A 121,387-nucleotide genomic window follows, 5' to 3' on the forward strand; every position below is an offset into this window, starting at 1 on the left:
TTAAATAACTGATGTAAACACCTTCAAAAGTCGTCTCATCAACAAGGTGGCATACCTAAAACAGCCAGCAGGAACAGCAGACTGATGGGGGCAAGCCTCACATCAGGGCATCCGCGCACCTGGAGATGTGAAAGGGACACTGGGGGTCCCATAGACTAGACCGTAATGTCCTACATAGATTACATCTGCAAAGGACAGAAATTGGATTAAAAATAAAAATAAAAAAAGGAGACATCATCGAGGCTCTACAATGCATAAAGTGTTCTCTTCATAATGAACTTATATTCCGGGAGCCTGGTCCCCCATCCCTTACAGAAGAAGATTCTGAACATGAGCCAGCAGATGATGAGGGGTGGTATACATTTATTTTGGAGGAGGAAGAGTCTGATGTTGATTCAGTGGATGACGATGAAGTACTGTAGGACTCGAGTGTTACTTACATTGAATTTTGAGTCATTTGTTTTTGAAAGCCATTGCTGAGCCCAAGCCGAGCCACAGCTTTGGCCTGGCTTTGGCCCATGGCTCAGCCTGAGGTTTTGCAAAGCCCAAGCCCCTCAAAGCCAAGCCCAAGCCAGGGCTTTCAGGCCGAGCCCAGCCCACACATCACTACTTAAGCTGATGGACTGCATTGACAGCCCAAAACTCAATCACTCAATCACCAGCACAATCCTTGCATGTTTGCAATGCAAGAATTTTGGTTTGATGCAACTCCATGCACCAATGTACCCCATCGCACGATGCCACCTATTTGAACTACTTGTAGCACTCTAGAATGTTCACTTGTTCACACTTGACAATGAGACGAGCAAAGAATCGGGAAATTTCAAAGGAAAGGAAAAAGTGATACGATTCTTAATAAATTGTGACAGTCAATAATGCAACAATACCATCTTGAGCAATGCCTGACAGTGGCCCTGAATGTCAGACGAACAACTATTGAACTTATCAAACTCACCATGGTTAACACCATCAGCGCCAGCTTTGAGGAGACCAGTAGTGTTTTGGGCGACAGTGTGGTATTTGACCCCATTATACCATGTTTTACCAACCGCTACCGACACCAGCTGATTGCTAAAACTAGATTAGTGACCCGTTCATTACAATCACAGAGTTACTTACCGGCCAATATTGTACCCATCTGGCACGACATCGTGGTCCTCTGTTATGGGCTAAGGGTGGCGTTCAGATGTGTAATAGAACCCTGCCGAATTACGCACCTCCTCTCGAGACACGCTGGCACATCAAGTAAGCTACTAGTAAGGCAATTTGAGGATGCTTACGCTAGGAAGAGAGCGCCACTGTCCGCCGTTGTACCATTCTGTACAAATATACTGAACGGATATCATCAGCACGCTAGACCACTCAGGCTAATCGATAAATTTACCGAAAATGATTTCCTCCGACAAGGCTCTCAAGACACGTTCCGATTCCTGCGTTTCCATAGTCCTGGCGAAGTTCAATGGTTTGATTGACCCATCCGTTTCCATCTCCCAAGTTGGCGGACATATAACCGCCCAAGTGAAGGCCGAAACATTCTTCAGAACTATTACGAGCAAATTAGTAGGATGCGGTTTGCAATTCTTTCCGTGCTTACAATCCGATAGCACGGGCAAAATTGATAGCTCCGTCAAGTGTGAGGACGTGAGGAGAGCTAAGACCAGAAATTATGACCTAAATTTCCGGGGTCAGCCAGGGTAGACGAGGGTGTCACGGTGATAAAAGAAAAGTACATTGATAGGTTCACCGTATCCATTGCCAGCGTTGATGAGCATCGATCCGCCTCTGTCAGTCGGGCTATAATAAGCAACACCATCCTGCTGGTCCATCGTAGGTGACGACAGTAGATTGATCAATGCTAGATATGGCATCACAAAACCACGTAAAGCATTCATAAGATACATCTTGTTGATGAATGATTAAGAGCGTCAATTCTTATGTGTGGATCAAGAGGAAGGGGATATAACCTAGCATGATACACCTCATCGATTTTATACGCACTAGCTCGGAGGTGGGAATGACATGCGTGCAGCAGATGCAACCTGTTCCGAATCTGCAAAACGCAGTCATGGTGCTGTCGGAACCCTACAAGATTATACGCACTGGCTCGAAAATGGGAATGACACGCGCGACAAATGCAGCCGGTTCTGAAACTGCAATCATATGCTATTGTAACGCCCGCAATACAACGTTTCATTCGTACACGAACGGTTTCAAGTTGTGCACACACGTGCATTTATTTGAATAGATCCAAAATAAGTAAGTATTTGTCTCAATGCCTATCACATGATCGTGACCTCACCAGGATAACCTCGGTCCGACAGACAGCTGGGCTGCGGATTTGATGCAGCAGGATACAGCCAAGAAGCTTGTAGTGATCCAGTGTTGTCTCTGCACAGAGACGCCATATTCGCAATCGGTTCGTAAACGACCGAAAAGGTCCCTCGATAGGTGGGTGTAGGGTCTCGGTATGCTAAACGCCCGAGACCTGGGGTCCGAACCTTCCTACCCTCTCACTAGCCCTCCCCCAATCGTAAACTACCATTCCGGTGTGTCTCATTGTATGCAGCTGGCCGGTCATCGGATGCGAATACGGTCGTGCGACAGAACCTTTACTCTCACTGTTTATGGGTTCAGTAGTATAATTTTAAACAGAATGGTCAGCGCGGTTTGGGTACGGGTGACCTCCTGACAAGAACTTTTGCAGGTTCAGAACCGCTGCCATCAGCATTCTTCGAAACCATTATCCTAGGAGACAGGTAGTCGCTAGGAGATGGAGACTGTGGGCTAAAGTTCACTCACTTGTGCTGAAGAACGGCATTTAGACTTTAAATCTGGATTTGATAGGATGTAGAATCCATGAATACAGATCTCTCTAATAACTTGCAATCGTTGAGATGTGGATGATGGCGCAAGAAAAACTTGAGTATTCAACATGTTGCCAAGTCAACATCTGTTGAGGCAATCATGCGGTTAATTTGAAGATCCTTCATTAACTAGAGCATCAACACCAAGCCAGATAATTAAGAGACTGGGTGAACACGTACAAAGCGCTCTGTGACAATAAGAACATTCCAGGAAGTAGTGCGCTTCAAGGAATGAACGTTTGAACTTTGTTTGTCCCACTTCAACTACAGATTCCATATATGGAAATCTGTTATCGCTGTTCTCAGAATAACTTGAGCCCTTCCAAGCTGAGCTAAAACATCTACGAGACAAGATTGTCGAAGAAGAAAGTAGCCAGTGCACCGCTGTATGACCCACTGGCGCTCAACTGGCGCTGGACAACAACAAAGTCCGCGTTGCCTCCGCCGTTCAGCTACTGATCTGCAAGGGACCTCGAACTCCATACTCATGGTTACCGCCACCGTAGTAACTTCAGATTGATACACTTTTATGTCATAAAATTCCATGTAAACCGATTGCAGAGACAAAAGACTGACCCCAACCATGTCCAGAACTTCATCAGTAATTTTTGCTGGCCCGTTTGATTTTCAAACCACCTTGACCTAAAAAGTAGCGTGACAGTAGTGTCACATCCGTAAGTAAGTTCAGATTTCGGTCAAGGCTGGATCGCTCTTTGCACAAAACTCGAACAAAACTACCTGCAAACAGCTTACCACTCAGTCAGATCGCACAAAGTGTTGAATGATTTAAAATCATCGCTATTTTTCAGTTTTACCACCCACTCACACGGAACATTGTGAATATTGTAGGCTCCTGCAACACTTGCACCTCTTGGGTCTATTGTACGTACATTCTTTCCTTCTTCTGTCCCCGCCTCATCTGGTCGTTTTTTAGTCACAACTTCACCAACCTTCGGCTTCTCTTGCTTCCTAAGATACAATTTTTTTCGTCCAGAATTTTCCCCCATATTTTTTGGGGCTCGTAGCTAGTAAGGCATCATCACACAGCATGTCTGAATCACCCGATGCAACAGACTCTGTCGAAGATTTGCACGATGATGGACAACTGACAATCCGGATTCCCAATCCTAAAATGTTCATGGCCCGTCAGTCGCAGTGGAAAGGACGCAGAGGGAAGCCACGGTGTGATCGCTGCCGGGTAAATAACTTAAAGGTGTGCCCCAGCTTGCTATTGACCTCTCCAAAATTACTAACTGTCGGGTAGTGTGATAGGGTTCTTCCAACTTGCAATCATTGTTCATATGCGAACGGAAAGGATTGCGAATATACTCCTTTACCAACACCTGCTCACCGAGGAATCCCGCGGTGTGATCGTTGTCGTCTCAGAAATATGAAGGTATGTTTATGCTTTGATTAATTAAATATGTGAATCTTATTTATCCTTTGGAACAAGTGTGACCGTAACTTGCCGGTTTGCAACCATTGTGCGGAAGAGGAGAGTGCTACCGAGTGCAACTATACTCCTAAGAAGAGGCATAAAGTTCCATCCGATCATGGTGTGACGCGGGATAGGCAGATGGCTCCATACGGTGCTAAGACAGCATCTTTCCTCGTCTCTGACGTGCCATCACCAGAGGAGCACACCGCCTTCGCGCACAATGATCCCAATGAGTCTAGAGACAGCCATAGCTTTTATGGACAAAATGTGGCATCATCATCATCACGGAGCTGTGGAGCATCAGATTCATCCACATCACATGCTAGGGGTGGCTCTCAAGAGGGTGAACCTTCGCTCCATTCGCATTTTGGTCGATTCACTCCTGACTACCACAGTCAAGGACGGCCCTCCGCCTCTAGTTCAGGGCCTCAAAACAATATTCCACGCACTCAACCTGATAACTCAATCTCGTTCATTTCACATTCCTTTCCTTCTGACCAAGGGACGGTAGTCACGAAGTCCCTCGTCGAATCCTGGGTGCATCCATCGTTTGCGCCTTTGCCTGATGCGGTTTCCCACAGGATCGGTAGCGTCAATTCTGCCGAGATGCCGAGTCGAGAGTCCTTTGAGGATATTCTTGCACGGTTCCTCCACGATTTGCCGCAGGACCTTCGTGAAACTGCTGCTTTTGCACCAAATATCTACGCTGCCACGTCGCATGCGTTGTCAAAAGGCAGCTTGGAAGGTCTTTCGGATCGGCTGCGCATGTGGCTAACAATTCATCATGTACGGCTAGGATCTGAGAAATATCACCTTCTATTGATACCACGGGACTCTTTTTTCCACCTCGAGGCGGCAGAAGAAGAAGAATTGAGGAAAGATTATATTGGTCACATAGACAACCACGGAACAACTTCTTCAAAAGTCGATGCTGTTGATCACGATTTCGGTGGTTTTGAGTGGACGAGAGCTTTTGAACGCATTCCCGTACAAAGCCAGATCTACGACATCCTTGTCTACGCTCATCGAGCTCATGGCTCATCTTCTTCGATGCTCTTTGAGACAAGGCGTATGGGAATGGTATGTGGTTCTTTTGTTTTAACTATTGATTTATCCAATACTCCACAGGCTACTATAACCTGGCCGATGGTCGAAATATTCATTCGTCTGTGTCCCTTGTGCAACTTGCGGAGCAAGTCGGCTCACAGTGTAAAACTCGAGCCTGCTTATCCCCCATAGGACACGGATCGGATCAGCCAATGATTGTCATCCGTATGGATACATGATGTCTAAGATCGACATTCATGCGTGTATCACGATATCTAGGAAGTATATCTTTAAGAAACTGCACAATACTTGTCTAGCAAGCATGGCATAGTGGATCGCATTTTTGGAAATTTAAACCGTGGACAATGCATGATTAAATCTCTACTGTAGGTCTAGAATAAATACGTACGTACCGTAACATACTGCCAGGGTACGCTATCCCAAACCTATCTCTACCGGAATCGCTGCACTAGAATTGTGATGTCATCCATCCATTTATCTTCCATTTCCAAGGTGAGATTTCGGGAGACAAGCTCTGTGTTATCTCCGCCAACAGCATCCCGCAGGAGCCTGAGTGCTAAATTGCTTTGCAAATCCATGTCTGTGGCAGAGTGTATGTGGCGTCCTACTAAACCCACCCAGCGGTCTGCCATTTCTTGGTCTGATAATTGTATATCGTTATTGTCATACAAATCCTGCAGGCCATCAGATGACAGAATGAGGAGTAGTTCGTGTTGAGAGACGTCGAGGGAGTGGTGATAGACCTCAGGGAGGTCGGATATATATGGAGGAGTGAGAATACGACTGGCATACTGTGCTACCTGATGTGGCGGTAACCAGTCTTGCAAGTGCGGCGCAAAAGCGCGGCGAGTGTAAACCGAAGGAACCTTGAGCCATGTGTCCCCCAACGCTAGTACAAGATCCCAGGATTAGGACATGTCATGTAAAATATGTCAATTAAAGGAATACCTCGGGTCGGAGCCAGATATCCGAGCACTCTGTTGTCATACACACAGGCTTGCTCTGACTCTGGATGCTCTCGCCGTATGCGCTGACTTTCTGAGCGATTGTGACAATTATGTACAGAATTGATGATCGTTGCTGTCCATTTCCCAGAGAAGGATCTACTGCCAAGAACTGTGATAATGTTAGGAAGGAGATATAAAATGATAAGGGCTGAACTTTACCCGCTATAGAATCTCCCAGATTGAGAATCCATACATTTTTCTTTAGTGGGTCAGATAAAGCCAAAAGTACGGTCGAGCCTTGGGTGCAACGTGTCGATATAGTATTCCATTCAGAATAACGATGTAAGATGTGTTGGTTGAGTTGGGCGTCGCTCATTTGTGTAAGGCGATCGTGAGGCAAGAAGTCCAAAAGGTCAGAACGAATAGACTGGTCCAGATGCCTGACTGCGGTGCACAAAACCTCCGAGACAAATTCCGGCTTCAGGGATGTGGTAGGTACGCTCTGAAGAAGAACTTGCAGTGACGTCCTAACTATCGAAGGAAGCCGCTTGTGGACATAATTTACAGTGTCATGGCCGCAATGACCTACAAAAATCCAGCCGTTAGTTCTGCAAGGGGATACGTATGACGTTCGTAAAGAAGTTAGAGCACCATCATAGATTGCCGTGAATTGCCAAACTCCGCCAGGGAGCTCCCACTCCTCAATGCTGTACCGGTCCTGATTGAGATCAGCGTAAGCCGCGCATGGCTGAAAAGTGACGCTGTCTACAAATGTCGATGAGGTCGCATTGGACATGCGATGCAGCTCGGTATCAAGTGCAGCCTCTGGCAGCATGTGATATGTCCATCGTTCCTTGCCCCCCCGTCCGAGATCTGTCGTACAGAAATCCTTGACTTCCTCAAGAGCCCGGAGATTTTCTGTGGACGTGGCAGCTTGAAGGTTGACTATATTGTAAACCATCGCTGATGTGGAGTTCTGCCGCTTAAGCAAGAGCGGGAATTTGGGGCATTGAAGCTAATTTTTTTTTGGATGAATTTATACGCAGATTGATGCTTCTGATACTCCTGAGGTCGGGGCATCAGGCATGTGGCGATGGATTCAACCCCGAAGACAGTTGGTCACGAGAATATCTCGACGTCCTCCTCGGTAGACAATATTAGGAACTCAACGGCAGGTAATCCAGAACCGGGAAACCTAAGAGGCAATAAGCCTCGGCCCGCCGACTTCAGCTCACGATGGCTGCTAGCGCGGTATTAATACCATCCATGAATAGCCAGATTAGTCCAAAATCCATAGACGCCATTGGCCCAGGGCCACGCCGGTCACCCTCTCTAGCATAATGCGTCATTTCCATACTGGACACTGATTGCGTACCCCCAGTGAAACATATGAGATGGTTCTCGTACACTCGGATGGAAATGAAAATTCTCATGCCACGAACGGCCTCCCAAACTGCACTCGGGTTCTGGCGATTAAAATGTAAGCAACCAAGAACTTTGTTCTGACACTTACATACTGGTAGTGTGCAGCGAAACGCTCAGCGCCCAGCGACCGTGGTGTTTTGTTCCCTAAATCTATCCTGGATCTCCCATGACCATGAACAATATCCCATGATGGTGCTTCGGTTTATGGACGTTGCCGATAACCAAATGCGCATTAGGAGTCAGATCTATCAGATACCAGGAACCTTCAATTTTCAAAGCTTATGCCCTGAACACGCCCTGACCTTGTGAATCGAAGATTTGCCCAGAATTGTGCACCTGACAGTTCATAACAATCCAGCTGATGGTGGTCAACACCATCATGTGTACAAGATGGACGAACGGTAATCCGAAATCTGGGTCGTACAACAGAAACGAAGAAGGTAGCAAAATGTAGATTGACAGGAAAGTACGAGCGCATCTAGATAACTTCAGCGTACAACCTAACACCACCGAAGCGATATCTTCATCGAAACTCGAAACTCGCGAACGCAAGATTGTAACCACCAAATTGATAATTGATCTTGTCGGTTCTCTTGTACAACATGCGATCTTTTTGTTCACTCCCATCACCCGTTACCGAACCACCAGAAGAACATGATACAGAGCGCTGAGCTGTCAGAGCAGACTTGAAAGTCCGCTGAGCGGCTTCAACAGCAGTCTCATCCTCATCCTCCTCGGCATTGTTGTTGTTGGCGTTGGATATGAAAAGGGTGAGGCTGAGTCTACCCGGCTGAAAGATGTCGACGACGCGTCTGATCAGCGTATGTAAATCGGGGATATCTTTGGCCGAAGAAGACGGAGAAGTGGATAGTGGCACGTTGCACTCGAAGCTTGCATATGACCAGCCTTCCTCAGGGGTCACATGGATTGTGTAGTAACCCTCCCCACCGCAGCCATCCTCAATCCCGTCGCTCCATTTCAGGAGAGCGTTCGAGGAGTAACCACAAGGGTCGAACGCATAAGCATCCAGTGTAGTGAGGTGAGGCGGGAAAAGATCTGAAATCCCAATGGTAGAGGACAAAGTCCTTCCGATGATCGACGGAGACTCCGACGGTGTATCTTGTACTGGAGGAGCCAAGAAGAAGGACTCGCGAGCCTTGTGAGACAGGTTACTCATGAGGATCTCGATTGTGTAATCCTGAGTGAACGGTGTGTCGATTTCAATATTTTGATGAGTCTGGTTTGTCTCATTCTCTTCCCCATTCTCAGACTGAAGAGGGGACGACGAAAAGGAAATGGGAGAACTTGGAGCGGTCTCGCCATTCACGCCAGAATGTCCAGGCGTGGTTAAATAAAGCAGCCAATGGTCTCCATTGACTTTGCCTACAGTGTAAGCAGCTCCATTTGGAAATATGGCGTCAAGGAATGACACTTCGTCCTTCCACTCTCGATGCGGACCGAGTTGGCGTTCAGGGAACATAAAGGATTTACGCGAGTAGAAGCATCGATAAACCGATGGAAGTGAGGCAAATTTATGCGCGATCTCGAGGATGCGCGGAAGGCCGAGGAGGTTTAGTGTTGTGCCGCATGTCTTCAGAATAATGCGATGTGGGAACACAAACAGAGATGATTCGCTAAATTGGAGAAAAATGAGCGATAACGATCTTTAACTGTGAAAAAGTATTAAATTAAGGGCGCTTCGAGCCATACGGAAAACAAAAAAACGAGTGATGACCAATTCACATACCTCAAAAGATAAGCATCAGTTTCTTTGCCCTCAATAACACTGAGGACCTTGCATTTGACGATGTCAAGCATGTCCTCCCAGACTTGCTTTGGAACATTCCTCAGGCCTATACGGCCATTTTTTGGTGCGTGTGCATCTGGCACATGAGCAGGGGAAGGGGCGAACCAGATTTCCAGTAATTTCTCTGGGCCTTCAAAAGGCGTCGATGTGTATGGGAGGTAGTAGTCACCAACGGCCATCGATGTCAGGAAGGGAGAAGAAACGGTTGCAGGATCTTGGGTGCTTTAAGCTATCGAGTTGCATCAGGAGTGGATTGGGAACAAGTAAGCTAAAGAAAATCTTTTAAAGCTTTGAAGTCAAGCTCAGTATTCGGTATTCGGCATTTTCCATTAAATCAATCGAGTCAGTTATGATCTTACGTTACGTTTTTCTTATCTGATGCCAGCTATGTGGTGCACGTCACTTATAGTCACCGCTACTAGTACTTTTATGCCCAGATTTTCACCCAATTTCTTATCGAATTTTGCCAATATATGAGTAGTTGAGGTCAATTTGAATTTAAACATGATACGCTAGCGTGTTCGAATTGAATTTCCCCGCGTGTACCCCAAAGTGCTGTCGCTCTCCACTTTCTGCCATCATGCACTAACTTCTTCATGAGCACCTTAGTTCAAAAGAGGGTTGCATGCAATGTCTCCAATCGAACCTCTAGTGTGAAATTAGGATCATGGCAATGAAGGTAATTGCCATGCAAGTAATATGTGACTATGATATGAGTAGTGTGAATAAAACGACGACGTTGCAATTTGCCTCTCACCCAGATCCGCCGATCAACTGATTTTAATCCTTTCTTTGAATCCTATCCCTCATGTCGCGTGCTGCTTTCCTGGCGCCCTCACCACCTGCCCACCCTCTTGTGCGCAGCCAGCCCACCAATCGAGGAGTAAAAACGGCTGTCAAACCAACTCTGACGGGCAAAAATAGCGTTTTATGGATGGTATAAGCCAATACCAAGGTGGCATACAAGCCCTCGCGGCTCGCATCTCCCACAGAAATGCCGTCCATTTCATCACGCCCAGGCTCTGGTGGCTTGCTATGGATGAAGCCGATAGCAGTCTCTTTGATGTAGGCGGCGGCAGACGCGACCTGCTCGGCGCCCAACAGGTTAATTCCAGCAAACGCGATGGTGAAGTCCAATGTGGAGAGGACGATGTACACTCCAAGGGCATACCATCCATAGGATTTAATGAGGTGCCTCAGCCTTTGAGAAAGGGTAGCGCCTGGAGGTAACTGTGATGCTGGATCGTTTTGAGGTGGTATGGTTGACGTAAGGCGGGCAGGGACGTGATGAAACAGCCTCGGGCTCGACAAACGTGGAGAGCCAGTCAAGGACATCGCAGGTACTGCGCGAGCACTCAACCGCGACGATATTGGAAGTATGGGTGCAGAGACCCGGAAAAGCGGCAAGCGTGGTAGTACACGTCTTAGCATGGTTTGGGTCCTACAACAAATTCAGTTAATTTTCTGTTGGCAAATAATTGCATACTCTGGTAAAATATATAGGGCTGTCCAAGGTTACGTTGGTCGAATAGCAGCTGAAAATACTTGCAGAAGCATGGAACACGCAACATGCGGCACTGTGAAGTGTGAACGACCTGATCCGGACTTCCAAGTCCGCAAGTAAATTGCCGAGGCGGCACGAGCAACTCTATCTATAACCACAATGTCGTTGGCAAGAGCGAGCCTGCTCTTGCGCCAAAAGCACACAGTCGGGAGCGTTTCACTCATTCAGCGGAGATTCGCATCGCACGACAGTCATGCTCATGATGAGCACCATGATGACACCCATTATTCACGCGAAGGTATGCCATTCCGGTCACATCCATAAACAAGGTCATGACTCATTTGTGCATTCTAATCAGCTGGGTTCTCTACACCTTTCTGGCGCAACACAGTCCTGCTTTCTCTGCTTGCAGTCGGATTTTACAAATGGGCACCGTCGCCAAACCAAGACGTATATCTGACTCGGTGGCTTGCTCAGTACACGACGCCGAGTGAAATATGGGCAGCTATCAACGAGAAGCACTTATTGCTATCACAACAGGCTTCTGACAATGCCATCTTGCAGGCCGATGCAAAGAGGCCAAACGTGCACCGCTATAGATATCCTCAGTGAGCGACTTCGATTGGACATGCCTCATAGGATATGACTGACGTTGTACCGGATTACGATCAAACAGAATTCTAGATACGGGCTCTCCTCACCTACAACCAGTCGGGCGCGTTGCCGACATGAGTTCAGCTGCTGTTAGATCCGGATGAGGAGTAATAGAATAGAAGTGGGCACTGCAGTGCTCGGGTTTAATTGATCCCCTCGATTGCTATGTAAAAATCTCCTGATACATTCTTCCGGTTCGGAGATGGGTGCACAGACTCGGAAATAAGCTGCGAGTTTATAATTTGACGGTCTGTGTGAGGACTTCGTGAGGCAGTCAAGACAATTATACAGCCCAGTCAAAAGTGCGGTGCACCGCCTAATAGGTCCATGACCTGGTCCACGTGGACGTGTTGGTTTATTAGAACGCGTTTTGATGGGAAGGTTCAAAGCTTAAATAAAACCGTGACCGTCTTTCCTTTCAACGTCGTTCGGCTGACGCTTAAACTCTGGCTTTCTTGTAGAGGACGCTAGGTTCCATCAGGGTCTCTATACCCTGGAACGTTACCGTGGAGACTACATAAAAATGCATTCACAGTCATCAAGTTCGATACGATGGTCCTCGACATTCTTCCTCACAGCTCTTCTCGCCAATCCCGCGTTCGCATCACTCCCAATGGTCGATTTCAGTCGTATGGGTCAAGTAGGCCTTGCAGGTGCATTTGCGGGTCTCAGTTTATTCAATAATTCTACTGCTGTAACATTTGACCCTTCTGCGTCTTCTTTACTTGCTCGCACTGGCGAAGGCGCCTTAACTACGCTTGGCACTACGAATGCTGGCGGCTCAATTCAATCAGGTTGCGCTATCAATAATATCTTCTACTTGGCCGGATCCTTCTCATCTATTGGCAATACATCCGTGTCCGCCAGCAACATCGCATCATACACGCCTTCTTCTGGCGTATTTGCTGCGCTCGGTTCAAACGGTCCTAACGGTCCAATATACTCGCTATATTGTGACGTATCCACCAGCCAGTTATGGGTGGGTGGCAGCTTCACGTCGCCCGGTTCATCTGTAGCTATATGGGACACCAAGTCCAATTCTTGGTCCGCACCCCCATTCAAAGGCTTCACAGGTGGCGGCGGAAAAGTTCTTTCCATCACCTCTAACGCTTCAGAAAATAGCCTTCTCTTTGCCGGCTCATTCCTCACTGCCTTCGCCGCGAATGCCATTGCACTAAATAACACCAATAATCCCAATGTTCCATATTCTCCTGGCGCTACGCCGTTTTCTTCGTCACTCGTTCCTGTTCCTCTTCAAGGCGCGGAAATATTGGGACAACCATCGTCATCTGACCCTGACTTCAGCGACATCTCGAATATACTGTGTCCTGCTGGTCCGGATGGACCTGGCAACACGTGGTTGGCTGCGAACGGAAATGACGCTGTAATTACTATCCGTGATTTCTCCTCTATCAATGCCTATGGTGTTCGCCTTGGCAACACGTTCCAGAGTGGATTTGGCACGACGACTTTTAGGTATGTGTCCTTCAATGATGGATGATCTGTGATGTCTCATTTTGTATCCGTCAGTGTGACATCCATTCCAGACAATACCGTACAGACTTTGTCATATGTCAACCCATCAACTGGACAAAACATAACATGCACAGCTACCTGTCCTTTGTCGACTGACTCATCAATCTTATACCAGGACTTCATTTTCACCGCTCCGGTGACATTGACCGGTATACAAATAACTCTGTCGGGTTGGACAGGTGAAGCTCCCGGTTTGCATATGTTGCAGCTGCTGTCCTCTGGCGCGTTCGCATCTAGCAACGGAAACCTGCAATCCTGCTTTTCACCTAATCCATCCAACACCACTAGTACAGGCCAGTGGACCACGAAAGATGCTGTCACCAATATCCCCGCAACACTGCAGACTGTCCTAGTCTCCACAGTGGCTGTCGGCACGTCCCCTTCTCAGGCTCCCAGCTTTACTTGGCAGCCTTACGTCTCTGCATCTGGCCAGTATGACGTATATCTTGTCATTCCGGGTTGTGCGGACTTCCAGGATTGTCCCCTCCGTACATCTGTCCAAGTCACCGTCTTCCCAGGTGGCGGAAGCCAACCCTGGGTTTCTATTGTTTCACAGCAGGTCCAGTCCGATACGACCACACTTATCTACAGTGGTCCCATCGTCCCCTCATCCACAGATTTCGTGACCACTGTATCCATGACGCTTGCGAATAATCCTGCAGGGACTGGTCAGGATGGGCAGTACGAACTCGTCGCCGGTAATGTTGCACTAGTGTTGACATCGGCCGATGTGACATCTGCCGCCGGGTCTGGGTCCTCTGGGTCCAACGCGACTAGCAGTTTTCAGCATGGTTTCGGTTTCTTCGAGTGGCCGTTGAGCTCCGAGTGCGAGCATTGATGCTACCGGAACTATTCCCAACACAAGTGAGACTTCTTTGGACATGATATCCATTGATCTCTATAACGCCCTGGGAGCTACCACTTCTACCACTGTGTCCGTCACAGCTGTCGCACAGCACCCCTCTGGCATTGTTTACCTTGGTGGCAATTTTCAGCTGATCTCCGGCTCGACAAGCGGTGTCTCAAACATCGTTGCATCCAAGAGTGGATCATTAATTTCCCTTCCTAATAATGGTCTAAATGGGCCTGTGACCTCCTTCGTGTTGAGCGGCAACGAGCTCTACGTCGGTGGCTCTTTTACAGACACCAACACAGCTTCCATGCAGGGTAAACTCAATGGCGTTGCTATCTACGACATCAGCTCTAATTCATGGAAGGCCATGGGTGCAGGAGTCAATGGCGTGGTCAATAGTCTTGCACTTGCCAATGGGCAAATTGTGGTTGTAGGCAATTTCACCGAGGCCCTTAATTCGTCGGCTAGTGGTGTTCCCGCTGGTGGTTTAGCCACCTGGAATGTTAGCACTGGTTTGTGGGTGAACAGTGGTGGATTTGTAGTGGGCAACATGACGTTCATCGGCAACGGTACTTTACCTGCTTCGGGTCAGAAACAAACCCAGTTCGTCGCGGGTAATGTGGATACTATGGCAGAGTACGGTTCCAGCGGTCTTGTGATATTGTCCAGTGGTGGAAGCACAGGCCCTCTGGTGACACCTATGGGCATCCAGCTTACTAGCAACGTTACGAATGTATCTTCTCCGGCCACCTTAACGAAGCGTCATCCCCACGTCCGTCGTGGACCATCTGCATGGATATCTCACCTCAATATTGGAACCCTATTCACTCGCCAGAGCGCAACTTCAAGCGCCCTGCCGCCTTCCCCGCCCGCTCCTGCTCCCGCTGTCCTTGCTGGGGCATTCTGGACAAATGTTTCCACTTCTCACCAGGTAGCCATAATTGGAGGCAACTTTTCATTCTCTTCCTCTTCTACGACCTCATCCGCCGTTGCTATCTATGATCCCGTTACGTCTTCAATTTCTGCGCTCGCTGGTGCTCAGATCAATGGCGTCGTTCGCACTGTCTATATTGATCAGCAGCAACAGCTTTTCGTTGGCGGTGAATTCAATCTTACTGGAACCTCCGCGACTGGATTGGCTCTTTATGATCTATCTACTCAACAGTGGGATACATCATCCATGCAACCATTGCAATCCTCTGCAGGATCTTCGGTCATCGTTCGCTCGATAACGTCGTCAATATATAAGTCTGACACTGTCATTGTTGCCGGTTCGTTTGCGCAGGCTGGTTCTGTGTCTTGCCAAGCTATCTGTTTATTTGATACCACCTTGAATCAATGGAACCCTCTCGGAAGCGGTATTCAGGGAGACATCTCGTCTGTCTCATATGCAGGAGTAAGTATCTATGTTCTTGGCCTAGTAACATGTTATTAACTGGGTTTCGGTAGAATACTCAAGAAATCCTGATTGCTGCTGGATCTATCACATTAGGGTGGATTGACGACCAATGTCGCACAGTATAATTTTGCGGATTCCACATGGGCCGCCATTGGGAACAGCGCTGAAATTCCAGGACCGGTTACGGCAGTGACGGTTAACAATGGCAACTATTCAAGCATCTTTGCAGCTGGTCGGTGAGTGACGCGATGTTACTGTTCATAGACATATTATCTGACTTATCTTGGTCTTCAGCACTGCTGATGGTTCCTCACCGTTCATGATGTTCTGGGATGGTGTTTCTTGGAATAGTGTTGGATCTTCGCTCCAGGGCACCACCAACATTTCCCAGCTTCTCATGGTTCCCCTACTGGACACGCACTCAGCTAACAGCATCATTGAATCTGACCGGATGTTGATGATCTCTGGCGCGCTGTCCGACTCCTCGTTCGGTTCTGCGTCCTCTGTCCTCTTCGATGGCTCTTCGTTTATTCCTTACATGGCCACTGTCACTGCTCAGGGAGCGTTGGGCTCAATTTCTTCACTGTTCTATTCACTCGCAAACTTCAGCTTTGGCCAACAACGTAAGTAGCTTCTGTGTCTTCTCGAATCATAGCTCATGGTCTCATGCAGAGTTCCTCGCAACTGGCATTGTCATTCTCATCTCCATTGCCATTGCAGCTGGGGTTGTGTTCCTGTTGGCACTCATCGGCATTCTCTGGACCCTACTGTCTCGCCGCGATGATAGAGTAGCGAAGTATAATGCCAGCGATGACGACGACGACGATAATTCAGCTCAACACCGACCATCATCATTACTGGAACACATCAACGCGGCCACACGAACAACGATTCTCGGTGCTGCGAGCCCATTAAATGTGATCGGCGCTGAGAAGGATGAAGCCGCAAGAAAATCCTACCGCTGCAGAACCTGATCCATTTGGACCAGATGGTAGCAACTACTTGCGAGCTGAAACTCCCTCAGACGCGGTCGTGGGTACAATGGCCGCCGAAGAGGAGTTCGCTCGTCCTGCACACGCTCGCTACTCGTTCGATGGGACGGGTGAGGGCGAACTACCTTTGACGGCTGGACTCGAGGTAGAAGTGTTAGATGATCGGGATACTGCGTAAGATATCACATTCAATTTTATGGTCACTGCGCTCATAATCTTCTCAGGTGGTGGTATACGCGAAATCCACAAACAGGCCAGGAGGGCGTGGTACCCGCGGCCTATTTGTATTGATTTGTTTCCTTCTCGTATCTTGTTTCTTGCTATCAGTCGTACATCATTATACCCTACTTAACCGAGATCGACCTTTCGGTCGCTCTTTCAATTCATTGATATCATAGCATTATTTTTTTATGTTTCTAGAGACGCTTTCATGGGACAAGATAACAAGAGGTAGTGGTTTGGGGAATGCCAAAGGAATATCATGCATAGTTTGCCATGCACAGTGAAACTCTGCGTCTTTACTGATGATGAGAGTGAGTGATAATGAAGGTTTGTCAAGTACAAAACACACCTGCAGAAGTGGGTCCCGGAAATGCTTTGGCTGTTGTGTATGAAACCTACTCGTGTCTTAAAATCTTCCCTGCGTTTCTGATCTCTGAACTCTCGTACGTGCCTCCCTGCCTCTCTTGCTTCACCACGATTCCTCGCTTTCACAGTCTCCATTCCTTGCCCATGTGCGCCAAACCCACCCTTGCGGGGTACGAGGGCAGAATTCTTATCTGCGAGCAATCTGCGGACAAGTGCAATCCCAGAGTTGCGGTCTTCATTACTCTGGACGTGCGTGGGCTGCAGGGATTGTGCGTAATAGCGCTTCATAGACCGATGACCGATGCGTGCACCTGATGGGAGAACAAGCTCGTACTCGGTATCACCATAAGTGATTTGGTTCTCGGGTATGCTTTCATTAGAATCTGATTCAGAATCAGGAGGCTCTGAAGCGGCCTCATCGACGACCTCTTCTGCATCTCCGCTGTCGTCCTCGGCATCCTCCCACTCCTCGTCCTCCGCGGGTATCTGTTTAGATTTCTTCTTCCGTGTGTCAACGGGATATGAAGTTGTGAAGTCGTAATAGTCTGACACCTCAAGTCGGTCGTCCTCGGAATCGTAGGCGATCTTGCAATGAGCCTTATCTAGCATGTGTTTCCGCACAGCCTCGAGTGTCCGAAGCTCACGTCCCTTACCGTTGCAATAGATGCAGACATTTCCAACAGCAATTTTCTCACCAAGATATGTGATGAGGCCAGGAAGATCGACGAGATAGTCGGCATCAGGGACGAAAAAGGAATGCGAAGAAGACATATGCGTTAGATTGTCTGAAAGCGTGGAGGAAGTATGCGGACAAAAGAGGCAGTGTGCTGGAGAAAGACGTGAGCGGGCAGCAGCTATCTTAGCGTCTATGCTTTCGTTGATGTCATCCTCGGTAGCGGTCGCGGGTACACCAGAGGTCGAGTCTTTGGATATGTGGGTTTCGGAGATGACGGGGAGCGTGGATGACGGCGGGGGATATACAGGAGCGCTAGGAACTTCGCCTGGCTCTGGTACTACTTGACTTGGCCTGCGAGACAGTCTTGAGCTCATTCTCTTTGTGCTTCTTGGAATTTATGTGGGATCTATACGCAGTTTTCTGTTGTGTACTGTTTTCCTGTTCGTGTGTCAGAGAACTTCGATACAAAAAGTACATCGAGAAGATGATATAAACGCAGAAGAAAGAAAAAGAAAGCGATTGTTATAATCAGAAGGAACGTACCCGCACACCTCACAGGTGCTACCTTTCAGTGAAGACATGATCGCGGTCTCCTGACGGCGCTCGAGCACCTTTTGATTGAATATGGCAACGCTAACTGGTGGGAGGGATGCGACGCGACGTTTCATATTGTACCTATGGTGGTCTGAGCGGTAGTGCGTGCCTGTGTGCCCATGCATTAATTCATCTAGACAGGAGGGAGTGCCAGGACATACGCTGCTCCTCCGCGGAAAGAAAGGCTATCGAGCATGACAGGCAAGTGAATAAGGGTTGTTCGTTTGCTAGATCCATGAATATCTACTTTCAAAGGTGTCGTCCCCGTCGGCGATGTGTGAAGTCAGCATATGATATGCAAAGATTATTATCGGTAGCACAGCCGCAGCCGATTACTAAGTGACGTTTTATGTATGTAGTAAGCCAATAGTAAGCACACCCGACGGTACCGTGACGGTTGTTCGTGAGCACTTCCTGCCTCCCGCTCCCCTTTCATTTGCAGGAATGGCCCATTCGTTATCTCCAGAATGCACGCCATTGAAGCACGAGTATGATGCTTGCTTCAATACCTGGTTTGAGGGCTACCTCGAACCAGCTATTGCGAACGCCAATACCAAGGGACACTCACAAAGTCAAAGGATCGAGTACTCAAAGCAAAAGAAAGAAGAGTACGATCGCAAATGTGGGAGTATCTGGGCGGAATATAAAGATTGCGTGCAAGTAAGTAGCAGCTCTTTTCTCTACATCACAGGGAATGATTTCTCGAGCAACATCCAATTCAATTCACTAGATCGTCTGCTCGTTCGATATATTTGATCATGATTCTGATGCTAATCTCTTCCAATGTAGAAAGCTGTCACAGAGAAAGGTTTGGGTGGGCTGCTTAGCCAAGCACGACAAGAGAACCCGCTTCGCGAACCGCCCCCACCAGACGCATCTGGATCGTCATGACGTGCCTGCCAGCTTTACATGTCGTAGCCCCAAGTTACATAGTAGATATGAAATGGATCTTGGTCATGTCGAGCAATTATAAAACTAACATTCACGTAGTGCCCTAAAGAGCAACACTTCAGTTCACGGAACCGATCACCAAATAACCTTGCACATCGTGACGAATCACATACCATATGGCGTTGTCCGGGGGTACGAACATACTTTCTGGGTGCAATTTTTCATTGAACCCGCTTTTCGGTACGGACAAGGGGCGAAGCAGCTCTGCTGTGAGAAAAGAATGCATGTCCTGAGGCAGAGAGTTCTTCGACGATGAGCTGGATGACGTGGAATCCCGCGATCGTCAAGGTTTGGTGGTGAGGAAGTGTCACTGTCGATGGCTGGTTGCGAGGGTGATAGGGCATTAAGATTTTCCGTGCTAACATTCTTTCATTGTCCCTTGATTAGGTATGATAGAGCTAGTTTCTCTTGGAGTCCTCGTTGCCAGCAGGACATGCAGTTATCCGCGAGAAGCCTTGTGCAGTGCAGAACCATATTGCTACACCTATGGGCCGACTGCCATAGATATCACAGATGCAGTTCATGAGTGTATTAAAGGGTCTGGACAAGTACGGTTGTATCATCCATCCACCGACAGGGTATCTCTACTGTGAGCATCTGCGCGAGACGGTCCGGGTCATCCGCCCCTCCGGCCATTAGCGCGTGTCTTAGTAGCACTAGTGCTGCATTCTCTTTGTCCGCCCCGTCGCTGACCTTGGCACCTCTACTGTCCATACGCTCGCCGAGTATATGGACCCATTGTGTGAGAATCTCCTCCAAAGTAGGTCTCCGTGCATTCGTGTGTTCGTATAGATCTACGAGGCCATCTGAGCACAAGATCAAGAATGATTGAGATGCGTTAGCTGTGGATGGCTGGAGAGCGACATGTTTAATGTCCGCAAGGGCGGACAGGTAGGGCGGCGATTGTTATGCGGGAGGAAATGTTCAAGTTTGGAAGAGACGGAAAAGCCGGGGACGCAGTTCATGAAAACTCGTCTAGTGTAGGACACAGGGAGTTTGAAGATGTGGTCTCCAATGGCTAGATGGTTGGTTGTGTAAATATATATGTTGTGTTTAAATGGGCATGGGGAAAGTATTCACCTCGTGTGACGGCGATGGCGCCGAGAACTCTGTCGAACTTGATGCATTCAGATTCGTTTGGATGTTCTTTGCGGATACGCGCGACCTCGGCCGGGTTCTTGCCACTGTGATTTACACTGAGGATCGTCGTATCCCATGTACCATTGGAGTTTTTAGCTCCGAGCACTGCGGATCACATCAACCTTGTACGTTCAAGCGTCGCGGAAATGGCACATACCAGCCTGACAATCACCTAGGCTGGCTACCCAGAGGTTCTCCTTCTTTGGGTCCACGAGCGAAACGAGGGCAGTTGTACCACGCATGCAGCGCAAGATGGCAAGATTGTTGGGGTTTGTGGGGCCGTTAATTGTGGACTTGATTTGTTCGTCTGTGAGGACAGCGAGCGTTGCTTCATCAGGGAAGAGGTGTTTGACTCTGTCGGTTAGGGCGTCATCAACAGCTCGGATAGAAGACTGCAGAAGGGTGGAGACGGTCGAGGGTGCAGGGGGTGCGGTGCCTGCATCGGCCAGAGCCTTGGCGAGAGCTGCGTGGATTAATGAGGGAAGCTCCTGAACGACATAGTCTACGGCTTCTTCCCCTCCGTGGCCTGTCACAAGTATCAGAGACAGTGATTTTGAATCCGATTAGGTTGCACGAACCGTCAAACACAGCAGAAAACAACCATCCGTCCCAGTCCAGGACGACAAAGCGATCCTGGGAGCGGTCGTCTGGATCTGGGCTTGGCTGGAGGGAGACACAACCCGTCGTGGATGTTTTACTGTTGATGACGTGTGCAGAAGCCAGACGTGCAAGCTCGGATGAGATCCAAGGTTCTGGGATAGCACGATAAGTCCAAGGACCGTAGCCGGGGGGGAAGCCAAGAAACTCAAGCCAGGTAGAACGCTGGGGGTAGGACATGTAGGACATGTAGGACATGGTGAATGGGGTCGATGGGTGTGAAATGCAGGAGCGTGGCGGTCGCGTCGATTGAGATGCTAGCTATAGGGTATGAGCACTGTTAGCCTTGGATTATGCATGTACTACCATCACTGATGCATTGATGATACGAATCAAGTTCCAATGTGTACAGCAGAATCACAATGAGTATTCGAGCTGAGAGGACGGAAATACATCATTAGGCGTCTACATGCTACACTCCAAAAAAAGATATGCGCTTATATACACGAACAACAACAGTGAGAATAAATAAAAGCTGTTCAAGAATGACAAGCCCGACAATACTTACGCCTTGCCCTGAAATAGTTCATGAGTGAATGCAGCGCCGACCATGAATACGGGACTTACGGATAGTGGCAAACCAAAGCGTTCTGCACGTTTCCTCCTGCGCTCCTGCTCCTCAGGATCAACGTTCTCGACAGGTGCTGTGCGCTTTCCCCTAACTTTGGTGGCGGAAGGGACAGCCCCAAAGCGCTCTGCTCGAGCCTTGAGTTTATCGAAATTCTAGAGGGTAAATGGTCATGAAAGAGTAGAAGTCGGTATATGATGGTACTCACCTCACCAGTAGCCTTTTTGGGTTGTTGCTGAATGGGTTCAACGTAAGTCGTACCAAAACGAGCTGCACGAGCTTTGCGCTTATCCTCTTCTGAGAGTACGAGTGTAGGTGGAGCTGGGGCGGCTGGTGCAGGTGATGAAGGGGGCTTGAGTAATGTTAGGAATAACAATCTCGGTTTATTAAAAAATGAGGCCAACCTGTTCAGATTTCTTGGGGGGAGATGCAGGTTCTACTGGAATGGACACTTCAACGGTCCAGTCGACTCTATGAAAAAGGGTCAGAGTTCGGACACGTGGGTATAGTGAGACGTACTCTTCTGGAGGAGCAAGCTGTGTGAAAATTAGCATATGAATGATGAATTAATGCTAAGAAAGCGCACGAGGTCATCATGATCAGGTGGTGGTACTGGTTTTGAGTTCTTTGGTGGATGAAGAGTGTGAAAGACGTCTATAGCAGGAGGGTTTGCCAAAATTTTGTTGATTAGGTCCTGCTTTTTTGCATTTCCTGGAGGTATAGAAGCCTTTGAAAGGATTTCTTTTAGTTCTTGAACTTTTAATGCTCTCCTATAATATATATTAGTGAGTTGATATAATGAAATTGATGATGAATTTCACAGTTTCGTGTCCATTGTTGTTTGAAAGAAGAGTGTTACGTAAAGGAACGTGACAGCATGTGGGGGTGTGACCCAGTTGTGGATTAGTTTGTTTGAGGTCAACGCTTGTGCCAGCAGCCAATCAATGGGCGATCCTGTCGATCAGCTGCTCGATTCCGCTTACCATTACGCAGCTAGTCATCCTCCTCATCCTTCATCTCCCTTTTCTCGTCAATCTTCTGATATTTATAATCATCATTTTTATCATCATTCCCGAAACCCTTCCCCAGGTCCTTCTTCTCCCGCTCTCACAACTCATCGCAACTCTCCTGCAGATGACTTATTCCTACATCATCACATCGAACAAGACCAGTCTTCACACCAAAACACTCCAACAGATGATCACCAAGTAGATGAGGAACCTCTCTATGTAAATGCAAAACAATATTTTCGCATTCTCAAGCGTCGTGTCGCTCGTGCTCGTTTAGACGAAGTACACAGACTATCAAGGCAAAGAAAGGTCCGTTCAATCTAGTCTCATCCAACCAAAAATTTTATCCTATTTTAGCCATATTTACATGAAAGTCGCCACAAACACGCAATGCGTCGTCCCCGCGGTCCCGGTGGCCGCTTCCTCACAGCAGAGGAAATCGCTGCTCAAAAGAATCAGGCCACCAATGCTCGTGACATTGCAGATGACGACGTAGACGACCAACCTCTCGTTGACAAGGAGGAGAATAACTCTCCTCCTACCATCGACGACCCAGCCCTACACGTAAACCCCTATGCCCAGCCCCCCTTTTCTGCTCAGCATCACTTGGCAAACACCACTGTGACAGCAAATCCTCCAAAGCTACCCGCCCCTTCATCTGCATCCGTTACCCTCCGTCCACCATATACCCCCGCTCAAATGCACCATGTTCCGCACCCTCACGCCCACGCCAGGCACCACCACTCTCATCTTAACTACTCAGAAGGTCTATATCCTACTGAAGAGGGTCCCTCTGGGACCGCTATGTTATCTTATGGTACCCGCAATCTCGACGCCCGTTGATTCAGAAGCTTTCACCTTTCTCTCTAGTTCTTTGTTCGTTTGCTTTGTTTGTTACATAGATGAGCAGTTCTTGTTTTTCGTACAGTTCATGTGTCGTTTTAGGATATTAATAAGTATCAAAGCAAACAAATGTGTGGGCGTGTCGTTCTACTCTATCTCCATCGCATCATCATCACGCTCAAAACTCGCAGCACCAGCCGTTGTATTTTCCTCTACGGATTCGGCTTGTTCATCGACCTGTCGAGTAGGGGAAAGTGGCCGCAACGGCCGATACAACACCAAAGCGCCCCCTCCCGTACTGGGCGACGAGATGGGAATGATAGGCTGCGTTGTTGTCTGGTGTTTTCGTATGCGCCGAAGCAAAGGCGCCGATATTGAATAGTGAGGAGCCGCCTTGGTCTTGCCAATGTCTGCACGAACAATCAGGACTCTGATATCTGCCAAAAACTCTAAAATACGCTTACAATCACCCTCGTCCAAAGTCTCCATGTTCACCTCGGGCGCCACAGCTTCGATTTCGTGCGGCGGTTCTTCGATAGAACTGGGGAGGACAACACTAGAAGGTGCAAATGTTGTAGATTGGAAAGATGAAGCAGTGGGATTAATGGGCGTAATCACCAGCCCGTTCGTTGAGTTGGGGTAGACCGGCGCTGGCGCGAGCGTCAGGTGGGCAAACCCATGCTCCAGTGTGTTGAACTTGCATCGTTTGGCGCGGCTTGTGGGGCTCGGCGATGAGCGCTGATAGGGTGATGCACGGCGCTCGTCATCCGCATTAGACAGTTTACGCTTCAGAGGTGATGGATCAAACCAGGGATGATGGATGGCCTGAGCCCAGGTGGTCATTGTCAGATATACCTGCTTGCTGAATCCAAAACCAATGTAGATATACAATTCCAAGGTTACCTAAGCTGGAAATACCAACGCCGCGAAGATTCCAGAATTAATATTACCACACTGGGCAAGAAACCGGAATTCTCGTCCGCCGGGCCCGCCTGTCCGGTAGGGGGGTCCGTCTGTCCCTTGCATTTTGACAATGCCACCAAACAGCACAATCAGTGGGCACCTGGCCTTCCCAATCAATAAACCTTATTAAGCTTGGTGATCATGTGTATCGCCAAGCCTAACTAGGCTTGGTTACAGTCAAACTCCAACACCAGTGCTGACCATAATGTCACCCACAATATGTACATAACTCTACCATGCAAACATCTTACAAATGCAACCAGTATAGTACAAACTATGAACTCAGCAGTCAAGTCATAAAAATATCAGGGGCTTCTTGGACCTGAACCACCATGTCAGGTAAGGGTGGCACCAATACATGGTGTCACCCGACTGCTAGAGTCTACATCCCTAGACTCAGTGTTTTCAATACATGAATACATTTACCAACAACTCCAAGCATGTCAACTATTTGAGAGCCCTACTTCAACATCGTCATCATCATCGTCATTGACACTATGGCCACCCCGCCACCACGAAACCCTGTTAAAAAGAACTTACCATACCCAAACAGCGTATTAGTAGCGCCTCAAGCAACCCCAACCCACTAACAATGACATGTTAAACTACGAGTGAAGTCCCGAGTCAACCGTCGAGGACACCTCCCCCATCCACGAATACCCACCACCTGGGACATGCAAACATGCCACTCCTCCCAAAACCCCCACAAGGAAACAGTGCCAGCACACACCACTCATGCACTATCTCCTTTACCTCATAGACCAGTAAGCCATATCAGCATGCTTTATTCAACTCGCCCTTTGTTGAAAACGCAACACAGAATCAACCCACATATAAAAAGGCCCAAAACATCACCCAAGCCCTCACTCCTCCTTGCAAGACTCTCACAACATATCCTCTACTGCCAATGCCCACTCCAGGCCATCATGACCAATGCCGCCACCCCCAAACAGCATATGATCACGGACTCCCATGAGAATAAATGTGCCAGGCAACAGCCCGACCACTCTGATATGTCTGAATCTGAAGACGAAGAACAAGGCTCGAGCAAGAAACAAGCCATGGAGGCTGACGCAGCTCCCCCTGCCATTACCCAACCCATCGCTCAACCCACTCCCCCTGCCAACCCATGGCACTTCCTCCAAACGGGTGTACCAAACGATAACAACACAGGTTAGCATATCATACGCGCCAACTAAGCCACGCTAACCACAAAACACAGTCAACGGTGTCATCACCTTGCATAACAGCCTCAAGATCACCGCACCCCCCACAGGAGGATTCCCATCCCCTCAACTGGGACAATCCGTCTGGAGAATGTAGGCCTCGCCCTGAGAGAGAGATGGCCCCAGAAGGTAGGCCCCAAGGCCTGGGTGCAGACCTTCAGAGCCAAATATGAGGACAATGTGCAGATGACCAGCATCAAGATGCGTAACCTCATTGCACTAATCATCGGAGAAACAGCTGCCACACCTCTCCTTCTGAGCACACCGTCTGCTGAGGGAGACCTGTACAAACGCCTCCCCCCCTACCACTTCCTAATCTCTGGTATCTCCCAATCAGCCATTGCAAGGTTGACAGGACTCAGTGTATGCTCTTCACCCGAGATCACATGTTTCTTCATACCTTACGATCAACCGCTGTCCAACTACATTTGCACGCTTGAACACGTTCACACTCCCTGACTGCATGGAAAGCAACATGGAAATCACAAACCTGGTCAAGCAGACTATTCACATGTACCCCAACATCTCTCTCTTCATACACAACCACATCCCTACCCCTGATGCTGAAGCAGCCATTAGGGTCATCAACTCCATTCGCATTACAAGCCTTACCGTCACCATATCGCGCTCCACTTCCCACACTGTATGGAACGTGTATGCTGACTCCCTCCCAAACATGTCCCTCAAGGACTATTTCGAGTGGACCTAACCTCATCCGCAACTTGCAATTCACATCCAAAGACTACAGAACCGGCTTAGTCCATTCAGAAGACAAGCAATTCCTCTGCATGGGCTGCAAATCCTATGACCACCCAACAAGGTCTATGCCCCCTTCCTAAAGTCCAAGGATGGTTTGGCCTGGCATCTGCTACCGAAGACACCACCAATGCTTCCCTCAACAACAGAACCTACAATAACCAATCCAGAGGCAACTCCTCCAGAGGAGGACGAGGTACAGCCGGCAGAGGATGAGGCCGAGGGAAACGGGGAAGAGGCCAATACTAGTAATACCTCTAGTAACAATGTATATACCACCTCCAATGTACAACTAAATAGATGATCAATGTATCACACCTTTGACTTGCTCTTAGTGTGAGGAATAAGAGTACTTGATCAGTATATTACATCAAGGTCAAACAATCAAGGTAACTGTCTATGGGAGCCCAAATATACTACGTTCGCGATAGGAAAGCTTCGGACAGAGATACATACCAACGGCGACCTGTTTAGGTCTGGGACATGCCGTGCCGAGAGGCTGAAGTCATGGACGGCAGTGGCTATTGTCCTCAATGAAGTCACGTGCCCCCTATGACATAGTCCCCCCCTCACAGACGCGGATAGTCTGTGCTGCTCAGGATGCTTGGTTGAAGGCCCAAACAGTAAATTCAACCACTAACCCTACTATACAACCCCCATACAATACAGTACATACAAACAGCAATGGCTCCAGACCTCATCCACCTCGAGGGGACTATGCTTCGCCCATCAGCCATGTCCCCGATGAAGGGTGTGTGGGCACCGGTGACGGGCACCAGAATACTGACTCCCCTACAGCAGACAGCCCCCAGCCCACTGAGCATACTGCTCCACCTAACAATGCAGAAAGTGTTGAGGCAACAGCTGAAGCGCACGACACACCTAACCTTGACAAACGAGGCTCAACATATATGAGACCTGGTCAAGTGAGACACACACCACTAGGTCGCCAACCCAGACCAAGACAAAACCAAGCTCAAACAGGCTCCCAACCAAGAATGGAACACCGAGAAGGCAAGAAATCTATTAGAGCAAACATCAAAATAGCCTTGTTAAACATGAGAGGGAGATGGCACAATGGGGTAGATAAGTGGCATCACATCAACCAAATAATACGAGAGAAAAAGATTGGAATCATGGAAATCCAAGAGACCCACCTATCGAAAGAGGAAGAATCAAAGATTAATGAGACCTTTGGTCGCAGAATAACAGTCATCTGGTCCATAGAACCAGAAAACACCAATGCAAAAGGTGTGGCAGTCATATTAAATGTGTACTCAACTAACAGCAAAGAAGCAACATCAGAAGAACTCGTCCCCGGAAGGGCGCTCCTGATCCAAATTTCCTGGATGAAAAACGCAAAACTATCTGTGTTAGCGATCTACACCCCAAACGAACCAACACAAAACCAAGTGTTCTGGGAGGAGATACATTCCAAGCTGATAGGGAAGCCCACACCTGATGTAGTGCTAGGCAACTTTAATATTGTAGAGGGCGCCTGTTAAGACCATGCACAAAGGGTAGGACTGATTCAAAGGGGCTTGGCTTCAGCTCATGCGCTGCGCCCCTTACCCAAGTATGTGCTCTTAATTTCAGAATGACGTCCAGAGAAAGTCCAAGGAAGTCCAAAGGACTTCCGGATGAGTGCAGGAAAGTTCTGGAGGAACTTCTGGAAATTACCATGGGGTTTCGTCCTGATACAGAGATGTGTAATGGCTACTCAGGACAAGTCCTGAGTAGAAGCAAACAGAGGAAAGGCTGCAAGGACAAAGTCCGAAGCAAAATAGGTCCGGAGGACTGCAGGAAAGTTCTGGAGGAACTTCCAGAAACTCGGAGGAATGGAGGATTGGATGAGTGGAGGAGCGGAGGAGCGGAGCTCTGGCCTAGGGAATTCCTCCCTAGGCCTGAGATGGATATTGACTAAGTCAGAGGACTAGGACTTGATACGAGGACTTAGTGTGATAATCAGACTAAGGAAATACAGGAGTATCTACAGGGGCTTATATACTACTGAGGACTTAACGGAGAATCAGTCAGTGCGGTCCAAAGCTATGTGAGGCTGTGGACGGAGCATGTAGAAAATAGTAAATGAAGACGGAGATGAGAACATAGGAAAATAAAGCCGGAAATGAAATGAGGTATGGAAAATGAGTATAGTCTAACTGGAGAAGGAACCTACAAAGGGAAAAGGCATGGAAGATAGATGCGGGTTGGATCCGGATGTTCAGAAGTCCGGAGACAGGTGATTACCATAAGGGGATGAGCGCTGATTTAAGGTTAGGGTTCGGATATGAAGCATAGGTCAGATCCGGAGATGTGGATATCAGATCTGGCGTCCGGATATCAGATGCAGGAGTACAGGGATCTGGACGGATAGAGGATTTGGTCCGGAGACATGGACAGGAGGTCCGGATGAGGCGTGGGAACATCGTTGGATGTAGGTCCGGAATGTGGGATATGACATTAGGGCAATAGGACAAAGAATGAATGATGCAGGCTAGCTGCGGAGATATGGAGGTCTGATGTATGGAGGTAAAGGGATCTGGATCTGGATGTGCAGATGTGGATGTGCAGAGGTGCAGGGATCCGGATGGGTAGAGGACTGGAGACATGAATAGGGTGTCCGAAGGTCCGGATGAGGTGTGGGAATATTGTCGGATGTAGGTCCAGAATATGGGATATGACAACGCCCTAGACAGGCTACCATGCAAACCAGACAACAAAAATGCAGTAGAGTCCTTGATGTGCCTGAAACTCAGCCTAGACTTAAGAGACGGATGGAGAGCGGAAAACCCCGGCTCACTAGCTTTTACCTTTGCTCAATCCTGTCTTCAGGGTGGGAGACAATCGAGAATCGACCGAATCTATATAAGTGAAGACTTCCTGCTGTTTAGCAAGGAGTGGAACATTGAAGCCTCCAGAATTGCCACAGACCACCAGATGGTATCAGCAAAGATATCCGACATCCGGAAACCCTTCGTAGGGAAAGGAAGGTGGACCCTACCACTCTTTATACTCAAGGATAAGCACATCCAAGACGAACTAATTAGTATGGAGCGCACCATGCAGAAGGACATAACAGCGTCCAGCATGAACCAATCAGAATCTCACAACCCCCAAACAATATTTAAAACCTTCAAAGACAGATCAATCCAACTGTGCAGGGATACAGCGAAAAGATCCATCCCAAAAATCCAAAACTGTATCAACACATTAAAATCTCACCTTAAGTCATGCCTGAACGATCAAAGCCTCCTTAAGGATGAGCAGCAACTTGTCGGCCTGGAACTACAAGAGAAATATCTAACCTGGAAAGAAAATACCACGAAAATGTAAGGGATAACCTCGCCGTCAAGATGAAAATTAAACGTGAATCACCCGTGAGCAAGTTATGGTCAAGATCTGGAAAAGATGTCAAACCCAGAGACACAATTGCCGAATTAAAAGCACTAGACTCACCAGCAGAAACCCCAGTATACAAGACTCAGTCAGACAAGATGGCCCAAATTGTGAGAGACTACCATGATGCTCTACAAAATGAAGGTCTGGCACCAGACTCGGAATGAAACACTGCAACTGACACTGTCCTCGATGCGATAAGCACCCAACTACCAGCAGAAGAAAGAAATATCCTCGAAGACAAACTCACCAAAAGGTAATATAGAGGAAGTCCTGAAACTACTGCCAAATGGCAAAGCAGCCGGTATTGACGGTCTCCCTTATGAGTTCTGGAAACCGTTAGAGGACATCTCCAAATCACTCCCAAAAGAAGACAACAAAGGGAACAACAATGTATTTGAACTAACTGAATGCATTACCAAAGTATACAACAACATTGAGACCTTTGGCATCTCCTCTGGAACTCAATTCTCAGAGGGGTGGATATGCCCGTTATATAAAAAGAAAGACTGAAGAGACATTGCAAATTACCACCCAATACATTACTAAATAGCGACTACAAAATCATCACTAAGGCACTAGCAATTAAACTAGCCCGCATAGCACCAGCAGTCATTCACAAGAATCAAGCTGGCTTCATACCAGGAAGGAGCATCACAGACCAAATATGCCTAACACAACTCATAATCAACTTCGCCGAAGCTGAGGAGAAAGAGGGAGCTATAGTAGCATTAGACCAAGAGAAAGCATATGACAAAATCACTCACCAATACCTATGGAAAGTACTGGAGCGCTTCAACTTCCCCAACCAGTTCATTAACACAGTCAAATCCCTGTACAACAAAGCTGAAACGGCCATCATGATAAACAGCGAACTAAGCAGCAAATTCAAAGTCACACATGGTGTCAGACAGGGAGACCCCCTGTCATGCCTCCTTTTCAATCTGGCAATAGAACCATTAGTGGAAATGTTAGGAAAATCAGACCTACAAGGCTACCAAGCATCCGGTATGGCATACAAAATTGTTGTCACCATGTTCGCAGACGACACAACCGTCTACCTGACGGAGGAAGACGACTTCGCGCTGCTCAACAGCATCCTATCACGCTGGTGCGAGGCATCAGGAGTGAAGTTCAACACATCCAAAACTGAAATCATACCCATAGGAAACAATTCCGCCAAAAACTCCAATCAACAAGGACACTCAACACAAACAGTACCCCGATACCTAACAACATCAACATTGTGCAAGACAGGTCTGCAATAAGGATCCTCAGCGCATGGGTCGGAAACAACACCAACCAGAACGCCATATGGGCACCAACTCTGGAGAAAATTGACGCCAGCCTCAAGAGGTGGGAGAAGAACCACCCAACAATTGAAGGAAGAAAAATTATCATCCAACGCACTATCAGAGGAATGACCCAATACCTCACCATGGCACAAGGTATGCCCAAAGATGTTGAAAAAGCTCTCCTAACGAGAGCGAGAGAATTCGCCTGGGACAACGAAGGAAAAGCACAAATCAGCACTAACATTCTATGCGCCCCAATAGAGAAGGGCGGGAAAAACATGCTAAACCTCACTCACCGAAACGACACGATTGAACTAATGTGGCTCAAAGGACTCCTCAAACCACCCAACGAGTGCGCCCCCTGGACCTTCTTTGCAGATGCCCTAATCGCTAAGAATGAAAGACCAGCCCCCTCAGTCTGCACAAACACAAGAATCAACACATTCCTACAAACATGGAAGCCACCCACTAGAAAACTACCACCCCAGACTTATCACCTCATCATATCACAGAAAATCACCAAGCACTTAAGAAAAAAGAAAACATACTCTTCAACCCTGCGCTACCCACAATGTCTTTGATTGCAGATGGCTTCAGAGCATTCAGATACTCCCCACACTGCGAAACACCTGCAAACCAAACAAACACTCAACACCAGACCCTAGATACAAACAAAATATCAGTCACTATTGGAGGCTCCCACCACATCAATGACAATGGCGAAATAAAAGCAGTCGGCACTGTATGGTATGGTCAGAACGATACTAGGAACCTAGCCTTCAACATACCGGGCAACCTAGCATCACCCGCAGCAGGAGAGCTGGCAGCGATATTGGAAGCCACAAGAACGGCTCCCAAACACATTACCCTTAAACTATCCATCAAATCATTAGATATTATCAAATTACTAACCAAACACGCACCAAGATTGGAAAGACTAGGCTGGATCCAAATGCCGGATGCCAAACTGTCCCAAGCAGTCCTAGCAGAACTCAGAGAACGAAGCGCAGCGACAATCCTCTGGGCCTGGGGAGGTGACGCACAAAAATGCAACACTGACGGAACAGAAGACCTAATAAAACTAAGATCCACACAACCAAAGACATACAACTTCCCTACTGAAGTTAGGAAAGAATTTGACGCTGCCGGCTTGCTGATGATGGAAGGCTCACAACACCTATTCTACAGAGGGATCCATGAGCTCAAACAAGAACACAAACAAAGATGACGCACACGAGCGGCTCTAGCAATGACTCACCACACAGTGAGAGAGATTAGTACAAACACCCCCACGGAATCACAAATCTGGAAATCAATAAGAGACAAGGACATACCTAAAAACATTCGCAGATTCCTGTGGAAGAGTCTCCACGGAGCATACTGCCTTGGTGACTTCTGGCACAACATTCTGAACTTCGAACACAGAGGTACTTGCCAACTATGCGGAGGAATCGAATCAATGGAACACATCCTAGTAGACTGCGAGGACTCACATGCAAGGAAAGTGATCTGGACACTTGCAGAGAAACTATAGCGCCTAAGAGAAGCTGACTGGCCGAATATCCAATATGGTACAATTCTCGGATGCAACCTAGCAAACTTCGTAGATACACGATGTAGAGAATCATGCCTCTCATGGTGTGATATGGCACCTTTCACTAAGGAGTACATTGCACGAACTTGTAGCACCACTCTGTGTGCTACCCACAGCTATTCCTATATGAGGCGCAGCTTTCCCTCGCAACGCACGCCATGCGCGCACACTTCCCGCGCTTCGTGATGTATATGCGCGCGCGTGCATTCCCGCGCTTGAGCGCCCTATAGCGCCAGCCATCCAGATGCATCCATCCACTGTCCTCCATGTTCTCTAGTGCATATATTTCCGTTTCTCTCATTTGTATATTGTTCCACCTTATTTTTATCATGGACCCTTACTTATATATATATCTACATACCTACTCGGTAGCGCTTCGGCTCCGCATAACAGCGCTTAGGCGCCTATATAAGCGCCAGCAGTACATACTATTACTTACTTCACTTTTCACCTTAACTTACTTTTCACCTTACTTTACCTCCCATTTACCTATTACTACTTACTTACTACTTAGCAGAACATAGTAGAAACCTATTCTTTTACATCTCGCGCTCTCAAATTCTCTTACCTTGTATCATATTATCACTTAAGTCTAGTCTTTATCATTTTCTGCATACGCGCGCGCACTTTCCCACGCTTCGCGCTAATACGCGCGCGCTTTCTCGCGCTTCACGTTCCCGCGCATACCTCTAGATCTTTGCTGTACTCACTTCCCCTTTAGGGTCGAACGCACTTGTCTCCTCAAGTAACGCAGACTAGGTGACGTGCGACCTTCAACAATTATAAATACAGTTTGGAGCATCATTTGTTCCTCTCAGTATTGTTGTTTCTACAACGAAAGAAAAAATTAAAAGGCAAATCAAGACTTTTCTCAATTCTAACTTACAAGTCAGCACACTTGATATGGAAACTGAGGTGCGAAAGAGTAATAAAATTCAACAACGAGGAGGACAAATTTCACTCCGAAAACGAAATCTGCAACAGATGGATATCAACGATCAACAAAAGACTCAAATATGACAAAATACTCACCAACACAGTGAGGTATGGTAAAAGGGCACTGAAGGAATCCCTAGTACTCCGGACATGGAGTGGAGTCCTATTGGATGAAGACGATCTTCCTGACAACTGGATCAAACATGCAGGGGTTTTAGTGGGTATCTTACCTTGGCGTCCCCCAGGGCGCAACAGATAGCTTCAGCTATCTGTGAGGTGAGGAGTCCCACACTGCCAGCATATACTGGCGTGCATAAATGCATTTCCTCTGGGTAACTATTTTAATACTATCTTCTCTGTCTCACAGGTGAAATCCCCGTATCCTCAATGTACTCTCTGGGACTGACTTGGTCAGCTGCCACTTAGCAATATTGTTCTACCAAAAAAAAAAAAGTCATAAAAATATCTGAGCCACAGGGATGCATGCCGCTGACTCTCCAAATGCTGGTTCAAACATTGGCCTCACTCCCTGTAGAGGTGCATTCACCCTGCTCAGCACTGGCATCACCTTGCTCAACAGCAGGTTGGCCTTTATCAGCACTGCCATTGAGGTTCTCAGTTGCGGCCTCATGCTCAGCTAGCTGTTGGCCCCTCATCATGATAGGTAAACACACCTCAGGCACAGCCTCACAGGTGGCACCATGGGCGGCAGAAGCATGTGCCAACGATGGTCAGCCAATTCTTCTGTAATGAAGTCGAAGTGGGCCTGTTGCTGGACCAATTTGTGATTGGCCTCTGCCAGTTCATTCTCACCTGCAGCAACCCGATCTTGCAATCTGGTGACCATCTTACAAAGTGCTTGAACTTCTTGCCGCAGAACATCATCAGTGGCAGTGCTTGATGTAGGCAGGATCTGTATGGTGCCAGGAATGTTGGGGATGTCAGGAACTGCAGGTGTTGGAACAACGGGGTTTTCTGATACAGGCAAGATATCAAGATATCCGAATACATCAGATCTCAATATGACAAAAACAATAGATACATACCTGAATGTTGAGGAGCAAGCAACAGATGGCGAGCGACAACAGTGAGATTGTGATCTAGCGTGGTGGGCATGGGCCAGCAGTGCCTTCTTTGGTCTACCCACCAGGGCAGACCCTTTGCTGCCGCACTTTTGCTTTGACCTATGGCACCAGGCACAAATGGTCAGCTCTCCACCGGAGTTGTTATAGCCCTGACGACAGACTAGGCTGCACTGCACACAGTTACCACACGGTGCATTCCACACCAGAGATGCAAAGTCTGCATGGTCGTCCTCAACGAGAGTGCCAGCAACCGCAGGCATCTGCGATGGCAATGGGGCAATGTTAGCAGAGTACATAAGATAGTGTCAGCTGGTGTCATATCCCGCATTCCTGACCTGGACCTATCATACAAATCATTTCTGGACATCCAGATCTGGCCAGTTTCTACCTTCCATATCTTTTCCCTTTTGTATGTCCCTTCTCAGTTAGCCCCTGTTTCCGGACATCCAGTTATACCTATAACTGGCTGTACTTAATGTCCATCCCTTCTTCATTTCCGTCTTCATTTAATTGAGTTCCGATAGATTAGTGTTAGGCATTTCACATGCTCCATCATAGCCTCACATAGCCTCGCACTGTGCCAACTGATTCTCCGTTATATCCTCAGTAGTATATAAACCCTGTAGATTCTCTGTACTTCCTTAGTTCAAATATTATCTTAGACTCTGCTCATTCCCTCCTCCATCCGACTTGATTTCTCCTCTCATTGTCCTCTGATAGTCTTAAAATCAACTCCTATAGACTTCTCACCTCCACCTCTACCTCTGGTAGTCCTCCACTATTTCCTTTCCAGTTTGGACATTGTCTGGATTAGACTTATCACTTGTTCCCGAACGTCCGCTGGAATTCCTGTGCATTGGACATCAGACTCCAGATGTCATCTGCTAGCCTTTGGAAGTTAGGGACACGTACTTGGGTAAGGGGTGCAGTGCATGAGCTGAAGCCAAGCCCTTCTGATTTGACCCTTGAGCACATTCCTAACAGCTGGTATGTAAAGTAAATTGGGAGACATACTGGAATCAGAATGTATGGTGTCCTGATACTCTTTGAAGGTGCAACATTTGAGACCTCATCATTTTTATCATCGGTGGATATCACCAACCTTGCGGCCGACTGACTGCAGTGCTTTGACTTTTTGGGTGCAGGGCAACTTTGTAAGGGTGCCCGCCTAACTCCCATGAATGAGGCACCAATTCAATAACAAAAAATATTACTTACCTTGCATACAGTTTTGAACCATGCAGCAACATGGGGTGGCAGCATGTCAGGTTGCATTGATGGTTTGGTTTGACCACATGGAGGATCTACCAATGCTTTTACTGGAGCCAGTGCAGTGTCCAACTCCCAGTAATCATCACTGGTGATGACTGCTGGAAGTGAGGAATCTTGACTATAGGTGAAAACACTAAAAACCAATGGGGACTCTACAGCAAGACCTGGATATGAGAATACAACTTGACTCAAAGGACAGCTACTGAGAGAAGTTCCTCGCTATAAAATGGAGGGAAACTCTGTCAACTAGATGGGCGCTAGCAGGTGCAAGAAGATAACACACGTGAAGGTGTGCATACACAGAGGCACACTTTGGGTGATAAGGGAAAGAGTCTTCAAGGGATAGCAGAAGCGCAGGTGATAGTCGATAGAGAAGTATAATCAAATTTCTAGCACTTAGGTGGACTATACACTTTGTAGTATACTGAGATAAGGGGGAAAGTAAGTACTAGTCCTCAAGAACCCTTCCTCCTTTTAAGAAGGGGAATTGCATCCGAGAATTATGCTATGTGGCGCATCCGAGCGCGGTACTGAACTGAGTAACTATATCAACACTAAATATATTCTAAAGCCTAAGATAGGTGTTCTATATGTAAGTGTGGAAATTGGACCGAGGATATGTCAATTCAATGAAATTAATAAGAATAATGCACCAATAAATCAGCAAGGATGTAGGATGGACGGATGGACAGGAGCACAAAGACCTAGGGTGAGGTGCACGAACACGTGTGAGACTGATCCTATGGATAAGAGCTGGAACATATAGGGTATTATGTGGGTAAAGGGCCACATATTCAGCATTGAGATGCACAAGTCTCTACACTGCCTTTGAAGAAGCACAGTAGTGCTTCATGGCTGGTGGACGACTGGAACTCATTGCCTGAGTTGCGGGACATTTACCACATTCCATCGGTCGGCCTCAATCTTCATCGCTGTCTTCTGGCAAGGCCTTTTGCTTTCCCTTATCCTTCCTGGTGTTGGGTTGTGAAGGACTGGCCACTAGCAGAGACAGGTCTATAGAGGCTTTTCCATACCCAATGGTCAAGGGTAAAGTGGACTCCTCTTGCAGTAGGAATCTCTGGCATGGATATTAGCCTACACTGAGGTATTTACCACTGTGTGGGAGGAGGCATCGATGTGCTCACTCAACTCAGCAGCTGCCGAGAGCACAATTGGGTGAGAATGTCTTCACCTGCAGTGCATACACTAAAAAAAAGTTTGTCTAAAAAAATTCAGATAAGCTCATGAAGATCAAATGATTACTTACTAAAATGCTGGCTATTTCTAGTGCCAACTGGCCATTGGTGGGATCAGCAGGATCCAATTGTAGTGCCTGACCCAAAAGGTGTTTGATGTGATCAGCTGAGTGCCTGAAGGTAGCATTGGCTGTTGCAGCGATGGAAGTGATAGACATGTCAGAGTAGACTTGGTTGTACAATGAGTGGCAAGGAACAAAAGTGAACCTAAATACAAACCTGATGTGGCAGATTATGTCATAAGCATGGCCACTGTGGGGACAGAACAATAGTTGACCCACAGGAGTCCACAAGATTTGTGATGCTTACTGTTGGCATCACAAAATCGTAGTCCACAACATGTTTCAAAGTGGATCAAATGTATCTGAATGGGAAAGTATGGACCTCACTGAATTAAGGGTTTCGAATGAAGCAATACCGATCATAGTGGAGTTCACCAATGATTACTTCAGGGACAATGTCTATCAGTGCTGATGTTGCCGATGTTTTGCAGCAACAATTTGTGGAACTTTTGTGCTTTCAGTCATCCACTCAAATTAACTAGACAATAAAAAAGTTTCATGGCTTGCTCACAGTACACAAGTCATTTTAAGCTCCAACGAGAACCAGAGATATAAACTCCCATGGCTGATGTCATTTAATTTCACAGGAAATTCATTATGTCCAAGTCTACATTCACAGCTTATGGTGCTCTTGCTGACATTAATAATTCTGCAGTCTCGCCAATATGGCAAATATGTTTGAGTTTGCTGCTCCCCAACTGCTCGCTATTTAGACTACTCCTGAGCAAAGCACTCTTGTAAAATCAGCAAAAGCTTGTCACATTGTGACAAGATACCTTATTTGGGAGGGTGATGTGAGTACAAATTTCAATAGATTCCATCTGAAATCTAACCAATCGCCAGCAAAAGTTTTCATTCTGCCTTGGGTAGCCTTGTGCAATGGGATGAACATCAGTCCCTCACTTTCACAAAATCTCTGGTTTGTCATCAGCATGCTTGGCATGAGCTAGGCCGAGCTCCTTAATGACCAGGAACTTTATGCCTCATTCATGAAGCTGCTGGTGGAGCCATCTGGACCCTGGGTGAAAGGTCATATGATGAAAACATATTCATATGCATGGTGGAACACCACTTTTGATGTCTTGCCATATGGGACTTTATCACCAACTTCCCATCTAGAAATCAGCTAACCCAAATGATCGGCAATCACTTTACACAACTGGTAAGTCCTTTCTTTTACACCTCAGACTTGAATATAATCTCACATGTGACCAGCTGGAGGGATACATACTTGTGACACCAGCAACATTAGTTCTGCCAAGGTTGATTCTGGTGGCCCAACAATTGGCTGCCATTCAGGCAGAGATTGACTATGAAGGAAATGCCATTCTCAAGATGATGGAAAATAAGGTTGTGGAGGCAAAGCTTCTTGCAGCGTCCATGTTAAGAATGGAGGCCACCCTTAGTAACGATATACTTCAAGTGGTGCGGGCAATGGAACATTTGGTGAAATATTTAAAAAAGAAGTCTATGGATTGAAAGGGCGATTAACATTTCTTATCTACCTAGCTAGAATATTTTCAATGTACAACTTGTATCTGAATGTCAATACCAATGAGGTTAAGATGAACGGCAGAGGGACATTTTTGTATTATTGAAGGCAAGCTTTGCATCTTTGTGTAAATGGTCAAATATTTTCCACTACAGCTGTCTGGTTACTTAAGGGTCTTATATAAAAGTTGTGTATAATGACAACACAATTATACATGGTGAGAACTTCTTGCCAGTCCTTAAGTCCACGGTCTCTGACTTTCTACTTTGTGGGAGGTAATGTGGTGAGTTCTTGGGAGGATTCAGTTTGTTGTCCTCTTCTTGTGTAGTCTTATACAAAGTGTTGTGGAATGTTCTGTGTTTTGGATAAATTCATTAGGTTTGTGTCAGTTTAGTAGGTTGTGTTTCAACCTATGAAAGTCTGTTTCAACTTTGTCATCCTTAGATATGTGTCTCACTTTCTGTTGAAAGAGAGAGTCTTTTGTATACTATCTTTGGCCCAGAGTTGCAAATCACAATGTAGCACAATGATTCTAGAGGGTAATTAGTACGTAGCTTGCTGTATGTATTTTTTTTAAAACAGGCTGGAAGTACTCGTGGCAGCGAAATACAGAACATGTACTTTCCACACTAATCCATCAGAGGGAAGCCATCACATGCACTGAAAAATTCAGAAATTTTACTAGTGACTTCACATTGCCTTCTAACACTCCTCTAATTGTTTCTGACATGAAAACTGTGTTCTGTTGAGAGCCATAAATGTTGTACTATCGAGATGCAAAGCGTGACAGGAGGAATGAGCTTGTGTTCGGAGTTGCAAAGTGCTGCTTGGCAACTTGGCTAACACCTGTACACGCACTTACTCATCTGTGAAGTTAAGCTTTCAGTCTTGCAGCGCTGGTTGCATGCCCAAGAGAAACTAACCCGCCAAGTTTTCTCAAGAACTTGAGGATAAGTGCACATTCTTACTCAACTGGCGCTAGTCAACACTAGTCACCCTCTCTATAATCTTTCCTGCGGCATATTCATATATTATACCTATCTAGTTAATACCTTACAGTCCATAAGCATACTTGCACAGTATAAATACAAGCCTCGACGCTGTACAAAGCCTTTTGAATCGTTAATAGTGCTTGTCAAATGCTCCGGTTTCATTCGTCGGGGAGTTAAAATGGCAGGGTGACATGGTGTGACACAATGACTTCTATGCGGTGACACACACCAAACCTGGTTTGTGCATGGTCATGGCTACTTTTCATCCTTGAAGTTCCTTATTTTGCTCTATGAAATTATCATGAATTTTCTACACTACCTTAATATTTTATTTGATTAAATTTTCAGACCTAAGGACTTTACATTACAATTTAACAGTTCATATTAATACTTTTCTGGTTCAAAGATTGGGTAAAACATACCACAACAGATTATTCAGCATTTCTCATGATCTCTTACATTTTACCACACATTTCTCACAACTTTCTGTATTAGTCAGATATTTGAGTGGAGAAAGTTTATAGATGAGAATATGTGAGAAGTGAACAAGTCATCGTAGAACATCTTGACAATGGAGTCACTATAAGTCATATTTCCTTATTTAGATAGTTACACAGCCACATTTAGAGTAGTATATAAGGGATTCTGTTTCCCCTCTGAATAATAGATGCCCTCTTCTTGAAAGATTCCCTTTTGAGAAGAAAGGAAGATTTGAATATCTTCTTAAGTTTCTCACCCTATATTTGAGTGAATATCTGAGTGAATTAGTTTATTCCCTCCATTCATTTATCATCATTTCCCACAATATACTGATCTTCTGAGGCCTACCTTGAGCTAATCCTTAAATTACACTAGCTGGTACATGATTATCAGTCATCTAGTTGTAGTTTCGTCATTCTCTTTACAACACAGGATATCTTTTCTGTGGGGAGAATCTACATATTTCTTAACAATTAGGAAGAAAGACAAATAAGACTAGCACTTTACTCAACAATATTAAAAGCTTGGCTGCTTTAAGACTACACCAAGAGGGTGTACTCTGTTCTGACCTGTGTCATACTCATTGTGCAGGACCTGAGCAGCAGATAAGTTAGTTTCAAAGCCACATATTTTGATTGATTCAATTGTGTTAGAGGCTTAGTTTGATCTCCTCTGATTTTGAGAATGGGGAGTGTTTACGAAATAATACTCTGGTTCATTGCATATTGTTGCAATCCATTATTATTATCTTATCCTTGCATATCTTTGCAATCATCTTCTTGTAGCATTGTAGCACTGCATCAAGCCAGTTATCGATTTGGCTACATCATCATCTATAAATCCTTATCATCTGTGTCCTAAGTACTGCATCAAGCCAGTTAACGGATCAACAACCTTCAAGTATTTAAGCACTGCATCAAGCCAGTTAACAGTTACTGTTCCTGAAATTTACCCTGATCTCACCCCTTTTAAAGTCATTAGGAATTTGCTTGTTTTGACAAATCCAACTTTTACACCTCCTCCCATGAACGACCACATTATCAACCGTTGGTGATGATTTTTATTGCCAATCACATCCTAGTAAGACATAATTGGAGCCCACCGCGAGGGGGGGAAAGTTTGTCATTCAAAAGCACACCTCTCTGACTGTTTCATAAATAGCACTTGGCAGGGATTGAACTGCAGAATTTACAACAAGGTGTTTTCCACTCATCAAAACTATTTGGCTATAGACTCTATCCCATATCAGATATCACAATAAACATCAATAAACAACCATGACCACTACTACTGCAACCACTTCAGGGTCTACAATTCCCCCAGGCCCACTGATACTCCCATATCCATGCACAAAACATGCACCACCTAAATTCAAGGGTGAATATACTCAAGTCAAGAAATTTATTAAGCAATATGAGAAGCTTTGTCAGCAATTTTAGGTGACCTCCCAAATGGACCTGTGTGAGAATCTTACCCAATATTGTTCAACTCATGTTCCTGACCTAATTGAGGTTTTAGAAAGCTTCAACAGTCATAACTGGAAACAACTCAAAGCAGATCTATTGAATAACTTTGATGCAGACCATGACACAAAGCAATACAAACCAAGAGATCTGGTAAAATTTGTCCTCTATCAGAATAAAAAACCAATCAGAACACTATCAGAATGGAAGTGTTACATACAAAAGTTCACCATTATTGGTGGATGGCTCAAAACACATAGCAAGATTACTGCAAATTATCATGCTACATATCTATGGAAGGGTATACATAGAGATCTGCGGAACAGAGTGGAAAGCAGACTCATTGCTGGAGACCCATTATGTGACCACACCATCCCTTATTCACAAGCTGACGTTGTAGCAGCTGTTGAAGCTTGTTTACAAAGGGATTGATTTGAGACAAATCTTGCCTATTCAGACTCAGAAATTTTGGAAGGAGAAACTGATACACCCAGTTCTTCAGATTCTTCAGACAGTGAGAGTGATTCTGAATTTGAAGATGATTATAAATCAAGACATAAATCCAAATCCAAGAGGCTTACTAAGACAAGGTCTAAATCAGCCAAGTGTAGGGTGAAATTTGTGGATAGTTCAGATGATGAAGATTTAAGCGAATATTATAGTAAGAAGAAGCAGAAACTTTGGGCAAGGAAATCCAGAATCAAGGATTTGGATACAGACAGCAGCTCAGAAGAAGAAGTAGAGCGACAATGGTCGCATGGAAAGAAAGGAAAAAAGAAATCCAAGTCCAAGGACCCAGATCAGATAGAGGACTTGGTGAAGCGTTTAAGCAATCTTTCAATTGATGATCCAAATTATACACTGCTATACTTTCAAGCACTAAAGTTGGACTCTACCATAGGAGAAGTACTCCCAAAGCCTCAAAAGAAGAGTGAGAGATATGTCAACACTGCTCCTAGAACAAGAGGAGCAGAAGCACCATTCACTCCAAGCTATCCAAACAATATTTAATTAGGACTGTCGAGATATACTTGTTTTGGATGTGGAGGCAGCAATCATAGACTTCCATGGTGTCCAGAAGTAAATGTGTTATTGGACAAAGGATTACTACAAAAAGACACTACAGGAAGACTAACACTACCAGGAGGACAAGAAATATGTAGAGAGGGAGACGAAACCTTCGTTATGGCACAAAAACAGTGTGCGAGTCAACAAACAGCAAATACACACTTTGTACAATTGGTGACAGACAGCGAGTTGGATTTGTCAGACCATAAAGTCTATCTTATACCTGCAGTGATGAGTGGGTCAGAAATGAGCAATAGCAAAATCAAATATGTGGCTTACCCAGCCGAGCGAACACTGAGAGACAAGTCTGGAAAATGTCGAGCCGTATTTGATGGGATATATCCACCGTCAGTGAAAAATCTTAGGGAAATAATGAAAAGAGAGCATCATCAGCGTGTTGAAGAACAAAAAATCAAAGAGAACAAACCTTTGAGTGCCCAGAGGGCAACAGGACCAAACACACTAGTTATCCCTCAGGATCTAGGGACTAGTCGGACAGAGGAACTGAGAGAAGAAGACAGCATACCAGCAGACAAGAAAATTAGCAGCGGACAGACTCACAGTGAGAATCAGCCGAAGTTTGAGGAACCAATAAGAGTACGCCCTGGTCCAGGCACACCCCCACAAAGAGAATTTGATCCTAATGATGTGAAGAAATTGTCAGACATAGTGAATATGAGAAATGGCTTACCAAAGAAGGCAACGGCAGTGCGGCCCTACGTGCCAACATCAGTCAAAGAGACAGAGACAAGGCAGTGAGCACGTGAAGAGGTACGTCCAACACCAGTGAGCACACAAAGTATTAGTTCCCACACCAAGCCGGGAGGAGCCGAAACATGTACCAAGAATATCCGATCTAGCAGCCAAAGTGGACCCAAAGCTATTATTAGATTGAATTTTAAATAGCCAAATTCAGCTGACAGCTTGAGAGATATTAGCCATGTCTAAAGATTTATCCAGAGGTTTGATGGACTTAATTAAACCCAAAGCCGGAAAAGACCGGACAATCACTGAGACTTTTCTTTCTCAGAATCAGAAGTCAAGAACATGTGGAGAATTAATTTACATTGACACAGAAATCAATGGGCGCAAAATAAGAGCTATCTATGATACTGGAAGTGAGATAAATCTTTTAAATACTTCTATATACAAGCAAGGGTTAGGGTTACCCGCAGATATGGAACACCAAACCAGTCATCAAGATGCAAATGGCAGAATCGGAACACTTCAAGGAATAGTTCGGGAAGTCCCAATTGAAATAGGAAGCATTAGAACAATAGGAACCATGCTACTCAATGAGAACACACCATTTGATCTATTAATGGGATGATCTTGGCAATCTGAAAATAGAGTCGGCTTAGTCGAATGAGCTGACGGTACATACCTAACATTTCCCAATCCAGTATCTAAGGACCTGCCCAACCTAGAGCTACTGATTATATCATGCGAAGAAGTCACATGCTGTTCTTCTCAGGAATTGAACCTTCAGGAAACACCGAACCACATTGAAAGCTTCTATATTTCCCTAATGCGGCCACTACCACCGTGCCCATTGAAGCACATTCAATACATTTTGTACTTGATACAAATTTTTATTTTTCTCACTCTATGTACAACCCTGCAGTACATAGACAGAAAAATAAATATGTTAGTTATTGATTTGTTTTGTATTGTTATCATAGTACTTAGTATAAAAGCCAGCAAGAAAACAGAGTCAGAGACCAGCCCAAACCGACCAATTCTTAGTATGGAACATGCCACTACTATAATTTTTCAACTGGATACCAGCATTTTGGAATTTGCGGGCCGAGAGGCTCAACAATGCAAATTCCAATCTACCTATGAGTCTGGCACTTTGCACAAGAACACTCGATTTGACGGAGCTCATTCCTATTTTGGAAATCATGTGGCAGATTATATAGCACTCAATGCCTTCCAGTACCGAACCTTTGGGGAGAAAATTCAAAGCTCCCATTCCTTCCAGCTACACTATGCCCTAAACACATTCTTCTTGTATCACTCAGGAAGTGATACGCCCAGCCATTGTTTTTCCTTTGGAAGTCCAATTCTTCCCAAAGATGCACGTGACATCAAGTCACCTTGTTTGGTTGCCTTTGGACGGTGCAACCACCCTGGACCCTTTGTCCAGGAATACCAGAAGTTCATTGCCCCCTCTGATCTATTAGCATCAACCTCTCCTCCTTTTTTCGAGTGCAAGTTTCCAGACTTAGGCAGGGCCATCGCGCAGCACCATGCAGCTCTCACTGCCGCCAACCATGAGGACAGTAAGTTCTCCCCCAGTTCACCAATCACTGACATTGGACTTCCAATGCCTCTGCCATCTCCTCCACACATTGGAAGGCAGCCTATCTCTCCCCTCTCCCTAGGAGAGGGAACTTTAGTCAACATCAAGACTGAGCCGGTTGGCACAGACTCCCTCCTTCTGCAAGCATCTGCAGCACCGCAGCAGCAGCAACCTCAACCATCTACTCCTGATCTGTTCCCGGTCCCGCAAGTTCCTTCTCAAACTCGCATGATTACCTCTCCAGCGCAGGTCACCCTTATTCCTGCAACTGGGCGAACTGGGCACATGGAGGCTGGAGATGTTTCAAGTTTTAATAGACTTGTTTTTAGTATGCTATTTAGACTCTTCTCTCTCCCCACATCTGACCAGTCCCAAGCATTCTCAGACACTCACCCTAGCATCCCAACGGACTCAGGCCGAGCACCATTTGCACTGGTCCTGCCAACTCGTGCCTCTACACCATTCTCAGAGCAGCAGCCGCCCTTAAATCTCAGAGTCCCTGGGACCTCCCAGCTCTTCATGCACGTTGAGGTGTACGAATGCTTCCCACCATCTTCCCCAACCATGTCCGACTGTTCCTCATCAGAACTCTCATCTCCATTCGTCATGCTGCTGGATCCCAACCTACCCATGTCCATCGCCGATCGCATCATCAACAGTTCGGACGAGGTCTTCAACGAGCTCATCTGAATATTTCTCTCAAGAAGATAAAATTATGGATGACATGTCCTTCAATTATTGTTTGCCTAACTGTGACCCTCAGCTTCCTTTAGGCGACATGCTTATTGCAGCCAACCATATCACGGTAGGATACAAAGCTATGCCCAACATCATCGCCTATCTGTCGTTCGAGCCTCTATCTAATGCAATGGTTGCTGACCCTCCCACATACACTGTAAACGTTCTGGAACCCTTTCGAGGTGTTCATTGTGGCCGGGACTATCAGATCGCCCTTCCATTCAACGGTCTCTTTTGTCCCCCTTCTGTTCATGCTCTGAATCTTACAGCAGCACTCATTTGTTCTGAGCTTGATGCTCATAATTCACGCAAAGTTGGCCCGGAACAGGCCAAGTTCTTAGCTGCTCGCCCACTGACAATTTACCATTACAACAAACCTAACTATCCAGGTGCCGTTGTACGAGGCCAGAGTCGCCTTGAAAGTCGATACTATGAGGGGCGAAACCTTCGTCACCTCCATCTTGAACTTCTCACAGCGGTCCACACAACTCTAACTCCAGAACAGTCCAAAGACTATAATGAGACCGACATGTGTCTCATTCTCATCGAAGATGACAAAGCACTGCCCACTTGGGTCAATCGTGCGGTGTTCCTTCTGCAGACATCACCCTTTTGCAATCCTTTTGTCTTCTTGTCTGTCTGTTTGTATTTGAGTGTATTAGTATTCAATGGTCCAGGGCTCCCAATTCTTGGCAAGTAACCCTATTGCGAGTTAGTTAATAAAAGTCTAACATTCGCATTTGCTTATCAAGATAACGCACATCGTTCATCCTCGTCTTGGCCGTCAGTGCATCAATATGTTTCTTGTTTGGACTTGTTGTTTGCAAATGTATTGTCTATTGTTTACCTTGATCCTGTTTCTTGTTTGTTACTATAGGTTCTTGTCCTATCAGAACTTACATTAGTAGTGTTTCATGTGTTATGCGTCCCATACTTAGTATCAGTTCATTGTTCCCTGTGAATCGTGTTTGTTTGTTGTTATTTGCTGTATGATGTGCTAAGCTCAAGATTTGATTTGTTTCTTGATAAAGTTACCTACAATTGTTTGTACATGTTTGAAGGGGCTATTAGAGCCAAAGACATATAGTGTTTGTGTGGGACTTTATAGTGGGAACTCCTATAAGTCACAAAGCTATTAAGTCTTAATGAATTCTCTCAAATTCAATGAACCTGAATATCTCAAAGGAGGAGATGCCATTTAAGCTATGTCCAAATATCTTAAATGACATAGGTACCAATTCAACCCCTTGAATTCTACTGGTCTTTATATGAAGTGTCAAAGTGACATGGTCAATTCAAAATTTGCCAAGTCAAACTGTCAAAAATGTAATAGTGGCACCTGCAAACTCTATGTCAAGTTGAAATGCAAAATTTTGGACCTGAAAAATACTATTTGAATGACATCCAAAACATTCAAACATTCAGGAATGACACAATGACACTATTAATGACATCATCATTTCATACATAATATGCAAGCACAACACCTGATTACATTGATACCAATTTTCAATTCAATCATCAGCAACTTAATTCCAATAGGACTACCTATAAAACCTTTCATTTTGACAGCGGAATCTCCAATCAATCAATCTTCACAACTCAGCACCGCTAGCAGTATGACACTTCCTCTCATTCATGCTACTTGCACTACCCAGGAATACCCAGGAACCTTGCTCAGTCAGAATCATGGATAGCAACATATGTTCAGCCCCATTCCGGATGGATCTCAGGTATCACTGAACAAGTTAGGACCTTGCCAGACATAGCTTGAAAATATGTAATTGCCTAAACACCACTCTACAAGGGATGTCTTCTCATTACCACCTTAATATATGCTCATTGCGCCATGTCATTCTTAAACACTGTCAGGGAAATTTCCTTACTAGGATTGGGCTCAATATCCACGGCCAATCAATAGACATCAAAACCAATCACATTTACTTTGACTGAGCTAACTCATACTGCTCATTCTTAAACTTACCATGAATAACTCCTACAATAAATTTGATATACATAATACTGCACCCCTAGACGTTCAAGCATGAATCACTGCCACTCCTTACCCTGGTACCCAGCTTTTTCAGCATCATTGGATAGCCAGTCATCTCCACATCTATTCTCAGAAGTAATCCGCCTTCGTGACATTGTCCATCTAGATGATATGTCAGTATGTGTGCAAAGCTACAGTGGACAATTCATTGGGATTAGTCAGCTGAGAGAAGGTTCTCGAAAATGTACTCGGCCGCTGTCTGTAAATGCTCAGGCACAGAAGGATGGGTCTGATACAATGAAGGTGTTATGCACTCAAATAGATCTGTTATGTGGAGCCCTAAGAGGGGCGTCGTCCGCTAACGTTCGTGACATAACCGGAAGGGTCCGGTGTAGCAACTGAGACTTGGCGACGACGAGTCGGCAGATATCAGAGACGCGCGTGTCACGTGACTTCTAAGACAGATGTCTTCAAAGTCACTGACGTTCTCAAAGTAAGGACAGTCTTGTCCGAACGATGAGTAGTCGATCGAGGTAGACTTAGGCGTGATGAGCACCTAAGAAAAGATACTAGAGACTGAAGCTGAGGGGGCTTCAGAGGGAAGTATGTTCGAGGGAAGATTGAGTAGATTCAAGTTAGGGAATCTAGTACAAAGTGACCGACTACTTATACTAAGTGGAAAGGGTTAAGGGCAAGGCTACCGTACTGTAGGTAAGGGCAAAGGGGAAACAGAAAGGGTATAGGTACACTGGTAGCAGAGCCTGATTAGTGATGTAAGGTCGAATGCGGAATGAGACCGAGAAACGTTGGAACGAGCCAACGGTAAATGATACAATGTGCAGCATGCACCAGTCAAAGGAAAGATAAGACAAGATAAGGAAAGCCACATTGGTGGCACGAGTCAGAACGAGTCATAGCCCGAAGGCACGTGCACACGTTGGTGCGATAGGAGGGGGATGAGGGACGGGAACGGTCCCAAGGATCCGGTCAACGGATAGTCGGTAGAGAAGTACGAGCCGGAGGCATACGAGGGCGAGGACGAAGGGGAAAAATGATAGGGGGGCCATGTAGCCGATGTTACTTGTAACAGAAGGAGCTTATTGGCTATATCAAGACATTCCTCACCATGTTTCCTCAAGCTTCTGCTTCATCCTCATCATCTCAGGATGGGGCTCTTGGTCGTGCTATTGTCTTATTATCTGAACATACAAACCTTACACTTGACGACACTCTTGAAATTGCGGACTACTTTGCGAGAGACAAGGCACAGGCAGTGATTTTTTCAAACTTTTCAGAGACAATGCGAGCCACATGGTTGGAGAAAATGCTTCGCAAACTAAATTCCTCCTACCCACATAGATTCATCACACCCCCTTGAATAGTTATAGAACCAACTCTGTTACCATATATCTTACAATACACAAGCACACAATAGTCACTTCACTTTCCAAAGGCTGCAGTCTACAACGGCTGGCAGGAATGGCAGACTGGTGGGGGTATGCCTCACACCAGGGCATTTGCGAACCCTGAAGTACAGAGGGGCACAGGGCCTCTAGACTAGATAGTACTGTCTTACATAGAGTTCCCTACTCTCAATGGACAAAAATGGATACAAAAAAAAATGCTGGTTTGGACTCCTTTGAAGTAAAGTAACAAAGGATGTATCCAAAATAATAAGACCAACCATGTGTTATACAACCACAATAGTATAATGGATGCATACAACTACAAGTTATACAACTTGAAAATATGTATGCAGATAGTCCAACAAAGGCACAGATAGGTATAGTCAAGAAAAGAGTAAAATGATCTTAGAGCAAGTCTAGGTCTGCATTTTTTGGCTAACACAAAGAGTGTCAATGTTAGAGAAAGTGGAACAATGTGAGGGGGATTTCTCTCAGATATTTGAAAGAAAAAGATATTCTTGTATTTTTGGGTGGAGATTGGCTCTTCTTTTATACATGCGATGAGAGAAACTATAGTACTAAGAACCAAAATTGAAAAGAGGAATGACATCATCAGAATTGCATCATAAATGACCTCATTGTGGAGCATGTGTGGAGCATTTGTGGAGCCAAGTGGAGCCAGGAGGAGCAGAACATTCTAGCATCCAATAACATCAAAGAAACCAACAGAATAGGCCAGAATTATCTGTGGAGCCATATCATATCATATCTTGTAGGTACATTTTATGAAGCCTCTGGGATGTCAATGAATCATATAGGTAAAGAAATGAAAGAAAAACAAGGTAGGAATAATTGCACATGCTACCTTTTGCCCCACCTGAAATTCACAGTGATTTTAACTTCCAGGTTCACTGTGACCATTGCCCATGCTATAGATGAGCCCACCTTGAAGGCACTGTGGGTGTTCAATTAGGAAGAGGAAGGCTGAGCATCCAGAAGACTATGGTGGATTCCTGATGCAGATGATGCTTTATCTTCTTTATCTAGCATCATTTTTCTGCCTCCATCACTTTGATGAAGCTCAATACTCACAAGCTATGGAACTGTCCATGCATTTGCAGTGCGGTGGCTTCTTGCAAGCCAAGGCAATGATCATCTTAATAGATATATATTCTGAAAAAAATAGGAAGTGATGGGGTGAGTGCCCCACAAATGTAATAACTCGACCTGAGGACATCCTAGGAAGGTCAGGAAGTCATGTAAATAGTAAGTAAAGTGCCAGGAATAATATGATGAGTATGAAGGCACAATAAGACACATAGAAGACATAGAAATGTGTACTGTAGAGATGAATAATCATATAACTAACAGTTGCAGCCCGAGTTGACTGTTGATGGAATAAAAACACAAAACACAAACTTGCCTCATGTCTACTCTAATGACATGGGACAGAAGGCAGACATCCAGTAGTGTATTGTTCGTCCAATACAAGTGCAGCAAGCAACCACCAAAACTGTAAAGCCAGTGGCATCGAGATTGTATATCTTTTGAGTGCACAGATCTGCACTCCCTGCTTTTACTGAGAGCTGCACGAAGATAAGACCAGCAGCAGACAGCTGCTGGCCAAAAGATTGACAGTCTTGTATGGGAAATTTTGTTAGTTATATGATTATTCACCTCTACAGTATGCATTTCTATGTCTTCTATGTGTCTTATTGTGCCTTCAACTCATGATATTATTGCTGGCACTTTACTTACTATTTACATGACTTCCTGGTCTCCCTAGGATGTCCCTAGGTCAAGCTATTACTTACCTTTTGATTATGGCTTGTCTGTTTACATTTGTTTACCATACATCGCCCATATCCCTGAGTCCAGTGCTCCCTGCCTCTTTGGCAACTTACTCTGGACTCTAGTCTGATCCCTTCTGGTCTCTCAGTAGCCTCTAGAAGCGGCCCACTTCAATCTCATCTTAACATGATGTTATTGTTGTAGCAGTCTGGTTTTGTTGTTGTTCCTTCCTATCAACTTTCTCCCAAGTGCCAAAGTTTCAGTCTCATTCTTACCCAGAAGTTTGGTGTTGTCTCTTTTGTCCACCAAAGACTTAGGATAGTCTTGTGGTGAGATTTTAGGTGTTGACAGTGAATCACTGACCTCATACATCTGTGTGTTATACTGGGCCAAAGTGGTCAGTCATTTGTAAGTCAGGCTTTTGCTATTGAAGAGCGGACTTGGTATTGAAGTCCAAGGTCGCCCGTTTCCAAGTCTGTCTGAACACTCATTGTGAGTTCCTTGGCAGCAGGTTCAATATTAGGCTAAGAGTGCTATGGTAGCTCTGACTAGGTCTGACAGTAGTCGCACCTGTTTTGTTTTTGAGGGGGATTTTCATTGTAACTCCACATAACTTGCTGCACTAGTTTATGTATGAATCATTATTGCTGTGTGAAGTGTTAGGGAGGAGTGTCTGTTTCTTTGTGTCATCTCTATATTGTTAGAGTAACTGTGTCTCTTGATATCATGCTGTTGTGTTGTTGTTGTTGTTGGTCACTGACTAATTGAGTTCTGTTTTTGTTGTCACTGTGTTTCATATCCATTCTGTTGGATTGACTGTTGACTGTTGATTGTTGACTACTGACTTATGTGTAGAGCTATACATTGCTGACTGTATCTTAGGAGCAACGACAAGCCACCCACCCATGAACAACCATGTTATCAGTCATTGGTATTTGTCTGAATCACTGACTGTGGAGATATTTGGGTTTATCTATAGATCATCTATCTAAGCAGACAATGGCCCCATCTATTGTTGGATGCTCACATTGCTCAAACATATCCTTGGGGATGCGTATCATGGGCCTAGGCTGTCAGCTCAACTGCAAGAGACATCCAAAATTCTTGTATGTTGTTCAAACATAGTAGTGTTGATATAAGGAAGTGTTTATGGTGAGATTTTGTAGGTGCCAGGATTGACTCTCAACTTCAGATTCAGACTTGGAGCATCTCCCTCAAGATCTCACATGATCATGCTTGAACCTGTTTGTCCCAGATTTAGATTTTGTATTTTTGGTATTGACAGTGAGGTTTTATAGGTGCCAGAATTTAGACTTTGCATTGCCAGTGTGATAGCATGTGATCTTAAAGTTGAAACTATTTGCAAGCAAAAAGGCATCTAAATTTGTAATTAAAATATTTGGAAAATTTATAGTGTGTAACACAGACTGCCCAGGACATGTGGGTGCGGTGTGTTGATCAGTGTGACACCTGTTATTTGATTTACTATACTATGCATCTCCCTGGCAAACACAACTGTGATGTTCATGCCAACCTACAATTAACATACATGATATATACTCGGCAACCCTGCAGTGATGATACTCTGGATCCTAATGCACTCATCACATCTTCAGGTAAGCAAAATCTGGCTTCAATTTTGTACCTCCAGTCACTCATTATTGGTAGATACTGACCTTGACATTGCTCATTTCATTAGCATGTACAGATGTCCTGCTAACATTCTCAAGTTGGCCATCATTCTTAGTGCTTTGTATAATTAGACGTATATCATGTCAAACATCATCAGCACAGATAATATAAATGTCCCCTCTGTGTGTATGCCTGCTGGCATTTACCTATAGTATGTCAGTGTCAACTCAAGAAGATGCTGAGATCAGCCATTTGAGTCCTATTATCCCACAAATATCTCACTATAGTCATCATGGTGCTTATATCTGTTGCAGCACCAAGGGCCAATCCACAAAAATGATGTTCTGACCAAGTTCTTTGTGCTAGATAATCTTAGGGCCCTACAACCATATAGTCTCAGTTCTTTTAGTAGCTCACCATTACAAATATACTTAGATTGCATTTTAGATTGTTTTGTTCTTGAAAGCCATCATTGAGCCCAAGCTGAGCTACAGCTGTTAGTTATATAATCATTCACCTCTATAGTACGCATTTCTATGTCTTCTATGTGTCTTATTGTGCCTTCATACTCATGGTATTATTGCTGGCACTTTATGTACTATTTACATGACTTCCTGACCTCCCTAGGACATTCCTAGGTCGAGTTATTACTTACCTTTTGATTGTGGCTTGTCTGTTGTTTTGCTTGATGCTATCACATTGGACGAGTTTAGGCATATTGCACAGGCCTTACTCAATGATTTCCCTTTAATCAAGAAATGGTTACAGTGGTGAATGTGAGACCAACATGCCAAGATGCTGTTTCTGCCTTAAATCATTGGCTTCTGGATGGCTTAGTGTTTCTCTTTGCATTTGCACTCAGCTATGAGAAATTAACTGCTGCATGACTTGGTCAGTACACATCTTCTCAGACTATATGTGTAAGTGATTTAGCAATCTTAGCTGGTGTCAAGACACACTATGGGCAAGCTCAACATTGAAAGAAGACAAAATTCAATCTAGGTACTACAAAACCCAGTTGAGTACTTGCTGCACAAATGAAACAGAAGAAGAATGATAGCCGACCTCCAGATACATCACACGAGCTGGTGAAACACCCCAGTGATACTCATGTTAGCTCGACTCTTCATTGGAGCTTATGTTTCTCGCTGTTCTACCCAACTTTCACACAGAATTTGCACCCCGATTCCATGGTATGCATCATGCATCCTCCTCTGGCACTTATACAAGTTGTTTCAAAGAGATGAGTTTCATGAGACCCTTAGGGATGTTGGTGCCATCAAGTCTATTTCCGCTCCAGGTTCAATTGATGTGAGTCAGTGTATCTGTAAAGGCTTACAGCTTGAACTGAACACATTCCTTGGTGTTATACTATAGGGTTGGCTTGGCAGTGTCCTAGTTTGGCAAGATAATGATCAAGAAGGCACAGATACATTTGCAGGGTCATATTTTGAACGGTAAACCATCAAGTTACAATACTGCACTGGTCAGCCAGCCTCCAGTGTTGAGATTATCTCACCACACTGGCAAATTATGGGCAATCCCACTAGATTGTGCTACTATGAGCTCAGCAGTGCTCTTTCAAAGACATTTGAAGGCAACATGGATTGGTGGTTATGAGATTTCATACAGGTCAATGCACCCATGAAGCCTGAAGAGAGGTGTTGGTGCAACAAGGATGACATCAAGGGTTGTAGAGGCTCTGGGGAGTCAAAATCCATCTGTGCGCAACTGCCTGTATTTTTCATGATCACCTTCAACCCTGATGAAGAATTTGAAAACCTGTGGCGGATTTCAAGGTGCCTGATGCCACTCCAACAGGCTGCTGCAGATTCACATGGTGTTGTCTACGATCTTTCTGGAGTCATTTTCAACAATCGAGAGATAGGACACTTCATTGCTGGCTACACTCTGGACCAGAAGAAAGTATTTGCATACAATGATATGGAGGATGGTGGCAGAGCAAAATTGATTAAGGGAGCTACTATCTCATCCCATATGGCTGACACCCTCATGAAGCTACAGGGAGTCTCTGAAGGGTACTCTGTATATATTTTAACCTATCGACTTTAAGGAAGGGCAGCAGCCCAAACCTACTTCCGTGATCACCAGATTGAAAAAGCTGAATGAATTTACCATTTTCAGTTCACCTATTTATTGCTCATGCCAATGTCTTAGAAGCAGCTATAAGAGAATTCATGGGCAACCCAAAGATTTCGTGCGCCCATCCTGGATTTCAAGAACTTCTGCCTGAAGAGCAAAAGTGGCTATACAACCCTTCAAAGACCAAATCAGTAGACTACTATGATGAATGTTGGACAGCTCAATTGGACAATGAGGAATCAGGCTTCTTCTCTGAACCACCAGTATGCACTCTATTTTTCAGTGGTAATCATACATATACTAATAAAAGGTGTCAGCCTCCCAGTCAGCCCGAAACATGGCACAGACAGCAAAAAGAAACACCTTTTATTGACAGTGACCCAGAGCCTGTTGAAGAGACTCCTGCTCCTGCAAACAACTTAGAGCATCCCAGGGAATCGCTACCTGCCATTCATACAGAAGATCAATCCCAGCACACTTTGGACATCCCACCTCTGTCATTGGGTCGGAATCAGAATATTCCATGGCATGTCAATGTAGAATGACTGGGAATGAGTATGATATGCAGCTTGAGGAGGGAATGATTGAGTGTGAAGAATGCAATAACTGGCCACACATTGCATGTCAGCATAATGGCCGAGCTAGTGAACTTCGTTCACAAGAGAGGTTCATGTGCAGCCACAAGCTTGTGCCATGGCAAACTCCAGCATCACAAGTACAGCCACAAAACCACCAGTTAGTTCTGAATGACTTCGTGTATCATATCTTTGACTGACTGAGCCCAGGAGTCGTCGCGAAAAGGCTTCAAAGGTCCCTTTGACTAAATGATTGCTGTAAGCATGTGTTGCAGCCATTGTCGTGCATGCACTATTGACACAACCACAGTGCAGGAAAAGGAGCACTCGCTCGCCATGACAAATTTTGGTATCCTGTCAGACTCATTCAATTTCATGGAGAGACAGATGCATGGAAAGTGTGGTGGTGGCATGAATGTAGGTTTCCTGCAGATAGACCTTTGGATCCACAGGTTGTTGTTCAAACAAGAAATATGGTCAATGAGTTATGGCAAGACAGGGCCAGGAGGCATGCAATTTGGGTACATTGCTTGTGTTACAGCTGCATTTACATACTGACAAACAAGACTAGTTTGGTCAGTGGACACATGTGCATGATATTTCTGTCAGTGAAGATATAATCTATGCCATACCTCATCCCCCCGAAATGGATGGATCCCATACTTGCACCACACAACTCTACGATACACTTCCTTATCAGCCTTCCTTGCCTCAAAGATATCCAACATTTGCCTGTTTGACACCATCTACAGCAGCAGGGAATAAAAGTGTCGCTGACTGGGGGTTACCCTGTCAAGTATTGTGGTGATCTGACCGCAGTTCAGCAAGCACAGGTAGCTCATTGGATATTCGATAACATCAAAGACACACAAGAGATTGTGGTGCAATGGTTAGGCTGTGCAACATTTGCTCATGTACTCAGCATCATACTCGCATACAACAAGCACAACATATAGGCGAATCCCAACTACCTCAGAGATGGCATCACAGACATGCAGAAAAAATTCATTCTCAAAGCTGCATGGACGAGCCTTTTAGAGCAGACAGGAAGAAGCATAGATGTAACCCATGCAGATGTTTACCTGGAATGTTTGTCAGTCTTCAAACAGCGCCTGTTCGAGAATTCAGCATATAGGCTGGGCATTGACACAGCTAGTAGTTTGCTTATTGATTTAAATATGTAAGACCTAGTGCATATCTTCTAGTCATCTTTTTCACATCACCTATTATATCTACACTACTGGCAATACCTTTAACAATTTAGAACATTCATACTTGCATTATGTACCAGTATAATACACTCAAGTTCAAGTTAATATGTTCTATTATATTTTACTATTATCAATCTGTCTGTCTCTGAGTTCTCTTGGCAGAACACTGGATCCTGAGTCTGGCTCTATCATATGTCTATTGGATATAAATGCTATTATCCAGAGCATGTAACAGAGTTTCAGAAACTTATTTAATAAGTCAAAATCAAGCTAAGAAAGTAGTTGAACACTACAGTATGCTAATGGCACATGCAAAAACTATAGAAAATATTCATGTGTGAAGCTCCCTTTAATAATTTGTATTACAATAAAGCCCTTATCTACTATATCCCCGAGTACTGCTAAATATGCTTGAATTCAGTCCTACACATGTTAGAGTGTGTTAAATAGTTGTAAGTGATATGAGAAGGCAATAATATTTGGCAAGATGATGATTGTACTCATCTAAGAAGGGAGTGGGTTTATAATGTGTTAGTTGGACAAGGTGCTGGCAGTATATGAATAAGCTTACATGGATAGCCACATCCAATTACAGGTGCTTTTATAATATCTCCAGTCAGGTGCTAGATTAAATAGATGTAAAGCCTGAAAACTTCCTTAATCCTTTTGGTAAGTAACTATGACTATCTTCTCTTTATCTCCTTTATCAAGATTCTTATATTGGGATCTGTCAACAGATGGACTATATTTTTATTAGACAATGATATAAAAAGCAGCATCTTTTTAATACTTTTTATTAGGCCAGTTTAATTGTAAAGCTCTACTATTGCCAAAAGAGAGATACAACATGTTATTGTGAACACACCTTATAGACAAATAGTCGATGATTGAAAATAGTAAAGCATAAGAAGGACTAAATTGCCTAGCTCACAAACATTACAATATTTGGCCACATTTAGTAAGACCTCTTTGGAAGTATGATAATAATATTTCTATTTAGGCTCCATATAAGATAAGATGGCTAGGGTAGAAATAAATAACAGACTGCATTAATAATCAATTATTGTTGATTATATTGCTCTAATCAAAGGAATGCTAAGTGCATACATCTGCTGTATATGCAATAAAAGATTTAATAGCTAAGAGTACGAAATAATATAAGGAAATTGTGGTCAGAGGTGAAGAGTTAGAATATCTAAAATTAACAGTAGTACAAAATATTAGACATTTAGAATTAAAGGGACTTGAGAACATTCTTGAGCAAATTCCTCTGACCTTAGAAGGTGCAGAAACAACATTTTATTTTACTGGCAAAACCATCACATATACTATCTGTAACTCTCATTGCATCTATCCTCTAATATACTAGGCTCTATAACTGCAAGTTATCCCAAACATTATATATATTGCCTTATGTCTGAAACTGAATATAGTAATGTTTTACTTGCTAATACTAAATGAGAGTTTCATCTGAGGAAGGTTTTATGAGATTACTGATGTTGAATAAAATAAAGGAAGGAAAAAGAAACAGCATTCACTCAAGAGCTTTTCAGCTCTATAGAGTATTCTAATTGAAGTTGCATGGTAGTTAACATTCTAGATTTTATTAAGGAATTATTCTAGAAAGATATATTTATGAAAGTCATAGATGCTCTGATACAAAGTGTTATCACATTATAAGTATCTTAGTTTGATAATATAAGTCAGACTAATCCACTCTTTGGAGTAGTGGTCCTTAATCATTTTCCTTGAATAAGGTTCATATTTATGGCAAAACTTATCTTTAGCCAACTACATTTGACTACTTACATCTAAATAGAGAACTTAGTAACTAACTATCACTAGAAAGCAATAGCTAAGTATAAAACTAATGAAAGCAAGCATAATGGAAGTAAGCAGATGGTTATAAGCTTTGTCTTTCTGTAGTTCTCTGTAAGGCCCACATTCATAATTTATTCTCCAACAATTTTTTAGCAATACTGTTATCTGGAGTTAGACATCCTGACCAGCCTAAAAATGACCACACTAAGTGTAGTACATATACAGCATAAACAATGTTTGTTGGGTAAGTTCTTCAAGGTTTACATAGTATATTGTAAACCTCATCAAACTAGCTTGTTACAAGATGAGTCTAAGATAGATTGTATCCAGTCAAAATCTTGCAGATAAAAAATGTTTGCATACTGCAGCATAAACATCATGACACCCAGTAACTTTTTGCTCTATAGCTAAAGCCACTATAATCTTCAAAAAGTAAGTGTTGTAAGAATAACCTAACAGATCAAGTATTCACTTATATAAGAAGTTGCCACTGTTGCATCTATTATATAATTACCTATAGTACTTGTGTCTGAATCATGTGACTTATTGAAAGAACCCAAACTGGGAAAATTGGTCATGGCAAGGGGACCGTCTTACCCCTTGCCATAATGAAGATGCCAGCTGTTCCACATTCAGTTCCAATTCTAATTTAATGGTAGTATGCTGTATAATAGTAGATGAGTCGACACTGCATCATCAAGATGTAAGGAATGCTTTATGAAAGGCTCTGACATTCTGAACTATGGAGGGCAATGCAAAAGGACAAAGACAATGTCTCAGAGTCTGTAGTGTTACCACCAAGGGAGATTGATTTGAATCAATATGGGAAATGGGTGGCTCAAATGCTGCAGACTCAGTCACTCACTTGCTTGGAGCTGAGAAATAGGCGACTTTTTAAGCGAGTACAGAGCGGTGTCTGCTCATACTTGAGTAGTATCATCATGGTCACTAATGATACCAGAACACACAGGCAAATGCCTGCGCACCAATGCGCAAACACACGGGGACGATAAGCGAACAAATCAGCAGAATGATAAGAGACCAGTCATTGTATGCTGAGGCTGAAATACGACATGTCATAGTAAGTACCAGTAGTGTAACATGTACACGATTGTGCAGGCAAGTCCACCCATCAATGATTGGTATTCTAGACCTTATGAAGAAACAGATATAAAGAAAGGTGGGAGTTGCAGGTATTGCACAGACAATGTTAGAATTATGGTGATGGTGACTCTGCTGTATCCTTCAAAGCTGCAGGTTGGGCCTTCAATAACTCAAGTTCAGCTTGCATCTAAAGTCCAGGACAGACACTACCATTAATCACAGAAGACTCTCACTGCTGAAAATACATACCTTCACGATTTGACGATCACATTCGCCGAGTTGACAATCATGTTCGCCGATTTGGCAGTGGCATTCATTAATTTCATGTTGCTGGTTTGCACGGCCTTGTTCTACAAGCTGCAGCGGCAAGTATCATCAATAAAGGAAAAGCTGTAACTGCTGAAATTTTTAAATGAGTACCTTTTCGCGTTCTTCAAGACGACGAAGTCGCTGGGCCTCCACCACCTTCATGGTTTGTTCATAAGCTTGCCAAAATCCATCACATATGATGTTGACATCATTCACGTGATCCTGGGGTAGTTTGAACACCGGGAGGAAAATTGGCCATGGAAAGGGGACTGTTTTATCCCTTGCCATGATGAAGCTGCCCCAGACTAGATCACCTAATATCATGTGATCCCTTTAGAATGTTTCAGAACTTTACAGTTGCTGTGGTATATGTTATGACATCATAGTTATATATAGAATCATATAATACTTTTAATTATTCTGATTGTTTTATTTAGATTAGCAGATAATCTAAGAATTTCACTAAATTATACTAAATTATAATATTTCACATTCTCTTATAATGACTTGGTTATCTTAGCTAAGAGCATGGTTCTTATTTACCTTCTATAAGTCCTGCAGATCATACAAAAGTGCTCAAGCATAATTAGGAAAGTATAGGTTTCCTAATATATTAAATTTATATAGTGACCTTATTAACTGTAGGCAGAATGTTATATTGACAAATAGACTAATAGAGACCAGGCCAACATCAGTTTTTGAATAAGTACAAAGAGATGCATGATAAATACCTTATCAATTTTTAAAAATTTCATATGCAAATAAAAATTCATGAGATACTTGATATTATCCGTAAGGATATCAATAATAATAGGTAAGTCTTTTTTGAAAGTTGATTTTCACACTAAGTCTGACATACTATAGAACACATACTAGGGTAGATCTGACTAAGGTTTTACATGAAAACTATCTGGCTAATCATGGAATCAAGGCTATAATTATTTGAAAGCCCTACATTATGGCTTAACTTTGTGATACACATTGTGTAAATCTAACTATATGTGGGAAATTATGGTAATTTTAATTTGATGACTCATTCAGATACTTTGTAGCTTATCTGTACCTTTCCCTACATGGTTTTCTCCTGAGATGAGAGGTGGAATCACAATACTGGGCTTAAGGTCTTGAATTATATGTACCTTTCATTTGCTCAATAGTATGATGATAAATACTTTCTGTTTCTTCTTTGGCTTTGCTTTTACTTTCTCTGTATTTTCCATCTATTGTCTTTGAAATAGCAGCTTATAATAATGTTGATTTCCTTCAGGATGTACAGGAATGAACTTACAATCTTCAACATAAAGTACTACTTATAAAAATAAATTTTGCTTATATGGAAAGGCAAACTCTTTAGCTAGGTATCTAAGACAATCATTAAGCTTGTTATTTGCTTTAGAGAGCTTGAGAGGTATATAGTGCACCACCTTGTCTGACTCAGGGACTCCAAAGTCACTAAAGATGTAGAGAGAAAGATATTGTTAGCGCTTATGGTATCATTTTAAGTATACTTGAACATAAGAAGGAAAATAAAACTGACACTTCTCAACTAATGTTCTCTTATGATCAGATTTCTTCTCCTTGCTAACATATCTATACTAGCAGGTGTATATGATATCCTCATCTTTGTCATATCCCGTATTCTAGACCTACATCTGACAATGTTCCCACACCTCATCTGGACCTCCAGACCCCTGTATCTCTCATCTGATCCTCTGATTCTTCATTCCTCCGAGTTTCCAGAAGTCCTTCTGGATCTTTCTCATGGTCCTCTGGACCTATTCTGCTTCAGACTTTGTCCTTGCAGCCTTTCCTCTGTTTGCTGCTACTCAGGACTTGTCCTGAGTAGCCATTACACATATCTGTATCAGGATGAAACCTCCAGTGTAATTTCTGGAAGTTCCTCTGGAACTTTCCCACACTCATCTGGAAGTTACTTGCACTTGTTTGGAAAGTCCTTCCAAATTTTCCCACACCCCTTCGGACATCCTTGGACTTTCTCCAGACATCAATCTGAAATTAAGGGCATATACTTGGGTAAGGGGCACAGCGCACGAGCTGAAGCCAAGCCCCTCAGAATCAGTCCTACCCTTTGTGCATGGTCTTAACAACATTTTACTTATTCACATGACTGCTTAACAATATGTAATATGATCAGGTTAGTCCAGCCTTAATAGAAGTTACTAAGGCAGTTGACTGCAGATTGAAGGAGCAAATCTGCATTACCAAGTGAAGGCCATGATGCTAGAACAAAGAAAAACATACTGTTTTGCTCTAATTTACTAATTTTGTTATAAAGTTGTTTCAGTTGACTCTTCAGGTGTGAGAGCTCCTTCTTGTAGTGCATAGACTTTCTGAGATTGAAATACTAATAGACACCATCTGGGTGTCATGCTGTGAGAACTAAGAGGGAGAAGAAGACTGTACACCTACATTCATGATTGTCCAAAAATTCTTTCCTACTCCACATTCCTCCACCGAGTCTTGGCCATTCCTTATTGGAGTGGGGCATTGTGAGGTCAATAATAATAGGGTGCTTGCTTGGTAGCATTAACTAGACCAGAGTGTGCCAGCATATTCATTTCTCTTTCTTTATTTTATATGATGAGATCGGCAATCTCATAAGATCTAGTAGCATATCAATTACAAGGTAGTCTGAGGAGAGTTAGATAGGACTTCTATAACAAGGCCTTGCATTGACTTATCATTAGACTGTGAGAGATCACAATTGAATACAGAGGGAAATAGTTTTATTCTCCAACAACTGCATAATCCTATAGCCTCCATTGGTTGCCTGGATTTTTAGTAAGTATATTGCATAGCAGTGAATTTTGAATGCCTACAAAAGATACATTGACAACCATTAGCATTACACTCAACTTCCATGTATCAGGTAAATACCTATAAATCAGGTGATGCTGTTATTAGATTGGAGAGTTATGTCACTAAGCTAGAGTCCTTCAATGGCCTCCCTTGACAAGCAATATACAAGATGAATATTCTGGCTCTCTCTTAAGGTACAATTCTGTACATCATATAACATGTGGATGTTAATTATTGTAAATGTGAGTGAATTGCCTTACATTGCCAGTATTAAAATCACACATATATAGGACATTTATACTTGGAAATCAAAGAACAGCTTTATTAAGATGAGAGTAAAGTGTGCCACTTCTAGAGCCTACTAAGAGACCAAAGGAGATCAGACTAGAGTCCAGAGTAAATTGTCAAAGAGGCAGGAAGTATTAGACTTTGGAATATGAGCAATGTATGGTAAACAAATGTAAACAAACAAGCCACAATTCAAAGGTAGGTGATAGTCTAGTGCTTCCTGCCTCTTTGACAACTTACTCTGGACTCTAGTCTGATCTGTCTCTCAATAGCCTCTAGAAGTAGCCTACTTTACTCTCATCTTAACAAGGTCTAGTAACAACACCATCATGTCCCAGAAACATAAGTTAGTGAATTATGTTGCTAAGTTAATGATGACTGACATTGTTCACATAGTTTATCAAGAAACATAAGGTCACAATAGGACATTTGTGTAAATCAAGATTGTTAAAATGTGTGTTATTGCATCTAAGTTTAATATATTCTACTCCGAAAGTTGACACTAATACATTGACATCTATAGAAAAGTTGATTCATTTCTATTATACCCATAACTTAGATGAACCTTCTAGTGTGCTTGCAGTACTTGCAGTACTTTCATTAGTTATATGATTATTCACCTCTACAGTATGCATTTCTATGTCTCTTTTATGTCTAATTGTACTATTATACCTATGGTATCATCCCTTGCACTTTGCTATATATCTACATGACTTTCTGACCTCCCTAGGACATCCCTAGGTTGAGTTATTACTTACCTTTTAATTGTGGCTTATCTGTTTACATTTGTTTACCATACATCACCTATATCCTAGAGTCCAGTGCTCCCCACCTCTTTGGCAATTTACTCTGGACTCTGAATGAGGTGGAGATGCTGAAAGCTCTGAAGAATATCTCTGGTGTTTTCCAATATGTGAATATTATCTTATGGTAGAGATAGGCAAAGTTAACGATATGCAAATGTATCATCAGAAGATCTGTAATAGCATCCAAGGTGTCGATTGCACCCCTATCATGTGTTGTGAGCTAATATCTCATTTCATTTGTCTATCCCATTGGCATGCAGACAGACTTATTGTTGACAAGGATCTGCCTACATTCAAGATACATGTATAAATATTTCAGATATTTGCTGTTAGGCCCATCTTATAGTTACACTGGAGAACAAAGAGATTATGCATGGGTAGAAATGTCTTACAAATCTTATTATTCTATACAAATTATCACCATATATTGACCACATATTGATAATTTGAAAATATGATGTGAATCTGCATATCCTCATTCCATTTTTACCATATCCTGAGCCTAGGACACCTAGCATTTTGATTTCTTTGCTCAGGTGATGTCTCACGATTAAGAGCTTCATATATGTGTCCCAATCATAAGTGTCTCTTATATAGAATCTTAGTGCTGCATACCCTAGCATAAATGCTACAGATATCTGCAGCTACCCACACACCTCCTGAACTAGGTAATACAAACAACTATGACTTCAGCAGCTTGAAAGCAGGCATATCAGACAGTAACCCCAAGCCTGAGCTGCAGGATTATCTCCATTCCAAGTCAATACCACAGTTTAACAATGATGAATTTAAAGACCTGGCAACTTTGGTTCCAATATTTTGGCAGATATCACCTGTGTGACTTATATACCTCCAGTTAGTTATTGCCCACATTAAGTTGCTGATACTACCAACCAACTACAAAATGAACTCAATCTCATTGAAGTCTGTGGCATCTTACTAGTGCATCCACACTCCTCCATTCTCTCACAACTGTAAAGAAGCACCTTGGCCTGCAGGTAGACAACTATCTTACAACCAACATTCATTCAGAGTATGCAAGACACTACTGTCGACAAAGATTGTCTTCTATGGACAGATGAGGAACTCATGCAAGACATATACAATGGCACTGATAGACTTAGGTCCTTTGACTGGTAAGTCATCAATAAAAATATTTGCAACATGCAGAATTTCATCTTAAAAAACAAAGCTAGTACACTTTTGAAATTTTGCAGGTGCATTTGTATATCCCATAGGTAATGCTATTAACTATAGCAATCTTAGAGGAGTGAGGAAAGCTGTCAAGTCTTGGCTGTTTGGGTGCATTTTTCTGGCATCAAATCTCCAGAACAAGTCAAAAACAGTGTAACACTGTTAGCCTGCAAATGACTCTATAAAGTCATTCACAATAAGGAATAAGGCTAGCATCATGTATGGAAATTTTGTTAAGTGGCTAAAGGTCATGGACCAACCATAGTGTTCCATTTTTCTTGAGTACACAAAACCAGTGAGAACACTAAGCAGACTGGCTGGGTTCATACACTCCTACATTAATCTTCGTACATAGTAGATCAATGACCTTTTGTCATATTCTAGAGGGAATAGGAATATTCTTGTATTCCCATGGTTCGTGTGGGATAGTAGGAATAATGTAGGAGTAAAATAGGATTCCTTTATGGTACCATGATCACTTTCCTCAAATGTAAGTGCATCTTGATTTAAATGCATCACATGGCAGAATAATTTTTCTTCTTCTTGTCACAGAAATCCAATAGAGTTGATATTGAGACTCTCCATGTGTTCATGGGTAAGTCTTTCATTTGGAATGAATTTGGGAGGATTGGGAGTTAAGGGAACCATAGTTTCCAATGGATTATGTAGAAACTCCCTAGATATACATGCATCCTGGAGGAATATACCAGAAATGTATTTGACTTTCTTGTTAACTCATTTGTACATTGTAAGAATAGAAGTAGGGTAGGTAGGATCATTCAAATCAGAATATTGACAATCAAATATAATATCTGCATCATCATAATCTGAATCTGAATCACTTGGATCCTCCAAAGAGATTGGTGTGATAGCTTAAGGCTCAATGAGAGGCTTCTGACTGTCTTTTTGGTACATCATATAGTACTCTTTAACTGTTTGATATTCTGGAATATCCTCAGGGTACACAAGTATAGGTTCTTTAAAAGATATCTTTGCAAAAATTTTACAAAGTATAGCAAGGCTAAATACTTTTGAAGTGATACTTGTGAATTCCTTAGACTTCACAGCAGAATTTTTTAACAGATGCACTGCATTACCAACTATACTAGTACATAATGTCCCTAGTAACAAGGACACATAAGAATAATAGGGGGATTTTAAATACAAATACAGGGCTATGAGACATGGGCCCACAGCGATACAAAGCCAGAAATAGCATGAGAAAATGAAACTCAAAGGAAAAAAATGTAAGTACAAATACACATCATGTGGTTGCAAATGAAGATTAAAAAAATAGGATGATTTTTGGATTTTCAAAAAATAACAAATGATTAAAATCAAGCACAAATATGAGAAACAGTCACACACAGGCTGTGGCTAGACAATGACATCAGAGAATGTACACATGAGCCACCATGATGATTGAATATCTCAAGACTAGAGAAAAAAGATATGACCACCCTTAGGTCCCTTGTTGTCTCGATCTTGGCCTTTTGGTGAAATGCCTTGTCATCAGGATCATCAGAGTCATCCTCAAGAATTTGGCTAGAAAAGATCTCAAAACAAATGAGTTGAATACCTTTCTTGGTCTGAAAGGACACCAAAATTACTTCAACTTATTGAATACCAAGCTTGTGATCATGAGCACATGCAAATGCTATGATGTCTGAACCCTGCTGCTTGTGAAGAAGATTCTGTTGAGTTAGAGCATGCATGATATCAGTGTTAGGGTAGGGCATGTGCAGTGCATCATCAATAGTTGATGTAAGCTGGTGCTTACCATGGAACTCTGTAACAGCAGCAATAGCATATAGATGCTCCATTTCGTCATTAGAGAAGAAAGGATTGATAGGAGGATATGAAGGCTAATAGTAGGAGCCTGGAACATGAGTTCCCATGTAATAGTGCTCTTTACATGTGAGAATAGAGGGCCTTCATGCTACTTCAGTCAGGACACAAACAGGAAGAGCATAAGGGTATCTTCAACCATAGCAATAGTGCCTCGAATGTGTGCTTGATGGTCAATGAGCTCTGAAACATGCTCGGACCAGTCTCATTTGGACCTTAGTCTAAGATTGGATAAGGTGAGGGAGAGTCAGATGGATCATTAGAGTCCCCTAAAAGGATGTCTGAATCTGGGTCCCAGTCGGTCATGATGAGCTGATCTTGACAATATGTGAATGCATATGTACACTTGTGTATACCATCGGAACATTGATGACTAGCAGTTTAGGACCCAGAGCCATCAACCAGCCACCACTGCAGCCCCACAGCAACCCATTATTGTAACAGACAAGCTAAAAGCTAAAGTCAGGCTCTTCATCATATTGTTCCCCCACCACCCAGACATCCCAGCAGGTCATACAGCACACACAGCTCAAATCGCGCAATGGAATGGGAAATGGAGAGAGACAAGCTACCCTCTCAAACCAAAAATGGCAACCATATGTTCAGGGAAATGTTTCTCTTGTGGTATGCACAGACATAACAGCCACAACTGTGTGCTACCCCCAGGAGACACAGCGCACCTAGAAAGGAAAGAGGCTGCCTGGAGAGCAGTTTTGAGCAGAGTCCTAGGTGCCTTCATCCCTATGTACCAAGAAGTCTTGTTGTTGGTGGAGCAATCCCATACCGACGAACGCACACAGACAGCCTTGTCACTCTTGATTGACAAGATCAAAGCAGCTGAAGATGGTGACGTGGCAATGTTTATTCCTGTCATGGATGAAATCAACAAACTTGCCATCCAATGTTTCGACACTTATGAGGAATGCATTGGTGACAACAACAACAATTACGTGAACACAAGTCATCCGTCTTACATTTGCATAATGTGATGTCGGTGATCCCCATGCAAGCCAAAATGGACACACGACCTAAGACCAAGCCTACCTTTGACATACAATGGGCATCCATGTCCAAGTCAATGCATGAGAATGCGACTGTCCTGTTTAAGTTGGTGAAAAAATATATTGGATGAGGCAACATCTATGTACCAGTATCATTGATGAATATATTGGACATGCCAACCCTTCTCCAGAATCACAAAGTCTGGCAGCTCCATGAGCAATTGCATGAGTGCATGGTGTGTCATCAAACAAAATCACCACTGAATTCGGCGACATCAAATTCTCTCACCCATCACACATCTTGGCAGTTATGGGATGGCATCATTGTGCCAGAGCCCCCTGCCAAATCAGACATAATTGACGACACATACATGAGTGAAGAGGAATTGCTACGTCGACGGACCATCGTAACAACCCACCAAAACGAGCTCTTGATGCTGGTAATGTTAATCAACAAGATGATGATAGCCTGTATTACAGCTCACAAAGAAAGTGCACTTGATTTTCATGTCACATATCATGGCAACAGGTTCATATGGGTAAGTCCAACACATAACTGCAACAAGTGTCAACACTGAATGCGCTGAGTTGCATTCAATACATGAGATATTGATGACGCACAATGAGACACGAGTCTTGATAAACGCACATAATATGAACAAGATCTATACTGACAACAGACTTACTGATGTACATCATTTTACAGGCACTTGAAATTCCTGCACTGGAAGGTGTTAGGGATACCTACACAGTCTATATGGTGGGTCTGTTTGGAGCTAGCCTGCATTTTTAGCTCACTCACCAGTAAAAACAACAACAGAAAGATGACTTGGATGAAGAGAAAGATCTCATTATTCATGCAGCAGCAGGTACCAATGCTGAAGAGCCTCTTCCTAAGAAGAACCTGCCAAAGCCCACACCTATTCAAATGACACTTATGTTCAAAGACAAAGGAAAGGCCAAGGCAACAATACCAGACCTAGTAATCGAGCATGAAGACATACTGGTTACAGTTTTTGAGCAAGAACATACACTGGCTTTGGTTCTAGAGGATGCACACATACCCGTTAGCATGGGTGAGATCAAATTATTATAAAGTAGCTACTACATTTATTCATGTCTCATATTTTTATAATAATTGACAGTAACCCATGGGTATACCCTCAGTAGGTGATACCCTGGGTGGGTTTTTCCTGATACCCACCAAAAAATCCACACCCACAAGGTGGGTGTGGGTATATCGTGGGGTATGGGTGGGGGTAGTGCTACTCATACTCTGGGGTTCACCTAAATTCAGCTGTTTCAAATCTGGAGCAACAGTTAAGTTGGGGTCTTTGACTAGAAGGGACATTGCAGTAGGTAAAGTAGCAAAGAGCGACAGAGGTTTCGAGCAGACAATACGAGAAATGACTAGTAATGAGTGACTTAGAGTTGACTGATGGTGGGTTAGAACAAAGAAGAGTTACACCACTTCACTTACTTACATGTAGACTCAATTCTGTATTAGCTAAGGCATGAGACTAACACAGAAACATGTTTAAGGGATTGTGTGATGCGGTTTAGGTGTGTGACATCAAGGCTTACCATTTAAGAAGACATTAATGTTCAGTTTGTACCAAAATCTGGAGTCCAACACCCCTGCCATCACTGCTGAAAATCAAAAACACCTTGTAAATGTGGCTTTGAAGGTCTCTAGTATTAGTGAGTCATAGTATATAATCTGTACAATTATTTACATTCAATTCAGTCTAAATATTAATCTCAAAGTCTACTACTTATACAGAGGTTTTGACAACTATTTCTTGAATAATTTTGCAGATAAAGAACTGTACTAGTACTACTCGCTATCAGTGATTTCAGACAACTAGACATCTATGTGCTGCCACATGAATTGTTCTGAATCTGTGAGATGTCATAATGTTTTAATTTAAAATCTAACTCTTATCAGACTACCTTGTAATTGACATGCTGCTGGATCTTGTGAGATCTCATCACATATAATGGAGAAAGGGAAAGAGAAATGGACATGCTGGCACACTCTGGATACCTAGACAAAAAATTTGCCTTTCTATACAAGCAAAATTCATTTTTTATAAGTAGTATCATTAAGAAGATGGAGACAGTGTTGTCATACATTGGTCTTAGTAACCAATATACTTGCTGATACTCTCTTAGTACTTTTCATTCTCTCTGTTTCTTTTAGATCACTTAAATAGGACTGGTAGTACATGAAAATTTATGGGCAGTAACATGTTGCTCTAGAGCTATAGTAACTTTTTTATTGCTTCTATGTATGCTAGTGGGAAGGCTTTAAGTTAGCACAGGGGTGCAAAGCATGATAGATACCTGCAATATAGTCAGATGCCTTGATGTGATAAGTACTTTATGGACATGTACTATAGCCAGTCCATAATGTACTTAAGCAATGTTACATTACTAACTATGTACATATATTATTGACTTTTTCAACCAAGCTTCATGAGTTATTAATATCCTCTATCAGTACCTTCACTTATACTTCCAGCCCTATACTAAGTGAGCTCTATGACAGTGCTGACTAGATCCAAGACTAAGGGCATAGACCAGGAAAACACAATTGCTGTTCTATAAATTAAGAGAGTGGTCCTGTAGGTTGCTGAAGTTGCATTAAATATTGTAGCTAACTTTAGTATACTAATGTGTCTTAGAGAGAAAAGTGTACTATAAACCTAGCTTCAAGACTCCTTTAGTCCTGGGAAGGTCACCTACTGATTTTGCTTAAGCTAACAATGATGGTAAGAAGGTTCATTTTGATGAGATCTAGGTAGGCTCTCATTACCATTTTGACAATATAATCTTACTATCAACATAACCAACCTTACTCAACAAAACATTGGTGAACATGCAGTTACTCATCCATCACATAGGCATTCACCAGAGTGACCACAATGGATGTCACAATAAGACTAATACTCTACTCTAATATGTAAATGACAGCAAGCAGCCTCCTGGGTAGCTTAGCTATTTCATCATAGGACAACAAGTTGCTTCTTTGTAAGATGTCTCTGAACATGATGTTACACCAGCCTGAGTAGGAAATATATTTTTCTTTCTTCACTCATTATTCTAGGTCCTTCAGGACAAACCTATATACAGGCTAGGCATTGACACAGCTAGTGGTTTGCTTATTGATTTAAATATGTAAGACTGAGTGCATATCTTCCAATCATCTTTTTCACATAACCTATTATATCTATACTGATGCCGATACCTTTGATAATTTAAAACAATTATACTTGCATTATGTACCAGTGAAATTGGAGTAATACACTCAAGTTCAAGTTAATGTATTCTGTTATATTTCACTATTGTCAATCTGTCTGTCTGTGTACCTCACACTTGCTAGAATACATTTTGAGGCTCCTAACTTAAGCTAGATTTAGTTAGTGCATACTTTTAGTTTATAAAATGCTATTTTTGTTATTATTGCACTGAAAATAGGTTTATTCATAACATTGGTCAAAAATTGCAAAGATAAATCTAGCAGTATATAGTGATAGTGGGATTATCTACAGATTGTTGAAGTAATATAGAAGTTATCAACTCATTATTGTTGTCATACAGACTAATCCACTTGTAACTCCATGCTACAATCAGATGCTGAAGTCTCTCATATCTTGCTCTCAAAATTGCATTTGCCCCCACCATAGCCCTCCTAAGAGCAAAGATGATATAAGGTCAAAGTAAATCAATATACTCATATGGAGCCTTTCTGCCATAAAATGTTGGTGATTATTTCAATAAAGTGGTTAACTTCTAAATACTGATATTGTTTGATATCATTAGCATCCTAAGTTTAGTGAAGTAAAATAAGTGCCTGCAATAGATGAAAATACAATAAAAATGCACTAATTCAAACTTGGATAAAAAATTGAGATCCTTCAGTAGGATAGAAACTACTGCAATTTTGTATGTTACCTTCTCTCTATATTCTACAGAGATGAGTAGCTATAGGTCAAGAGCTGTCTGAACTATAATTGCAGCATGATTTCTAAACATTTACTACACATTGGACATGTAGGTTATTAGTTCTTTGTAAAGAGCTTTTTTTAAAATGATTTATGTTGAACCTTAAAAAAGTATCAGTGGGTAGCACAATGTGTTGAGGACTCACTTTGACTAATGATAGAAATTCAGGCCTTCTTAATAATAGCCTCTCATTTTTTTGCATCAGTGAAATATCATTCCTTTCCTATATTATCATAGAATATAGCTCCTCTCTGATAGCATGTTTAATGATGTTAATAGTAGGTGGTTTTGTTAAGCTCCATAATAAATAATGTGTCAGGAGCTTAATTATTTGGCACTGGTACTGGACTTAGGGCATATGCTGGTATTTAGATTTCAAGTTCCTTGTAAAGCTTAAGATAAAGTCTGAGCACCATCATGAGACAAAGAAATATAAGTAGCTTCACTCAACCTAAGAGTATGAAGTATCTCAAGCAGCCCTTAATTATTGGCACCAACAAAAGGACAAAGATACTGAGATCTGTATTCATGAAGTGGATATATGAGTGTACAAAGCACATTTGTAGGTGCTCAAAGATCCTATTACACCAAATGATGCAGAATAACAGAGCCCCAGTATTAGATAGAGCTATGTAAGCTATTTATTGTTATTGTATTCATCATCTCTGCCTGTTTCTGTATTACTTTCATGTGTTTTTAACTGTTATGTTTTTTTCTCAAAAATATTGCTTTTCATTTGACATTTGTTGTTATATAGCTAGATACATATATTGTATATATATATATTGTGGTGGTATATGTTAAGTCTTACGCAAGAGAAATTATTATTATTCTTTCCTGTGTTGTGCATCTAAGTGAGTACTAGTACTATTGAAGAGATCATCCATCAGTTTTACACAATCAATCTAACATAGAGTGCCCTCATAATTCCTATTACCAACTACTTCATTGTCATCTAGATGCTTAAACTCCTGATTAATGAAGTCTGTACCCTTATTATGAACTTGAGAAAGCTCTTATAAGTTTCATTTTGCTTATGATAATATATTTTAAACTGAAATATCCATATTGTGGAGGATGATACAACTTGATCTACTGCACAGCAAAATTAAGGTTTTTTTCAGACTAAATGTGAAAGCAGAGTTTTTGAAAGAACTGTAAATGTCCCTTCAAGACAGCAAATATGTGTTCCACCACTTTGACTCTGATGTGTTCAACCAAAGCAAGGGTCAAAGATTGTAGCCTTGATCAACAATGCTGAATGCCAGCTCTTTACAGGCTGCCATTAAAAGTTTAAATGGTGCAGAGAGACTCATGTACAATAATCCTGCATTTTTTGCTGCCCAATGTTGACCAAATTCTGTTAAATTTACAGCAATCTGTTCTCCAAATCCGATATTCAATTTACCTTTGATTTCTTTTTTCACCAACCCAGCAGGGTCAGATCAAGTCTTTTTTAAGCAGTCTTGTACTGCATCTGCTAACACAGCTTGAACCAAGCCCTCTTTTAATGAGGGATTTATCATGGTACAATTGTTGACAGCATCACTGATAAGCTCCTTCTCTGCAGCAAGAATGAAGGCATTGTGTATTGGAAGATTGGATTGGTAATCTAGAGGAGGAAGGTCGATCTGTGGCTGCATAGACTGAGTGGGTGTTGGGTGAGAAGGTGTCATGCTAGAAGGCATTGACTGCTTCACTACTATGAGTGCATGTGTTAGTTTATGAAAGAAGAGCACTTACTGAGGGGGTTTCGAATGGTTTTGTTCACTGACCTGAGCATGCAATAAATTGCCACGGAGCATTGCATTTTTGAGTTTGGGAACGGGGATGTTTCAACGCCGCAAGGGGTTGTGGCCATATATAATCCAGTGCTGGTGTGGTAGCGTAGTGACACCATCCATAGATAGGAGTGGCAGAGGAAAATTGAGCCGATAATCGGCAAGTGCTGATGGTAGCGATGCCAGATCATTCAAACAGATGGAATTTTGAGATGGGACTATGAATGGCAGAAGTGAAGTTTCATTGTCATTGTTGAGGGTTGGCGAAGGCGTGTGATCAAATCGGACTGATAAAGGCCAATGCTTGCTTTGATGGTTTTTGTTGAAGGTTGGAAGGGGCGTGAATGCAGCAGCACCTAGTAACAGATGATCAAATGAGATTGGGGGAGGCAAATCATTGCCTCAATAACTTTCGCCAAAGGTTGGAAAGGCTGTGAACATCAGTGCTTGCCGCATGGTGGCAGCACCTGGTAGCAGATGATCAAATGAAATTGGGGGAGGCAAATTATCGCCTTGATGGCTTTTGCCAAAGATTGGAAAGGGTGTGAACATCATTGGTGCTTGCCGCATGGCGGCAGCACCTGGGCACCATGACATACCAGATGGAAGTGGTAAATGACTCAGTGGGAGGAAGTTATGCTGGCCTGGAGACTGACTTGGACATTGCATTGAAATGTGACAACACTTTATGTGAAGGGGGTCAAGCTGGATCTGAGCAGCTGGCGCACTGGTGCCAGAGAGGGAGTCAGATAAATTATAGCTAGTAGTGCCGTGAACTTCAGGTTGTCTATGAGAATCGGAGAAGAGTGAGTTGATGTTCTCAGAATCATAATCAGTACTGCGCCCCGATACTGTGTGCTCGAAGTCATATAGCTAGTGTTGCCAGTGGGATATATTATGGTGGATGGTCAGTGGTAGTAAAAGATGGGTCTTGGGATTAGTTTTGATTGAAGTCAGACCAGACCAGAATTCTGTGATAGGAAGCAGCCCATTAATGAAACTGCAAACTAAATTACGACAAAAGTAGCAAGGCATGAGGCCTATTCAAATTGGCGAATGGAAATAATACATTCCTGAAAATACCATCACGAAATCAGGCTGGAGATGTTTTTAATTGATAATTTTGGTAAAATCAAATCGAATATACATATATTTGTTAGTTATATGATCATTCACCTCTACAGTATGCATTTCTATGTCTTCTATGTGTCTTATTGTGCCTTCATACTCATGGTATTATTGCTGGCACTTTACTTACTATTTACATGACTTCCTGATCTCCCTAGGATGTCCCTAGGTCGAGTTATTACTTACCTTTTGATTGTGGCTTGTCTGTTTACATTTGTTTACCATACATTGCCCATATCCCAGAGTCCAGTGCTCCCTGCCTCTTTGGCAACTTACTCTGGACTCTATGTACTGTACAACTTCACTACACCATTCAATAGATTGGCAACTTACTCTGGACTCTAGTCTGATCTCTTCTGGTCTCTCAGTAGCCTCTAGAAGCGGCCCACTTCAATCCCATCTTAACAATATTATACCCGAAGACAAAGCAATACAATAAATTGTAAGAAAATTACAATTCTGATGAAGACATGTATGTCTCATAACTATGGTACTTGGTAGATAATCACTTATAGGAATTCTTGCATCTCTCCAAAATTATGGTCTATCACTGTATGCGCTCGGCTTCCTGTTGGCCGTTTGCAATTGGATGCAGTCGGCTACAGTATCTTTGTAATATTTGTGCAGTATTGTCATTACTCACAGTTGTGATGAGTCTATGGAGATACATTATCAAGAGTTATAATAATTACATAGTATGGTAGTCCAGGAAAATGGATTGTCAGAAGTTGCAATATTCTCGTAAAATTTATGCAGTAAGTTATGATATTGTACCATCAGATACTAGATAACCCTTCAAGCTTCAATAGCTAAAAGAGACGTACAGTTGTGATTGATGTGATCGGCTAGGTAAATACACAGAAATCAGGGAAGTGGTACTCCTCAGCTCTACAGTAGAGTCGTACGCAGCAGGTAACATGAAGGGCATTACAGTGAGTCATGGGGAGAGCGGAGATGAGTATGTGCACATGAACACTCGCCTTCTTGTCGAATTTCTCGGCAGACTCTCTCGAGCCCAAGTAGCTCAAGAGTCGCGCTCCTCCTATCCTGTGGTTCACTTTGTAAGGCTCGCGAGTCGAATGTTTGAACTGATTAAAGTCACGGTAATATTGACTAACACTGCTTAGAGAGCCAATTGTTCTCAGATACATTGAAGTATTAGTTATCTTTTTTAAAAATATGTCTGCGTCATCCATCCCTATCTATGTAGCTATTGGAAAGACTTTCGCATTACCGTATCAGCCCAGGACCAAAAGCAGTGATCGTCAAGAGAATTGTGAGGCCTGTCCCAGTAAGAAGTGCCAGCCCACATCCTATCCTTGCGGATAAGGGCAACCCGTATTCAATTGCGAAAACCCCTGCGAGAAATCCAAAGATGGAAAGCAACTGAGATCAAAAGTTTGCTTATCTTGTCAGATATAAGAGACTTGGTATGTTTAAAATGACTACAAAACTGACCATCTTCCCTTGTAGGTAATATGCCTGTTCAAGTACTAATGTCAAATACAGACAGCAGAAATAAGAAGATAATCGAACCTCAAAGTCAAGGGACCGCATGCGGTGACCAAATTATTGTGCCAGCGTGCATGCGATAATGCAGTGGACACTTAGAATAAAAGAGATGGAGAATAGCGTCTTTGTAGCAAACATTGAACCCACACCTGGGATGGCAAGGATACTGGCATCAACTGCCATGATAACACTCACCTAGTAGCCTATATGGTAAGTGTTCTCATCCGGGTCTATGACATACCACTTACAACCGTAGTTTGAGATTTAGCTTGTGCACTAAAGTCGTCTATGAATTTCTTCATATCCACCCCATTGACAAAACCGTCAACATAAATTGTTCGAAGTCATTTGAGCACCATGATTGGGACCCAGAACATAGCAACGGCAACGGCAGTCATGAAAGTAGGTTTTTCCAGGTCTGTGCGCTTCTCGCCCAGTGAATGCATTCGCATCAAGTGAGCTTCGGGCTGGCCATGGTGATTTAAATATTTGTGATGCCCTGTTTTGTGCCTCGATTAACAACGTGATCTGAGAAAGGAACAACATACGGAGTATGTGCAACAATTTACCTGTTCATATGTAACTAGATAAGTTCAAATCACCTGTTTTCATAAGACTCATATACCGCAGATTGCGACACCTTGCTCCTCCATGACCCCATCACTTCCTGCTAGTTCTTCTGTCATTCGGCCATCAGCTTGAAGATATAAATTGAAATCAGCATACGTACCTGCAATAGCTAGCTCAGCAGTCATTTCTTTCATTTGTTCTAAAGTCCAAAATATTGAGCCCGCAGTAGATTTTTCTAAAGCTAAGGCCTCTGTCCGTCATTCAGATCATTGTTATCGGGCGCTACAATGTAAAGAGAACTCACCTATGCAATACCAATTCAATCACCGTCACAAAGTTCTTACTTCCGAATGATGCATTTTGATCCCGTGTGGAAAATATTTGATGTGTTTCCTAGTCTAACAGTGAGAAATGTTCTTTGTTTCTGTCAGAATATCGCTCACCAATATTGGGCCTCCAGTTCGAGTCCTATACAATAAATTTGACACAAATACACAAAAAAAGTGATGCACTTTTGTGGTTCCAGTGCCATGCCGCTGTACATTCTTGAAATAGGAGGTAGGCATCCACAGGTTCGATCCAGGTAATGATGTGGTTCTCAGGTACCACATAATAGTACAGATAAATCTCCTGCCCCCTTGCTAGGATCGGCTCGACGACTAACAGCCACTGTTTTCCTTCTATTTTGCTTCTTGACACCTGGATCCAAGATTCGAGTTTCCGGAGTTGTTCATCAGAACAATCCCTCACATTCATCCCAGTGTAAGTTTTCTTTATCGCTATTAAGTGAGTCTGTAACTTCAATAATAGGCGGTACTCACACTTTTTGCATTGTAGTGGTATACAGCTCCAAACGGATGAACAAACTCTTGCCAATGCCCATGCACTTCATGGCTGTCGATGTCGCAGTTGCGGTTAAATCAACATTATCAGAAACAAAGGCAACAAACCACGCGAGGCCAATCTGCATCTTCTGCACATGGTAATCACGACTTAAAGATTCACTGTTAAGCATAGTCAGTAGTACTCTATGTTTATCCTAGTACTAGTAGTGGACACTCACGGCAATGTTCTTTCGGTGTACCAACGTAGCTGCGTTGGCCATATAGGGATGCTGTGATTAAGCAGCTCGACCTCCCAATCAATTCCTCCAGCTAGGATCTTGCATGACAGTTTAGGTACTAGGTAGGCTAGTAGCTTTAATGGAACTCGAAATAAAATGTACCATCGTGGCCATTGTGATGGTTCAACGTTCAACTTACCAATGTGGGAGTCATTCACACGGTGAGATACATAATCAGTACGATGATGTAATGAGCAATCACTGAGTGCAGCAAGCGTGTGGTATCAAATTACACAAATTATGGAGTATTTGAATGAGAAATGAATGTAATAGGGATTCATATGCAAGTGAGGGTGTATGAAGTCATTAGGGTTCGGAATCATGCATTACTTCCAGAGATTAGCAAGCTTCTGCTGCAGACCAGCTAGAGGGTTGCCCTTGCAGATGCGGCAGATGCACTTTTTGAATGAAGTCGGTACATGATTCTTAACATTTCCTTTAGCTATTGGTGGCAATGAGATTAACTGTGCTCGGTATGAGTTCGTCCTTGTCATCCCTCCCAGTGGATCCACTTGCTCCCAATACTTGAATCCATTCATGCAATATGCTGGCAGTTACCTCGCCGACCCCAGCGCCACGTCCACGTATTTGTTCTGCCCTTACCGCACGACCGACAACTATGTTCACCGCATTCAACATCAAGGCTTCTCACCACTGGCACGACTTGGGCATCATGCTTGGTATCACTGTTTTCAACGTAAGTTCTTGCTGTTGTGTACTTTCATTGAGCTAATTGTGTGCCTTGCAGGTTTGTGCAATTTTCATGCTCACGTGCACCTTGACCAAGCAGACCCTCATGAAGTAAGTGAAAGGGGGGACGTGGTACATCCACTGCCACCAACCAAGAGCACGGTATGGTTGTAAGACACCGTTGCTACAAAACAGTAAGGGACAAGGCCATATCACGTGCATCTGCATTTACTCACAACAACAAACGAGAACAGCGCACTGAACAGAAGTGACATGATCACAGCGGTTGGAGCCATGGAAGCGACCGCCTGTGCAACAGTTGTGTAGTACATGGGGAATACAACACCATATATGAGGTAGTGTATCCCGTGCGATCGTTGGGGAACCCGACAGTCCAGTACCAGCAAAAAAAGAAGAGTGACGAGCACATAATGTTCCATGGGAGCTCGACCAGAAATTGGCTGACAATGAGAGTGGTCCAGTTGTACATCCTGCTTGGGGGCTCTCTAATTTCATAGACAGTCCGAATGTTGATGAACATTGCCTGAAGCTGTTGCGAGAGGGGAACACAAAGCACCGAGGCTAAAAAGATCACCTATCAAATAGGTTAAAGATTTTCGTCATGTAATACAATAATACACCACATACAAAGAGCTTGTTCTGGATACCATGGAGCGAGTCGCTGGTCATGTAGAACGTGAAGCCAATAAGCAAGCCTCCAGCAATGGAAAGCGCGAACTTGGCTATGAGGTAGGTTGGATTCTGCCAGTGAGTTATGCTGTGTGAGGGCTACAAGCTGGTGATACCACGACGTCGTCAACTCAGTAGGCCATGCTGCTTGAACGACAGGGCGAGCACGGCTTTCATTGTGAATGTTCTCAATCTCCTCTTGGAATGTAGCAGCCTCAGTTCTTCCAGATGGAGTGCCAGTCGACCGAGGTTGACACTGTTGCACCTGTTGCAATGACATCAAGCATGTACTCGGCCCTGGAATAAGTTGTCAAGTTGAGAATGGTAAGGTACAACCAGGAAGCACATACAGATTAGCATCAGGATGGCATCGAGAGGCACTGTTGCGCTGAAAGTAATTGAGCATTGAATCTTTCAAATATCTATTCACGCACTTCAGGGACTCGAAAACTACAAGTTGCCGAGAGCCTTTTGAGCCCAAAGTTGCGGATGCCGTCTGGGGGAATGAGATATCTGGGGATCATTGACGTCAACCCATGTCAATCTAACTTGAACCAGCTTACTTTTCCTGCATAGCCAAAGTGTTTTGCCAGAGACTCAGTGCTTCTGAACCCCAAACAACAGCTCCAGAATCAGGGCACGCAGGTGAATATGAAGATGCTAACAGCACCCAAACTGCTTGAACATCCGCCGCCCTTGTTCCGTCAAAACAAGCCGGTTGTAATCCTCCACTACTGAGTTACAGCGTGGTTTCCACGTGCTCAGTAACTCCTCACTGCATACATGTTTTTCCATATCCAAGCACCACAAATCCTGAGGCGAATGTGTCAGAGGCGAAAGATGTAGGTTGAAGATTGAGCTGATATGGATAATCTTGCCCGAGCTTAGGAACATTAGTGATCTGCCCAGCATGCGTGCATCCCGCGTGTGAATGGCGACCGTTATATGCATGCTACATGCATCCACAGCAATGGGCCAGGCAATTTGTGAGGTCTATCCAGTGATCATGTCCATAAGTAGCACGCAAGTCATTCATTTCATCATATGCACATCCCATCATACTGTAAAAGTAATGGTATTGGTGTCAGTGATGGTTTGAAACTTTGAACGTATTCATGTTATGTTATGTAATCATTCATCAATTGGGTATGAACCAGTGAACCGTGTCAGAAAAGCTGTGACTCATATGCCTTCTTCATGACCTTTCAACTCTTGCAGGGGCGTGGTCACTGGTGCTTGCACATCGGGGTGAACGATATTTAAAAGAGGTTTATATGTTGTACAAAATGTGAAGACAATATTTAATATTTAAACTGACATAAAGATGGGTGCACGACTTCAAATTTTGGTGGTGTTTTGTGTGTCATCCAAAATATCAAATATTCACAACCATATTCCCACAGACAATATGTCAACAAATATAATAAATATAATCAGATTTTCCATGTCTGCTTCAATTTAAAGTTTGATTCTTACATAAAACTTTGGAGAAAACTTGAAGTTTTGCCAAAGCTTGACATTTAAATCGAGTTTTAATGTCATGTCATCTGTAAAACTTCAAGTTTTCTCCAAAGTTTTACATGGAAATTGAACTTTAAGTTGAAGCAGACATGAAAAATCTGACTATATTTCTTATGTTTGTTGACATATTGTCTGTGGGAATATGGTTGTGAATATTTGATATTTTGGATTACACACAAAACACCACCAAAATTTGAAGTTGTGCACCCATCTTTATGTTAGTTTAAATATTCAATATTGTCTTCACATTTTGTACAACATATAAACCTCTTTTCAATATCGTTCACCCCGATGTGTTGGAATAAGCTTCGAAATTTTTCTGGAGGTCGATGGCGTTGAGTACGGTTGAGGTGAACTCTGGAAGGACTGGGGTGTCTGTCTCTAATCTGCAGAGGTGCGTGTACTATCGTACATTTTGTGCTGCTTCATTGCTTCAACCTGCCTCATTTCCACAGACTCCCAGGATATTAGGCTGTTTGCTCTTGCATCTCTATCAGCAGCAATAATGTATTATATCCGCCGTCCTTGACAGTACACCCTCCCAGTGCTTCTGCAGTGCATACCTACATCCAACTCTTATTTCAACAGCTCCCTGAATGTATCTCATCATATCCAATCGAATATTTTGTGCTGCCCATCGAATATGACTATCTATTCTGCATGAGTGTACGAATATCATTATTTTTCTTGTTGAGCAGCTACTCCAGCACACACCGTGTCACTACTTCGAATGCACGCACATGGCTTGCTGTAGTATCACCCCTTCAGGTCTTCATACAGTTGATTCTCAAGTTCTACATGCAGCCGAATTTTCTATCCTTGCGTCTCAAACTGCTACTAACTCTGCGATATGGGCATTCTACTTCCAAGGTGTGTTTCATTCAACATTTATCTTTTCCAAAGGTGTTCACAGCCTTGCTGCACTCGCTCCACTCATCATCAACTTCGCGGACTCCTGGCCCAACTGACTTCGGTTTTATCATTCGCCAATCCTCTACCAGGTATGTCTCCGTTAGAGTTGTGCAATACAAGTACCAGTACAACACGGTCGCTAACCTCAGCTGCAGAGGGGCAATTCGCACTTCAGAGCTGGAATTCATGAAAAATCGTACTTTCATGAGAATTTTTAATATTGCTCATGCTACCAATCTCATGCAAGTTGCACGATGAATGTGTCCGTAAATGCTCTCCTGGAACAAGTGAGCATCATTGTTGACCATCTGACTTTTATGGAAAGGTAAGAGTTTTGATGCATACAGGTGCAACGTTGCTGATACTTCTGATCGTACTGTACCAGTTCTATCGCCACCAAAAATACATACGACATCCAATTGCCGAAATCCCTCGCAAGTGACCTCAGATTCGGTATACCTTACACTGTGTTTCGTGTACAATCCTGATGTGTCTTCATATAGTGCATCAACTCTTCATGATGTGTTTGGATCCAGCAAAGTTGAGGACACCGTATGCTATCCCATCCTTCATTACTAATTTTTCATGTGGAGAATCACCCTGGGTCTCTGAGTTAAAGTCTGTCAGTATATATGATGACGAGATTAGTATACGCTACGTATATCGAAATAAGCAAATGTTTAATTTTGAGGGAACAGGTTTCCTGAGAATACGTTATGTACAAAATGAGTGCCTGAAAGGTAATAATAAAATCGAAGCCGTTGACGTGTACAACCAGTAACACAGCAGAATTTGAAAGTTTATGCTGAGACGTGCATATATTTCTAACTGGAGAAAATTACGATTGGCTCATCTAAATGCTGTAAATGACCGGCGAGCTGCAGAACTCCGATGACTTGATGATGCATCTTTTTCAATGAGAGTTCAGTCGATTATCGCGCGAATGGTGACAATTATCATGATGTACTACTACCATAAGTGTGTAAGGGTATGTGTCACAGAATGCAGATAGATGTTCTGGCTGTATGGCATAGTAAGTTGGGCACCATGACACTATGGTAGTCATGGATCTCTAGAAAGAAGTGGTGGTGGGTGGAATAATATGCTACAGGGTGTAATGGGAATGGTATTATACAGTGCCCTTGTGATCGTCATGTACCGTTGACATGCTCTCAGCTACAGCTGGAAGGGCGTTTTTGAGTGATCATTCTGATAAAAACGACAACACTCACCCGAAGCGCTGATTTCACTTTACTAACGGCGAGGATGAAACTGTTTTTGATTCCTGCCAGCAAGTGAGGCGCAACGACATTCTGAGGTTGAAATAGTGATCATCGGGTCGCTGGATAATAATTTAGGCGACTTGGATGAGTTGCAAGTAGGAAAGTAAAAACTGACTGACAGAATCCATCCATATGTCAACTTGCGTCTGATAAACTTTAGGCTCCATACTTGAGTGGCACTGATCACAAACATTGCTCACCAAAACTTTTCCGTCTTTTACGGGTAATGGTTCCATACATGCTGTGTGTACCATACAAGACATCTAATTGCTATTACATTACCAACAATATATTGACAGAAAGGGGCTTACCTTTGAGATCTGGTTTTGTAGAGCGCTGAGTGATCGATGATTCCAAATTTAGATGTCGACAATCGGTATTCAGAATAGCAACCAAACAATGATAAATGTTAACACCTGTGTCTGTATTGTAAGTCATTGAGCTCTAAATTGGAATCCCGCCTACATATAGTACATCATATTGGAACGCACCTCAAGGCCTCATCCTTAATGATCATGTCATTACTATATCCATCATTGGCACTGCCGTATATCAATATTTTGAATGACAATCCAAAATAGTGTGAAATGTATTCTCAATCAAAGTACCTTGTTGAAACATAAATCATGCGCCTGCAGATTAGCTCTTTGCAAATGGATAGACGTGAATTCTGCGTTTGGAAGAGTGGTGAGATTGTGGACCATTTTGGTGATGGGCTCAAGATCTTCATATAACGGTGTCGTCTCGTTCATGCAAGTTCTTGGTCTTAGGCTCTTGGGTTCCATTGGGAAGATGTTCACTTTGCTGAATGTGGAAATGTATGAGCACCAAGATCAAGAATTATATGAAGGGACACTGACTGTAAAAAAGGCAACTTTCTCAAAAGCAAAGTACGAGAAAGCATACAGTGAGGCGAAGGGTCTCCCATCCAATGGATGCCAGTTCCATGCCACCCTTTGCCACTGTCACTGATCATACTGTTAGATAGTGACTCACGAAATCAAACGAAGGTGCTCACCCAGTTTATCATGTAATTCATCCATTGTTGTTCCGCTGAGAGCTATCACCATTACAAAGCAGCTGGTGATGAGCCATCTGTATTGTTGGTCAGGAAGGTTCCAAGGGTTTTGTAGTCCGACCCAAAGGCTTCCAAGGTAGAGACACTTCGTCAAAAATATGGGGCGATTCCAGGGAGTGTTTTTCAGCGCTTCGGTGATGGCTGTTCAGAAGTTGGGATGGAGGGGTGCATCCAAACCTTTCCAGATGAGCCGGTTGTGGAGCACAATCGTTGGAGTAATGGGGGTCTGGTCGGCATATCCAACAGGCGCATTGAAAGCCATTTGGTAATCGTCGAACATCAAATTGTCTGGGTACCCTTCAGACCCAGTGATAGTTGTGAAATCGTAATCAAAATCGGCAGACCAACTTTGTCCGTTTGATGAAGTGTCAGGTAAAAAAAGAGCAGATCCACACTCACCATCAGCAGGAGAGATTGAGTGTTGAAAAGGCGCAGCCTCGAGTTCATATGCGACAGGTGCGGCCTCAATGGCAGCGAGAGTAACAGGAGGTGGGAATTGATATATAAGAGGTGTAACCTCAATGGCAGCACAAGGGGCAGGGAACATGAAGTCGTGCAGAGGTGCAGCCCCAATAGTGGCTAGAGACCCACGGGGCGAGAATCCATCTGGGAATGGTGCCACATGGAAGCGGATGGAATGATCATGCAACATGCTAAGCTATGGATGGGCAAAATTATTCCTCAGCAACACTGCACCAGATGTAATACTGACGAGCCACACAATACTAGTAAACCCTAGTACATTTGGGCGACAAAGTCCGCTGTCAATCAATCACATGAGATCGCCGTCACCGGTCTATGCTCATTATTTCAATGACAAAATTCCATTAAAACTAAACTCTCACCATCTTCTTTTCATACACTTCAGAAAACACTATTCTATCATGGTTTGGAATAGCCAGTATGCCTATGATATCCAGAATGTCGTGTTCTGAATTTATCGATGCATGCTCTGCACGCTGCAAACCAATATGATGAGATAAAATAGATGATATTGGGCAAAGCTCACGTAGAGGGGCGAGAGCTCCCGGTTGGTGTTCACAAGATATCCTATCAGATGAAAGGACTCTGTGAATCCGACAAATAGGTGCTACAGTCACAAGTTAGAGAAAAGTAATGTTTGATGGTCGATGTCGAACCGGATCACTCTGAACGAAAAAAAACACATCAGCAATTGATACATACAGCGCAGAGTATCATACATACCGGCAGCTGGAGAATCCTCAGGACTTTGTTCTTGTCTGGAAAGTACAGGTAAGTTGGAGAGGGATGGGCTATTTTTGGTCAACATTTAATGAGTTTCAAATCGTTTCGATCCTGTTAAACTCACATTGCATTCTGATTTTTGAAAGGGTAGCAAGAGGGGAAAGTTAAAGACGGAGAGAGTGAAGAGACAAGTCAATACTAAATAGTGAAGCGCTAATTGGCGATGGCCATGGCCAGAATAGAGACACAACAGGTGGTGATGGCCAGTCGGAAATGACTGAATAGTCTGGCAGGAACAGCCGCTCCTTGTACGAGTAATTAGTAAAATCATCAATGAAAATATGCCCATCAGGGACTAGTGACTATTGAGCAGTGATTACACGCGTCTAGCGCCAGCAACTGGGGCACTGGATGCAACACTAATTTTCATAATCGAACACATGTCTTGTAAACATGTTGTCTAGCGCCTGGATGAGGCACTCTGTGCTTCCATTGCATTCCTGGTCGAAGAAACTCAATTCCTCAAAGCCAACGTGATCGTCTTCTTCGCCCTCTTCATATTCGTCATTTGCAGGATATCTCCAGTGGTGGTTTCTTCCCTTTCCAAACTCTCATCATTTGGCTGCCATGTCATATGTGGAATAGTGTGAGTTGCCTGTTGGGTCGAGGAAGAACATTCCATTCTGGCCTCATGAGAATACATGTGCCCTACTCCAAGGCCATAATGAAAATGCATAAGGGCATTGCGATCCACAAAGCTTATTACATGTACATTAAGAATAGATACAACCAAAATAGGCAGAAAAACACACCTGTTGACGTAGTATTCGCGCCAATCTTGATGGTCCCCCGCGATAGGAGAAATTCCACAATCACTGGGGTTGTGCTGGCCCCGGGAGAAAGCGGGTATGATGTGACATGCCCTGAGCACCATTCCTGGGTCTACAAACCCAAATGCATCTGGATTCTCCAGAGGGATGAAGCAAACACGGCCTAAAGTGTGTGTGCTCCAAGTGTGACTTTGTACTGATTCGTACCACTGAACAAAGAGAAACTCAAACCGGCGGGATTCATACACGTTTCCTACACGAATAACATTGACATGGTGTATTCTGAGGACTTTAGTGTAACAATAGTCGCCATCGTCGTTGTGATCATCTTGATGTCTAAGGAGCATGATGTTACAGTGAGGCGTCCTTGGATTCACAACATCTTGAGCCCTGCGAACATCATATGTCGTGTAATTAAACCTTACGAGATTGTGGTGGTAAATTAGATTCCGCTTGAAGAGGATTGAATCACGTCCTTGGGTGAGATTAGCTGATTGCTCCCCTGGTTTGAGACGACCCAAAAGGTGGTCTTTCAAGCGAGGTAAGAAGTCCTGAGTCAAATGTCAGAATGGTAATGATGAAGCAAAATGCATATTACCTGCATAACGGGATCTTTCGAGTGGCTGCGGAGGTAGTGACCGAATTCATCAAAGACTTTCTCGCTTTGGCTGATGTGATGGTGTACATGGGGGTCGCTCGTCGAGTCGTCTACCTCTGCACGAGAGGTTTGCAGTTGGTGCCATTGCCTGATACGACATAAACGTGTCTGGCGGCGCTCAATCTGAGTCAGCTGATGCACAAAAGCCCTTCAATCAGTGCGACGGTATCTGCCTTTCGGCGTACAATGCTTCAATTCCCCCTGATGAAAATTGATTTGAAGCAGAGATGGCAGCTGACTACAACTCACTGGTTCAGTACTATAGGAATCCGTTGTTCCAAAGTGATGTATGGAGGTTACGTAATCACCAAGTGCATGAAATTTGTAAGTTTGAAGGTTGAATGACTTCTTTCTCTGTGCCAGCTGCTTTGGTGGAGGTGCATCCTGTGACTGTTCCGAAGTCGCGTTTTGCTTGCCTTTCGCATTGGCACCCGTCCTAGGCGCAGTCCCTCGAACAATATCATTCGTCTTGCCTGTCTCTCCCCGTTTAGCTGCTTCCTTCACCCGATGGCGAGATCGCGCATCAGCTTCTCGATTGAGCTCTTGTGTGTGGTAAGCAGCACATACTTTAGTCTTGAACTGACGAAATTGTTCGCCAAGATCGGTTGTTTGTTGGTTGAATATCTCTAATGTCAGGTCAGAATGCATATGGAGTTTTGCAAGTCCATGCCAGTGTGCCATTATGAACAAGAGATCCAAAACGATTTTATTGTGCTGGTCGGGGAGAAGACCATCGAAAACTGGGATGGAACACTTGGGTAAAATTAGTTCATGAAACCCTACATAAATTGTTCTAAAGACACACTTGTAGGATATCTTCAAAATTGCGAGCAGCCATGTTCGACATTTCAGAAGTGTTAGCGGAAAAACGCCTAATGGTCGCTCGTCCGAATGGGGGGGACCTGCCTATACCTGTCAAATTTAACTAGTTGTTAGCTTGCTGAGTTGTCGTCATAATAAATAATTGACTGGCCTCTTGTCAAGTTCATGAACTAGATCCTTGTCCAGGGCGCAAAGAATTCTCAATAAGTGAAATAAAAGCATACGCCAGACCCCAAGCTTGACCTCATGCAGAAGGTCGACAACAAGTGCAATGAAAACGTTGAATCCTAAGTGACCAAGGCAGTCGGAAAATGTGTTCTAATCAAGAGTTGGTAAAGCGAGAAAATAAGCTAACAATCATACTCACAGAGGTTGGTACCCAAGAGTCAGACTTGAGATGTGACTCGGCTGATGTACTGTCAACACCATAATTCTTCTGGTAGATCAAGCCGCGTGCCGTCGAAACAAGCTGACTCCTCAAGGTATCGGAGCATGCGAGAGTTGCACACTGTTGCCTATCACGGCTCATTCCTAGATTTTGAAGTCGTCCCATTGGTACTAGACATCGCGGGCAAGGACAACCCCCCAGTTGCCGAATGGTTGCGACGAGAACTCTGACTTTCGTCAGTTGCGATATCTTCCAGATCATGATTAATAACTTACTTCTCGGGATAGTCAGCAGAATAGGTAAATATTCGCGGATAAAATCTCTGTTTGACGCCATCACAACAGTTGATCACAATCCTGTGTTTATATGCTTCTAAAAACTCAGGATCAAGTAAAAAAACCCTCCACTGAGTTTGGAATAGTTCATGGTGGCAATGAGTTGCACATTTGCGACCAACTCCCTTGCCCTGGGTGTAAGTACCCGCGAAATCTTTGAATAAATCTGGAAGCTGTCAGACGTCAACTATGATGTAGAAGAGGATGATTAAATGACAATCATACCTTTTGAAAGTATGCGACATGATTCACCAGATTGCAAGATGGTTGACACCGGCAGTACTTCGCATCCGACCAAAACATAAGTGCGATGACAACACAGGGTAAATTGCATTCCAGCTCTCCAGGAGACTGCTGAATTTCGCAGTGTGCATCCATGAAGGCCGGTGACGTGTATAATTCTCCTTGAATGTTGACTTCGTGTTGAAGATGGGGGCGCTCCATCACAGCTGGTAAGGTTTGTAATGGAAGAGTTCATCGTCCTGAGCATTTGAGAGCTTTTCACGAATAACGGAAACCAGAGGTTGATGATAAAGATCTGCAGCAACATAAGGTTGAGTGCCCGGCTGAGCTGTAGTTCGAGAAAATGGAACTTCAATCGTCACTTGCATTTTACGCCAACCTGTGTCTTCATCTTCCCATTCCTCTCCTTCGTCATCAACACTCGCACCTAATTGCGAGTTGATCTTATCCCAGTGCGTATTTTGGACATCGTCTGGATCAAAATCCGGACATCCGACTATGTCAGTCAGTTCCTTAAAGCTCTGCAGGGATTTTTGTACACTGCCATTCCAGTACCAATGGCCAAGCTCAAATGAGGATTGATTTGGATATGGATAAAACAAGGCATCATGAGGCTCGGCAGGGACAGGCGGTTCTGCCGGAGTGCTAGCCGGGATAGAACTGATGTCTTGCAGGTTTATAACCTCTTCTGGGTCATGGGACGGGGGAGTCACGGAGAAGAATTGGCGTACAAGGCCAAAAACATTTCTCGCTGTGCGGAAAGGAGGAGCTGGCAGTGATGCACGAGCCCTGGTAGATGCATCGATAAAATTTTCAGGTAGGTTTGACTCCAGCTGTTTGCCAGGAAGACTGGAAGGAACACTCGGAGGAGGCTGCAGAAGCACATCATCATACTGCCTATAATGCAGCAGCATAGGAACACCAGTGCGTCGGCTCCTACGCTGGGCTAGCGATAATCCCTCGTCTATTTCCGTTGGCAGATGAGATGCAGAAGTGGGTGCACTGTGCGATGAAGAATCACACAACACTTCCTCGCCGGGGTGCGTTGCTGATGGAGTTGAGCGAACAATAGAAGTCTCTACCATCAACATCTCATTGACCTGGTCATAGGACGACGATGGTACTAGCGGGTGGTCTAATAGCGTACTTGAAGTACATCTGCCACTGCTATCTGTCCGGGACCATTTTACAGAGCCGAGAAGCTCTTTTGCTTTAGATAAAGCGGAGAACAGCCTTTTCTTGCCTTTCAAGCACGAGTGCTGATGCTTGGTGTAAGCACTCTCCTGTGTGAACTCCCGAGCACAAGTGCATTGGAAAGGTGTTGGACCTGACGATGAATCCATAAAGAGCTACAAGGAGCTGAAAGGACGGTAATAGACGTTAATTGTCCCCAGCACTACCGGTAGAAGATCAGTGAAAGAATTCAGCAATACTGGCAACACAACAGACAAAGTTGGCGCCAGTATTGGCCAATGGGTCAACCAGTTTTAGCATCAAGTTCCCACAGGCCAAAAACCTCTGGCGGCAGGTTACGCTGGGCCATGGCACAAATTATGACGGCAGAACCAGCCACTATGATGTAGGTAAAAGCTGCTGTTTCGCTGAAGCAGAAAAGGAAACATATTCTTCTGCACCATTGTGCACAATGGAACCACCATCTTCACCCTCCTCTATCATCACCTCTCCACCTGCCTGTCATGAAACTGCTCAAAAGTTAGCGAGATTGATTACGGAAGCTAAGACTTGCCGTTTCGCCCTGTTGCACTATGACAGCGCCTCAGAATCAATGATTGAATGGTGTTGGTAAGATGTCACTTGAATCCTGTCGGAATCCTAACCAATGACACTTTAATAAAGGCCTGCCGATTGTGAGGGAAGGAAGGTTCCACCATCTGACCTTAAAAAGTACTGCAAAAAATATGATTTTTGATATCCATGCTGCGATTTGGAGGGCCGACAAGCCACATTTGCTGGGAATTCTGGAAGTGGTGCCCTCGGCAGTCATGAGAGCTGGAAAGCGTAGTCCAAACTTGGCAGATGAAATGAAGCTTTTATCATGAGCGTATGTGGTATGAATGGGAAGGCTGTTGGCAGTATGGCCATGGTTGAGTGGCGGCCAAGTCTCTTGGCTGTTGGCGGAGTGGCCATGATTGAGTGGCGGCCAAGAATGGGCTAGTATATCGACTGGCAACCAGGATATCCGGCCCATGTGTTCTGTCTAATTAAATTACAATATATACTTTGAGCTGGAGAAGGAGCGTTCCACGGAATCTGATACGGAGGGCAAGTATTGATTCCCTGTGGTGCGTATCTTTCCAGCACCTTTGTTCGATAAATTTCTTCCAACCAATGAAGCCTGTACGTTTGATACATTTCCTCAAGTCTTGCACAGCCTGTTTCCGCAAGTTTCAGTCGTTCTTTGAGCCCGGCTACTGACTCCACCTCCCCTGTTTCACAGGTCTCTACTAGCAGAAGGGGAGCTTTGTTGTTCCCCATTAATGGATGGTTATCACCAACATCCACCTCGCTATTTTATAATGAGCTTTTGGAATAAACAATGACGCCATTGACGAATTTTAGTACATCATGCCTCATGAGTTTCTTGCTGCTTTGATGTGCGTTGCACAATAACTCGATTCTAAGTATAGGTGTTCAAGTCAGTGCTGCAAGGGAAGTCAGCAGCTTCTGAATTTACTGTAAATTCAAGTTAATGCTACCAGTATTTTCTTGTAATTTGAACGCCTGACACACCTGCTGTGACATATTCAGCGGACATATATATTCTGTAGTACGTGTTTTGTTCTGAAATCCTCTGTCCTTACATGTCTGACGTGTCCTCCATTTAGTAACAAGCTGACTGCCTTGCTCAGGCGAAGATGAAGGCAAAGATGAGTAAATAGAAGAATATGGGGCCCAGAGAAAATGGAGATGATTAGTCCATGGTGTGGAATTCAAACTTTTCAGACAGACCTGTACAATTAGTATCGATTTTCAGCCTCGTTTTCGACACATAGAATGTCGAGCGGCGCACTGATGCTAAGTTCTTCAACCATAGAGCCGATTCTATGAAGATTTACACTTTGTGAACTGATGTCAGGCGTGGTAATCTTGACATCCCTAGTCTGCACAGGGTGACAGACCGCCGACTAGCACAGGCATTAGCATTAGTTACAAAGAGGTCGTGTATATTGTCTCAGTCAATCAAAGTTTGAACAAATGAATCGTCGGAGTCAAGAATGTGCTCGCAACAAAGAACATTTTCATCCTAAGGACGATCCTACATCAGCCAAAAGCTAGCAGGTTGCAGAAGAAGACATACCACTGCAACTATTAGCTCTGTTGGCGGCCCTGATCAATCCTTGCTTGTCCACTGATTACTTTTCCCACAGCATCGTAGAAAGAGGCATACACTAAGTTCAATGTGATCAATGAATCGCCTCTGTAAACAGTACTAAGTCTCACCCCTAGAGAAATATGCGCAAGCTCCTGGTATACATGAAGGGCAGGATGGTCTTTATAATGGGGGTCATAAGGCGATCCATGGCTCTTGTTGTCGATGAACAGATATTCTCTCGATCTGACACACATGACACATGCTTTTTTGTTCGAGGACGGAGGGAGATCAAGGAGTGTATTTAGTCATGCCCTAGATGCGGCGTGAGCATTCCCATACTTGCGAGTACTGACACATCAAGCAACAGGCGCATACCTTGATTCTCATGAAGTTGAAGTCGCTTTTGCCAGATAGATCTGCACCCTCTCCTAAAACTAGACGAATTGAACACCTCTCCTGTTTGGTCCTTCATCCTTGCTTCTTGCAGGGAGTTCACGAAGTGTACTATGGTGTAGTCGTTGTGATGGGTGTGTACTCGTCCGATAGATCTGTCGAATTCTTCCTCAGTCTTTAGAACTACGACTTCTGTCTTGTCGTTTTCAGGGATATCCATGCGTGATGGGTGGCTTCGCTGAGCGGTGCTGTGATCCTCGTGGTGGCCACCTGATATTACTTGATGAAAGATCGGTATATCAGCTGACAGACAAGAAAAATGTGTTAGGTTTGGGACTCCACCACGATGTCCAAAGAAGGCGAGAACATACCGGTGCCAGCGAAACTAATAACCCAGAAGACTAATCGATAGAAATCAGAGCAGTAGACTGACATGTACAAATAGCCAACTAAGAGTCACTATTTGAATAGTCAATCAATAGTGATCTGAAGCGGCATCAGTTCATTATGGCTCGCAGTCAGCCAGCTGAGCCCATGACAAACTGCTTCCACAGCTCCAGGGTGTCGGGAACAGATATTACCTTGTCAATTTGTCCAGCACGTGATGAGTGTATACACAAGCGACTGCAACTTCAAGATACAAATCCGCACTCATGACTCGCTGTTTCTGACTGGAGGCCTGGTACAATTGTAGAACATAGTACAACTACTAGCAATGGCTCATATGATGATTTAATAAATATTTAGATGAAGAATGAAATCACTGAATAGTAACGACCAATATTTCATGAATCATTACTCAAAATTCAAAGTTGTCAAAGTTGTCTGTCACATCATCACAGTCCTCGTCGTAGAAACACAATTCGTCTGGTCAAGGAGGTAGAAGAAATATACTGGGAGAAGACGAAGCACCTGCAGAGGCATCAGCAAGTGAAGAAAACATGACTAGAGAGCCCACTAGTGTTGTCTGAGAAGTCGAATTCATGGGCATTTTGGATGGCCACTGTATAGAGCTCTATCTCAGCTTTGGCATGGCACATCTTGGCCTGTAAGATAAGCACCTCCAATCCGATGTTGCGCTGATAGATGTAGTTGCCGCCAACGGTGACAAAATGTGCCATCAGTCCTGCCTGATAAGCTTGTTCTGTGCAAAATGCATTGTAGAACACTTCTTGAATGTCAACAGTGACCCACGTGTTCAACAGGGGCAATTAGGGTCCGATGCACTTCAGAGAGAGTGAGAACAGCGGAGGATATTTTTAAAAGCACTGACACTCAAAATGACAGATGTGCGTTTGGTTTCATGCATAGTAGCAAGTTCAGGTATTGGCGAGGCAGTTCCATTCATGAATAAGCAGTTTTCCATTGAAGGTTCAACATCCCGGAGGGGATAGGCATGTCGTCTCTTCAACCATGCTTCACATTTCTCTCACGTAGCTGCTGAACAGCTCCAGGTTCTGCAGTCTACAGGATGACCTGAAGTTGCTGAAGAACATCTGGCTTCCCGCTTAACTGGACACGTAGAATAATGGACTGCTTTATAGCAAGTGTTTAGACTACTGATTCATGCACCAAGTTGAAGAAGCTCACACGACCAGTACTGCTGCAAGTGTTTGAGGGCCTGGCTATACAAAGACACCTCCATTTGTCCTTGTTTCCTCCTCTCCTCCATGAGAAGATGTTCTACCATCACATGTCTCTTTTTCTTGAATTGACTATCACTGCAAATGATGTAGTGTTGTCATAACATCGAGTCCTGTTTCGCTTCTATAATGCGCTCCCCGAGGATTTCCCAAAGATCACTAGGGTAGACGTGATCTTTGAGCAAAAACGATAAAACCTTTAATATAGGTTGAAGCTGGATTGAGAGACTTTAGGATGTGGAAACAAACATGAATTCATGTACAGGCCTTGTCAATGGCTACAAGTTCTATGTAGGCATCGAGTAATTCAATGCCTAGTGAGTTCAAGATTTGGATAATGTTTATACGAGAAGCTGAATCATTGAACAGCTGCGAAGGTGAAACACAAATTGACATCGGGGATACGCTAATGCTACTGTATCTTTGTGTTCACATTATAATATTACATGTGATGACGTCTATTTGTAGCGGAAACTGAACTGGTGAGGACTGGCCGTCAAATATGATCTGGCGCATGAGTTCCTAGTATAGCGACCCATAGAGGAAAGATATTTACCAAAAGCCTTGCATAGTCTTGAAGCCCCAATAGCCATACTGCACAGAAGCAGAGAGGTCACCGCGACATTCCGGGAAACAGTTAGAGCTGTGCACTGCTGGGAAGATTTAATTTCACTCAGCTGAATTATGTATTCCTTACATGTGGAGCTAGGCACATGTTCTTCTTGTGTCTGCGAAGGGCCGAAGCCTCAGCCGTGGGGTTGTTATCCACAGGAGGCTCTACCTGGTAAGCCTGGTAAGATAGTCCCTCACTGTATAAGGAGACAGTGAAATCTTGTCACCCTTCTTTTAAACTGGAGCGAAGTTAGCACATCTATCCGAAGGAGTCAAGCTTTGTACAGTTCCGTTGCATCGGTGAGCCTGAACCACATGCTTTCCATGGACCTTTATTGTCCGGGAAGGCGTTCCATATGGGAAGAATGCAACTCATCAGGCTTTCGTGTCGATATCTGGCCCTGGAGCGCGTCATTCTGCTGTTAGATAAGGTTTGGATTGCGTGAAGTAGCACATACCTTGTCTTTAAGACAAGCATGCGAAAAATAGTACTCGCCTCCAATATCATTGCAAAGAGCACTGTCAACCAAAGAAGACTCGCTCATATGGAACCATGGATGATACAAATGAGGGTGTATAGGACACCCTCCATATGACACTCAGAAGTGTGCCTTGTATGTCATGTTTCAATTTAACGCACAACTTCAACATAAGAAAAATAAAAAAGCTACCTAGATCAAAATGACCTCTGAGTGCCATCACTGAGTGTAAGTATTCTGGTAGGAAGATGTTGGAATCGGATTCAGATAGAGCCGAGAGAACAGAGGTGTACACAGGATCGAAAACTCAGCCAGAAGGAAAGGCAATCCAAAGTCCTGAAAAAAGCTATTGTGCGAAACAAGTACTGGGAGGGACTGCTCATTGGCAACTTGAAGTATTAAATTGAGTGGCGCAGTCAGGCTGGTCGAAATTCAAGTTGAAGCATGGAGTTTAAATTTTAGCAAATGCCGGTTGTGCCGGTGGTACTCATCGTATCGTGTATCACGAGAGCCCTTTTGATGAAACAAAACTAGCAAACTCTCGAAGCTTTTGCACAATTTATTTTGCAAGTGTACAACATCTTGAATCCTTTCAGCTCAAATGTATGATGTATGATATTATTACTTTAATATGAGGTCCATGACTGTCATCTGAGTGATTTTTATACATAATACCACAAACGCGCTGGAGAACGGAACATGCGGAAGTTTCTGGCATGCATCCAGCTGCCTTTCTCCTTCGCTTGTTGCCTTTGACCACGAGCTCGAACTTATTCTCATTCCAGGCACTCTACTCACCACCCCTCCTTTTTTAATAATCTGTTTCATGAACAAAACATTTAGCTTTTATCGCGATTATGTACACGCACATATCATGGCGCAAATAAATTTATCAATAAAGCTATAGCGAGTGCTACACCTTTTCTCTGTTCAAGTCTAACACAGTCAAATTTGTGATTAGTTGTCCTGCTCATCGTGTGCTATGTTCAGTTGAACCCAACCTGCCTAAGGTTAGTTATGTCGACGGACGGCACCCTTCAGCACAGACGAAGCTGGAATGATAGCACCTCAAGCAAGGGACCCGGATTAGCATTGATCCTACACTGATTTCAGCTCGTGAGGGTTTGTCACTTCTCATCGTTTAGCTAACTGATCGCAGCAGAGGCTGAAAGAATCGCTTGAATCTAGGGGATCCGAACTGGGATCTCTTCAGAAAAAAACCCGTGCCCTCACAACGATGTTTTCCCTTTGGACGTCAAATCCACTGGTCAGCATAGCAATGACCGTGCAAGGTGAAGACTAACATTTTAAGCAGGGTAGACATCTCAGAACAAACTTCAGCATTCACAGGTGTCAGGCAGAGATCATGGAGAATAAGCTGTTGCCTCCATCATTACACTTTTTGGTGAAGTGGAGTGGCTTTTTAACCTCCATGGCACAGTTATTGACTCTAAACCCAGTAAATGCAGGCCACTGTCACACTGATTTTCCATATCTCAAGGAACATTCTCTAGTCTTCTTCACATATGACTCCAATGGAGGTAATATCTTTATGGCTGATGCTCCGGCGCAGTGTGGTATCAAGACGTTCCTGGACTCTGATGTTGAGATTTGTCCACGAGTCTTTCATCCCTTCTTTGAAGGAGCTTACTACTACTATTGGAAGTAACAAAGTGAGGGTGACTCGTCTAATGCATGTTTAAAATCACATTCTGATTTTTCGTCCGCTTTAGTTTGTGTTGCTCGGTGATAAATCTCCATGCTCGCCTGGTCTGTGCTTTTCCGATCAAGTCATTGATGACCTTCTTTGGCCATTTTTCCTTCAAGACTCTGAGCCTAGGTTCATTATAAACAATGTAAACCCTTTGGTCAGACATATTGGCACTCTCCAGGCTGTATGTAACTACAATGATTGTCTTTGTCGCTTTTGCACACCTCCAGAACAGATATGGCGGTTCATCACTGGCCTTACTCCGACTCGCGTGCATTTTTTGCAGCGTTTGAATAGAACACAAAACTCCCTCTCACCAATCCCGTCGCCAATAGACGCATCGAGTTTGTTCAACAACTCTGTTTGCTCTTTGAGGGTCCACTCCAGTTGAACAGGAGGAACTCGTCAATCTTCATCGCTTATCAATGAAATTGTATGTTTGCAGCAACAAGTTTGTACCTCTTCACAGGTACTGGAAGGCGGCCAAAGGTGCCAGCTGGGAATATACGTCTATTTTTACTAGGCAATTATCAGTGCGAGATCTCTTGATGAAGAACATCGAATAACACTGACCTTGGTATCCACATCAATCAGAGGCACATCTCACAGTCCAAAAAGTGTTTTTCGTAGTTCTATCCCACCATGGGTACACTGCCACCTCTACGTATGCCCCTCTCCTGCAGCTGTCAGCGCATACGCATCCCGGAAAAAGTGTGAGCTGTTCCAATGCTGTCACAGGTTTTTGTCGACTCATCTTGTCACCACAGCTCCTCATCGGATCCGCTTGTCTCCCATGGACGACATTTTGGTCGAACAGTGTTTGCGCTGTGTAACTACCCTGCTTTACTCACCAATGGCATCTTAAGACTAGAACAAATGGAAAATACTTCACTAGAGGACTTTTCCGCTGAGTAAAAAAATATCTTTCTTCTCGCTCGCTAATTGACACCTTTGGCAGAGAGCGACGAGAACATTGTGTCTTCGAGCAGCTCTTAGATTCTTATCCCGGCCTATTGGAACAATTGACAAACAGTTCTGAGGAGGAAATCCTCCATGTCGGAGAGCTGGTACATCATTCCCTATATGATCGGACATCTTACTAACAATTCTTAGATAGGTAAGGGAGCCGCAGGCGCAAGAGGCGACAACACAAAAACGTTGAAGTCTGCAGTATTAGATTGGATCGCTCCAAAAGGAGAGGCGATCCAACCTCCTCTGCACAGAAATTCCAAGATCGATCGTGGATTTAATCATGAACTTACAGGCTCCCTGCTTTGTCCCGCCGGATTAGACTGGAACAACTCACAGTAAGTTTCGGTTTGTTGGCATCTGTAGTCCTGACAAGTTTTTTTCCTCATTTTGTGGACACAGGACCAAAGAACACCTTCGAAGCGGAGAACTGTTGGTCTGCGGAGATCAATGGCCTGTTTTTTGTACGCGCATCACATTTACGATGCTGAAGATCCGTGGTGTGGTCTCCTTTGGAGTTGCTTCCTTGTATGTGTAGGTGTCGTGTCTCTTTTTACTTAATTCATCCATTGTGTTGTATTCTGCCAGGCTTACAAGCACATTTTCACGTCTCCGAGTTCGGTTGACAGGGAACCGAAAGCTACGTGATCCGGAAATGCTCGTCTTCATGGCATGAACTCTGCCACCATTGCATCCATTGCTTATGTTGCAACCCAGGTTCGTCGAGCACCATACTTTCGATATGTAGATGATTTTCAAGTTGACATTGATTGTAGGTCCGATTCGCTCTAACCTCTTCTTCAGTGTTTTCAAGAACTGACACGATGACAGACTTGGAGACATTTGATCATAGTCTCCTTGACCTCTTGGAAGACCCTGACGAGTTGAAGGAAGTTGATGAACTGCTGATGTGGTGGAATCGGTATGTCCTCATTCTTCATGTCACCAAGCCTCACACATTGTCACATACCCAGCCAAGTCTTCCCCGCTTCTTCGGCTGCCAAGCGCAACGTCACCGCCAACAGTGCACTATCGAAGATCCAACAAAAATGTCTTGCATTGAAACAAACTTTGAATCTGCCCATGGTTTCTATGTAGCCCTTGTTCAAGTATCTTCTTTGTAGTAGATTATCCTATTTAATATCAGCTTGGCTTTTCTTGACTTGTAGCGCTATATTCTAGTGGTAAAAATTTGATTATGGCAATATGTTCCCCTTTATTGTATTGGTCCATGCAAGCAGGTCCTGCAAGGCAAGACCTACGGTCAACATTCTGCCCCATAATTAAATTATCAAAATGACAAGGTAATGGAAGGTACTGCGCTGTCGTCTTTATGCGAACTTGGGCTCAATGTAACCTGTTCCGAAAACAGTCTGGCATTCGAAACCTTTAGCCGACTCTAGCATCTGGGAACAGTTTGTGGATGATAAAATAACTCACTAACTATACACACGGTGACTCATATCTTATTGAGGATGGGCAGAATTGTAGTGTATTAGCGCTCGTTGCTGGTATTGCATACTTCGCGGACTTGGGCAACATAAGCTAGCATTGCGACCGTACAACTTATGCTAGCGTCAATTAAGCTCTTGTAGGCTCGGGAAATGCAACCTAGCCACGTAACCGCATACCTAATGTCAGAGTCAATGAAGTTCTTGTAGACTTAGGCAACACAGGCTAGCATCGTAACCCCATACCTAATGTCAACGTCGATGGAGCTCTTGTGAACTTAGGCAACATAGGCTAGCATCGTAACCCCATACCTAATGTCAGTGTCAATGGAGCTCTTGTGAACTTGGGCAACACAGGCTAGCGTTGTAACCCCATACCTAATGTCAGCGTCGATGAAGCTCTTGTGAACTTGGGAAACACAGGCCAGTGTCGTAACCGCATGCCTAATGTCAATGTCAATAGAGTACTTGTCAAAGCTGCAATGTCAAGCTCGGCCTGCATAAGTTAATCACACTGACATGACTTGATACAGTGCTGGCGCCCTTGGGCTGTAGGTGATGCGATCCAACACAATCCAGCCATATAAATCTTTATCAGATGTTGAAATCTGTCCAGAGACTGCGAAAGGCACAAAAACAGTCAACACTTGTGTATGATTATCACGGTAGAGCAGAATTGTAGTGTTTTGACACTAACCCTCAACTAGGCAATATTTGTCACTCTCGACAACTTTCCCACGGCTGGTGGGTGTGGCAATATTACACCATCTTGGTGATGGCAGGCAACTAGACTGCCATGATTGTGTATTTGGCGGGTTCTATCCAAGTAAGTCTGGGTATATAAAGCTTTCTCACATGGAGTACAATTCTGATAGATATTATGTAGTTTTTAGAACAGGTAAAGCTATCTAAGAATTTATCATTTTCAGGTCAATTACCTGATGATGTCAATGGTATAAGTAATGGTGACTTAATAATAGTACATGGGGGACTTACTACAACTACAACAGGCAGTGACTCGGGTGTCCTCCGATTTGTTGTCACAATCATCCGTATCTCCAATGGAAAATTGTTTAAATATACCAATCTCAGCATCAGCATAAATGAGAGCTTGCCCGCTGCTTTTTCGAGCTGCAGTAATATACGGGACATCATCATTAGTCATGCATGGCGATCCCCCCCGGTCAACTAGCACATGCACTAGCCACTGCAATTCTTGATCCACCTTCCCAAGCTCCATTTCCATTTCATGATGCAAGGACTCGTTGAAAATGCTCAGCCTTCTTGACGTCTCAAGCAGCCAGCCTCTATAAAAATATTTCATGCGCAAAGTTTCTCAAACCGCCTCCTTGTAGTGAATAGCACAGTGGAAGGTGGGTGGGCTCATTTTTTTATAGCCCTCAACAACACCTCCTGATCCTATCATGAGGGGTATACCAATTATATGTAGGAACTATATATGTTCAATATATGGCGTATCTCAATGCTCATACCTTCTGAGTACTGGTGACATGACTGTCTGCACAAGATCTGCTCAGCACTATTGTGGTATCTGTCTCCTGACAACAGCCGCCAGTGGGGGTAAGGATGGTAGAGTTTGGTGTGCCTCTTTGACTCAGGAGTGCTGCTGGTATGACCTGATTCATGGTGGTGAGATATATCAGCAGTAGGGCAGTGTTGACCCCCGGACTGCTTGGAATCAGGTGTCACAGGGAAGTTGTTGTCTTCCTCTGAGACCAATACTCCCGGACTCTGCCAGTCATTATATTTGAGTTTATGAAAATACCATGATATGGGAGTCATCTATACCTGATATTCCAATTGACAGGGGAGAGCTTGGAGGCGAGTTTGAAGGAGAAGAGAGCTTTGACTTGTCATAGTTGGCCTGAGTAATGGTAGGATAGGGGCAATGGACAACTGGATTTTCATCACAGAAAGTACTAGTAGCAGCCAAGTTCAAGTTCATTTTCTCCATGGGTAGGTTTTCAAGCGACTATGGGCCTATGTGAGTGTTACTAGTAGGTAATTGTTTAATAGGCCAATTGGAGTTTGAAAGGGTGCTTCCTCACCGATTTCCAATATACTGTGTGCCTAGATTCATCGTTGAATGAGCCTGCAGACTGAGTGAGAAACCAATTCAGTTGCAGCGTGATTCCTTATACTGATGGTCAGGATATAATGAGTCTATGTACTACTAAATCACAGGTAGAACTAGTGGTAGCATTACTAATTATGAAAACCCCAGGGTACCTAATTGTATTACATGCATATTCATGATATAACTCATATTAATATTCATATTACTATTCCATTTGTGGTATGTCTGGAGTTTCAAAAGGATTGCATGCGCTGTCTTCTCCAGGCTCCTTGTCGATTACATACCAAACTTGGTATGGTGCTATAGGGCACTACCACCTGCTGCATAATATGCTCTATGGCCATAGTATACCATCAGGGTCGCCGTATTGACAACACAGTTGGTATAAAACCTCATTGACCACCTGCCTTTCTTTTGAACAGTGTAAACTTACCTCTAGCTGCAGTCATCTTAGTGCTATGCCTTATCACTGTGATACCAATCATGGATTGGAAGATGCAATCCTTTCCACTACTTCAAGTCTAAGTCAGCTCTCTTTCGAGTCTGGGTCGCTCAATCCTTTGGAGGACATATCCGAATTCATGGTGCATATCCAATCCAATGTACTCGGATCATGCCAACTTGAACATGATTGTCAAGATAGTGACACAATGATGGTTCAAAAATCAGAGGCACAGTCTGGGCATTCGGCCAGTCTGAACGTGACTCAGAGGGACCAAAAAGTTGTAGTAAGTACTTGTCACACGCCAATGGTAGTATGATTGCTTACATTTTGGTCTGACAAGGATCAACTATTAGCAACTCACTTTAACCCCTACCACCTCAGAGGCGGTGGAGACTGAGGTGCTGTGGTACATGGAGACTGCATTTTCTCAATCTAAACATGTCACCCTCAAGAAGATAGAGAAAGTCCTCGTTGCTCACCCCGAGATCATATGCATATTATTCATCTTCAAATTCAAGCAAACTCATTACAAACACCCTCAGACAATTCCCTACTTACAGCCAAGCACTTGCTGACAAATCTCTGCGCCCATACAGCTCTTTGTCACCACACAGGGATGCAGAGAAGTTATTTGGTCCCATTGAGGTGATGGATCATAAATGGATCAACATATCTAAGGTTGAGTACTTTGTCTGGCTCAAGGAGGGCAACGATGTCATCAATGTAAACGGTCCTCACGTGGCTTATGGAGTGGGTAGCTTATTTGACGTATCCAATAGGTACTGACATCGTTTTTTCAGACACTGTTTCCAAACCTTGATATGGGCCAGATCAGTGTTGCCTTGAACTGAGGCATGGACTTGGTCAAGTCCATGATGCACACCAAATTAGATATCCTACAACCTGCTGTCGACCACACCAATCTTCTTACACCAAGCGTGATTGTATTCGACTGGGAGACCGATGTCACCTTCATGTCTGTCGCTGTGTACAAGACAACTCACTTTCGGTACTGTGACTGGTACCATCACAACTTCAGTGGCACCAAGTGTCAGTCGTACGAACAATGGTGGAGATGAGGCTGAGCTGGAGAGACCTTTGAACAGAAGGGTCATCACGTCTGCATCTGATGATGCTGATGATACAGGGCTTTCACCTACTAGCACGTCAGCTAGCACGTCAACTAGTGGGTCCAGTTCTTCTGCGGCCTAGTAATAATTTCCTCTGCAATTTTAGCATATGTACCCAAAGCATTACATTTGGCTTTGAATTCAAACAATCATGTGTCAAATATTTGGTTCAAATGAATTGCTTTGGAACCAATTGTTCAAATTATTATGTATTAGAAAATATATGCAATGTCGGAGTGTGGAACATTTAAGTTGTCGCAAAAGCTAGCTACTACTTTCTCTAAGTTCATTGAACATGGGCAAACACAAGAAGCCAAATTCTTCTGACCCTGATGGTAAGCTTTTTATTATAATCACTTGATTGATACACATTATCCTGTGCAGTTCAACATGAGCCCTGCCGTTCTGAATGAAGTAACCGAGGGTAAGGTGGCCATGTTGGCCAGCTTCAAAAGCTGGAAAGCACTCAAACGGAGACACACTGATGGGCAAAGAAAAATCCCGCCCAGGATGCACTCGAGAGTCAATCCTGTTAATGTCATGGCACCTGAGGTCAAATGGCCAAGACCAAGACCAAGACCTGTGAAGCTGAAGTCCAAAACATGTCCTTCAACATCAGAACAATGAGATATCTCTCCAGTCAATGATCTGCCCAGTTTTTATTTATATTTACATAACTCTGTCATACCACACACTTTTCATATCCTTCAAGTAGCATAATGTTACATAATAATATTAATAGCTTTATTTATGAAACTTTAGAAAACAATAAGTTAGCAGTTCCAAAACTGAATTTCAAAAAATTACCCTTATAACATTGCACCATCTTCTTGTGGGCACACAAAATAGTACTGAAGATGTTTTTGGAGGGTTGGTTGCTACAAACTACAGACACAGAGAAAGAAAATCTTGAAAATTGTGTGAAGGCATTTGTGAGCAAGGTAAATTAGTAGGTTTGGTAGTAATAGATATTCATTAAATTCAGCATCATACTTCACTAATTTTTGTGACAACCAGGTATAGTCTTGATAGATGATATTCTCAAATATATTATAAATGTCCTTATAATGAGGAAAATTAACTACAAGAGGAGAGACAAATGTCAAAGACCATGAAATTGAGTCAAACACACTCATGTCTAAGGAAAATTAACAAATTTTTCATAGAAAGATACAGAGATAAGCTATACAACTCCTTAGATCTGTTCAATTACTTTTTGCATATTATCAAAATAAATAAAGAAACTGAGACAGCTACTATTTTGATATTCATGAATCCTATCATAATCAATATACATATTAGCCACTTCTACTGCAATCTGAAGCTATTACTCTAAGATGACATTCTTAGGTCACAGATTACCATAATACCTATATCTAGACCAGTAGTAATGGCCACTACAGTAAGTAATATGTTGTTTAGTATTTCTTTACTAATTTGCATTATTTTTAGACAAAATGTGCCATTGATTGTAAGGTCAAATGATATCTTTAGGGTTTAGAGATATCTTATGTTTTAATACACACTTCTTTTTCAATAACCAATGCAAAATTCAGCAGAAAATAAAGCTGGCTTATAATTTCCTATCTACAGAAAAAGTTCAAAGTATAACTTCTGGAAATCTATTTGAAGAGACTGTGAGTTTAATTTAAGTGTCATTCTTATTCTTATATATTGTAATTAGGCAATAATGAACATCCATAACCTGTCAGCTCCACTGAAAGCAATATACCTGCCTTAATCATTAGAAGAAATGACTATACCACTAGCATCTCTAAAGCATAATTACTCCAGCTCTCTCTGGACCAATATATCCACAACCTAAGCTTCCATAAATACTATAATATAATTTCGAGTTAAAGAAATTAGCTACTTGCTACCTACAATAGGATATAGCTACTGACAAGTTGTTGAACTCACAGATAGGTCTTATTTACTAGGAAGGGTTAGCAATGGATATAGGAACCTTTTATGATTTGGACTTATATCTGAGCCAGCCAAAGTCATATTATCCTATATAGATATGAGATCATGAGGTGACTAGTTAGATACAGCCATAATCTATCCTTTTTCACATCAACTTATATATGTTTGGCTTGGAACTCTCATGAATTGACTGGTAGGAATTAGAAATTAGAAATTAGATATTAGATCTTAGATATATACTTTATATATGTTTGCAATTAAGAAAATATGCATTTGGTGCATATATTGTGTAGGGTCTGTGCTCTGGAAATGTCATGGTGTTTAGTGGTCAGAAGGTTTTCATTGATTTCTTCTATGGGTAGAAGCTCAGAAGGCTGTGGCTTCAGCGTCAGAATCAGTGATTACCAATATTAATGAAGGATGACTTACTGGGGGGACTGTCATGGAGATTTAATCAGACTGACTGTTACCAGAAAACCAAAAGTAGGCATAAAGCTAGTCAAACAATTTTAATTCATGGCTAAGTCTCAACTTCAAGTAGATATCACATTGGGGTCATCTTTGAGGATGATATTAGATGAATAATGAACATTTGGATGATTAGATTTTGTCCAGCTGCAAAAAGTTTGCATATGAGCTTATTGTCTTGCTTACATATTATAGCTTCCATCAATAATATTTTTATAATGCTGAGGGTACAGAGTTATGTATCTAATTTTCCCTATATATTATGTATCACTGAGTTTAGTACATCCTATTGCTTGTATTAGCTACTTTATCAGCAACTGAACTAGCTCTTTAATACCACACTTATTCATCTACTGCCATCACATGAACTGTATATATGAGTCTCACATCATCAAATAGTTATACCATATTTATACAAGATTCAGCATTTATTCTGATTATAGCCATTATGTTTGATCTTGCTGCCATAATCAAGTGCTATCATTAATATTCCTTTATTATGGGCTTGTAATATCATTACAAATTTATATTTGTACTTACTTTTTAAAGCCAAGAGGACTAGGAAAGGTACTCACATAAGTGATGTACTCCAATCTTGTTAGTCTGAAGAACTACTCTAATGGCTATGATAGAGATGTTGGTGGTGAGGGCAAACTATTGACATCTTCTCAATGTCTTGCCTCACAATGAACAATCCTATGTTCTTATCTTTCAGCATAGCTTCAACTTCTGCCTCTATCTGTATTAAACATGTAAAAAAAAGATGATAGGTGTATCAAGTGCAGACCATCAAACCTATGGTGAAAATCAGTATTATCTTGAATATTGAAATGACATCTATCTGAACAAAACTGCTACCAGGCAATGTGTGAGAGAAAGCTAGAAAAAAAACACTGTTAGTACAGAGCAGACTTGAAAACAAAACAAAAACAAGTTAGAAAATTCAATGCATCTTATATATAAAGCTAGAAAGCAAGTTAGTAGATTAGAGTTGACAAAAGAAACAGACATATAAAGGCGCCAGTCATTGGGGACATGAATAGCCAAAAAGAAAGTTAAAGGTGCCAGTCCCTGGGGATATGCACAGCCAAGAATATATCTAAACAACTAAAGAAAAGTCAGCCACTTGGCAGAATGGAAAGACTGACCTTTAAGGTGTGCCAGCTATCAACAACTGAATAAACATACAAAAAGTTAGTAATGCGAAGCACTGTAAAAAGACTGACCTCAGGTGCACTATCAAACTTTTTGATAGCACACCAGTTATTAACTACAGCTGGAAATAAATATACAAAGAATTAGTATTGTGAAGTGGTTGTAAAAAGAACTTACTTGATGATATTGTGGTCTTGATATAACTGCAGTCTGCAAGTAGCCAAAGGTCAGATGCACAGAAAATGTAGTAGAGTAAAGTAAGATGGGTAATAATGGTATATATGATTGAAGTTGAAAGAAATGAACTATGGGAGAAATGTAAATAGTTGATGTATGGTTTGTTGATTTGTTCTTGTTTGCTGGAACATGTCATATGCACATTTGTGGTTGGTTTTTGGTCCACAAACATATTTCTTTTGTGTCAACACTTGTCTGTTGTGAATGTGTCTCCTTCATCACTTGTGAGTTTCTTTGGTTTTGTGTGACTCTATAACGTACTAACTACTATTTCAGGTCAACTTTTAGCGATCGGAGGGACTCGAGTGGGAGCGACGAGCTAACAAAGAATATATTATCTCAGTGTCTTGGAAGAAACTGAGATGTTTGGACATGAAGACTTGTCCTTTTAACATAGGACAGAAAGAATAGGAAGAGGGCTTTGATATGAATGTGAAACATAAAATAAACTCGGCCATCAACAAATGCTGCGCTCGTACCTGGTCCGACATCATTCATCTCCCAGTGCCTTCGGTTCTTTGGACTTCAACACTCCCCCTCGAGTGCAGTCTTCCAAGCTCATCAACATGTGAAACTTCTGGATGCGTGGCCTGGGTAATGCATTGATAAACGTGTCTGCAATGTTGTCCTCACTGGGACAGTACAAGAGAGTGAAGGTACTGTTCTTTATATGGGAGCAGACGAAGTGATACCTGAGGTCGATGTGCTTAGTATGGGACTGGAACTTGCCGTTCGAGGCAAGGGCGATGGCGGCTTGATTGTCGCAATAGATGGGGGTAGGGGCTTATTTGATGCCGTAGAGTTCGTCCAACAGGAGCTGTAAGTAGAGTACCTCACGAGCTACTGTCATGAGGGTGATGTACTTAGCTTCGGCCATTGATAGGGCTATGAAGGGCTGCTTACATGAGCTCCAGGCTACAGGTCCTCCAGTTCAACAGAATGAGGTACCCGGACATTGAGTGTCTGTGCGCCTGCAGAGGCCCAGTCTGCATCCACGTAGGCTTCTAGTCCACCCTCCATGCCTCCCAAGGTCAGTCCTGTAAGTGCTTGTACCTTTGAGATATCTGAGCACACACTTCGCAGCTTTCCAGTGTTCCCATCTGGGATTGCGCATGAATTGGGAGAGTGTGGCAATGGCAAATGAGACGTCCGGTCGTGTGCTTGTTGCAGCATACATCACAGACCCGATGGCCCGTTGATAGGGCACATCTTGCATGGCCTCACTTTGAGCATGTGTAGCGGGTGAGTGAGCATCTGATAGGACTGTGCCTACCTCCATAGGCATCTGCATGGCTTTGGCATCTGTGAGGTGGAAGTGTTCGAGGATAGTGTTGACGTAGGCCTTCTGGGACAAGGTGATGGTGCATGCGGTGCAATCTCATTCTACCTTGAGTCCCAAAAGCCAGGTAAGCTCACCATGATCCGATATCTCAAAGTGCTGACTCAGTTCGTCCTTGAAGTGTTCTATATGGCGGAGGTGCTGGGAGGTGACAGCCATGTCGTCAACCGACATGGTAATAACAGTGTGTTCGTCCTCTTGACGCTTGTAGTAGACGTCCTGATTGACCTTCGAGCGCGTGAACCCCATCTTCGTAAATGCTCCTGCCAATTCCTCAGCCCACTCAAAACCCACCTGCTTCAAACCCAGTAAGCTCCTCAACAACTTTAAAACCTTCCTCTCATCTCCAGCCTTGAGGTATCCTGGAGGTGCGTGCATGTAGATATCTTCTTTGAGTTCGGCGTAGAGATATGCATTTTTGATGTTGACCTGGTGGATATGCCAGTCGCGATGGGCTGCCATGGCGAGTACAGTTCGAATGGTTGAGATGTTGGACGTGGGAGTGAAGGTGTTGTAATAGTTGATTCTGTACTTCTGACATTGACCGTTCACAACTAGCCGAGCTCGCAACTTGAGCTTCTCACCATCTGGTCTGCGTTTTGTGGCCAAGACATAGTGGCACGGTATAAGGTTTGCGCCTGGCGGTGAGTCAACTATAATCCACATGCCTAACTTCTCGAGCTGACCAATTTCATAGTCGATGGCTTCTTGCCTTTCGACCACATCAGGTCCATTTAGGGCTTGGTGGAGCATTACCTCTGGCTCTACAGCAGCCATAGCATACTGGTGAGTGGGCATGCTCTCATCCTCAAAGTCTGACTCTGCCGGCTGGAATGGGTCTTCAGCTACAAGACTGGCCATCTCCCCCTCGTTTAGGGCGGCGTAGTATCCGGGTGGAGGTCGTACTCCAGTGGTTCTGGGTGCTGGTGGAGTTATCTGTGGGTGATTTTGTCTGGTAGGAGTTGCCGGTGGCTGGGGATGGGCAGGTGCGTGTTGTTTTGACAGTTCCTAGGTGTTAACTTTTGCTGTAGGGTTGGACTCCCCCTCGGCCAGGATACCATCAGCAACATAGACACTCAGAGGTACAAACATTATGTTTCTCTCAACAGAAATGTGCCTCTTACCCTCCCAATAGACTCTATATCCCTTGCTCTCTCTATCCACCCCCACAAACAAGGCTTTCTCTGCCTTGGAGTCAAGCTTCCTGGCGCCCTCCACATGTACAAGGATCTCGCAGCCGAATTTGTGCGTGAGCGACAGGTCTGGGTTCTCCCAATGGACAAGCTCATAAGGTGTGTGTCCCGGTATGGACCTAGATGGCAGTCGGTTCTTCAACCAGACAGTGTAACTTATGGCCTCTGCCCACAGAAACTTTGGGGCACCCCTGCCAAGTAGCATAGCACGCACGTGCGATTTAGGCACTCTGCCATGCTGTTTTGCTGCAGGGAATTGTGGACTGTTAGCTGGTGGGTAATACCTCTCTCCTTCAAGTAGGCGTCAAACTCAGCACTCAAGTATTCTCCCCCTCTATCAGATCAGAGGGTCTTGATGCACAGTCCATTGTTTTGCGTGGTAAGTCTCGCTTCGTACTGTTTGAACACCTCTAATGCCTCGCTCTTGTGTTTCAGGAACATCACTTGGGTCTCGCGGGAGTAGTCATTGGTAAAGCTTATATAGTAGCTGGAGCCGGCCAAACTCGTGGTCTGGGCAGGTCCCCAAAGATCGGTATGTACCAATTCCCTGTATGCTTTCGCACGTCTGATGCTTTCCTTGGGAAACGGCTGATGGGCAGATTTGGCCTTCGTGCAGGCTTCGCAAAACTCCTCTCCGGATGTGACATCAAGGATGATGCCTTTGACGAGTCCTTTGGCGACAGCATGCTTCACAGCAGACTGTGAGATATGGCCGAGGGCCCTATGGATGGCATGGACTGTGAGTTTCCCTGCTACCAGGTTCACATGATGCTTAGCCTGAGCAGCCACACTGTATAGGCCATCTACCTGTGGAATGGTCACAATGACAGTACACTTGGGCCTGGGGGATAGTATCCTGATTCAGTTCTCGAAATGGACTGCTAGACCGGCCACCATTATATGGTTGGTCGATATAAGGGTGAATGCCATTTTAGGGGCATAGAGGGCATTCTGGAGGGTGACGGTGTTTCACTCTTTCCCGTTTGGTAAGTCCAGTTTCACACTACCCCTTCCTATGGTGCTGATAACCAAGCCATCGGCAGGGTGCATGTCCTGGGGGTCTATTTCGACGAAGTCGAGGAACTTGGATCTGTCAGGGCAGAAGTGGGAAGTGGCGCCCGAATCAACTATGGCGCTGCGACGAGCAACTGGTACGTTGAACTGCTTGGCAACAGTGGCTAGATCTGACGTAGCAAATGTGTAGTTGCTCACACTGTCAGGCTCGGAGGAATTGGCTGCATTAGCTCCCTCTCTTGGAGTGCGTCCAGACCTCCTCTGGCGTTGCTTTGGTGATTGGCCTTCCTTATCACCTCCCGGCCTCCAACAGTCAGATTTATAATGGCCTTTTCGCTCACAATTGAAGCAGGTAACATCGGTGTTCTCTGTTGTCACACCTCCGGCCCTCCTACTCCTCTCAGGACCAGACTTGGCCACAAGAGCTGAATTTCCACCTTTCTTGGACCCACGTTTATCTGTCAACTGACAGTGCTCATATTCCTCGCTGATCATGGTCATGAGTTCGTTCGAGGTGAGTGGTGTCTGCATTATTCTGGCTGCAGTGTTAATAGAGGACAGGATGGGTCTATAAGACTCCGGCAAGGAGCCTAGGAGAATCACATAAAAGTCGCAATCTTCGATGGCAGATCCCATCCCAGCCAAGGACTCGCGCAGCCTCAAGAGTTCGGCGAAATTGTCATATCCCGTATTCCGGACCTACATCCGACAATATTCCCACGCCTCATCCAGACCTTCGGACGCCCTATCCATGTCTCCTGTCCTCTACCCATCCGGATCCCTGCACCTCTGCACATCCACATCCACAGATCCAGATCCAGATCCCTTTATTTCTGTACATCAGACCTCCATACCTCTGCAGCTAGCCTGCTTCATTCATCCTTTGTCCTATTGCCCTAATGTCACATCCCACATTCCGGACCTACATCCGACGATGTTCCCACACCTCATCTGGACCTCCGGACCTCCTGTCCATGTCTCCAGACCCAATCCTCTATCCATCCAGATCCCTGTACTCCTGTATCTGATATCTGGATGCCAGATCTGATATCCACATCTCTGGATCTCCGGATCCGACCTATGCTTCATATCCAAATCCAAACCTTAAATCAGCACTCATCCCCTTATGGTAATCACCTGTCTCCGGACTTCTGAACATCCGGATCCGACCTGCATCTAACTTCTGTGCCTTTTCCCTTTGTATGTTCCTACTCCGGTTAGACCATATCATTTTCCGTACCTCATTTCATTTCCACCCTTTATTTTCCGATAGACTAGTGTTTGACTTTTCTATATGCTCCGTCCACAGCTTTGTATAGCTTCGGACTTCGCATCTCAGTAGTATATAAACCCCTGTAGATACTCCTGTATTTCCTTAGTCTGATTATTACACACATATAGTCCTCACACTAGATCCCACTCTAAGTCTTCACATCAGTTCTAGTCTTCCAACTTAAAGTCAATATCTATCTCAGGCCTAGGGAGGAATTCCCTAGGCCGGAGCTCCGCTCCTCTGCTCCTCTGAACCTTTGCTCCTCCACTCCTCCATTCCTCTGCCCAACCATTCCTCCATTCCTCCGAGTTTCTGGAAGTTCCTCCGGAACTTTCACGCAGTCCTCCAGACCTATTCTGCTTCGGACTTTGTCCTTACAGCCTTTCCTCTGTTTGCTTCTACTCAGGACTTGTCCTGAGTAGCCATTACACATCTCCGTATCAGGACGAAACTCCATGGTAATTTCTGGAAGTTCCTCCGGAACTTTCCCGCACTCATCCGGAAGTTGCTTGCACTCGTCCGGAAAGTCCTTCCGAACTTTCCCATGCTTGTCCGAATGTCCTTCGGACTTCCTTGGACTTTCTCCGGACATCATTCTGAAATTAAGGGCACATACTCGGGTAAGGGGCGCAGCGCATGAGCTGAAGCCAAGCCCCTTTGAATCAGTCCTACCCTTTGTGCATGGTCTTAACAAAAATGCGCCTTGATGTTGCCACTCTCATTGCAGCGTAAGTCTTGTAGGCGTCTTCATAGGTTGACCTGGACTAATTCCGTCTTTCCTTCGTGGATAAGACATATCTCGTCCCCAATACTAGACGCATGATCCAATTTTTGGATGTGCAGGAGCAGCCTATCCGTGATGGTGCCGAATATTTGTTGCCTGACGAGTGAGTCCTTTTGGTAGAACTTGTTGAGCTTTTTGTCATGCCCCTCGATCTCAGTCTGCAAAGGCGTCAAGCCATCTGGCTTCATAATGGCCTTCATCTTCTCGTCAATCGCGAATGGGATCGGTTAGCATTGATTAACTGCCTAAGCCAAATGTCATGAATGAAATTTCAATCAGCAGGTGATGATTCCTTGAGCAGTTATTTGAATATCTTTATCAAGTTCTCAAAACGATTTATATGCTTGAAAATGACAAGTGGATTCCATTTTATAGTTGGTCTATGGAACATTAATTTCTGGCTATAAAATTGTCCTTCTTGTTTCTCATAGTTGTGCATCCAATAATAAGAAGTCATCTATTGTAGGTGAGGTAATATATTATAGAGCTTAGGTTGTATAAGTGCAGGTATCATACTAACCTAGCAGCAAGGGCAGTATAGAGGGTGGTAGCTAATCAAATTACTATACTAGGATACTTTATATGTCATTCTAGCAGTGTCTGCCTCAAGGCCCTGTTACTGATATGACCTGTTTGAGCAAGGCAGCTCTTATGCTCCTTGTTCCTTATGCTACTAACTGTGGCCTACTAGGACCCAAATACTAGCTGCTCTTGCCCTCATTTGAATAAGGAGGACATTTTTCTGGCTGTTGACACTATGCAGCACAACCTAGCTCCTTCAACTGTGGCTAATTTAATATTTGTGCCCTCTCTGTCTCTAGTATTGGTATCTGACCTCCATTAGCAAAACCCTAAAAATAATGTAGTACTCTAGCTGAGTACAGCCATCTGTGGTAACTTATAACATTCACAGTGTTGTGTAGCAATTAGTTAAAATCTAACATTAACACTTGATTATATTATAGTAGATTTTGTAGGAATTTGTTTGTGCAGTTTTTGACATTATAATCCAAGATTGTTGATAAGTAACTCATTAATTAAAATTGAAATATAGACTAACTGTATCTAGATACATCAATCTTAGTTTATTCTACTACAATTAAGGGCTTTATATAACTGTGTCTAGTCTCTATATGATATATTTAGGGTCTGACTTACTATTATTCAATTACTTGAAAATATGCAAATATTTAGATACTTTTTAAACCACTGTATAGAGATAATTGCTGTTATATAATAGTAACCTTGCCTGACTAGATCTAGACATTGCTTAGCTTCTCTGCTCTCAGATATTGTTTTTTGAATGTACTTTGAATTATTTTTAAATTATATCAGATAAATACTAGCTCTAATACTGAAGCTAAGAATGAGTCTAATTGAAAATCCTCAAACTCATAATTTATTGTATATACTATTACTATAATATATTCAAAAACATCAGCACAAGCTACTTAACTCCTTGAAAATATATGCCATAACAAAAGGGTGGTCACCATAGGAGGTGAGATTCTGGGCATTGGTAGTAATTTCCTAAATAAGGACCTTTTCAGTAATAGCCAAGTTCTCTGTAATAGATGCAATACAGATGGTCTTAGTGATAGCAAGGAGCTCATACACAATAACAAGTGTCTAGGTGAAACAAGACTTAAATAGCATCATACAAGCAAAGAACATGTCATATCCTGCATACCACATCTGAAAAGCCAAAATCTGCAAATGCACCTTTGAGGTACTTTCTGGGAGCCATAAATAGCTAATGTCGGCTCACATATCTTTTTAGTACTTATTGCACTTAAGTTAACTCAGCTCCATGAAAAATGTGCGAGAAACAGTGATTATTATATTGTAGAGCTATTCAGAGACAGGTGTAGATAATTTTATTGCAAATATGATTATCTGCTAGTAATAGAAACAAATGCATATAATCTACAGTCCCAAGTCTGCCTGTCCACAAGCAATGATAAGATTGCACAAAGACTTGTACTGCTCCCTCAATGCATCATCAAGTCGTATCTTGTCGATCAACATCACTATTGAGTTGTAAGTATCATAAATTGATCAGTGGATGCTTTAATGTTCTCATACATGCCCTCATGAAATGCCTTGAGGGCATTGTGGACTGCAGTGCCTGCAAGACCAAATATGTAGTCAAGTCTCTCTAGATTGACATTGTGATATAGGCCTTCTTGCCATACCACATCCATGATCATATTAATAAGATACTTGTCCTCAAAAAAATGTGTGACTTTAACTCTGTCAACCTGTCAGTACAATAATGAGTCTTTAAACAGTTTACATGACAAGATACTCACAATGTCGACTTTATGGAGGAAGTAGAGCCCAGAAAGGTGAGCTTTGACTGTGATGGCTCTCTCTGCAGGCAGAATGCACAAATGGAGCGTGTCTTGAATGTTATGTGTGGCATACATTTTGAAAAGTCTTCAGGTGTGTGACATCGACATCACCATTTCCTCCTATACTTTTGGCATCTCAAACTTCGCATATGGAACTAGGGGAAGATGTCAGTGATGTCCTTGATAGAATTGTGACTCACTATCTCTGACAATGCTAATTCTTGCTTGCTTTGTGCAAGGCACACTTGATGTGCTTGTTGCATTGCTTGCGTGTTAATAAAACACCCTCTATTCGCAGCATTTTAGCTTCGGCCTTGATCACCTTGATCACCACATTTTTTAGTTAGGGTCAGGGTCATGGCTGGAGTGGCTGGGGCAGGAGTAGTCACGGAAGATGCTAGTGCTGGCTCAAGTACTGGTGTGGAGGGAGTTGACATTCAACGGCCTGTGATCAACCAACTGAATGCACTGTCTGTAACTCCTAGTAAAGTAGTCAGTATCATTAGCAGTAAAACAAAACAGAAAATGTATGTGTATCACCCCATAGGTGAATTTCCCCCACTCTACCTCTCGCTCATGGGGCAACACCACACTTATCACTGCTGGTGCTGGTGCTGGTACCGGACTTGGTGTTTGCAGTAGTGCAGCACTTCCAAGGTCCCACTGCATATGGTAGGGGACCCCAGAGCCACCATATGGGAATAGCTTGTGGTGGTGAGGTTTGTTGTTGAAGAGGTTAGGTTGGTGAGGGTAAAGGTTAGGTTAATGATGATAGTGATCAGGCTGGTAATGATAACCATAATCATTGGACTGGGGATGATAATCATTAGGCCGGGGGAAATCAGTGGGCTGAGGAGGAAATTTGTTAGGCTAAGGATGGAATTTGTTAGGCTGAGAAAGGAAATTGTTGGACTGGGAAAGGAAATTGTTAGACTCAGAAGGGTAATAGTCTTGTTGCTGAGGGAAATTGTTGGGCTTAGGAGGGTAATAGTCATGTTGTTGAGGAAAATTGTTGGGCTGAGGAGAGTAATAGTTGTGTTGCTGAGGGAAGTAGTGTAGCAGGAGAGTGTTTGTAGTTACCGATGCAGCAGACAAACAGTAGAGGCTTTTAGGAGTCTCTGGTTGATCCTTAACAAGGCCAAGTTGAGTTACAATGTCATGATCAGATGTATTGATATTGGAATTTCTTTTTGGTTGTGGCAGTTCCTAAAGGACTGTATGAGTGTGTGTGAGTGGTATTACTTAAATGCATGCACAAGCATTTTAATATAAGTTAAAATGGTAGAAATTCACATTCAATGAGTGCATGTGGGCACCCGCCAGTCCTACATCTACATTTGTCATTAAAATCACAGTCCAGCATGCACATGAGTGAGTTCACTATCTATACATTATGGTGATATATATTGCCTGTTTTGTGTTTACATACTATGACATTACATGGCTACTTAGATATTAATACTTCTTCATCTTCTCCAACTAACCTTACTGAGTGACTAAGTCACCAATAAACATCTGCCATCATTAGCTGGACTTCACTGAGTAGGAGAACATCTCAATGATCTTGAAAGGTATACTGTTAGATATACATTAACTATGTGGCCTGTATTTATCATATCATGTCATTTGTAGTGCAGATATGTTTTGTGGTGCAAATATCATTTATAAATGGATTTTCTGGCTCATGCTGTGAGACATCTAATACATATAGAGAACATCTTCAGAATGACTTCTAGAGTTAATAACAATCACACAGCAGAGCTCATATTGTGTGAGTGGACACTGATAATGGATAATCAGTATGTATGATATCTCTAAGACACATATATTAGGTTATAAATTAGATGTTAAGATGGTATTAGATGTATAACAAATGTATTAACTAACTCACTAATTTTTGATAACATCTGACATTTTGTGTGTGAAGCACATATAATGAGAAGTATCATTGATAGTATAGGAAGACATGCTTCTCTGGTTAAATATAGTACTGGACACCATAATTAAATGACAGGAAATTATTATTAGGTAGTATGTAATATAAGGAATAAGCTGACCACAAGATAAGACAATAATAAGCACTAGAGAGATAAATGTAAACTGTTGATATAATGTTCTAATGACAGAAGTCCAAGTGAAAGTCGTACCCAAGCAATACAATTTCAACCTACCCTAGAATCGTTTGTCAATAAAAGAAGATGCGTGCCCAAAAGTCAGACCCGTGTTTGTGTGCAAGGAGAGAAACACAGATAGACCTACCTTACTTAGCCAGAAGTAGATAAGACAGTACCACGAAGGCATGCAGAGCCAGAACCACCAGAAACGCACACAAGGAGCTGGCAGTCCAAAAGGGACACGCACAGTGAAGAAAACAACCTGGAATGGAAACTAGAAATTAGTACATAAGAGCTCCTCTCAGGCATTGCAGCCCGAGAATGCTCTGCCCTTTAACAAGCAGATGAAGTGCCACTCCCACCCAACACAAGTCTTGATTTCACAGGACATCTGTCTCTTTACAGGGCGTGCGCTTGTTGGGCAGTTGGAAGGAGCACCCATAGAGGCAATACAACATGCTAAGATGAGAACTTTGGATGAGTGCACAAACAGAAACAAAAACAAAACAAAAAAGACTGACCAGACAGATGAACAGACAGTAGTAGTTGGATAGAGCAAAAGCAACATTCCAGCAGCAGCTTCTCTCAGGCGTTACGGCCTGAGAATGCTCTGCCCTTTAAAAAACAGCAGAGGGAGAGCCGCCCCACCCAATGCGAGTCTTGATTACACAAGACACGTGCCCCTTTACAGAGAGCATGTGCATTGGGCAGTTGGAAGAAGCACCCATAGAGGCAAGACAACATGCTGAGATGACAACTTCGGATGAGTGCACAAACAAAAACAGAAATGAAAACAAGACTGACCAGACAGACGAATGGACAGTAGTAGTTAGAGAGAGCAAAAGCAACATTCCAGGAGCAGCTCCTCTCAGGCGTTACGGCCTGAGAATGCTCTGCCCTTTAACAAGCAGAGGGAGCGCCACCCCACCCAACACAAGACATGTGCCCCTTTACAGGAGAGCGCACACGTTGGGCAGTTGGATGAAGCACCTGCAATAAAAGAAGCAGTAATGGTCCAACAAAGGATGTGTGCAGCCAAATACATGACAGATGGACACAAGCTAAAATGAAACATGGTAGTTAGTACACAAGACCAAGAAAAAAGACCTACCAAACAAATGGTTAGCAAAATAGAAAAAGGTGTCAGTCCAAGAAGGACATGCAAAGCCATAGGACCCAAACAGCTGGCAGTCCAACAAGGACATGCATAGCAAAAAGAGATTGCGAAAAAAAGAAACAGCCGGCAGTCCCATACTTAAATATATATATAATTAGTGCAAAAGATAAAAACAACACAAAAGCAGACTCAACGGACGGACAGACAGCGGTTGGCAAGAATCCAGCAGCCGGTCCTCTCAAATGTTACAGTCTGAGTTACTTTGCCCTTTAAAAGGCAAATGGAGCGCCGCCCCACCCGACGTGACACTTGATTACACAAGATACGCGTCCCTTTACAGGAATGTGCACGTTTGGCAATTGTTAAGTAATGCAATGATTGTATCTTTGATCACTGCAACTGACTCTCTCTGTGCTATATCATCTTGAACACTTTGGTCAATGAACCTGTCAATGCTCTTCTTTTAATAATTGGTTCCATCTTCAACTACTTAACATTATTAGTGAGTAAGCCAACCATTATCTACTGATACTGCATTTCTTCTTCTAATGTGTCGATGCAGTCTTAATGCTTTTCCAGTTTATTTTCATGCATCATTCACATTCTGTCAATCTCTTCAAGATGCTTTATGCATGTCTCCTCAAGCTCCTCTCTATCTCTATACTGATTAGCCTTCAAATTTTCAATATAATACTCCAGTTTTTCCAACATCTCAAGAAACTCATAGAAGTACTTCTTCATATTGTATTCATGCTTAGCAGAAGCATAGTAATTGAATTTGTTGTTCTTGTAATTTGTGATGAGGTTAGTATGTCTAACATTTATCTTGGAAAAATCAGCACATACATTCAATAATCTTTCAGCTGACTCTAAATAAAGGTATATCTGTCTGCTGGCTTTGGTAGAGGTAAGCTTGGTATCTGCAGCATGTTTTGATGCAGAAAGATACAGTATGTATGAGTATGTAAGATGAAATGTAGAGTATCAATGACTAGAAATAATGTTTGAATTAGTAAGAAAAGGAATAAGCAAACAGAAAGTTTAGCATTTCTCTTGTAAATATATTAGGTGAGCAACATTGAATCACCATGTAAACAAGAAATTGCCCAAATTCTTTTCAGAAAAAGACTATGCATACTTACCTGGATGTCATTGCACCCCCCTTAACATGTCTGTATTTTTCATGCTGGTACTTGACTCATGAACTCATCTACATGTAGTCAGACTCACCTGCACTTATTTACATCACATTTACTGGTGCTCCTTTGGACTAAGCTAAATTTGTCTGAGCTCACTCAAACTTGTATAAATTCATCTACATTTCCATCTCCTCATCTGCAGGTGTCTACATATTTCTACATATGTTTTACATATTTTCTATGTGTATTTCTATTGGTATTTATATTTACATTAATGTGGACTCCCAGAGATGTTGAACATTGGACACCATCATCTTATCATTATGAGACAGTCTGTTATTAAGATGAACTATTCAATCAGTAACTTACTCTTTATTCATATTCATATACTAAACTCTTACAGATATATTTTTTCAATCCATGTGCCAGTCTTCTGTTATCTCCTTCTACCCCTTATTCTGATTATCATCCAACCCATCCTTGATTGCTTGAATGCTCTATCATTCCAAGTAGCTTTAGAAGACTGATATATTAGACTTTAACATTGGTTTCATATTACCTGTATTCATTTCATGCTTTCTGCTCATGTTCTATCTAAATTCATTAAGAGTGAGCAATCTTTGACTCCCATTACAGTGTATTCAGCTATAATTCTTGCATCATCTGGTATGGTTTGCATATAATTGAGCCAGGTCACATTTTCTTCATTATGCTCATACAGTACAAAAAAATTGACTCTGCATAGTATGTACTAATTTTGTATCATCTGGTATACTGAACATCTTGCTGACCTATTGAGTGTACTTATATGTGAAACTGCTGACAATTCCAATCTAAACTATCTCTTTATATGAGCAGATTTTCATAGTCATTTCTTGATGAACAACACATTTTACCATTAACTTCATTTCATTTATAAGGACACCAAATTCTGCTATTTAGGTTCACCCTAATGGTACATCCTTGCTTGGGCAGGTATTCACCATCATGTCTTATATACATTAGTGGTACTCAAAATAACTTTCAAAACCTTTTGAAAACTGGCTTAGACACCAGCCAAACACTTTGAACTCTCGGCTCAAGTAGTTTAAGGAAAGTTAAATTGCGCTCAGCACACATCAGCACAAAGTTGGGCATCAAAAGACTTAGGATATTCAAGGCATGTTATGTGCAGTGGGAAGTCATACTTAGTCGCACTTTACAGAGCTAACCACAATGTAGGTTCATAAGATTTAAATGCTCCAACATGTATCATATTTCAAATCGCAGCATGCATGAATTGACAAAAACAACTAACTTTCAGTAAGAACAAAACCAGGTGTAGGTAGAGTATCGAAGGGAACAAAAGTGGTAAACCCAGTGAAGGATGGACTACTTCAAAAGATGCAAGACCCGGCGAAGGGCAGACTACTTCTGGATGTTGTAGCTACTGAGAGTATGGTCATCTTCAAGATAGTGTGCAAGAGCACCAACAGCCTCGAGCCAGCCGCATTGAAATGAGCATAGAGTTGGCCTTTAAGGAAGGATGTAGAAGGTCTAGGGAATGAGATAGAGGTGGCTCACCAGCAAAGATAAGGCGCTGGTCAGGTGGTATGTCTGTACTAGAATAGATTTTCTGTGACATAAGGATAAATCTTAGCTACAACTTGTAAATAGAACAAGTAATTACTTATCTTGTTGAGTGCATGACACTTGATGGTGTCATGCTCAGCATGAGACAAAGCTTTGGAATTTGCTGAAAATTTAAACTCCACAAAAAATGATGTCACATATATAAATAGATAGGGGATTTGATCCAATCGATTCCACCCCACTGTAACTAGTATGCCTCAGCCATCCACACATCAAGAACTCCTGGATATCGTAAATCAGGCTGAACTTGCTTTGGCCAAGCTACAGTACCAGGATATCTTAAATGATTGGTCCAACTCTGACTCTGACTTCAACTCCAGCTCTGATGATTCCAGCTCTGGCACCTCACTGTCTACTTCAGATGATGACACAATCACACATACTACAGTGACCTATCTCCGTATAATACGAGGGAACGGACGTGCATAATATCCCGTATGATACGGGCCAGCGGACCATGGGCCCATGATAAAAATATTCTCGACTATGACGGATGGGCCGGGAGGCAAATTATTCCCGATGGAGGCGGGTGGGCCCATGCAGGGAATATATAGAGTAGATGAGTGGGCCGATGTAAATGAATATTAGGTAGACGGGTGGGCCGAGGTAGCTGGATATTATGCAGATGGGTGTATTAAGGTAGATGTGTATGAGATAGATGGGTAGGTACTTGTTATCACATTCACGGGTGGGCCCAGACACATATTAAATTAGACGGGTGGGCCGAGGGTATTATAAAATATTGTATTATACGGGTGGGCCCAGACGCATATTAATTAGACCGGTGGGCGAGGGTGTTGT

General features: G+C 43.4%; 29 protein-coding genes across 29 annotated transcripts; 15 read left to right on the forward strand and 14 right to left on the reverse strand.

Annotated features, from left to right (window-relative positions):
• Nucleotides 1-793: 793 nt before the first annotated feature.
• Nucleotides 794-1,991, reverse strand: F5891DRAFT_582881 (uncharacterized protein). The gene is made up of 8 exons (XM_041372365.1): nt 1,731-1,991; nt 1,595-1,671; nt 1,385-1,543; nt 1,281-1,331; nt 1,218-1,233; nt 1,120-1,169; nt 956-1,071; nt 794-902 (listed from the first exon to the last, which is right to left on the reverse strand). Exons 1-8 carry the CDS (start codon nt 1,899-1,901, stop codon nt 853-855), a joined length of 690 nt encoding a protein of 229 aa, XP_041222274.1. The 5' UTR covers nt 1,902-1,991; the 3' UTR covers nt 794-852.
• Nucleotides 1,992-3,582: 1,591 nt separating this feature from the next.
• Nucleotides 3,583-5,685, forward strand: F5891DRAFT_582909 (uncharacterized protein). The gene is made up of 5 exons (XM_041372366.1): nt 3,583-3,746; nt 3,799-4,077; nt 4,129-4,260; nt 4,318-5,382; nt 5,431-5,685. The coding sequence occupies exons 2-5, from the start codon at nt 3,913-3,915 to the stop codon at nt 5,539-5,541; spliced, it is 1,473 nt and encodes a 490-aa protein (XP_041222275.1). The 5' UTR covers nt 3,583-3,746; nt 3,799-3,912; the 3' UTR covers nt 5,542-5,685.
• F5891DRAFT_1246304 (phosphatase 2C-like domain-containing protein) lies at nt 5,431-7,450 on the reverse strand. The gene is made up of 4 exons (XM_041369813.1): nt 6,969-7,450; nt 6,537-6,902; nt 6,319-6,486; nt 5,431-6,259 (listed from the first exon to the last, which is right to left on the reverse strand). The coding sequence occupies exons 1-4, from the start codon at nt 7,276-7,278 to the stop codon at nt 5,802-5,804; spliced, it is 1,302 nt and encodes a 433-aa protein (XP_041222276.1). The 5' UTR covers nt 7,279-7,450; the 3' UTR covers nt 5,431-5,801.
• Nucleotides 7,451-8,013: 563 nt separating this feature from the next.
• On the reverse strand, nt 8,014-9,930 carry F5891DRAFT_1165590 (S-adenosylmethionine decarboxylase). The gene is made up of 2 exons (XM_041365395.1): nt 9,490-9,930; nt 8,014-9,376 (listed from the first exon to the last, which is right to left on the reverse strand). The coding sequence occupies exons 1-2, from the start codon at nt 9,726-9,728 to the stop codon at nt 8,266-8,268; spliced, it is 1,350 nt and encodes a 449-aa protein (XP_041222277.1). The 5' UTR covers nt 9,729-9,930; the 3' UTR covers nt 8,014-8,265.
• A 41-nt stretch (nt 9,931-9,971) lies between these two features.
• On the reverse strand, nt 9,972-11,134 carry F5891DRAFT_1052798 (uncharacterized protein). Its single transcript, XM_041362551.1, has 3 exons — nt 11,036-11,134; nt 10,307-10,990; nt 9,972-10,254 (listed from the first exon to the last, which is right to left on the reverse strand). Exon 2 carries the CDS (start codon nt 10,978-10,980, stop codon nt 10,330-10,332), a length of 651 nt encoding a protein of 216 aa, XP_041222278.1. The 5' UTR covers nt 10,981-10,990; nt 11,036-11,134; the 3' UTR covers nt 9,972-10,254; nt 10,307-10,329.
• On the forward strand, nt 11,135-11,953 carry F5891DRAFT_1052802 (uncharacterized protein). Its single transcript, XM_041362552.1, has 3 exons — nt 11,135-11,351; nt 11,412-11,661; nt 11,730-11,953. The coding sequence occupies exons 1-3, from the start codon at nt 11,213-11,215 to the stop codon at nt 11,809-11,811; spliced, it is 471 nt and encodes a 156-aa protein (XP_041222279.1). The 5' UTR covers nt 11,135-11,212; the 3' UTR covers nt 11,812-11,953.
• Nucleotides 11,954-12,230: 277 nt separating this feature from the next.
• F5891DRAFT_1192827 (cortical protein marker for cell polarity-domain-containing protein) lies at nt 12,231-16,778 on the forward strand (the record flags this gene model as incomplete). The annotated part of the gene is made up of 8 exons (XM_041367654.1): nt 12,231-13,183; nt 13,238-14,068; nt 14,109-15,492; nt 15,589-15,731; nt 15,790-16,118; nt 16,168-16,412; nt 16,438-16,661; nt 16,712-16,778. The coding sequence occupies 8 exons, from the start codon at nt 12,231-12,233 to the stop codon at nt 16,776-16,778; spliced, it is 4,176 nt and encodes a 1,391-aa protein (XP_041222280.1).
• F5891DRAFT_1052804 (cytoplasmic protein) lies at nt 16,394-18,720 on the reverse strand. Its single transcript, XM_041362553.1, has 7 exons — nt 18,507-18,720; nt 18,295-18,454; nt 18,112-18,157; nt 17,109-18,080; nt 17,059-17,082; nt 16,714-16,862; nt 16,394-16,663 (listed from the first exon to the last, which is right to left on the reverse strand). The coding sequence occupies exons 1-6, from the start codon at nt 18,580-18,582 to the stop codon at nt 16,836-16,838; spliced, it is 1,305 nt and encodes a 434-aa protein (XP_041222281.1). The 5' UTR covers nt 18,583-18,720; the 3' UTR covers nt 16,394-16,663; nt 16,714-16,835.
• Nucleotides 18,721-18,789: 69 nt separating this feature from the next.
• F5891DRAFT_958384 (mitochondrial distribution/morphology family 35/apoptosis) lies at nt 18,790-19,236 on the forward strand (the record flags this gene model as incomplete). Its single annotated transcript, XM_041375561.1, has 2 exons — nt 18,790-19,005; nt 19,135-19,236. The coding sequence occupies 2 exons, from the start codon at nt 18,790-18,792 to the stop codon at nt 19,234-19,236; spliced, it is 318 nt and encodes a 105-aa protein (XP_041222282.1).
• Nucleotides 19,237-19,827: 591 nt separating this feature from the next.
• F5891DRAFT_1130223 (protein serine threonine phosphatase 2C) lies at nt 19,828-21,273 on the reverse strand (the record flags this gene model as incomplete). Its single annotated transcript, XM_041364495.1, has 5 exons — nt 19,828-20,138; nt 20,186-20,314; nt 20,377-20,541; nt 20,594-20,962; nt 21,015-21,273. 5 exons carry the CDS (start codon nt 21,271-21,273, stop codon nt 19,828-19,830), a joined length of 1,233 nt encoding a protein of 410 aa, XP_041222283.1.
• A 188-nt stretch (nt 21,274-21,461) lies between these two features.
• On the reverse strand, nt 21,462-22,519 carry F5891DRAFT_1052817 (uncharacterized protein). The gene is made up of 7 exons (XM_041362554.1): nt 22,483-22,519; nt 22,248-22,431; nt 22,181-22,197; nt 22,066-22,132; nt 21,870-22,013; nt 21,661-21,816; nt 21,462-21,609 (listed from the first exon to the last, which is right to left on the reverse strand). The coding sequence occupies exons 1-7, from the start codon at nt 22,494-22,496 to the stop codon at nt 21,598-21,600; spliced, it is 594 nt and encodes a 197-aa protein (XP_041222284.1). The 5' UTR covers nt 22,497-22,519; the 3' UTR covers nt 21,462-21,597.
• Nucleotides 22,520-22,857: 338 nt separating this feature from the next.
• On the forward strand, nt 22,858-23,142 carry F5891DRAFT_889668 (CCAAT-binding transcription factor (CBF-B/NF-YA) subunit B-domain-containing protein; the record flags this gene model as incomplete). The annotated part of the gene is made up of 2 exons (XM_041373266.1): nt 22,858-22,980; nt 23,029-23,142. Coding segments are annotated over 2 exons (237 nt in total), but the record flags the coding sequence as incomplete, so codon positions are not given.
• Nucleotides 23,143-23,404: 262 nt separating this feature from the next.
• Nucleotides 23,405-24,398, reverse strand: F5891DRAFT_583150 (uncharacterized protein). The gene has a single exon (XM_041372367.1). The coding sequence runs from the start codon at nt 24,355-24,357 to the stop codon at nt 23,662-23,664; it is 696 nt and encodes a 231-aa protein (XP_041222286.1). The 5' UTR covers nt 24,358-24,398; the 3' UTR covers nt 23,405-23,661.
• Nucleotides 24,399-25,403: 1,005 nt separating this feature from the next.
• Nucleotides 25,404-26,412, forward strand: F5891DRAFT_1192834 (uncharacterized protein; the record flags this gene model as incomplete). Its single annotated transcript, XM_041367655.1, has 4 exons — nt 25,404-25,650; nt 25,700-25,796; nt 25,865-26,025; nt 26,066-26,412. 4 exons carry the CDS (start codon nt 25,404-25,406, stop codon nt 26,410-26,412), a joined length of 852 nt encoding a protein of 283 aa, XP_041222287.1.
• A 731-nt stretch (nt 26,413-27,143) lies between these two features.
• On the forward strand, nt 27,144-27,964 carry F5891DRAFT_1192835 (uncharacterized protein; the record flags this gene model as incomplete). Its single annotated transcript, XM_041367656.1, has 2 exons — nt 27,144-27,210; nt 27,258-27,964. 2 exons carry the CDS (start codon nt 27,144-27,146, stop codon nt 27,962-27,964), a joined length of 774 nt encoding a protein of 257 aa, XP_041222288.1.
• Nucleotides 27,965-31,724: 3,760 nt separating this feature from the next.
• F5891DRAFT_983312 (uncharacterized protein) lies at nt 31,725-32,381 on the forward strand (the record flags this gene model as incomplete). The annotated part of the gene is made up of 1 exon (XM_041377305.1): nt 31,725-32,381. The coding sequence occupies one exon, from the start codon at nt 31,725-31,727 to the stop codon at nt 32,379-32,381; it is 657 nt and encodes a 218-aa protein (XP_041222289.1).
• A 1,811-nt stretch (nt 32,382-34,192) lies between these two features.
• On the reverse strand, nt 34,193-35,780 carry F5891DRAFT_983313 (uncharacterized protein; the record flags this gene model as incomplete). Its single annotated transcript, XM_041377306.1, has 7 exons — nt 34,193-34,334; nt 34,358-34,496; nt 34,536-34,658; nt 34,730-34,867; nt 34,953-35,028; nt 35,519-35,553; nt 35,681-35,780. 7 exons carry the CDS (start codon nt 35,778-35,780, stop codon nt 34,193-34,195), a joined length of 753 nt encoding a protein of 250 aa, XP_041222290.1.
• A 7,190-nt stretch (nt 35,781-42,970) lies between these two features.
• Nucleotides 42,971-43,612, forward strand: F5891DRAFT_983316 (uncharacterized protein; the record flags this gene model as incomplete). Its single annotated transcript, XM_041377307.1, has 1 exon — nt 42,971-43,612. One exon carries the CDS (start codon nt 42,971-42,973, stop codon nt 43,610-43,612), a length of 642 nt encoding a protein of 213 aa, XP_041222291.1.
• Nucleotides 43,613-43,781: 169 nt separating this feature from the next.
• On the forward strand, nt 43,782-44,183 carry F5891DRAFT_958403 (uncharacterized protein; the record flags this gene model as incomplete). The annotated part of the gene is made up of 1 exon (XM_041375565.1): nt 43,782-44,183. A coding segment is annotated over one exon (402 nt), but the record flags the coding sequence as incomplete, so codon positions are not given.
• Nucleotides 44,184-44,600: 417 nt separating this feature from the next.
• F5891DRAFT_1192839 (uncharacterized protein) lies at nt 44,601-45,848 on the forward strand (the record flags this gene model as incomplete). Its single annotated transcript, XM_041367657.1, has 1 exon — nt 44,601-45,848. The coding sequence occupies one exon, from the start codon at nt 44,601-44,603 to the stop codon at nt 45,846-45,848; it is 1,248 nt and encodes a 415-aa protein (XP_041222293.1).
• A 25-nt stretch (nt 45,849-45,873) lies between these two features.
• Nucleotides 45,874-46,596, forward strand: F5891DRAFT_1192840 (uncharacterized protein; the record flags this gene model as incomplete). The annotated part of the gene is made up of 1 exon (XM_041367658.1): nt 45,874-46,596. The coding sequence occupies one exon, from the start codon at nt 45,874-45,876 to the stop codon at nt 46,594-46,596; it is 723 nt and encodes a 240-aa protein (XP_041222294.1).
• Nucleotides 46,597-54,437: 7,841 nt separating this feature from the next.
• F5891DRAFT_900896 (uncharacterized protein) lies at nt 54,438-56,018 on the forward strand (the record flags this gene model as incomplete). The annotated part of the gene is made up of 3 exons (XM_041373459.1): nt 54,438-54,757; nt 55,707-55,917; nt 55,968-56,018. Coding segments are annotated over 3 exons (582 nt in total), but the record flags the coding sequence as incomplete, so codon positions are not given.
• Nucleotides 56,019-67,540: 11,522 nt separating this feature from the next.
• F5891DRAFT_983320 (uncharacterized protein) lies at nt 67,541-69,633 on the forward strand (the record flags this gene model as incomplete). Its single annotated transcript, XM_041377308.1, has 9 exons — nt 67,541-67,757; nt 67,808-67,908; nt 67,990-68,034; nt 68,107-68,337; nt 68,505-68,558; nt 68,619-68,864; nt 69,306-69,361; nt 69,408-69,499; nt 69,617-69,633. The coding sequence occupies 9 exons, from the start codon at nt 67,541-67,543 to the stop codon at nt 69,631-69,633; spliced, it is 1,059 nt and encodes a 352-aa protein (XP_041222296.1).
• Nucleotides 69,634-74,848: 5,215 nt separating this feature from the next.
• Nucleotides 74,849-78,034, reverse strand: F5891DRAFT_983321 (uncharacterized protein; the record flags this gene model as incomplete). The annotated part of the gene is made up of 22 exons (XM_041377309.1): nt 74,849-74,869; nt 74,902-74,919; nt 74,992-75,006; nt 75,049-75,103; nt 75,359-75,371; nt 75,540-75,560; nt 75,647-75,855; nt 75,950-76,101; nt 76,174-76,208; nt 76,377-76,422; nt 76,476-76,523; nt 76,584-76,726; nt 76,776-76,796; nt 76,853-76,924; nt 76,958-77,045; nt 77,142-77,190; nt 77,241-77,265; nt 77,310-77,496; nt 77,619-77,691; nt 77,748-77,801; nt 77,861-77,958; nt 78,023-78,034. 22 exons carry the CDS (start codon nt 78,032-78,034, stop codon nt 74,849-74,851), a joined length of 1,455 nt encoding a protein of 484 aa, XP_041222297.1.
• A 615-nt stretch (nt 78,035-78,649) lies between these two features.
• Nucleotides 78,650-80,194, reverse strand: F5891DRAFT_983322 (ABC-2 type transporter-domain-containing protein; the record flags this gene model as incomplete). The annotated part of the gene is made up of 8 exons (XM_041377310.1): nt 78,650-78,751; nt 78,847-78,918; nt 78,957-79,205; nt 79,259-79,388; nt 79,417-79,565; nt 79,735-79,813; nt 79,864-79,924; nt 79,966-80,194. 8 exons carry the CDS (start codon nt 80,192-80,194, stop codon nt 78,650-78,652), a joined length of 1,071 nt encoding a protein of 356 aa, XP_041222298.1.
• A 2,463-nt stretch (nt 80,195-82,657) lies between these two features.
• F5891DRAFT_983323 (uncharacterized protein) lies at nt 82,658-85,431 on the reverse strand (the record flags this gene model as incomplete). Its single annotated transcript, XM_041377311.1, has 16 exons — nt 82,658-82,699; nt 82,966-83,046; nt 83,136-83,195; nt 83,217-83,279; nt 83,328-83,352; nt 83,508-83,558; nt 83,680-83,820; nt 83,877-83,890; nt 83,923-83,984; nt 84,035-84,235; nt 84,272-84,391; nt 84,494-84,752; nt 84,940-85,053; nt 85,104-85,184; nt 85,301-85,335; nt 85,425-85,431. 16 exons carry the CDS (start codon nt 85,429-85,431, stop codon nt 82,658-82,660), a joined length of 1,356 nt encoding a protein of 451 aa, XP_041222299.1.
• Nucleotides 85,432-88,776: 3,345 nt separating this feature from the next.
• F5891DRAFT_1192847 (uncharacterized protein) lies at nt 88,777-89,919 on the reverse strand (the record flags this gene model as incomplete). The annotated part of the gene is made up of 1 exon (XM_041367659.1): nt 88,777-89,919. The coding sequence occupies one exon, from the start codon at nt 89,917-89,919 to the stop codon at nt 88,777-88,779; it is 1,143 nt and encodes a 380-aa protein (XP_041222300.1).
• A 2,292-nt stretch (nt 89,920-92,211) lies between these two features.
• On the reverse strand, nt 92,212-95,103 carry F5891DRAFT_983324 (uncharacterized protein; the record flags this gene model as incomplete). The annotated part of the gene is made up of 9 exons (XM_041377312.1): nt 92,212-92,258; nt 92,286-92,582; nt 92,675-92,704; nt 93,198-93,215; nt 93,262-93,447; nt 93,876-94,024; nt 94,503-94,540; nt 94,644-94,727; nt 95,017-95,103. The coding sequence occupies 9 exons, from the start codon at nt 95,101-95,103 to the stop codon at nt 92,212-92,214; spliced, it is 936 nt and encodes a 311-aa protein (XP_041222301.1).
• Nucleotides 95,104-97,390: 2,287 nt separating this feature from the next.
• Nucleotides 97,391-98,841, forward strand: F5891DRAFT_1130222 (uncharacterized protein; the record flags this gene model as incomplete). Its single annotated transcript, XM_041364494.1, has 10 exons — nt 97,391-97,461; nt 97,516-97,659; nt 97,707-97,815; nt 97,862-98,055; nt 98,120-98,181; nt 98,211-98,251; nt 98,306-98,338; nt 98,494-98,639; nt 98,692-98,768; nt 98,816-98,841. The coding sequence occupies 10 exons, from the start codon at nt 97,391-97,393 to the stop codon at nt 98,839-98,841; spliced, it is 903 nt and encodes a 300-aa protein (XP_041222302.1).
• Between the last annotated feature and the right edge of the window lie 22,546 nt (nt 98,842-121,387).

This window comes from Suillus fuscotomentosus (assembly GCF_016647785.1).
Source record: "Suillus fuscotomentosus strain FC203 chromosome Unknown F5891scaffold_53, whole genome shotgun sequence".
NCBI classification, from domain to species: domain Eukaryota; kingdom Fungi; phylum Basidiomycota; class Agaricomycetes; order Boletales; family Suillaceae; genus Suillus; species Suillus fuscotomentosus.

Coding starts and splice junctions, on each gene's coding strand:
- F5891DRAFT_582881 (XM_041372365.1), bottom strand. CDS start 1,901: ATGTATCTTATGAATGCTTTACGTGGTTTTGTGATGCCATATCTAGCA. Junction 1,672..1,730: donor GATACGGTGAACCTATCAAT/GTACTTTTCTTT, acceptor CCGGAAATTTAG/GTCATAATTTCTGGTCTTAG. Junction 903..955: donor CGCTGATGGTGTTAACCATG/GTGAGTTTGATA, acceptor GGCCACTGTCAG/GCATTGCTCAAGATGGTATT.
- F5891DRAFT_582909 (XM_041372366.1), top strand. CDS start 3,913: ATGTCTGAATCACCCGATGCAACAGACTCTGTCGAAGATTTGCACGAT. Junction 4,078..4,128: donor GCCGGGTAAATAACTTAAAG/GTGTGCCCCAGC, acceptor ACTGTCGGGTAG/TGTGATAGGGTTCTTCCAAC. Junction 4,261..4,317: donor GTCGTCTCAGAAATATGAAG/GTATGTTTATGC, acceptor CTTTGGAACAAG/TGTGACCGTAACTTGCCGGT.
- F5891DRAFT_1246304 (XM_041369813.1), bottom strand. CDS start 7,278: ATGGTTTACAATATAGTCAACCTTCAAGCTGCCACGTCCACAGAAAAT. Junction 6,903..6,968: donor ATTCACGGCAATCTATGATG/GTGCTCTAACTT, acceptor GGATTTTTGTAG/GTCATTGCGGCCATGACACT. Junction 6,487..6,536: donor TCTGGGAGATTCTATAGCGG/GTAAAGTTCAGC, acceptor ACATTATCACAG/TTCTTGGCAGTAGATCCTTC.
- F5891DRAFT_1165590 (XM_041365395.1), bottom strand. CDS start 9,728: ATGGCCGTTGGTGACTACTACCTCCCATACACATCGACGCCTTTTGAA. Junction 9,377..9,489: donor ACTGATGCTTATCTTTTGAG/GTATGTGAATTG, acceptor TCTCCAATTTAG/CGAATCATCTCTGTTTGTGT.
- F5891DRAFT_1052798 (XM_041362551.1), bottom strand. CDS start 10,980: ATGCTAAGACGTGTACTACCACGCTTGCCGCTTTTCCGGGTCTCTGCA.
- F5891DRAFT_1052802 (XM_041362552.1), top strand. CDS start 11,213: ATGTCGTTGGCAAGAGCGAGCCTGCTCTTGCGCCAAAAGCACACAGTC. Junction 11,352..11,411: donor CACCCATTATTCACGCGAAG/GTATGCCATTCC, acceptor CATTCTAATCAG/CTGGGTTCTCTACACCTTTC. Junction 11,662..11,729: donor CACCGCTATAGATATCCTCA/GTGAGCGACTTC, acceptor ACGATCAAACAG/AATTCTAGATACGGGCTCTC.
- F5891DRAFT_1052804 (XM_041362553.1), bottom strand. CDS start 18,582: ATGGATCTAGCAAACGAACAACCCTTATTCACTTGCCTGTCATGCTCG. Junction 18,081..18,111: donor AAGAGAATGAGCTCAAGACT/GTCTCGCAGGCC, acceptor GTAGTACCAGAG/CCAGGCGAAGTTCCTAGCGC. Junction 16,863..17,058: donor TCCGGGACCCACTTCTGCAG/GTGTGTTTTGTA, acceptor ATGAATTGAAAG/AGCGACCGAAAGGTCGATCT.
- F5891DRAFT_1052817 (XM_041362554.1), bottom strand. Junction 22,014..22,065: donor CCCCCAAGAAATCTGAACAG/GTTGGCCTCATT, acceptor ACATTACTCAAG/CCCCCTTCATCACCTGCACC. Junction 21,817..21,869: donor CCAAAAAGGCTACTGGTGAG/GTGAGTACCATC, acceptor TTTACCCTCTAG/AATTTCGATAAACTCAAGGC.
- F5891DRAFT_583150 (XM_041372367.1), bottom strand. CDS start 24,357: ATGACCACCTGGGCTCAGGCCATCCATCATCCCTGGTTTGATCCATCA.